The sequence below is a fragment of the Cetorhinus maximus genome, chromosome 16 (assembly GCF_964194155.1).
Source record: "Cetorhinus maximus chromosome 16, sCetMax3.hap1.1, whole genome shotgun sequence".
Lineage (NCBI taxonomy): Eukaryota > Metazoa > Chordata > Chondrichthyes > Lamniformes > Cetorhinidae > Cetorhinus > Cetorhinus maximus.
Genome location: NC_135894.1, coordinates 25493956 through 25627389, shown reverse-complemented (window position 1 = coordinate 25627389; position 133434 = coordinate 25493956). Strand labels below are relative to the sequence as shown.

Below are 133434 nucleotides of genomic sequence, written 5' to 3'. Positions count from 1 at the left end.
CAAATATTGAATAAGTTCTATTGATCAATGGTCAGTGAGGACTTATTAACGATTTTATTACACTTTTGATTATAGTCGCTTGATAGTACAGAACTTGAGTATTGCTGAAAAAAGTGATATGCTGTAGAAGCTTTTTGTCTTGCACTCATCAGGACAAACACAAGAATGCCAAATTTCAAAGGGGAATAACAATTTATACTGCATGGGAAGACGGTGCTGATTGCTTGGAAAGTGGACTCTGATTGGTAGAGGCGTTGCCATGGACAATGTTCCAGGGAACAGTTAATTGCCAAGCTTTTGTTTAAGTTCAAACCAGGCAGGCTGACTCTGATTGATCAAGGCTTTGCCATGGGGCATGAACCAGGGAATAGCCTGTCATGTCATTATAGTGATATAATACCTTGGGCTTTTATATACAGTACAAGACACAAGGCATCAATTGTTCATAAGGGATTGGGTAAATACATTGTGGGTTCATTTATTAAAAATAAGCACATGAGGACAGATATAAATGGGTATAAAGCTTGAAGGTATCAGAGCTGTGTCTGTGCGCTCTGCTCAAAGCAAAAGTGGAACTAAGACTAAAATACATGGCACACCTCCCTTCTAGTGATGTCATGATATCCCTTAAAGACTAATTACAACATGGCTGTCCCCCTAAGCTTTTGTTTAGTTGAAAAAAGGTGCAATGAGTGCTTATGTTCTTTCTGTTTTCAAAGGCAGGGCCCTATGTATGAACATTTGTAACTTCTAGCATGCATAATTGAGTCACACTGTGACCTTGACTGATAAGCTTAAATTGGTTGTTAGTGTAATTCTGAGCACAATCAGGACTGATTAATAAGTGTTGTCCAATTGTGGAGTCACATCTAATGTTGGACATTATGTTCTGAGTTTTGCAAGCACGGGCTGGTTGGTTAAGGTCAGTATTTTGCCTGTTTCGAACAGTCAAAGGGACATGCTGTTTGATATGATCCACCAGTTGTTGGGACGTATGGCCTACATACCTGACATCACACCGGCACTGAAATTCATATAGCACGTTACTCATTTGTGTGCTAGGCAGAACATCTTCTTGGCTTGATGGCAGCATCCTGTTAGTGGGGAATGCTACCTGTGTTGCTACTGCAAACAATAGGTAGCTAACTTCACCTGTTGCTCAAATGGTTGAGATACCTTACCATTCCAGGGTAATCTGAGGTAGACTGGGCACTTTTCAGGACCAAAAGAGGAGGCATTAGGCCCACTTGCCAATCAATCAGCGCTCTCTTCTCATGCAGCATAAATTGTTACTCACTTTGAGATTTGGTATTCTTGTGAATCTGTCCTGATGTGTGCAAGATGAAAAGCTTCAACAGCATGTTTCTTTTGTCAGCAATACTTTTGATGATCATAGATATTTTCCATTTTATCAATCTGAATCCAGCCAGTGCTTTGATGCATGATTAAACTTGCATCTCCAAGGTTGTTCTGTATATCTATTATGTTGAATAATACAGTATTGATTTGAACACCATTGACATCAATGGTCAACACCAGCCGTGACAATGATAATGTATGGCTTTTGAACTTTCCCTTTACTCTTTAGGGTGATCCAGAGGTAAGGATTAACCAAGGTTTCAAACCTTTCTAACTATTGGATTTATAAACATGAAAAAATAACAGCTTGACAGACAGAAGTGCTACAACCTAGCCAGCACAGGTTGAGTATCCTTTATCCGTAAACCCAAAAACTGAATACATCCAAAAACCCCACTTTTTTTGAACCTCTTCGGCCTTTAGCACGGGAAATCTAGTTGTTTGTCTGCACTGTTTACCTTCCCATTTTTGTGATGAAAATGTCAAAAAGAAACTTATTACAGGCACCCTGTGTTTATTATTCAGTGATACATCTTACTTTCCCAGCCATTTTATTAACTTTCCACTATAGTTAGCCTAGGCTTAGGCTATTATAATGTAGTTTATATGCGGTATCCGAAAACTGAAATTACCTGAAATCCGAAATGCAATCGACCCTGAGGGTTTCAGATAAAAGAGACTCAGCCTGTAGTACAATTCAATATTCAGATTGGCCAAATCCTTCTGCTTCACAATATGGTGGTGAATTCCTCATTGACGTGCTGGATGGGAGCCTTCTCTTCAATCTTTCTAGAAATGGCTGTCATTAAAATGGTTCCTGTTAGACAAATAAGACACTGGTGGTTTTCCATTCTCTCTCTTTCCCATGTTTCAAACAGGCTACAACACAACTTCTATTGGAATTACTACTGAATCAGATTCTACACATTTCCAGTTCATAACCATTGGCAGCCACACTTGTATAAAGTGACCATTCCTTTGCAGCTGAGACGGTTCAGGCGCAACCACATGGATATGATTGGAGCCGGGCCTCTAGCTCATCTGCCCAGTCAAGCAATGCAGAGGCATCAAAGTGCCACCAAATGCTCCAGAGCTTTTCATCCCTCAGGCACAGGCTGCAAACTACTGAGCGAATTAGTGGGCTGCAGAGCAGCTGGACGACTGGGCACGTTGTACAATCTCCTTGCTAAATGGAGTAGTCACTGCTGGAGACACTCACAGTCCCTTGCAATGTCATCATCCCGGTTTGGACCAGTCTCCCTAATGGCTCAAGCTAACAGTGCAGCCTTGCAGTGCGGGTTAGGAGAATGCCTGTGCCTGAGCTGAGAGCACAGCCTGCAGTCCAAAGGGCAAAGCTGCTGCCAGTCAGTCGGGTGGAGTGGGGCAGTGGTGGGTGGTATTTCGGGCAGCGATACAGCACACTAAACTCTGGCCATTCAAGTGGTGGCCTGCACTCTCCGGGATGAGTTCACACTTAACCAGGACAGGTTCTTAGTACGCCCAAGCTAACCCACACGTCTCTCTCTCTTTCATCCTGCAGGAGGAGCACATCAGGATCATGGAGCCTGGTGAACTAGCTGTATGCCTGATGGCCTACAGAGCGCAGAGCAAATGGAGGAGAGAGCGACTGAGGGTCCTGGCTGTGCAGAGGGAGGAGCAGCAACCGCAGGAAGAAGGGGTGGCTGGGGGTCCTGCACCTGCTGCTGAAGAGCCACAGTGAGTCGTCGCTGCTCGGCACCTAGCTAGGCCTACGGTCTATAGACGCCGCCTTTCATTCCTGCAGATGACCGACAACGAGTGTCACCGAAGACTGCGCATGTCTAGGGAACTGGTTGGTCACATCTGCCAACAGCTGCAGGATTTGGTGCCACGGGGACATGGACACACAACTTTGTGTATTTCGCCCGGGACCAGGACAGCCAGGATGTAAGAGCGATTGGATTCGCCCAGATCTCGGGTTTCCCAAAGGTGCAGGGTTCCATCGACTGAACTCACATGGCGCTCAGATCTCCATCACAACAAGGGGTCAGCTATGTCAATCACAAGAATTCCACTTGGTGAATGTGCAGCTGGTGTGTGACCACCACAAACACATCCTGCAGGTCTGCGCACAGTTTCCAGGGAGTGTCCACGATTCCTACATTCTCAGTCGGTCACAGATCCCTGACATCTTCCAGGGTCCACAGAGGCTGCAGAGTTGGCTCCTCAGGGACAAGGGCTACCCACAGAGGCCGTGGCTGAAGACACCCGTGTGGTGGCCTCAGACTGCAGCAGAGCGACGGTATGAGGCTCAGGCTGCAACTCACAACTTGGTGGAGGAAACCATCGGGATGCTGAAGATGAGGTTCCAGTGTCTGCTCCGGTCTGGTGGAGCCCTGCAATACAGTTCGCAGAGGGTGTCACACATCGTCGTTGTCTGCTGCATCCTTTATAACCTGACACTGCAACAGGGGGAGGAGCTGGCTGAGGAGGAGATGGAGGAGCTGGAGGTCTCCTCCGGTGAGGAGGATGACAACGGGGATGAGGGTGAAGAGGTCCTCAAAGGTGATGATGATAGGGGTGAGGCCCTCACACTGGCCAGACAAGGTATGTGCACTCAGGAGGCCCTCATAGCTACTACATTTGTGAAGGATGATGATGACATTCCTTTATCTTGTGCAGAAAAGTTTCACATCTGAGTGACACGAACACTGCTCATCAGAACAAGGAGCCATAGGCAGGGGGGCATTCTTGGGAGTTTATTGACAATATTGAACTTTATGTACAAGTGATTAACACCCATGCCCAGGCAGCACAACTAGGGTGCGTGAGGAGACAGGAGACAACAGACAATGCCTGAGTGAAATGGACACTGAGTGCATAGCGAATTAGGCTTACGTAGGAATTCAGTGCACAGAGGAAAGAGGCTTCAGAACTGTGAGGATCATGGTATCAAAATATATGTAGCCCAATGCCAGACAAGCACTTCAAGTCTTGGAGAAGCAGGCAGAACGTGCATGAGGGATTGAAGGCTTTCCCATGGTGAAGAGTGCCAATAAGTGCACGTACATCATTTTCCAGGCACCGCAAGCCAACTCTGCCATTTACCGGAACCAAAAAGGATTCCACTCTCTCAACTTCCAACTGGGTTCACTGCTGAGAAGAACAGCAGGGGTATCATGCACTGTGATCAGGCAGAACACAACTGAAACAAGCCACGGTACAGGAAGAATTATATTTGTTTTGGAGGATTCCGTCTACCCGAGGCAGTGACAGGAAAGGGGATGTGTGAGTAACAGGTCTTTGTCCTGTCTTTGAGGAGTGTGCCAGATGAAGCAAAATTCAACAAAACCACTTTGGTGGGTGGGGTGGTCATTACTAGAGCTTGATGGTGATCTTGGTGACTTTCTCCTTTAGAGGGAGCTGTGAACACTTGCATCTGACAGATTGAGCTGCAGCAGAAATATGGAGCAAAAGCCGAGTAGAGACACCTATAAGCATCTTATCCAAAGGCAAAACAGAGAATACAAAAACGACAGGTTCTCAGGCCATTCTGATGCCTGATTCCACTATTCTTTCTGTGAACAGTCAGTTTTCCTCTATGTTTGTCAATTTTCTATCACAGAAAAAAAAAATCATTATAGCCATAAAGGACCAAAAGTGCCAGCTTTAAACATTTCTTCAGGATTCTCAGTGCAAATTATTAATGTAAAGTGATAAGATACATCTTCTTAACTTTCCTAACCCTGCTGCTACGTCTTGTTGCTCCCCGGACATCCACAGCGGAGGTGGAGGCAGCCTGCTGACTGTGACACCCTGTCTGATGAGTGTCCTCTGGAGTGCCGAGACCTGGAGATCCTCAGCCTGCTTTCGGGATCCTGCTGCCTGGCTGGGGCACCCTCCTTGGCCTGTGGAGATAGAGCTGCTGAGGTCACAGGATGAGGGGATTCGGATTGGCCGGACACTCCCAGAGTCACTTGAGTGGATGGCCTGGGGGTTACATCTGCTGATCCTCCTCCCTATGTGTGCCCGATGGCTTCAATCTGACTCCTTGAGGAGAATGGGTAGTTGGAGTGAGATTGAGCTGCCCCACACCCCGCTGATGTCCACACTGTTGGAGGCCAACTATGGCATCAGCGATGGAGTTCAGCCACACAGCAGTGCAGGAGCGACGTCCTGGACCAAGATCTCCATGGCAGCCGCCATCCTACCAGTGTTGACCTTGGTGTGTTGGCATGCCGGCACCATCACCTCACCCTGAAGGCAGATGGACTCCTCAATTGTGCCTTGCAATCTGAGGAGTGCAGCAGACATTCCTTCCTGATGTTCCTGAGCTTGTTTTTGCAGCTCCAGCAACTGTGACATGACCGAGTCCAGAGACTTGTCATCTGACTCGGACTCAGCAAATTTCTGGCCTCCAGCAGTCCTCCGAGTGCCGGGGACCTGGGAAGTCCCTGCCTCTGCCTCCTGTGGATCAGACAGTGCGATGTGCTCACCAGATTGTGATCCTGAGGCTACTCTAAAGCTAGGTCCCCCCGAGGTGTGTGTCTCTGCGCTGGTGGAAGGTGTGGGTGAGCACTGTGACGGGACTTCAAGGAGGGAGCCTCCAGATTCCTCTTCAGAAGTTTCTTTGAGGCTTGATTGGAGGCCCTGGGTCATGGACTCTGTCGGCTGTTTGGCAGATGTGCCTGCGAAAGCAAGGAGAGATAATTAGTGCATGGCAGTGGCCTGTGAAACAGGACACATCACTCACAGCATAGTTGTCTGGTGGATGTTGCACTGCTGGATCCTCACTTGGTAAAGCAGCGCCGACCTCACCGTCAGCACAGGAATGGTCCAGATCCTTGCCGGCCAGCTGGATGGCTCTGTTTTCAAAGTCCATGAGGACCTTTGATTTCAGGCATTCCTCCACCGGTCTGTGACCTCTCCCTCTTGTTGTGAGCCAGCTTGTCCTGATGAATAGAGATGGAGAGAGTGCAAGCAGGATGCCTGCCAGGCCTGATGATAAGTATGCCTGGCATGAGTGGGTGGTGAGTGGTCCCATGGATGGGATGAGGGCAGTGAAGGTGTGTGTGAGTGAATGGTGATGTCCCTTGAACTGGCAGTGAGTGTGGGTCCTGTGGGTGTGTAATGGGTTTGTGAGTGTGTGAGTTGAGAGTGATGAGAAGAGTGACTTACCCTGGTGGAACAGAGCAGACCATTCATCCTCTTGTGGCACTGTGCCTCGTGAAGGGCATTGGCGTTGACCACCGCTGCCACCGCCTTCCAAGCTGGATTAGTGATGTTGCTGCTCATCCTGCAGCCAGAGTGAGGGTAGAGGACATCACAGCGAGCCTCCACTGCGTCCAAAAGGATCCTGTTTTTGAGCTGTGGGAGGCTGAAGTCTTTCTGCCTTTCAGGGCTATGTCTCCTTTGCAGCAGTCATGGGCTGGAAGCGCTGAGAAGTGTGCGCACAGCTGCACTTTAAATATGGCACCCAGGGCGCTGAAGCGGCAAGGTGGTGGTGTGGTGGGCAAATTAGAGCCCGACCATCATGGAAACAGCGTGTTTCCTGGCAAAGCATAATTAATGTGGCGGGTTTGGGATGAAACAGCGTGAGATGTCACCATTGTGGCTGTAGTGTAAAACGACGTTTTATCCGCCCGCTACCGCACTTAGTGCAAATCTGAGATGATTCCACCCATAGAATAGTGCATTGCCCTAATAGAAAATATATGAAAAAGGAACAGAAGTAGGCCATTCAGCCCCTCGAGCCTACTGCACCATTCAATAAGGTCATGGCTGATCTCTTTGACTTTCGAGTCCTACATTCCCATCTACCCCTCAGTAACCGTTGATTCCCTTGCCTAACAAGAACCTAGTTACCTCCGCCTTAAAAATATTCAATGACCTCGCCTCCATCGCCTTTGGAGGCGGAGAGTTCCAAAGTCGCACAACCCTCTGAGAGAAAAAAATTCTCTTCATCTCTGTTCTATGAGGGAGACTCCTAATTTTAAAACAGTCCCTGTAACTGTATAATCTCCATTGGGGCATGAGTGCCTCTTTGGGGGTAACCGATGATCCCAGTGCACGTTACACCCAAAGTTGCACCCATTTTGTAAAATGGTTCCGCACCCATCCCCCCCCACCCCACCGCCGAGTTCCTCATTTGCATATCACCACACGCAAAATCTGCCACCAAGCAGCGTGATCCGGCAATGTTTGAAAATGTTTTTAAAAATTATTCCTTGACCCTAGACAAAAGTGGTAACTGGGTGAGGTTTGATTAAATCAGCTGAAATTGGCTTTGCCTCAAACGTTAAGCATTTTAAATCCACCGCCTGTGAGTATCCCGATTTTAAGTTGCTGAAATTGGCTTTAAGAGAAGCATTCAAAACTATTTCCTAGAGAGATTGGGGACACTAATCAGTTCCTTCATAAAGTTAAAAATGTCCTCAATGAAAACCTTTCAAATCATGGCCATTGGTGTCCTTTCACCCAAAGATTCCAGCTCAATTTTTTGAAATATAGAAACATAGAAACTAGGAGCAGGAGTAGGCCATTCGGTCCTTCGAGCCTGCCCCGTCATTCATTATGATGATGGCTGATCATCCAACTCAATAGCCTCCTCCTGCTTTCTCCCCGTATCCTTTGATCCCTTTCGCCCCAAGAGCTATATCTAACTCTTTCTTGAAAACCTACAATGTTATGGGCTCAACTACTTTCTGTGGTAGCGAATTCCACAGGCTCACCACCCTCTGGGTGAAGAAATTTCTCCTCATCTCAGTCCTAAATGGTCTACCCCATATCCTCAGACTGTGACCCCTGGTTCTGGACTCCTCCACCATCAGGAACATCCTTCCTGCATCTACCCTGTCTACTCCTGAATTTTACAGGTTTCTATGAGATCCCCCCTCATTCTTCTGAACTCCAGCGAATATAATCCTAACCCAGTTAATCTCTCCTCATACGTCAGTCCCGCCATCCCAGGAATCAGTCTGGTAAACCTTCGCTACACTCCCTCTATAGCAAGAACATCCTTCCTCAGATAAGGAGACCAAAACTGCACACAATATTCCAGGTGTGGTCTCACCAAGGCCCAGTACAATTACAGGAAGACATCCCTGTTCCTGTACGCGAATCCTCTCGCTATGAAGGCCAACATACCATTTGCCTTCTTTACCGCCTGCTGCACCTGAATGCTTACCTTCAGCAACTGGTGTACAAGGACACCCAGATCTCGTTGCACATTCCCCTCTCTCAATTTATAGCCATTCAGATAATAATCTGCCTTTCTGTTTTTGCTGCCAAATTGGATAACCTCACATTTATCCACATTATACTGTATCTGCCATGCATTTACCCACTCACTCAGCTTGACCAAATCACACTGAAGCATCTCTGCACCCTCCTCACAGCTCACCCTCCCACCCAGCTTTGTGTCATCTGCAAATTTTGGAGATATTACATTTAGTTCCCTCATCTAAATCATTAATATATATTGTGAATAGCTGGGGTCCCAGCACCGATCCCTGCTGTACCCCACTAGTCACTACCTGCCATTCAGAAAAAGAACCATTTATTCCTACTCTTTGTTTCCTGTCTGCCAACCAGTTTTCTATCCATCTCAATACACTACCCCCAATCCCATGCGCTTTAATTTTACACGCCAATCTCTTATGTGGGACTTTGTCGAAAGCGTTCTGAAAGTCCAAATAAACCACATCCACTGGCTCCCCCTCATCAACTCTACTAGTTACATCCTCGAAAAATTCCAGTAGATTTGTCAAGCATGTTTTCCCTTTCATAAATCCATGCTGACTCTGTCCGATTCTGCCACTGTTTTCCACCTGCTGAGCTATTAAATCTTTTATAATGGACTCTAGAATTTTCCCCACTACCGACATCAGGCTGACTGGTCTATAATTCCCTGTTTTCTCTCTGCCTCCCTTTTTAAATAGTGGGGTTACATTAGCTACCCTCCAGTCTGTAGGAACTGTTTGAGAGTCCACAGAATCTCGGGAGATGACCACCAATGCATCCACTATTTCTAGGGCCACTTCCTCCAGTACTCTGGGATGTAGATTATCAGGCCCTGGGGATTTATCGGCCTTCAATCCCATCAATTTCCCCAACACCATTTCCCTACTAATACTGATTTCTTTCAGTTCCTCCCTTTCACTAAACCCTGTGTTCCCCAACATTTCTGGTATGTTATTTGTGTCCTCCTTTGCGAAGACAGAACCAAAGTAGGTATTTAGTTGGTCAGCCATTTCTTTGTTCCCCATTATAAATTCCCCTGTTTCTGATTGTAAGGGACCTACATTTGTCTTCACCAATCTTTTTCTCTTCACATACCTACAGAAACTTTTACAGTCAGTTTTTATGTTCCCTGTAAGCTTACTTTCGTACTCTATTTTCCCCTTCTTAATCAATCCCTTGGTCCTCCTTTGCTGAATTCTAAACTGCTCCCAATCCTCTGGTCTGTTGTTTTTTCTGGCCAATTTGTATGCCTCTTCCTTGCATCTAATACTATCTCTAATTTCCCTTGTAAGCCATGGTTTGGCCACCTTTCCTGTTTTAATTTTGCGCCAATTGGAATAAACAATTGTTGCAGTTCACCCATGCGCTCTTTGAATGTTTGCCATTGCCTATCCACCATCATCCCTTTAAGTAATGTTTCCCAATCCACCATAGCCAACTTGCATCTCATACCATCGCAGTTTCCTTTATTAAGATTCAGGACCCTAGTCTTAGAATCAACTACATCATTCTCCATCTTGATGAAGAATTCTATCATATTATGGTCACTCATCCCCAAGGGGCCTCACACAACTAGATTGCCAATTATTCCTTTCTCATTAAACAATACCCAGTCTAGGATGGCCTGTTTTCTTGTTGGTTCCTCAATGTATTTGTCCAGAAAACCATCCAGTATACCATCCAGGAATTCCTCCTCTACGGTATTGTTACTAATTTGATTTGCCCAATCTATATGCAAATTAAAGTCACCCATAATTACAGATGTTCCTTTATTGCATGTGTCTCTAATTTCCTATTTAATGCCATTCCCAACATCACCACTACAGTTTGGGGGTCTATATACAACCCCCACTAACCTTTTTTGCCCCTTAGTGTTTCTCAGCTCTACCCATACAGATTCCACATCGTCGGAGCTAATATCTTTCCTCACTATTGCGTTAATTTCCTCTTTAACCAGCAAAGCAACTCCACCGCCTTTTCCTTTTTGTCCGTCCTTCCTAAATGCTGAATACCCCTGGATGTTCAGTTCCCATCCCTGGTCACCCTGCAGCCATGTCTCCGTAATCCCGACTATATCATACCTGTTTACATTTATTTGCGTGGTTAATTCATCCATCTTATTGTGTTAAGGCACAAAGCCTTAAGGCTTGTCTTTTTAACATTACTTGTCCTGTTTCCACTATTTTTCACTGAGGCCCTGTTTGATTCTTGCCCTTGATTTCTCTGCCTATCACTTTTCTCATTCCCCTTTCTGTCTTTTGTTCTTGTCCTTGATTCCCCCTCCTCTGATTCCTTGCATAGGATCCCACCCCTTGCCATTTTAGTTTAAACCCTCCCCAACCACTCTACAAATATTCCCCATAGGACATCAGTCTCGGTCCTGCCCAATCGACAGCCTACAAACAAAGGAATTAGTGGAAACCCCCAGTAATGATTGACTCGCCCAGGGGGCATTGCCAGTTTTGTGGGCATGGCGAGGTCCAACACGATAATTTTAAAATTGGCACTGTTCATGGAAACGCGAGTAGTGCTGAACACATTTTGCGCTTAAACTCTGCAATCTTCTTGTGGCAGTAATGCTGATGTAAAGAGGAACCGCACCAAAAAAGCCAACCCTCTCAAATGGAAACTCAATGACCCCAAACTCCATTTCATTTTTTAAATTCAAATTCATTGTAGGTTTAACTTCACATTCTCACAACTCTAGTTACCTTACCATACTCAACTATTCTCCATCTATAAAAGTTACATGGTTGGTTCCCTGTCACACGTGACAGACTTCCCATGTAGTAATTTGATCACATACTTGACCTGTAGATCATGACCCCATGTGACAGTGTAAAACAGTGAGCCGAGCATTACCACCTTTGAAATTATTCTTCCATTGGAGGCTTCTGTGGATCCCGACTCTGGTGGCCCGAGCCCTGTCCGCCAGCATGATCTCCCTGCAGGTGGTCAATCGAGGGGAAAGGTGGATGCTGCCACTGTAGGTGGCAGACCGCAAGGGCACCTCATGATGGAGTCGTCTCTGAAGACTGCCAAAAAAAACCCAAAATAAACTGTGCCCACAGTTTCCAGGCTGTCATTGTGGAGGGGGTAACCCCCCCCCTCTACAGGATGGCCTGTAGCTTGCAGATTCCCTGACACCCGCTGCTCCAAGGGGAGGTGAGTAATTAGAGGAGGCCTCACAGGACACCTGGCCTGCTGTTGGGAGATGGCTTCCAGTAAACTGCTGGGATTCGGCCTCAGCAGGGGGCCTGTCCTCTGCTGGCAATGCGCAGATGGAGTCACCATTTTCCTCTTAAGTGGGCCCCTAATTCCTGTTGATTGGCTAACCAAATGGGTCAGTGGTATAAGGTATAAATTTTATGTAATTCTACCAAAAAAGTGGAAACTTCACAACATAACATTGTTCTCATACACTCATGTGATTACTATTATGCAACCACAAAGACTTAATCTTCCTTTCCCAGGTCATCTATATACTCAGACTCCTGTGGTTTCAGCAGAGGGGGAAGCAGCTGCTCACCTCCCTGCTCTGACTGTGAGATATGTTTGGTTGCTATGGTCTGGGTTTCAGACATCCTGAGGGCCCCACCAGAGACTGACCCATCTGCCCCTGTGCAGGGGTAGACACGGCCATTGGGAGATGAGGCAGCTTGCCCAGTACTGGCTGCAGGAGGGATTGACAGATAAGGAATGGGAGCGTCCTGAGTGGAGTCCCCACTTCCAAGTCCTGTTATGAAATATGATTTTTTGAAATAAGATTGCCGTGTTTTGTACTATCTCTTAAGGCAAAGTGGAGGAATGAAGGAGGTCATGTGACCTACCCTGAATTCTGCTTGACATCAAGCCTGGGTGGCTTGGTTGCTATGGGGACAATAGGGCCCAGTCTAGATACTCACTGAGAAGGTGCAAAATGTCAGTTTAAATCCAAGCATGACAGCTGGGGAATTTAAATTCAGGAAATTAAATAAATCGGTAATGATGACCATGAAACTATCATCGATTGTTGTAAAAACCCATCTGGTTCACTAATGTCCTTTAGGGAAGGGAATCTGCCACCCTTACCTGGTCTGGCCTACATGTGACTCCAGACCCACAGTAATGTGGTTGACTCTTAACTGCCCTCTGAAATAGCACAGCAAGCCACTCAGTTGGCATCATCACCTTCTCAACTCATTTGGGCGTTGCCCACAATTTGCCTGAATTTTAATTTGTCCGTGTGCTCTCACCTTCTTTTCAATGGAGAGTTTCGAGAAGTGGATGTGCTATTAAGTTCGACTGTTGGTTGAAGTGTCCTTCCAGCTGACTAACTAACTTATTTAAATCGTTATAAACTCATCTCCGTGGTGGGGGTTACCTGCAAGCAGCCGAAAACACCCGAGTTAACTGTGGGAGTCGGTGGGTTAGAATCGGCTTCAGGACTCCAAAGCACACCTGCTGCCACAGCCATCTCGGCACCCCACCTACACCCGCTGGAACAGTCTTCAAGTGTTGGATGGAACTGGACATTATAGAGTTAAATTTATTGCACAGGAAATGCCATTGGCATGAAAGAAGAAACAGTTACTGGCATTTTATTTAAAGTTCAGGAACGTTGCTTCCCTATACTCAATCACAGATGTAAGTTCTTCATAGTTATTTTAAATTGACATGCCATGCTGAAGTCAAAAAAAAGTTGTTCATATGTCATCCTCAACTTTCTATGGTTATCTGCTCTCCACCATAGCCACCACTTCTCTTCCTCAGACCATCAGGACTTCCTTTCTCAACACTGCCACTACTCTACAGTGGTTAAACCGCTCAGCTCCCTTTTTCCACTACACCAAGTCACTCTATTACACTCACTGCTCTTTGCAGTTTCTCTCTAACCTCTCCCCCAGCCCTCAACTCACTTATCTCATCACTGACATCCTATATACTTCTGCCCCACCATCCAGCTCCTGACCACCCAATCTTTCCCCTCTCCGTTCTGTTCGTTAACTTCAGTGCAGCTCTCCTATCTAGCACTCACCCCCATCTCCTTCTAAACCACTGTACCCTCAAGGAACACACCCCAAACCACTTACAAATCTCTTTAACTATTGCCCAGTCTCAAATCTCTCCTTCCTTTGCATTGTCCTAAAAGATGTTGCTACCTCATAACAGTTTTGTTTATTCTTTCACAGGATGTGGGCGTTTCTGGCTGGACCAGCATCTTTTGCCCATCCCTAAGTTGCCCTTGAGAAGGTGGTGATGAGCTGCCTTCTCGAACTGCTGCAGTCCATGTGGTGTAGGTACATCCACAGCGCTGTTAGGGAGGGAGTTCCAGGATTTTGACCCAGCAACAGTGAAGGAACGGCGATATATTTCCAAGTAAGGATGGTGAGTGACTTGGAGGGGAACTTCCAGATGATGGTGTTCTCATGTGTTTGCTGCCCTTGTCCTTCAGGGTGGTAGAAGTTACAGATTTGGATAGTGTGGTCGAAGGAGCCTTGGTGAGTTGTTTGCTGCTCCCACCTATACCTCCAGTCCTTTTCGGAATCTTTCCATCCTGCCAACAGAGCCAAGGTCTGATTGGTGAAAGTCACAAACTATATCCTGGTACCTGTGGCCTTGGCCTGCTCTTTATCATCAAACTCTATGTCATTCACAACAATGAGACTATTCCAGCCTCTCTACAGTCTGCCACTGAGCTCTCCATTTTACAGTCTTACCCGCCTCCACAGAAGCTGCCAAGGACAATTCCTCCTTTGTGTGCCTGGTCAATCTAACAGACCTTCGAGTGTCTTACTTGGCATTCCCTCCTCACTATACACTACATCTCAGCAAGATAGTCCAGAGGGCCAGATACTTGTTGACAACACCCAGCTCCACCTCAGTCCCACTGCAGGACTTGAATACAAGAATCAAGGCTGACACTCTAGTGCAGTACTGGGGGAGTGCTGCACTGTCAGAGGTGCTGTCTTTTGTTTGAGACATTAAACCTAGACCCTATCTGCTCTTTCGGGTGAATGTGGAAGATCCCCAACACTATTTCGAAGAAGGGTAAGGGAGTTCTCCCTGGTGTCCTGACCAATATTTAACACTCAATCAACATCACAAAAAGCAGATTATTTGGTCGTTATCATATTGCTGTTTGTGGGAGCTTGCTGTGCACAAATTGGATGCTGCGTTTCCTGCATTATGACAGTGACTACACTTCAAAAGTGTTTTGTTGACTGAAAGGCACTTTGTAATGTTCAGCGGTTACGAAAAGCACTCTGTTAAATGCAAGTCTTTCTTTCTCCATTAATCTTCCACAAACCTGAAGCTATGCAAAAAAGCTGCCTCAGCCACATTAAACACCAAATTCCCATCAGCCATGCCTCCCTTCTAGCTCCACTGGTCCTGTGTCCTGGCATGATGATTTAAAGATTTTTGTTTTTGTTGACGGGCCCCTCTCATCTTACCTTAAAGCACATGAGAAGGAGCAAAACTGAATTGATGAGGCTAATACTAGAACTGAGCTGTTCTCCCTATCAGGAAAGATTGAACGGACTGGGTCACTTTTCTCTAAGAAAAATAAGAGCCCAATAGAGATCTTTGAAATTCTGAATGAGTTTGATAGGGTAAATGTAGTGAATGCATTTCTACTTGTCGATCTGAAACTAGGATTATAAGATAGACACTAATCAACCCAGCAAGAAATTGAGAGATGTCTCAACTGAGAGGGTGGTTAGAGAGTGGAACTCACTACCTGAGGGAATGTTTTGGGCAAATATGATAAAGACATGAAAGGGCAAGGAATAGAAGGATATGTTGATAGGGTTAAATGAATTAGGGAGGAGGCCTGTGTAGGATATAAATACTGGTTCAGACATGTGGTGCTGAGGGGCTTGGCCTTGTGCTGCACATTCTACGTAATTCTGTCATCACCACCACATATGCAGCCTTTGCTGCTCTCACACTGGGGAGGTGGGGGGAGGTGGGGGGAAGGGGTGAAGGGGGGGAATCTTGTCGCAGCAGCGAGTGTCCCAGTAGTACTGGCAGTGTGTGGGTCTTCCCGGCAGGGACGGGATGGCTGGTCATGCACAATCACATGGGGATATGCACAGTGGAGAATCCCAGCCAGTTGTGCGATAGGGCCAAGAAGGAAGTCACTGACCCCATTGTTACCTCGCGGGATCACAGGTCTGGATGCCATTTTTAAACAGCGCTCGGACAGGCATCCAAACCCTGCATCATTCTACCAGTTTTGGAGGACAAATTTAAACTGGAGCTGTTGCCCACCCCCTGCCCACTTATGGATCCCTATCACCTCTGTCACTCACTTTATAAATGGACACATGTCTCAGCACAGAGAACGAGTGGCCCCACGGTTTAGCGATGCCTCCCTGCAGGTTGTCCTCCAGGCCGTCCGGGAATGATGGGAGGTCCCGTTTCCCAGCGATAGCAGCAGGAGACCCTCATGTCCGACCAAGGCAGCATGGACAAAGAGTGCAGTGGAGGTTAGAAACCGTGGGTCCGGAAGTAAAACTGGGTCTGATGTCACAAAAAGGTTAACGGCCTCCAACTGTCCACAAGCTAAGTGGCACGGTGTAGTCACTGCAAAGTGGCACTCATGATGGCATCAAACAATGTAAATATGCGAGTGGAGAGCAATGCCAGGCAGGATTTTGGATTGCACCATCAGATGGAACATGTGGACAGAAAGTCTGGGTGATAGTTCATGCTGTGAAAGTTGCACTAGTTGCAGGAGAGTGCATGTGTGGAACACGTTCGAGGGAGGTGATAGTAGCCATCATGGACCTGCAAGCTCTGAAAGGGGTTTACTGCTCATTGAGATGATTCTCAATTCTTCTGTCTGCTTGCAGGACAAAAGAGTGCATAATGTCAGGGAGGGCTGAAAGCCTGTTGGCAAGGTCCCTGACCTCCGCATATTGACCCCTGCAGAGGAGGAGGCAGTCAACCTGGCCAGGGAGCAGGGCGGACGCTCAGTTGTGGACAAGGTCAGACTGTCAACACTCCAGGGTGAGAATCTCTCCTATCTGGTGTCGAGAACTAGGCAAACTGCATCATACGTGACACTGCACTGGGAAATGGGATTGTGCATTAAGCTGATTCTTTGTTTTCTCCACCACAGATCCTCGCAGTCAGGAGACTGACACACCTTAGAGGGTGATGAGAAGAAACATTCAGATAATGCACTGTCACACCATTCCCCGCACCCTCCACCAGCGCAGAGACATTCACCTCGGGGGGAATACGTTCACGCATAGGCTCAGGGTAAATCTGGTGAACACATCACAGACACAACACAGCAGCTGATGGAGGATGTGACAATCGAGGTCCCTGACAGTCGGAGATGTACTGCTGGAGACCAGGCCCATGCTGAGCCCCACACTGACGATGTCCCTCTGGGAATGGCTGCAAGAAAGCTGCTGAAGATGCAGAGAGAGAGACAGAAGACGCCAGAGGTTTTGCACAGCCTTTAGCAAACGGTTCAGGAGTCCATCCAAGCCATGAGTTCAGTGCTGCCTCTGGCGTGTGTGTGCTTGGCTTCCTCCATGGTCCAGCAGAACAATCAGTGGCCGCCGAATATGTGCTCAGACCTGCATTCTGTCTCTCTGAGAATAGGCTCTATTCAGTGGCGGATAGGAGGGAGGGGGATAAGGCACTTGACCTCCGCCCAGGCGCCCTTACTCCTCATGGAGTCAGGGAGATGCCATCGTACACTGGCACGGAAGAGGAGCGCCAGCAATTGCCTCAGGGGCATCTTCTCAGGGCATTGCAAGAGTGAGCAGCCGCTCCTCATTCCTTCTGCCAGTGACCCCAGTGTCTTCAGTAGATGAGGCCGTGTGGAGGAGACCCTCAGCAGGCTGAAGCCCTCGAAGCCTCAGACCACCAGAGGACAACTGCTGTGATCATCTCGTGTAAAGCAGCCTAGCTGTGAGCAGGCTGCCTCCACCTCAGCTGCAGATGCTGGGGCAGAAAATGTAAATGCAAAACCTTCGAATGGCACAAAGAATGGCAACTGGTGTCCAATTGTTCTATGACATTGTAAATGTATGTATATAGTTTGGGCACTTTATTGTCTGTTGAATTGTCATGTTAGTGGGACTTGCTGTTGGGTATTGGGTCATGCTATCTGGGCACATCATTTATTGTTGAGTGCCAGAGGTAGTGGCAAATTGGAGCTTCTTGGCATATGGTGGGTTCTATGTCAACCTTTGTTAGGTTTGGGAAATGGAACCTCACTGACAAGCTAGCATTTCTTGCTCACTCCCTTATCACCCCTCAGAAGGTGTTGTCTCAAGAGCACCTGCAGCTAAGGCATTTCATAATTTGCGAGTTATTGCAGAGAGTTTTTATCCAGACCTTGCCAGGATTGGAGTATGTGTGACTGAGCCATGTGTGACCTCATAAAGTCATAGAGTCACAGAGTTATACAGCACAGAAACAGGCCCTTCGGCCCATCACGCCAGCCATCAAGCACCTATCTATTCTAACCCCATTTTAGAGCAGTTAGCCTGTATGCTATGGTGTTTCAAGTGCTCATCTAAATACTTCTTAAATGTTGCCCTTCCAAGTCAGGCGTCTGTGAGGCTTTGATGGTCTTGTTCATGGGTCTGAAGCCTTTTTCCGTCTGGGTGCCCGGGGTTGCGGGCATGTACGTTGATCTGGAGGGAGTGTGTCAGATGTGGTGACACTTCCAGAGCAACATTTCTTGAGGCGGAAATGAAGAGATCCTGCAGGTGTCTCACTCTGGCTGAAATCGGGATTCAGTGTGAGTGTCACAGGCCTGTCTGGCATGTTGCTCCATCGCCCGGGCATCTGCAGCTGGAGCCACACCATGCCTCACCTCGGGTCTGCTGATTCTCTCCCTTTATCCTCGTCTGACGATAAATTTTGTTTCTCTATCTTCCCAGCTGGCAATTCCTCACCTCTTTGCTGCATTAGGCTGTGTAGGGTGCAGTAGACCACAATGACCTGAGTGACTCTCTGTGGTGTGTATGGCAGGACTCCACCTGAGTGGCTCAGGCAACGGAACATCATCTTCAGCATTCTTCAGCTGCTTCATCAATGACCTTCCTTCCAACATAAGGTCAGAAGTGGGGATGTTCGCTGATGATTTCACAATGTTCAGCACCATTCACGTCGCCTCAGATACTGAAGCAGCCCGTGTCCAAATGCAGCAAGACCTGGACAATACTCAGACTTGGGCTGACAACTGGCAAGTAATATTACTTGGCACTTGTGTGGTGTGAATGTTACTTGCCATTTGTCACCCAATTGTCCAGGTCTTGCTGCATTCGGACATGGACTGCTTCAGTATCTGAGGATTCGCGAATGGTGCTGAACATTGTGCAATCATCAGCGAACATCCCCACTTCTGACCTTATGATGGAAGGAAGGTCATTGATGAAGCAGCTGAAGACGGTTGGGCCGAGGACACTGCCCTGAGGATCTCCTGCAGTGATATCCTGGAGCTGAGATGACTGCTGTGACATCATCAGCTGTCTTTGGCATTGCCTCTCTGACATTTGCAGGTAGTTGCTCCGTGTGTGGTATATTTGGTTGTGTGCCATTGCTCAGCATCACACTGGCTCCTGATTGACGGGCCCTCTGTTTCCACCTCTTGTTGTCCTTCTGGACATTGCTGTGCCTGGCCCTGGCCCTGGGCTGTCCTCTGCTGTTTCCTCTCCTCCTCTGTAACAGCATCATAAAGCACTGGATGTATGACCCCCATGTCTGCCTGAAGTGAACTGCGGATGGAAAGCCAGCAAGGATCTGGTCAGCACAGTCTATTTGGCCCTCCTTCTTGACTTGAAGACTGTGGAACAATGGGGAGCTCACTGCTGTGCATTGACCACACCTTGTTGTCCAGCCACCCCACTGTGGTCATTTCCCTCCTCAACCTGGTCTCCAGCCATGTCTTCAAGATGTTGCGCTATCTCCTTGGATATTCCCGCTCTGACACTGGAGCTGCATCCATCACCCTGTGCCCTCCCTCAGTCATTTTTGACCTTCCCTCTATTATTCTCAACCATCCCTCCATCACTGTATTCCTCATTTCTGTGACCCTTGGGCCACCCATCATCACCTTTGATCAACAGTCTGTCAACCTAGAGCTGCCCCCCTGTCCTCCATCGTCACCTTCGATCTGCGAACTGTCATCCTTAACCCTTCCCCTATCACCCTTGACCTGCCCTCAGTTACCCTTGGTTCTCCCATCCTCACCATTGGCCCACCCTCAATCAGCCTTGATCCCCCCTCGACCATGCTCGAACTGCCTTCAGTAGAGATTGACCTTCCCTGTGGCGTCCGCAGCTCCCTCCCTCTGTCATCCACAAACCTTCTCACAGGAATTACAAACCGACCTCCCTCCCTTGGGCAGCCATATCCCAAACGCTGTGGACAGCCACCACTCAACCTCAGCCCCCTCTCCCTGGTCCAACAAAGTCCCACATACAAGATAAGCAGCTGCATGCCAAATCCACCAGGAAGGCTGCCTCACCAGTTGTGCGTCACCTTTAACCGGTCGTGAATCTGAAGGCACATGCTTCTTGCTAGCTGCTGACTTAATCGCAAAGGTACAATTCAATCCGGCCACCACGCATTTTAATGAGTATGCAGGACATGCTAATGGTTTAAAAGTAGGTTCAGAAAGCATGCTCCGCTGTTAATCCACCACCAACTTAATTCCCCACTTTCATCCCATCATTTGGAGGCTGACATTTTACTTCCCGCACAATTAAACTCCTCCTGCTGTTTGTTTCCTGCTCCCTGGAGCTTCATTAGATCTCACCCTGGGTTTACCCTCCGCCTTTACTCCTTTATTCCCCCAGTTGGATGTTGCTCATTCAGTTGATGTGGCTGCTCTCTCCATCTCCCTCTCTGCTTTCAAAACCTTTCTTTTTGATCCTGCCCTTGATTTTGTGATCTAAGCCCTTCATTCCCTCGCCTTTCCCGATGTCATTTGTATACCTTCCTGTATGGGCTATTCTGTAGCTTCTTGTTGTGTTATTTATTCAGGACTTAAGAGTCCCCCTTTAATAAATAGCAGTGTCACTGCCGCAGAGGATGCACACAGGGAGATGACGATGTGAGTCGTGTTATATACTTACAACACAGAAACAGGCCATTCAGCCCAACAGATAGTCAGTGTTTCAACCCCACACGAGCCCCCTCCCACTCATTTCCATCTAATCCTGTCAGTACATCTTTCCATTCCTTTCCCCCTCTTGTGTTTATCTAACATCCCCTTAAATGTACCCACTGTTCACCTCAACTTCTCCCTGTGGTAGCGAGTTCCACATTCTAACCACTCTCCCCATAGGTAAAGAGGTTTCACCTGAATTGCATATTGGATTTATTAATGATGATCTTATTGTTATAGCCCTTAGCTTTGATCTCCCCTGCAAGTGGAAACAATAGGGATCAGCCTTGCTGTTCAACTCTATGCTACATCGAAGACTAGTCTGGTTCCTGTATGTCAGTGACCTGACAACCCATAGTAACTGGGGCATTGTGCAGATTTAGCTTTCAGACAACTGCTTCGATCAGCAAGATTCCAGTACAGCAGCTTCAGCGTGACCTATACAGAAGTTACAGCAGTTGACTTTTTTCTTGCTCATTATTTATCTGAGTTCAACAAAAAATGGGTAATGGCTGACACAGTGCCCTCCAATTGTCACTCAGTTGTGAACAGATGTGAAGACTGCTTGTTTTATATAAAAGATATTTCATTTGTTCATTTGTTGACTTGATTAGAGACTATTGGTGGACAATTAAAAAAAAGGAAGTGGATGTTAATAGTTATGGTGGTTATCCGAGGGTCATAAGTCCCAGCTTCATCAAAGCCTAAAGCAGCATCCATTTAGAATTATACAAGGGATACTCCCAAATGTCAAACTTGAGCAGCCTGAGATATGGATATGTGCTAAATAAACCCTTTAGTCAGCTACTGAATCTGCTCACGTCCTGGGTTTGACTCCCACTTACTGAGGTAGTGTCACTTGGAGCAGTGTTTGAGTGACAAGCAAAAATTAACCATGGTCCTTATTCTGAATGGGACTCCTGTAGGAAGCCCAAATGCCAGGTAAGGACAGCGTTGTGTTCAGCTGTGCTGCCCCCATGGCTGAATACTCCACGAACACTTGGACAACAAGGGACTCTCTGCAACTCTGGCTAAAGCCTGCCCCTTTAAGGCCCATTGCCATCACCTCTGGTGCTGAGGCAGGTCCATTTTCAGCCTGCCTTTGTAAAGGTGTGAATCTCACAGGAAGCCTGGTGTACACCCAGAGTGAGCCCTGAGCCAGCAAGATGGCATTGGGGATGGGGCTGGGATTGCTGAGGGCTGTGGGTGATGGTACCTCCCTACAAGCTGCATCACAGCGTTTCTGACTGAGCAGCCTCCAAATAATGAATGGTAACCAGTGAGAGGGTCTCAGGCAGCTGATTGACTTATGATTAACACTATCATCATCCTGGGGGTTTCCATTGATCAGAAAATGAACTGGGCTAGCTATATAAATATTGTGGCTACAAGAGCAGATCAGTGGCTGGGAATTCTGTGAAGAGTAACCCACCTCCTGACTCCCCAAAGCCTGTCCACCATCTACAAGGTACAAGTTAGGAGTATGATGGGATACTCTCCATTTACCTGGATGAGTGCAGCTCCAACAACACTGAAGAAGCTTGAAACCATCCAGGACAAAGCAGCCCACTTGTTTGGCACCTCATCCACAAACTTTCATTCCCTCCACCACTAACGCGCAGTAGCAGCAGTGTGTACCATCTACCAGATGCACTGCAGGAATTCACCAAGGCTCCATAGACAGCACCTTCCAAACCCACAACCACTACTATCCAGAAGGACAAGGGCAGCAGATAGATGGGAACACCACCACCTGGAAGTTCCCCTTCAAGTCACTCACCATCCTGACTTGGAAATATATCCCCGTTCCTTCACTGTCGCTGGGTCAAAATTCTGGAACTCCCTCCCTAACAGCACTGGGGGTGTAGCTACACCACATGGACTGCAGCGGTTCAAGAAGGCAACTCACCACCACCTTCTCAAGGGTAATTAGGGGTGGGCAATAAATGCTGGCCCAGCCAGTGATGCCCACATCCCATGAATGAATAAAAAAAATGAGGGATAAGCTGGGGAAATTTGAAGGAGAAACTGTAAATATATCTTCTGCTCTCTTTCCTGGTGCACATAATATTTTCATTTGCTTTGCTGTTGCATTAAGGGTGGAATTAATGGCATTTTTCAAAAAGGGAGAAACGCATAATCAATGAGAGAATGAAAGAGTGTCATTAATTAATGGGAGTGAAAGCTGCTGTAAGTCACAGCCTGACTGCTAAATAATTGGAACACCAGTGGTTAGTGGCTGTGAATGAGCAGTTAGATTTTATCTTGTTTGACTGATCTTTTTTCTCTGGCCATTAGCAGGACAGCTTCCTCCAAGAATAAGATAATCATTGCACAGTTTCCTTGACTTCCTCATTTTAAGTATCCCTGAATTCACATGCCTTGCTCTGGAAAGAATGGGCCACATCTTAACCCTAATGCTCCTGAGCAGACAGGAGGCACCCTGAGTCACTAGCCTATTTAATATACTCCCTATATCTCTGTGAAGAAGCACCTGAGCTCTATTTAATACCTATTCCTAGGCTTAGCGACAACAGGTATTCACTGTAATGGGACAAAGACATATGTTGGTTCCACCTTCTGGGAATAATATATGTAATAAATATAGCAATGTAGCAGAATTTGATAATTCACCTTGCAATTTGAATAACAGAAACATATCACTACAGTAATGTGTAATGAGGCAGGGTTAATAAGAGATCTTGTAGTTAAGGATTCTCTAGTGGGTAGCGATCACAACATGGTAGAATTTCAAATTCAGTTTGAGGGTGAGCAACTCGGGTCTCAAACCAGTTTCCTCAACTTAAATAAGGGCAATTACAGAGGTATGAAGAAAGAGTTGTCTAAAGCGGGCTGGGAAAATAGACTAAGGGGAAGGTCAGTGGATGAGCAGTGGCAGACATTTAAGCAGATATTCCATAACGCTCAGCAAAAAATTATCCTGGTCAAAAAGAAGGACACGGTGAGAAGGATGAACCACCCATGGTTAACAAAGGTGGTCAAGGAGAGTATCCAATCAAAAACTAAGGCATATGAAACGGCAAAAAGTAATGGTAGGCCAGAGGATTGGGAATTTTTTAGGAACCAGTAGCTGATGAAAAGTTAATAAAGAGGGAGAAAACTGGTTATGAAAGTAAATTGGCAAGAAATATAAAAACAAACAGCAAGAGCTTCTACGGGTATATAAGAAGAAAGAGTGGCTAAAGTGAGTGTAGGACCCTTGGAGGATGCGACTGGAGAATTGATAACAGGGAACGGGGAAATGGCAGATAATTTAAACTAATATTTTACATTGGCCTGATGGTGGAGGACACTATAAACATTCCAAAGATATCAGATTAGCAAGGAACTAATGGGAAGAAAGATCTTGTAACAGTCTCTATCATAAGGGACAAAGTATTTGACAAGCTAATGGGACTAAAGGTAGACGAGTCACCAGGACCTGATGGCCTGCATCCAAGTGTTTTAAAGGAAGTGGCTGCAGAGATAGCGGAGGCATTGGTCAAAATATTCCAGAACTCACTGGATTCCGGGAGGGTCCCAGCGGATTGGAAAACCACTAATGTGACGCCCCTGTTCAAGAAGGGAGGGAGACAAAAAGCAGGAAACTATAGGCCAGTCAGTCTAACATCTGTCATTGGGAAAATGCTAGAGTCCATTATTAAGGAAGAAATAGCCAGACATTTAGAAAAGCTTAACGCAATCAGAGTCAACATGGTTTTGTGAAAGGGAAATCATGTTCGACAAATTTGCTAGAGTTCTTTGAGGATATAACAAGCAGAGTTGATAAAGGGGAACCGGTAGATGCAGTGTATTTCGATTTCCAGAAGGCATTCGATAAGGCGCCACATAAAAGGTTATTGCACAAGACAGTATTGAGGGTAATGTATTAGCATGGATTGAGGATTGGTTAACACGCAGAAAACAGAGAGTCGGGGTTAATGGGTCTTTTTCAGGTTGGAAAGACATAACTAGTGGACTGCCACAAGGATCAGTCCTAGGGCCTCAATTATTTACTAACTATATTAATGACTTGGAGGAGGGGCAGAGAGTAATGTATCCAAATTTGCTGACGTTACAAAAATAGGTGGGTGAGCATGTTGTGATGAGGACATAAGGAATCTGCAAGGGGATATAGATAGGTTGAGTGAGTGGGCAAAAACTTGGCAGATGGAGTTTAATGTAGAAAGTGTAAGGTCAAGCACTTTGGTAGGAAAAATCAAATTATTTAAATGGAGAGAGACTCCAAAAAAAGTGCAGCACAGAGGGATCTGGGTATTCTTGTGCATGAAACACAAAAAGTTAGCATCCAGGTGCAGCAAGTAATTAAGAAGGCAAATGGAATTTTGGCCTGTATTGCTAAGGGGTTGCAGTTTAAAAATAAGGAAGTCTTGTTACAATTGTACAGGGTGTTGGCGAGGCCGCAACTGGAGTACTGTGTACAGTTTTGGTCCCCGTATTTAAGAAAGGATATACTGGCATTGGAGGCAGTTCAAAAGAGATTCACTGGGATGATTCCTGGGATGAAGGGGTTGATTTATCAAGAACGGCTAAACAGGTTAGACCTTTATTCATTATAATGTAGAAGAGTGAGGGGTGATCTTATTGAAACGTACAAGATTCTGAGGGGACTTGACATGGTAGATGTTGAAAAGATGTTTCCACAAGTGGGGGAATCTCAAATTAGGGAATATAGTTACAGAATAAGGGGACACTCATTTAAAACTGAGATGTGAAGGAATTTCTTCTCTCAGAGTGTAGTGAGTGTCTGGAATTCTCTACCTCAGAGAGTTGTGGAGGTTAGATCGCTGGAAGTATTTAAAGAGGAGGTAGATAGATTTTTGAAATATTGGGGAGTTGAGGGCTGTGAGGAGCTGGCACAAAAGAAGAGTTGAGGCCTGGGGCAGATCTTATTGAATGACGGGGCAGGCTTGAGGGGCCGAATAGCCTACTCCTGCTCCTATTTCTGATGTTCTTATGTAACAAGAGCGATTCAATTAACACATCAGAGAATGATACAGTTATGACATTCAAGAGTGATACAGTTATAACATTAGAAAGTGATTCAGTTACAACATTAGGGAGTGATACATTACTAACATTGGTGAGTGTTTCAGTTATATGTTCTTATGTCTGCATACAATTCTTCGTCGCTTGTTGAGGGAGTGCTTTCCTCGATCAGAATAGCCTCTCATGTGCTGGAAGACTGTGAACACTAAATGCAGAAGAACTCAATGACCAAGCTTTGTCTAATCCACTGTAGCACTGAGAGACAGCAAGCCTTTAAAGCTATAAAAACAACAGCAACCACCAGTTCCAGATAGAAATAAGGCCACTGAAGCCAATTCAAACCCGAAAGCAATGATATAGACTGACTGCATTCAGACAGCACACTTTTCATGTTGTGTCTTTGGATTCAATTGCAGTTTCTGAGCTTGCTTTCAGACCCCAATCTTCAGCTGTAACCTGTCACTCAAGGTTACCAGTGAGGTGTGATTTACCACCAGCTCACACATTATTCATTTTGGAAAACCCCCTATCGACTTCGTAATTTAGGAGGTCTGTGCCACACTTAGAAATGAAGAATACACTCAGTATTATCTGTAATTGCTAAATGACTTGAGTTAGACTCAAGAACGCACCATCAATAATAGTGACAAAATGAGAATGCTAGTTCTTATATGGCCAAAAGCCCAATCATAGCATATTCCTCATTAAAGAACAGTAAAGTTCATGTTATATTATGAAGAAGTACTTTGAGATACACAATAAAACAAGCACCTGAAGCAATGCCAAGACCAGTGGAATTCTGCCTTTCTCAAATGATGATAGACTTCAAAATAAATGTGCTCACTGAGGTAAGGGATGCTACTTACATGGACTTCTAGAAGGCATTTGAAAAAGTCTCTCATAAAAAATCTTTGGCTAAAGTTGAAGCTCATGGAATTGAAGGCAAATTATTGACCAGGTTGGGAAAGTGACTGAGTGGTAGGAGCAGAGAGTAAGGATAATGGGCAGGTACTCTTAACGGGCAGGATGGGTCTCTCAGGAACACCTGGACTGTGACTGCCAGCTCACAAGGATCTGCCTTGGTGCATCAAATATTCACCTCATATATTAGTGACTTCGACGATGAGTAAGAAAACCACATATCCAAATTTACTGATGACAAAGGATAGGTGGCATTGTAAGCTGTGTAGCATAAAATTACAAAGAGATGTTGATAGATTAAACAAGTGGGCAAAACTGGCAAATGGATCTCATTTTACGTGTACAAACGTGCAGTCATCCACTTTGGACCTAAAAAGGATAGAGAAGGGTACTTCCTAAATGGTGAAAGGCTTGAACAGTGGAGATCCAAAGAGACTCGGTGCGCCGGGTAAAAAGATAATTTGAAAAATCATGAACAAGTGCAGGAAATAATTAAAAAGGCTAATGGAATGCTGACCATTATTTATAGAGCACTAGAATATGAGGGGTTAGAATTTGGGCTTCAGCTACACAAAGTCTGGTTAGATCAGACCAAGAGCATTGTGAGCAGTTCTTGGCACACTTCATAAAGGATATGTTGGTCTTGGAGGGAGCGCAGTGTAGATTTACCAGAATGATACCAGGGCTCCAAGGGTTAAATTATGAGGAGAGATTACACTAGCTTGGGTTGTATTCCCTGGAATTTGGAAGGTTAAGAAGTGATTTGCTCAAAGCTTTCAAGATATTAAGGAAAACAGGTAGAGCAGTTAGACAGAAATTGTTTCCGCTAGTTGGAGAGCCTAAGAATAGAGAGCAATTATCTAAAAGTTAGAGCCAGTCCTTTCAGGGGTGAAATTAGGAAACACCTCTACATACAAAGGGATGTCGAAGTTTAGAACTCTCTGCCACAAACAGCAATTGACACTACATCAATTGTAAATTTAAAATCTGAGATTAATAGATTTTTGTTAACCAAATGTATGAAGGTATATGGGACAAAGGTGGGTATATGGAATTAGGTCACAGATTAGCCATGATTTCATTGAATGGCAGAAGAGGCTTGAAGGCTAAATGACCTACTCCTGTTCCTATGATCCTATGGTGAATATGTTGAGGTATGTTGGTGTTCGTGAATGGAACTTTTCTGATTTTCAGCACCTAACGTTAGTATTAAGTGTCATATTATAATGATATAATAGCTTTGGCTTGTTTACAATAGAAGACACAAGGTGCCAATCACTTATAGGGGATTGGGTAAACCTACTATGGGTTCATTCTTTGAAACTAGGCACATGTGAACAGTCATACATGGGTCTAAAGCTTGAAGGCATCAGAGTTGTGCTCTGCTCAAAGCAAAAGTGATACTAAGTCTTTGAGGGAGAGAAGAGTGGGTCTAAGACTAGTGTTTTAACCTTAAATGAGGGCATGAAAGCAGTGCTAGCTAAAGTGAACTGGCAAATGAGGCAAGGGATAGGTCAATAGAGATGCAGTGGCAGACATTTAAAGAGATATTTCAGAATGCACAGAATATATACATTCCAAGGAGAAAGAAAAATTCTAAAGGGAGGACCCACCATCTGTGGTTAACCAAAAAAGTTAAATACTGTATCCAACTTAAAGAAAAAGCATATAATTGCGTAAAGACAGGTGGCAGGTCAGAAGATTGGACAGAATATAGGGAACAGAAAAGACTGACAAAATGATTAATAAGGAGGGTAAAATTAGAGTGCAGGGAAAGCTAGCTAGAAATATAAAGATCGATAGTAAGAGTTTCTATAGATATTTAAATAAGAAAAGAGTTAACAAGTGAGCATTGATCCTGTAGAAAGTGAGTCTGGGGAATTAATAATGGAAAATAAGGAGATGGCAGATGAATTGAACAGGTATTTTGCATCGGTCTTCACTATAGAGGATACAAATAACATCCCAGAAATAGCTGTAAATCTAGAATTGGAAGGGAGGGAGGAAATCAGGAAAATTACGATCACCAGGGAAGTAAGTGGTACTGAACAAATTGTTGGAACTGACAAGTTCCTGTTGGACTTCATCCTAGGGCCTTAAAAGAAGTGACTAGTGAGATCATTGATGTGTTGGTTTTAATTTTCCAAAATTCCTTAGATTCAGGCAAGGTTCCATTAGATTGGAAAATAGCAAATGTGACTCCGTTATTCAAAAAGGGGAGACAGAAAGTAGGAAACTACAGGCCAGTTAGCTTAACATCTGTCAAAGGGAAAATGTTAGAAGCTATTATTAAATATGTTATAGCAGGGAACTTAGAAAATTCAAGGCAATCAGGCAGAGTCAACATGGTTTTGTGAGAGGGAAATTATGTATAACTAAGTTAATGGAGTTCTTTGAAGGAGCCACATATGCTGTGTTTAAAGGTGAATCAGTGGATGTATTGTAATTAGATTTCCAGAAGGCATTTGATAAAGTGCCACATCAAAGGTTATTGCATAAAATAAAAGCTCATGGTACAGGGGGTAACATATTGGCATAGATAGAAGATTGGCTAGCTAACAGGAAGCAGAGAGTAGGTATAAATGAGTCTTTTTCTGATTGGCAGGATGTAATGAATGGTGTGCCACAGGGATCAGTGCTGGGGCCTCAACTTTTTACAATTTATGTAAATGACTTGGATGAAGGGACCAAAGGTATGGCTGCGAAATTTGCTGATGACACAAAGATAGGTAGGGAATTAAGTTGTGAAGAAGACATAGGGCAGAATTTTGAGCTCAGCATGCGGGTGTACAGCCGATGAAATTGGACGCAAAATTGCGCGTGATGACATCGGGTGAGCGTCCCGACATCATCCCGCACTCACGCGATATTTCAGTCGCTGGGCACCCGCCAAAGTCAGAAGCATGCCTGCTGACAATTACGAGGCCAATTAAGGTAAGTAAAGGGGCAATTGTCTCCAATTTTTTGTGGCTCCATCCAACCTTACGGTTGGTGGACAGACGAATCAGGCGGGTGGACTTTGCATTTTTCATGAAGCCTCATCTAAGGGCGGGATGAGATTTCTGTTATTAAATAAAAGAAAAAGAAAAATCTACGGACAGCATTTTTATCATGTATTATGTTCAGGTGACTGATTGTGACACTGGCACAATTTTTTTCATGATTTTAATAACTTTATTTAATGCTTTTCAGGTCTGCAGCTCCCTGAGGCAGCTCACTGCCTTCAGGGAGCTTTCTGTCAGCGCTTGCCCGCACCCACACTGACGTCAGTGCCAGCCCTCTTCCTGCCCCCACTCTGGCAGCGCTGAGCTTTTCAGTGTGTGTTTCATGCTGGCTGACCGTTAATTGGCACCCACCCGCCTATCCAAATCATCTGCCCATAAGGAGACTATGAGGGAACATAGGTTAAGTGAGTGGGCAAAGACCTGGCAAATGCAGTACAATGTGGGCAAATGTGAAATTGTCCATTTTGGTAGGAAGAATATAAAAAAAGATTATTATCTAAATGGTGAGAGATTGCAGAGTTCTGAGAAGCAGAGGGATCTAGGAGCGGTTTATTGCGAGTGGAATTGAATATAAAAGTAGGGAGGTTATGCGTCAGTTGTTCAGGACACTGATGAGGCCACATTTGGAGCACTGTGTACAGTATTGGTCACCTTATACAAGGAAGGATGTAAATGCATTGAAGCAGTTCAGAGAAGGTTTACTAGACTAATATCAGGAATGGGCAGGTTGTCTTATGAGATAAGGTTGGACAGACTAGGCTTGTATCCACTGGAGTTTAGAAGAGCAAGAGGTGACTTGATTGAAACCTTAAAGATCCTGAGGGCTCAGGGTAGATGTCGAGAGGATGTTTTCTCTTGTGGGAGAATCTAGAACTAGGGGTCACTGTTTAAAAATAAGGGGTCGCCCATTTAAGACAGATTTGAGGCAAAATGTTTTCTCACAGAGGTTTCTCACTGAGTCTTTGGAAATTTCTTCCTCAAAAGGCAGTGGAAGCGGAGTCTTTGAATATTTTAAAGACAGAGCTAGATAGATTCTTGATTAACGGTGGGGGGGAGGGGGGGGGCGGGGTGGGGGGGGTGAAAGGTTACTGGGGGTAGGAGGGAGGTTACAGTTGGATCAGCCGTGATTTTATTGAATGGCAGATTTAAATTTAAACAGTACCCAGTAATGTTCTACCTGGTCTCCGTTGATGGAACTACCTTTACTCGCTCAGAACTAAGAAATAACGGAAACACGAGTGATAATTTGGGTAACTTTACTGGTTCACATTCATTGTCAGAATACAACATAATCAGTTGAAAACATTTCCTCATTAGGTGAGAGGTTTTATTTGGTACTATAATAATGGAACAGATGTGCATGCTCAAGTTCTGCCCAGCCACCAGAAGCAGTTGAGCGGCCATTTTCTCCATAACTTATTTTTGGATCCGGAACAAGAGAGGAATAGAAACTACTTATCATGCAAAATCCACACGTTCTTTCTGAAAATGCTTAACAAGGAAATATTACAGGAAGCCATGAGAAAAGGGAAAGGTCCAAAGCACACAAGTACCCGTTCATTGTCTGTCATCTTCACGGAGAGGCTGGATGTTAAATAACAGCTGCTTAAAAGTGGGCCGTTCCTCTGGTTGCTGTGCAAAAACAAAGAGAGGGAAAGCAGAAATCCGATGATGAAAGATAAAGTTTTACAAGATCAACAACACCAGCATCATTCACCTGATGGAGGATTTAGGGTTAACTGTAGAGCAATTATGCAGCTCACCCTAGTGAGGACAGCCTCCACACTGACTGTAGCTGCTGCCCTCACCCAGACTCACATGGCATTCAGAAACCTCAAAGACTCCTTGCCAATTTTACCTTTTCAAATGCTACTGTCAAATAGAGCTCAGCTACGTGTCTGCCTTTCTACAGACTTGAGGACAGGAATTAAGGTTGACACTTCAGTGCACTGAACAATCGAGGTGATGTCTGTTGGATGCTACAGTTAACTCTCACAGGTGGTCATGAAAGATCCCATGGCGCTATTTTGAAAAAGAGCGGGGGAGTTATCCCCTGTGTCAAATTCAATAATTAGCCCACAACACAATAACGGATTAGCTGGTGATTGTCACAGTGCTGTTTGTGGGAACTGGTGCACAGATCAACTGTCATGTTTCAAACATTCCAACAATGGCTAACTTCTGAAGTACTTCATTGGGTGTAAAGCATTTTGGGGTGTCATGAGGTGGGGAAGGGTGCCATATAAAGGCAAGTCATCCCTTCATGATCATTTTCTCTATGCAGCACTACAGACATCACACACTGGGACCCAATATCCATTCAAACAGTCTGGAACCTAGTTTCCGTTCTCAGTCTGAACCCTGTACCCATTCTCAGCCTGAACACTGTACCCATTCTTAGTCTAGACCCCGGTACCCATTCTCAATCTGAACCCTGTACCCATTCTCAGTCTGAATTCTGTATCTATTCTCAATTTGGAACACAGTATCCATTCTCAGTCTGAATCCTGTATTTATTCTCAGTCCAGAACCCTGTATCCATTCTCAGTCTGGAACCCTGTACCCATTCTTAGTCTAGACCCCGGTACCCATTGTCAGTCTGAACCCTGTATCTATTCTCAGTCTGGAATGCTGTATCCATTCTCAGTCTGGACCCCTGGCTCCATTTTCACTCAGGAGCCCTGTATCCATTCTCAATCTGGAGCCCTGTATCCATTCTCAGTCTGGAACCTGGCATCCATTCTCAGCCTGGAATCTCATATCCATTCTCAGTTTGGAACCTGGCATCCATTCTCAGTCTGGAACCCTGTATCCATTCTCAGTCTGGAACCCGTATCCATTCTCAGTCTGAGCCCTGTATCCATTCTCAGTCTGGAATCCTGTATCCATTCTCAGTCTCCAACCCTATCTTCATTCTCAGTCTGGAACCCTGTATCAATTCTCAGTCTGGAAACCCTGTATCCATTCTCAGCCTGAGCCCTGTATCCATTCTCAGTCTGGAGCCCCGTATCCATTCTCAGTCTGGAATCCTGTATCCATTCTCAGTCTCGAACCCTATCTCCATTCTCAGTCTGGAACCCTGTATCAATTGTCAGTCTGGAAACCCTGTATCCATTCTCAGTCTGAAACCCTGTATCCATTCTCAGTCTGGAGCCCCTTTTCCATTCTCAGTCTGGAACCCTATCTCCATTCTCAGTCTGGAGCCCCTTTTCTATTCTCAGTCTGGAACCCTGTATCCATTCTCAGCCTCAAGCCCTATCTCCATTCTCAGTCTGCAGCTTTAGGGCTTGGGCCCTTTCCGCTTCTTCCATTAGCCCTTTAAGCCAATGTTCTAATGTATGGACAATTGGCTGGGTTTGACCCACCCTCCTTGCTGTAGGCCATGCAGTTTTGGCTGGTTAAATCCAGCTCTCTTTCTCCTTTGGTTCCACCAGCCTACATCCAAGATCTCTAGGTCCAGACAAGTGGGGTATGTACTACAGTGAAAGAGTTTGAACTTCATATTGGGGTAAACAGAACTCTACCAACATGGATTTCTCTGTAGCTGAGTTTGGAGATTTCTAAATGTGGCGATGGCTTTCTAGGCCCCAGGTGACCAAAATAAATGAAGATGAAGCTCAAAGCAGAGCTACTGTTATGCTTTGTGTGTGACGTCAGTGTTTTAAAGTGTCTGATTTCTTGAGGCGGTTCTGATTGTCAAGCTTGTTGATAATGGAACAGCTTCAAAATATGCGGATGTTAAATTAACCGCAAGTTCAAGAGCAACAATTTTTTTTTAGCGATGTGTCTATTTTACAACATCTATCAGCGCACAGATCGTCAAAAAGTCCCAACTCAGCTTTAACTGTCATGGGGACTAGATCGTGATTTCATGGGCGCCAACCATTGTCTGCTGCTTTCCCCTAGTGGCCATTCCCCCAGTGTGTGCCAAGCCCAGTGAGTGGTCCTCACGGCCAAGTGTAATCCTGCCCACCTGTAATGTTCCCACTGCAGCAACTCATTGCAGGAACTCAGAGACATAAACCCACCAGAGAAGCCCCACTACCATCCTGGTTTTGCCCAATTAGTCCACAATAGTCTGGGGGTTGAATCTCTGTGATGACAGTTGACCTGACTTCCCTTCATGCTAACTTCTCCACTTTAGTTTTCTCTGGTATTCGAGCTTGAGTCTAAGGGAGCCATTGTTCAATGCTGCATCTTTTGCCTGCCAATATTGGCTAACTTATCCAGATGTTCCACTTGCCTCATGCCAGCAGCTTGACATAATGTGAAAGATTTCCTCAGATGCCAACTGTGGCTTGTAGAGTCTGTATCCTGACAGGATCTTCCAAATAAAGTCACTGTTGTTAAACCTTTCGTACGGCATTTTTCCCAAAGTAAAGATCTCCCACATCAGCACTCCTATATGAATGAACAGGACATGATCTTTAAGTCAAGCACGCACATTAACTAGAGGTCAGTAGGTCATTGTCTTGGTGTGCAGATTCACAGACATTTGGCCAATAAATGCAACTTTTACAATTTGTCCATGAGCCTATTTTCTGTGCAAAATGTGATTGCACAGACATATTGGGTCGAAAGGTCTCTTTCTGCAGTTAAATCTCTACCCTGGAACCTCTGTGACAATTGGTGGAAACAGTGTTTAACCAGGGATTTCATTAATCTTCGACTAGAGTTCTGAGCAGAGCTCAGAGAATCCCATGGAGATTCCGGGTGTCAATTTTTATTCAATATATAGGGGGTTAAAATGGCATCTACTCAGCCCAGCTTAACCCCCATAATGTTTGTGTGCTAAATGTTGTACAAGGACACCTACATTTTAGTATTGTAGCGCCAATTTCTCTTCCCGGCTATTCTTTCTCAATTAAAGTCACAGCAAGCATCCTGAAGTGCCAGTGCAACTTGTAAATGTAGGCAATCATTGAATTATTGCAGGTTAGGGTCTGAGTTATTGTTTCATGACACTGGAACAGGGACACCGTTTACTTTGTCGATGCCTTTGCCACAGCAAATAAGCTTCTCTGACTGCCACATTAAAGGGGATTGCAGAGGCCTTATTTTCCATATTATTTTGTATGTTTTGTGCTTACTTTGGTATCCATCCACCCATTAATATTTTAGTATTTGTGCATTGAATGTAAGAGATTTTGGCAGTGCGGTTAGCATGAGCAATTGACTGAAAACACAACTGTGGTGCAAAAGGAACTGCTCCCGCAACAGTGCAACAAGAACCGTCTAGTGACACATGAGTCTGACACCGTGCTGGAATGTTATCAATGGCCCAGGATTTGCGATAGTAATAATAGCAAAACTGTCTGCACGAACACAGCTAAGCACGGAATTCCAAAAGTTGCTTTCAGTGTATTCCATGTATTCCCAGTGTATTCCATGTATTCCCAGTGTATTCCATGTATTCCCAGTGTATTCCATGCCCCTCCAGAGATACACTGCTGAAGGCCCTCTCCCTCAGACTGCAATCAATGGGAAATCATTAAACTGAAGAGGACTTGCACTCTTGTGCTCTTAGTCTCACTGTTAAAAACCTTGAAAATGTTACAGCTTGTGAAATAAGATGGAACTGTGTATTTAACAGTGCACTAAGTTCTTAATTGCTAATAAAAAACCTCTCTAAACCTGAAAGAGTAATTTTATGGTTGTTTAAAATCAAATTTCTCCATTAAGATAAGAAATTCTACATTTTTAAAAAGTTTGTTTATGGTATTTTGGTTTCTACCTCCACCCCTTTACCTCCTCCCTCCTCACTGTCCAAAGGCCCAAACACTCCTTTCAGACGAAGCAGCGCTTCACTTGCGCACTTCCTTCAATTTGGTCTACTGCATTCGCTGCTCCCAATGCGGTCTCCTCTACATTGGAGAGACCAAATGCAGACTGGGTGACTGCGTTGTGGAACACCTTCAGTCCGTCTACAAGCATGACCCAGACCTTTCTGTCGCTGGCCATTTCAATAATCCACCCTGCTCTCATGCCCACATGTCTGTCCTTGGCCTGCTGCATTGTCCCAGTGAAGCTCAACGCAAACTTGAGGAACAGCACCTCATCTTCTGACTACGCACTTTACAGCCTTCCGGACTCAACATTGAGTTCAACAACTTCACACCATGAACTCTGTCCTCCATCTTGACCCCTTTTTTAATCCAATTTTTATATCTTTACTTATTTATTTGTATATGTTTTTTTAAAATCCTGTTTTTCATCTTTTTCCCCAACCCCCCCCTCCCCCCACAGGACCATGTGTCACTTGTTTCTATGTTGGGCTTTCACAGAGCGCTGACCCTTGTTCTGCTATTAACACATTCTGTTCTCTTACTTTTATGCCACTATCAGCACCTTTTTTACTCTTTACCACTACCATTAACATTCCCTTTGTCTTGTGCCCATGACATCTTTGTCAAATCTCTCCTTAGCACCTGCCTATCCCTCACCTTCTCTCTTGCTCTACCTGCTCCAAACTCTCTTAAACAGTATAAAATTCATCGCATTTCTACTTCTCTTTAGATCTGAAGAAGGGTCATACAGACTTGAAATATTAACTCTGTTTCTCTCTCCATAGATGCTGTCAGACCTGCTGGGTTTTTCCAGCATTTTCTGTTTTTATTTCAGATTTCCCGCATCCGCAGCATTTTACTTATATATCCCAATCATTTATTTCACTATCTATAAAAGTTAAAAATTAAAAGGGAAGGGACTCTTTTTTTTCAACTTTCTGGTTTGCTGTCTGTGAGAATACTTCATTGTGATTGGCTGCACACCCTACTTGCTGGCACCATTGCTGCTGGATGCCCAGAGATTCCCTTGACTTGATGCCAGAAACAAAGCGACAGTGGAAAGGGGAAATCCACATCACAGGGATCACTAAATCTTTGAAGGCAGCTTTCTTCGAGGTCAGTGGCAAGCCCTTTGCTTTGCCACTGATCGTAAAATTGAGACTTTTTTAAACCAACTTAGATAATTTAGGGGTAGATTTCTGTGACAATCAGGAAGTTCAGACATTAGACTTCTGGTGGTTTGCTCTTACCCTTAGCTAAGATCACTGCACCAGCTCTGTATGACCTTAATGTGCTCAGTCCCAATAGCACTGGTACTTGAGGACTGGAGCACTCTGCTTAAGGCACAAGCTGGTGAACTAGCGTCAGAGCTACTACCGCCTGGCACATGATAGCTGTTAAAGGAATATTCAGGAATGGATTGGAGAACCCATTCCCCCTGAGAAATGTTTCCCTCGGGTTTTCTTTCTTTCCTGGTATTTGGTTTACAAACTATCTTCTTCCAAAGACAATGAGGAAATCTTTGATTTTCAGTTCTCAGTTCTGTCCTCGCTTTAGGCAAATATTTCCTAAGTAGTTTTGATTTCTGCTCAATGGGTGACTGTGAAAGGAATGGCTCCGCTAATAAATGACAGAGAAAGCATTGTGCAGGACAGAATAAGGGTGGCAGAGCAGTGTGAGGTAGTAATAGACTACAGAGATTTGGATGTTGTCACAATCATGAGATTGTGTTAGTCTCGCACATGTCAATTATTCCTTTTCACGCATGCAGTGGAACCTCCGTTATTCATAATATTAGAGGACAGCTGCTCCCCAATGCCGAATGGATAATTGAAGTTGGCAGATAATTGAGACAACTCACTTTTTATTGTAACGTTTATGATACACCAATACACCAATTAAGAATGATAAATAAAATTAAACAAGCATGCAATGCCTTAGTATGTCCTTGGTACGTCTCAAAGAATCCGTTTTGAACAATTTCTCTTGCCACCCAGTCTCTGTTATTTTGTTGGCAAAATACAGCAAAACTAACAGAGATTGGCCAGGATTATCCTTCCCACGATGATGTTCCACTCAATCCTCTGGCACTCTCAGTTCCCTGGGTCAGAATTTGTTAGTTATGCCCAGCAGGACCCCAGACGATTCCTGCCACCATCCTGGAGTTCATCACTGCCCAGTCACCAAAGCCTTACAGGGTTGCAGTCAGAGCCCTTGCTGCAACATCAGAATTGGAGGCTGGACAAGTAAAGGAGCAGACGTGTCCCAAAGAAGGGAAGCGGGATAATCTTGTAGGCAGAGGCCAAGGTCTACATCAGAAGCCATGTGGGGCCCTGTTTACAGGGAAAGAAGGCTGCTAAAGGAACCCAGGATCATTACCACTGCTTCTTGGGATCTATTGCAGCCTTTGCCATCACAGGCTGGAGAAGGCGGTAGCATTGAGAGGTCCTGTAGGACCCCAGGCCTGAATCTGCCTTGCTGTTTCCGTGTGACGGTCCCACAGGGGCAGTGAGAGGGGAATCCTGGTCAGGAGAGTGAAGAAGTCTGTATTTTCATCATTCACCATGTACTGCCAGCTTGCAAACCCTGCAGCGACTCTGTGCTCTCTCCGGAAGTATTTATTTATTTATTTATTTAGCTGTGCAAAGTCACAGAGTCAGGCAATAGCCTCATCAGTGGCTAGATGGAGCTCTTTAAGCCCGCCTTCAAGTTTAGTCATCAGACACTCCTCGACAATGTGAGTCTTTGTTTGGACTGCACCACAGCTTCAAATTGGATGGTCTTGGTGACCTCACTGATGTTGGATGGCTGCACAGAGGCTTTGGCCAGTCTGGAAATGGTTTAAAAGGGCCCAACTGTTGCCTTGGGAGATCAAAGCTGGGTGAATGAGCAGTGGGGTCTGCGATGAGAGAGTGGTTTCTGGTGGGTGTTTTCCACTGCCAATCTCCTACCATAGGCCTGCAATTGTTCCTCCTCGGCATGGTGAGTTTAACCATATGGGGTGGCAAGAGGGAAGTGTACTGCTGGTGGATGGAGGGGGTCTTTGAATAAAGGCAGTCTTGGGTGGGAGTAGACCTTCTCCCTTAGCTTGCCTGTTGCAATTACTCTCCTAATGTGGGGATGGGTGGGAGATTGGTGGGGGGTGGGGCAATGTTGTTCAGGACTGGGAGCCAGGGGAGGCGAGTTGGTCAAAGGGTACCTGTGATGATGCACATTGTTGAGTTGAGGTGCACATCGATAAGTTTGGTTTGGGGGCAGATTGGTACCATATTGGAGTGCACTATTTTGCAGTTCAGTGCGTGATGGCAAGAGCAGAGGTCCTTAGAGTCTTGGCCTGTGATCGTCATGAGGTGGTGGCCAGTTTACTGAGGAGGGTGGTGTAGGTTTTAATTTTTTCTGCAGGCTTGATGAGGTGATATCTGGACATGAGGGCTCCGTCAAGGGTGATGCCTGATTAAACAGGGTGGGAATCGTACTTCAGTCTCTGGCTATCCAGGGTGATGTTTAGCTCCCACTTGGCACTGGCATTGTGAAGGCGGAATGTTCTAGAGACTGTTTTACTGGTGCTCAGTGTTAGGCACCAGGTCTTGCAGTAGTCGACCAGCTTTGCAATATGGTCGTTCAGTGTGTCTTCCAACTCCGGGAAACTCTCAGCCTGTATGCCGCAACAGATGTCACCCGGGACCGGGCTGGGGAAGGTCATTGGTGTACAAGTTGAATAAGGTTGGGGCTAAGTTTGACCAGTGGGGTAGCCCATTTGTCTGTCTCCTCCAGGGGTTATGCACCCTGAACCACCTGACCCCTGAGGAGCGAGGAGTTGAATGGTGTCAGTAACCCAGGGAGGAAGAATGCTTGATATTTTGACAAATAGACCAAACTGTATCTTACACATTGCAGTGAGGTCAAAGAAAATTGCCCCTTTTAAGATACCTTTGAATGCCATTTTCAATGAAAGTAGCTAATGCATGGTCTAGGAAGTGAAGATTAATCTCTGTGGTACTGCTGTACGCATGCCAAGAGGAACATCATTAAAAATCAGGAAAAAATAATCAGCCATGTTCTAACTGAATGGCAGAACAGGCTTTCAGGGTCAGGTGATTGCCTCCTGTTCTTATGTTCCTGCTTTTTGAATGCCTATTACCTGCTTTGGGATATTTTTCAACATTAAAGGCACTATTTAAATACAGGTTCTCGTAGGGCAAAGTTTTGTCCTGCCCAAGTTCTGACAGATAATCAGGATTGTGGATAATCAGGATTGTGGATAATCAGAGTGTGGACAATGGGTTTACCCATTTACCCATTCTTTTCCAAATTCAGTGTTTTATTACTTGAATTTTTATTTCCCATTACCACTCACATTGTAGCTGTCAATTATTTCGGCAGGAAGAATGTGTGCGGTGATCATTAGGCAACAGAACCGGATTGTTTTGAAGTACAATGTTACACAGAATTGTACTGACAATATACAATACTTTATATGATAAAGTTGTAAATTCACAAGCCTGTTAAATGTGCAACACGCTCCCCAACATCTGTATGTGTGATAGAATGCTCCATTTTGAAAGCTGTGAGGATATTTGTTTCCCCAGAATGAGTTTCCAGAACCTGATTACATTACAATTGAAATCCAGAAAGTAAATGCTCACCGAAGGCCCACACGTCCGATTTACTGCTGAATTTCGAGTAGAAGAAAATCTCTGGAGATGACCACTTCACCGGGAATTTAGTTCCTGTTGAGCTAATGTATTGATCATCAAGAACATACCTGAAGAATGACAACAATTAGAGGTTTTCCAGCATCCGCAGTAGTTTTTGTTTTTAACAGTTAGAGGCTCCTGCCCTGAAATATCCCTCAACAAACCTGACAAAAGTGTTTGTCACAAACGCACTTGAACACATGAATTTAAATTCACCAAACGTCTACACGCTGATCACAATGAAACATTGCCAAAGTGTGTGGAGTAACTGAAATATTTATATTTTCTGCAAAGGATTGGACAACACAGTTAAAGTGCGATGGCCCAATATACGGGCAGGTTGAGGACACTTACAGTTAAAGGTGGCCAGATTTCATTTGGTGGACACAGAGAGATCCATAAAAGGATAAGAACATAAGAAATAGGAGCAAGAGTAGACCGTATGGGTCCTTGTGCCTGCTCTGCCACTCAATATGATCATGGCTGATCTTCTGCCTCAATTTTCCCTCATTCCCAATATCCCTTCGTTCCCTGAGAGACCAAAAATCTGTCTATCCCAGCTTTAAATACATTCAATGATGGAGCACCCACAACCCTCTGGGCTAGAGAATTCCAAAGATTCACAACCCTTCGAGTGAAGAAGTTTCTCCTCATCTCCGTCGTAAATGATGGGTCCCTTATCCTGAGATTGTCACCCCCCCCACCCCCACTGTGTTCGAGATTCCTCGGGGAGGGGAAACAACCTCTCAACCCTGGCAAGCCTATCTGGCACTGAGCATGGGCAACTATCAGTATCTGAGTCAACAGAGAGGCAGAAGCAGAACTAAGATCATAAAATCATAAGAAATAGGGCAGCAGTAGACCATTAGGCCCATCAAGCCTGCTGCGTCATTCAATAAGATCATGGCTGATCTGATTCTGGCATTAACTCCACTTTCCTGCCAGTCCCCTCTAAAAACTTTGATTCCCTTATAGGTCAAAACTCTGTCTAACTTAACCTTGCTCTGTGGAGTAGTAAACTCCAAAGACCAACGACGCTTGCAGATGAGAAATCCCTGTGAGGAGTGTGCTATTGAGCTGGTCAGAAACACTGGGGCTGTGCTTGCAGCAACAGTGAGGTCAGCGGCACAGACCCAAGTGAGGACCCCTCACCAGCCACTCCTTCAGCTAGCGGCACTGTGAGTGCATTGTTATATCTTGGAGTCTGTTCCCATTCACTAATTACCTCTACTCTCTTTAATAGGCACCACAGCCAAACACCCCAGGAACACCGGGAGCCAAGCCCCCCATCTCCAGCCCCGAGGACACCTTGGTCGAGAGTTCAGATGATACGCTGCTGGAAGACCCGTCACTGCGCTTACCCACACCCTCCACCAGTGCAGAGACACGCACCTCGGTGAGACCTAGATCTAGAGCAGGCTCGGTGTCACAATCTGGTGAGCTCAGATTCTAGTCCACAGCAGGCGGAGGAAGGCCAATCCAAGGTCACGAACACTTGGAGGGCTGCTGGAGGCCAGGATTCTGCTGAGTCGCAGTCAGATGATGAGCCTGTGCATTCGGTCTGAACGGGGATGGTGGAGGTACAGCGACAGGCACGGGAATATCAGGCAGGGTTGTCAGCCGCATTCCACAGATTGTACGATGGAGGAATCGTTTGTGTTCAGGCTGAGGTCATAGCGCTGACATGCCAAAGCACCGAAGTCAACACTGGTAGGATGGCAGCTGCCATGGAGACCTTAGTCCAGGATATAGCGCCTGTGTTGCTGCGGGAGTTGCACTCCATTGATGTAGGCATTGGTGGCATTCAGCAATGGCTACACGACAGAGGTCAGGACACCTAGATCTCACTCCAGGTGCTCCTTCTCCTCAAGGAGTCAGGCAGGGGCCCTTGGGCATCCATGGGAAGAGGACACCCCAGGGCCATCTGCCCAGGTGACTCTGGGAGTCCAGCTGATCCCAATGCCCTCTGCCTGTGACCCCCTCAACTGGAGCTCCACAGGCCGAGGAGGGTCCACCTGCCCCACAGCAGGAGACCCAAAGCAGGCCGGGGCCCTCCAGGTCTCTGCCCTGCAGAGGATGCCCACCAAAGTCATCACAGACAGGGTGTAGCAGTCAGCAGGCTGCCTCTATCTCTGCTCTGGATGTCGGGGATGGACCTAGACATAGCTGTATGGTTAGGAAGATTAAGAAATACTAGGAGCACAGCGATTGCATCGGTGTTCACCAGCTGTACATAATTTCCAACAACATAAATGGAATTGCACCCATTCCACATCTCCTCTTGTGTGTGCCTCCTCTGTATGGGGACCTGGGTGGTGTTTAATCAGGTCTCATACCATGTTCTCTCTCCCCACTTATTGCAGATGTTGCACCATGTGGCTCAGGTCGATATTGTGTGCAGCTATCTCATAACAGCGAGTGTCAGTTCTCAGTTCATTCCCGACATCAGTGAAGCATCACTCTCAATGTAAAGTGTGCTTGTGTAAGGCATCTCTTAGACGTGCTTTGCAGGTTCAAGTGTTCATTCCTTGCTGTGTAAGATGGAGGCTCACGTAGTCCCCAACTTGTCTGCATTGTGGAAAGATGAAGGTGTGGTGTAGAAGGAGAGATGCAGATGCACACGGAGACGGGTAATCTTTCCTAGAACTCCATGAACTTTCCGTCAGCTGTGAGGGTGTTCAATCTCCCAGCCCACACTCTGAGCTCAGTTGCTCTCATGTCTGCCTTCAGCATTGTTGATTCTCTGAGTGAAAATCTGCTTAGCTCCTTCTCACCTCAATGTTCCTGAGCTCTGACCCACGCTGACACATTTTTGTCCTTGTGCTCAAAGCCACAGCGTTTCCCGTTAGCGACTCCGGAGTTGTCTTCATTGCGCCCACAAGACAATTGTGAACATGTACGGATGCAGCGCTGGGCCGTAAGGTCTACTATGCGTCCCCTCACCTAAACCCTCGGCGAGCTGTGCAATGCTAATTTCAGATGGTGATGTGTTGGGGTCATGTGAACTATTGAGCTTGATCTCGAAGTGTGTAGGTTAGCTCGATGGGATGGCAATGCGGAGGGTGGAAATGGGATAGGAGCAAGGATAGAATGCAGCCGATGTGTGCTCTTTATTATCAACGATGCTGAGCCTGGAGGGCTCCATGGTCTGTTTGCGTTTTCAGGCTAGCTAGGGCCATGGCTGGTCACCAAGGGGAAATAATGTGTAGAAGAGGAGGCAAGTTCCTGTGTGGCAGGCGGGTGTCTGAAGGTGGGGCTCATAAGGTGCTCCATGCTGATGGAAAGTCAGGCTGACTGCAGCCCCACGTCCTTCACTGAGAGTGCAGGATGTCATTGTTATGAGGATTGAAGTAACTCTGAGGACTCAGTGTGATTAACAGGCATGAGCACTGCGAGAACATCCCCGGCTGGCTTGGCTCGAATCTCACCTCGCATTTTCACCAAAGCGTTTGTCCCCTAGCTGTAGACACACAGACACGAGCACACTGAGGGCTGTATTCCAGCTCCTGCCTCTTGTAGGCTGCCTTAGTGACTAGGATGCTGGGGAGATGCTTGAAGAGGCTGCACCATCTGACATGTGACGCTGAGACGCACTCCTGTAGTTAGTACCATATTTCAGAAAGGCAGCATGCTCCCGAGGTAACATCATCCTTCAAAGGATGAGGACACGGTGACCTTAATGTGTACCAACTCATTCTCAGATTGAAATGGATGGTTGAAACGAGCAGGATAGCAACACAGGTGGTAATGTGCGCCCAGCATGGCGGCCAGTGACCCAAGAACATAATCACAGCATCTCATCATCATCCTTCTGTAATCTAGTGATTATTGGTGCCTCACGTGCATGCCTGTCTTGTGTGGTCTGTGCTACGGCCTCTTCCCGCTTCCTCGCCCTCAGCCCTCTCGATGTCCTTATCCTCGGACGAGACATGCAGCTCCCCAACTAGTCATCTGGCAAGACATCGCCCCTTTGGAGCACCAGGTTGTGTAGGGTACAGCAAGTCAGGATGATCTGTGAGACCCTCTGGGGGGTGTACTGGAGTGCTCCGCCAGGTCTGTCCAGGCATTGGAGGCACATCTTCAAGATGCCAACGTTGCTCTACCAATGTTCGGCTGGTGGGATGAGCATCATTGTACCTTCCCTCGGCTGGTGTCTGTGGCTGTTGAACAAACACCATCAGCCACCTCCTTTGTGGGTAGCCCCGGTCACTGAGCAGCCAACCCTGGATTTGGTGTGGGCTCTCGAAGATGTCCAGAATCTGTGATCTATTCAAGGCTTGGGGGTCGAGGCAGCTTCCTGGGTATCTCGCGCACACTTGCACCATGTGTTTCTAGTGGACACAGATCAGCTGCACATTGAGCGAGAGGAAGCCTTTCCTGTTGATGTATTGGAGTGCCTGTTGCCAGGGAGCTTTTATAGCCACATGAGTGCAGTCAATGGCCCCCTGCACCTGTGGGAATCCTGAAACAACAGCAAAGCCCAGTGCTCGGGCTGCCTGGCTGGCTTCATCTCTAACAAGGTGCGTGCCATTGTGGGCCTTGGCAAAGAAGGCGTCCATCACCTCCTGTGTGCACTTGTGGGTGGAAGCTTGAGAGACCTCACAGAGATCCCCAGTGGAGCCCTGGAAGGAGCCATTAGTGTAGAAGAGCAGCGGTGACCTTCAGAGCCACTGGAAATCGATGTCCTTGCAGAGCCTGTGATGTTGACCCCTGCAGAATGTGGCAGGCGTGAGCCACCAGATCCCTGGACACGCGGAGGCGTCGATGACACTGATTGTTGCTCATCTGCAGAAAAGACATGCATCTTCTGTACACCTTTGGTCCTGAGAGGCGCCTACGCGCAGCGTTTCTGTGAGTTTCTTCCTCTGGGTCTGGAGGGGGCCCTGCTGCCCCTCGCTCATCAGGGTGAAGCTCCTCCCTTTGGCAAGCCCAGCGCACCCTGGCACCCTTCTCCACCTTTCCTCCTGCCTGCATGCGATGATGGAGGCAACATTAAATACACCCTCCATCTTCCCCACGTTCTCCTCTCTGCTGGAACTTGGAAGGGAAACATGAGTGAGCGTCAGCCTCCAAAGCCCCTCTCCCTGTCGGTGGCCAGTGAGCGACTGCGGTTTCAAGGGGTTGGTTTCAGTTGAGGCACCTCATCGCCACAAGATTCCCTGGCAGCACAATGCCAGTTTTCAGGAACACAGTGTGCACTTCACCATCAACCCCCCACCTCCCGATTCCAAGAGCTCATGTTGTGAGATCGCTTTGGGCAGGTGCTTGGATGCACTGCTTTGATCCCAGATGCTAGAATCCTCATCCAGTGCCGCTCTATGACTATGTCCTTTGGAATACACATAAGGGCAAATGTTCAGTGAGGGAATGAGATTATTTTAGGCAGGCCTGGGGTTTCACATCTCTCAAGCTGCCAGCTGCAGGGTTCGGAGGTACAGTTTCCAACGGCCTTCAGCATCTTGTCCAGTGGCCCAGTTGGTTTTGGATTTATTGTTGCATTGGAGAATTTCTATGCTTGGGACAAGAGGCTATTGCAAGGAGATCGGTTAGTGGCATGATTCGGAATTAATCTTGTATGAGTGCGCTTCATGAATTAAGGCTCCTGATTACACCTATTGTTATTAAAGTGCTCCTAACATGTCTCAGCTGTGCGTTCCTCCTTATTCGGGAATACAGGTATCAGTTGGAAGCCCCTTAAGTTGGCCCTCCCACCAGTGCAGAGATCCACTCCTCCCAGAAGCTCTAAGAGCCCTCCCCACCAGCGTGTTCCCACAGTTTCATTTTCTACTGCACCATAGGTTCCAGTTACAAGATGGCAGTGCTGAGGTCCTACCACCAGATGAGCTCCGACCCACCCTGTGTGACCATGGAATTCCCTCCCATCGTCCTGGAGAAGCATAACATTCAGGTTTCCCACCCTCCAATAACTCTCAGTCCTCCCCCTGTAATCCTTGATCCCATTGTCATTGTGATGGACAACCCTGTCTTACCCCCTGAATCGTTTGAGGTGGATGTGCCTATTCCCCATGTGGACCTTACCCCTCCCCTTGTTGAAGCCTTTTGCACAGCGACATACAGAGAGACCCCTTATGAGGCCATCGAGTACCCACCCATACACAACCTGCTCCTGATCTACAGATGCCTCCCCTGACTGTGGCTGTGCCATCTGCAGACCAGTATTATGCCCCAAGCCCCCTGGACCGATGCCTGCGAGATGGTGACCAGGCCCTGCGCACCTTGCTGGGCACTACTGGACTGACAGGCCCTCCCACTGTCTGGCCTGGGACTAAGACAGACTTTGCAAGCTCAGCAACCCAACCTGATGCACTTCTTTACTCGGCTCCCCGCCCATTCTGGCGCAGACTCACTTTTGGACTCTTCCCATTCTGGCCCGGAGGACGTTCTCACCACCTCTCATGTGTCTGAGTGCACCCGTCCCCAGTATTTCCCCCCACTCCAGTCAGGCCTTTGCCCTCCAGCCGCTTCCTTTGTCTCTGTCTAGTCTACTCCCAACAGCAACCCTCACTCCCCCACCCCATCAAACCTTTGTCCTCGAGCTCATGTAAACTACTCCCCCCACCTGCCCACTGCCTTACTGCTGGTCTGACACATAAGTCCTTGGCTCTGAAACCACTCTCAAATTGTTGTGCTATTGCCTGCGCAGCCTGGCGCAGAGTTGGAGGAGCCACGAGCGATGCACGGTGTAAAGGTAGGAGAACAAACCTCAAAGTCATGAGTGAAGTGCAAGTTGCCAGGTGCACGTCCCTTATATCGGATCGTGTATGCCGCTGGTTGAATTAGATGCTGGCATGGGCCTCTGACCCAGCGATTCCTTCATAATGAGTATTCAAGATATTCAAATGTATTCAAATGCTGTTACTGACATGGCGCAGTGGGAAACGTGTGCCTGGAGCGGACGACATAAACCTGACCTTTGAGCTCCCGTGATATTTTCCTTTCGCACCTGCCATTGCGCCCACTGCTGGCCAGAGTGGAAAATCACACCCGTAGTTCCAGACTCCACCACAAGAGGAAACATCCTTTCAACATCTGCCCTGTCAAGCTCCCTCAGAACCTCAAATAAAAACAGAAAATGCTGGAAAAACTCAGCAGGTCTGGCAGCATCTGTGAAAAGAGAAACAAGTCCATATGACTGTTCTTCAGGGGCTTCTGGGCTTTTAAAAAGGTTTTGAGATTAATTTTTCTCTTTATTCTGTTACTTCCCATTTACTTTAAATTCCTCTTATTTGTTCCTCTCAGCACGAGTATCCTCTCTGAACCCATTCAATTCAAGAAGACTCTGAAGGAGAGTCACATCGGACTCGAAACATTAGCTCTGTTTCTCTCTCCACAGATGCTGCCAGACCTGCTGAGTATTTCCAGCATTTTCTGTTTTTATTCAGATTTACAGCATCCGCAGTGTTTTGCTTTAATGCTTTTCCCTCAGAGCTTTATATGTTTCAGTAAGATCACCTCTCATTCTTCTAAGCTCCAGTGAGTATAGACCCAACCTGCTCAACCTTTCCTCTTTAGACAACTCCTTCATTCCAGGAGTCAGCCTAATGAACCTTCTCTGAACTGCTTCCAGTCAGCCATTAGCTGCCAAGACCCCTGTAGCTACACTCCCGTGATTGTAATAGGCAATTAGGGCCTGAATCTTGGCTCCGTCTCTCTGCCAAGCTATGGGTGTGATGGCCAGACTGGAAGAGAGAGCAGCTCATCTTATGTCGCAACAGGCTTCCACTTCAGCAGTCACGAAATACGGGGTTGGCTGCTGGGTCCCTTCACCATTTGCCTGCATCTTGGGCCCCCTTTCCCTTCATAGGTGTCCATCAGTTCACAGTTCACCCCTTCAGCAACCTTGGCCAAGTCTGGTAACAGATTGAAGATCGAGATGCTTTCTGGGCTTTTTAAAAGGTTTTGAGATTAATTTTTCCCTTTATTCTGTTACTTCCTGTTTACTTTTAATCCCCCTTATTTATTACTCACAGCACAAGTATCCTCCCATCACCCATTCAGTTCAATTAGCTAAGCTAACCAACAGAGCTTGGCAAACAGCCAGCAGAACGATTCCCATCAGATTTCTCATTCCTTTCACCCTGAAAGCTCCACCAAAAATGGACCTAGAGATTGGAAAAGCAGAGCCTCTATTGTGACTTAAGCACCACAGATCAATGGCTGGCTTTAATTGTAGGAAGTGTTACCAATAATGAGCTGTCGCTGCACGTCAAGGAGGCAACCCAAGAGTAGCTGCAGAATGTCACAGAGTAGGAAGGTGCTCATCTCAAATATAATTACCTGGCCATTCCAAAGTCACACACTTTGACTATCAGTGTATTATCAACCAAACAGTTTCTAGCAGCCTGGAAATAGAAATAAAAGAACAACATTTAATTTAAACTAAATATAAATCTCACAAACAGTAGAATTAAACAAATATCTATGTTTTCCTTTATTCTTTCATGGGACATGGGTGTCGCTGGCAAGGATGGAATTTGTTACCAATCCCCAATTACCCTTGAACTGAGTGGCTTGCTCGGCCATTTCAGAGGGCAGTTAATAGTCAATCACTTTGCTGTGGGCCTGGAGTCACATGTAGGCCAGACCAGGTAAGGATGGCAGATTTCCTTCCCTAAAGGGCATTAGTGAACCAGATGGGTCTTTACAACAATCAATGATAGTTTCATGGTCACCATTACTGAGACTAGCTTTATATTCCAGATTTATTAATTGGATTTAAATTCCAGCATCTGTTGTGGTGGGATTTATACCAATGTCCTAAATCATGCCGGGCCTCTGGATTACTGGTCCAGTGACATTATGACTACACCACCATACTCTGTCCATCCTGTTACTGAAACAAAATTGGAGCCAGTTAATTGGGTATAAAAAGTCTAAAGGTGGTAGCTTATAAACCCTAACAATTCAATAGTGGCAGAAGATGATCTCATTATCACTGCTTGGCAGTACAGAATTTGAGTATTGCTGAGAAAAGAGACATACTGTCAAAACTTTTCACCTTGCACTCATCAGGACAGATGCAAGAATGTCAAATTTCAAAGTGAACAACAATTTATACTGCATGAGAAAAGGGGTGCTGATTAGTTGGCAAGTAGGCTCTGACTGGTCAAGACGTTGCCATGGCACATTCCCTGGCACATTTGCCATGGCAAATGTGGGCGACGCATTATAACGCAGCACAGATCAGCAAGCAATGTTATATGACCTGTTTGTTGTTGCAATCATGTGCTGCATTGATACAAGCCAAGGGTCAAATTTATCTGGCTGACCACGCGGTATACTCAATCACATTATGCAAAAAAGAAAATTCAGCTGGTTTGAAATTTGAAGAAAAGTTTTCGTCTCTCACTGCTGGATAGGTTAGGCCATGGCCACAAGCACAGCAGCAATAGTCTGCACTTCCTTCATCTGAGTAATAAGTAACCTTAGTGATCCCCTCTCACTATGGGAACTAGACAATATTTGGGAGTACAAGCTTAAAGCATGGCTCAGTAAAACAACAGCTTCCATTGTGGCAAAGAGGAAATTCAGAGTTACCTACTCTCATTTCACTTCTCTACCATGTCCCATTAAATATTGTTCCTTTCAAATGCTTATTCAGTTCTCTTTTAAATTACATTATAGCCCCTTGCAAGAATTCAGGAGATAAATCGACCCTGTTTGAATAGTTCTCAGTGCTAAGGCATTCCTTCGAATTTCCCCTAATTTCTAATGCTCAGTCTATGGCCCATTTTATTTTTACCAATTTTATAAGCAATGGAAACTATTTTTCATCATGTATCCATGCAAAACTGCACAGAATTTACAATGCTTTAAATTGTTTGGCTCTGTTCTCCATGAGCATAATTCTGGTCTTCTTGTAGAGAATTTTTGCAGTACTGTTCCCAGGGTTCACCTACCCCATCATGTGCCCAACACTGCACTCAACCAAACAAAATAAAAATTAAAAATGTTGAAGTATGGAAATCATACAAGCGGTATTTAAAGACAACACTGGCATCTACCAGACAATGTAGAAAATTGCCCAGGTATGGCCTGTCGACAGAAAGCAGGGCAAATCCAATCTGGCCAATTACCTCTCTATGAGTCTACTCTTAATCATTAGCAAAGTAATGGAAGGTGTCATTGATAGTGCTATCAAGCAGCACTTACACAGCAATAACCTGCTCACTGACACTCAGTTTGGGTTCCGCCAGGGCCACTAAGCTCTTGACCTCATTACAGCCTTGATCCAAACATGGACAAAAGAGCTGAACTCAAGCGGTGAGGTGAGTGGGACTGCCCTTGACATCAAGGCAGCGTTTGACCGAGTGTGGTATCTAGGAGCCCTAGCAAAACTGGAGTCAATGGGAATCGGGGGGGTGGGTGGATGAGGGGAACTGTCCGCTGGTTGGAGTCACACCTAGCACAAAGGAAGATGGTTGTGGTAGATGGAGATCAATTGCCTCAATCCCAGGACATCACTGCAAGAGTTCCTCAGCATAGTGTCCTAGGCCCAACCATCTTCAGCTGCTTCATCAATGACCTTCTCACTATCAAGACATCAGAAGCAGATGTTTGCTGATGATTATATAATGGTCAGCACCATTCACGACTCCTCAGAGTCTGTGTCCATATACACCAAGACCTGGACAGCATTCAGGTTTGGGCCGATAGTGGCAAGTAAAATTCACACCACACAAGTGCCAGGCAATTACCATGTCTAACAAAAGAGAATCCAACCATCTCCCCTTGATAAAAACAAAAAACTGCGGATGCTGGAAATCCAAAACAAAAACAGGAATACCTGGAAAAACTCAGCAGGTCTGGCAGCATCGGCGGAGAAGAACAAAGTTGACGTTTCAAGTCCTCATGACCCTTCAACAGAACTAAGTAAAAATAGGAGAGGGGTGAAATATAAGCTGGTTTAAGGTGGGGGGAGAGAAGTGCGGGGGGGGGGGGTGGGGGTGGTTGTAGGGACAAGCAAGCAGTGATAGGAGCAGATAATCAAAAGATGTAGCAATGAAGGTGAACAAGGCAAAAGAGAGATACGGAAATTGGTGGAATTACCATTGCTGAATCACCCATTATCAACATCCTGGGGATTACCATTGACCCAAAACTGAACTGGACTAGCCATATAAAGACTGTGGCTATAAGATCAGGTCAGAGGCAAGGAATCCTGCGATGAATAACTCGCTTCCTGACTCTCCAAAGCCTGTCCACCATCTACAAGGCTAGAAGGCTGGGAAAAGATGAAGCCCATGGAGAAGATAAAGAAAGTAGGAAGAAGCTTAAGCAAGAAGTCAGGAGGGCTAAAAGGGGTCATGAAAAGTCATTGGCAACCAGAATTAAGGAATATCCCAAGGCCTTTTATACATATGTAAAAAGCAAAAGGGTAGCCAGGGAAAGGGTAGGCCCACTCAGGGACAGAGGTGGGAATCTGTCTGTGGAGCCAGAAGAAATGGGAGAGATACTAAATGAGTACTTCTCATTAGTATTCACCAAAGAGAAGGGCTTAGCGGTTGATTTGTCTAGGGAAGAGTGTGTAGATAGCCTGGATCATGTTGAGATCAAAAAAGAGGAGGTGTTAGGCGTCCTGAGGAATATTAAGGTGGATAAGTCCCCAGGGCCAGATGGGATCTACCCCAGAGTACTGAGGCAGGCAAGGGAGGAGATTGCTGGGGCCTTGACAGAAATCTTTGTATCCTCACAGGCTACGGGTAAGGTCCCAGAGGACTGGAGAATGGCCAATGTTGTTCCATTATTTAAGAAGGGTAGCAGGGATAATCCAGGAAATTACAGGCCGATGAGCCTTACGTCAGTGGTAGGGAAATTATTGGAGAAGATTCTTCGTGGCAGGATTTACTACCATTTGGAAGCAAGTAGGCATATTAGTGAGAGGCAGCATGGTTTTGTGAAGGGGAGGTCGTGTCTCACTAACTTGATCGAGTTTTTCAAGGAAGTGACAAAGATGATCGACGATGGAAGGGCAGTGGATGTTATCTACATGGATTTCAGTAAGGCCTTTGACAAGGTCCCTCATGGCAGACTGGTACAGAAGGTAAAGTCGCACGGGATCAGAGCTGAGCTGACAAGATGGATACAGAATTGGCTTGGTCATAGAAGACAGAGGGTAGCAGTGGAAGGGTGCTTTTCTGAATGGAGAGCTGTGTCTAGTGGTGTTCCGCAGGGATCAGTGCTGGGACCTTTGCTGTTTGTAGTATATGTAAATGATTTGGAGGAAAATGTAACTGGGCTGATCAATAAGTTTGCAGGCGACATTAAGGTTGGAAGAGTTGCAGATAGTGAAGAGGATTGTCAAAGGATACAACGGGACATAGATCGGTTGGAGACTTGGGCGGAGAAATGGCAGATGGAGTTTAATCCGGACAAATGCGAGGTAATGCATTTTGGAAGATCTAATACAGGTAGGAATTATACAGTAAATGGCAGAACCCTTAAGTGCATCGACAGGCAGAGGGAAGTGGGTGTACAGGTCCACAGGTCACTGAAAGTGGCAACGCAGGTGGATAAGCTAGTCAGGAAGGCACATGGTATGCTTGCCTTCATTGGCAGGGGTATTGGGTATAAAAGCTGGGAAGTCATGCTGCAGCTGTATAGAACCTTGGTTAGGCCACACTTGGAATATTGCATGCAATTCTGGTCGCCACATTACCAGAAGGATATGGAGGTGATGGAGAGGGTGCAGAGGAGGTTTACCAGGATGCTGCCTGGTCTGGAGCTTATTAGCTATGAGGAGAGGTTGGAGAAACTCGGATTGTTCTTCCTAGAGCGACGGAGATTGAGGGGCGACTTGATTGAAGTTTACAAAATTATGAGTGGCATCGACAGAGTAGATAGTCAGAAGCTTTTTCCCAGGGTGGAAGATTCAGTTACTAGGGGACATAGATTTAAGGTGAGAGGAGAAAGCTTTAGAGGAGATGTGCAGGGCAAGTTTTTTATGCAGAAGGTCTTTTATGCAGAATGTCTGGAATTCGCTGCCAGAGAAGGTGGCGGAAGCAGGTACGATAGTGGTGTTTAAGAGGCAGCTTGACAAATACATGAATAGGATGGGAATAAAGGGATATGGATCCCGGAAGTACAAAATGTTTTAGTTTGACAGGCAATATGATCGGCGCAGGCTTGGAGGGCCGAAGGGCCTGTTCCTGTGCTGTACTTTCCTTTGTTCTTTGTTCTTTGTTAGTCAGGAATGTGATGGAAGACGCTCCACTTGCCTGGATGAGTGCAGCTACAACTACACTCAAGAAGCTTGACACCATCCAGGACAAAGCAGCCAACTTGAGTGGCACCTCTTCCACAAACATTCGTTCCCTCCATCAACGACACACAGTGGCAGCAGTGTGTACCATCTACAAGATACACTGCAAGAACTCATCAAGGCTCCTTAGACAGCACCTTCCAAATCCATAACCGCTACCACCTAGAAGGACAAGGGCAGCAGATACATGGAAACACCACCACCTGAAAGTTCCCCTCCAAGCCACTCACTATCCTGACTTGGAAATATATCACTGTCCCTTCACTGTGGCTGGGTCAAAATCCTGGAACTCCCTTCCTAACAACACTGTGGGTGTACCTACACCACATGGACTGCAGCAACATGAAGGCAGTTCACCACCACCTTCTCAAGGGCAATTAAGGATGAGCAATAAATGCTGGCCCAGCCAGAGACACCCACAGCTCATGAAAAGAAAGAAGAAAAATAATTAATTGAATATGAGAAGTGTTAAAAGTCAGATAATGTGTGAAGTAGATGAGCTTTCAGATAAGAACACAGCATGGCACAATGTCCCTGGGATAGGTATACAGTGTGATGGTTGTTGAATACAATGATGCTCCTAGCCCCACACTGTCCTTTATTATCAGTGACTGGTAATGATAACATCCTTAACATTTGAAGCATCTCCCCTTTATTACTCACTCCTAGGGGAATGGTTTAATTAATTCAGGATTCATTCAGTGGAGAATGACAACAAACATCTTTTACTCTTTACTAAGTTCACTGGGATAATTAGAGAGGAGGGGAAGTCACTCTCCCCACCTGTGTATCGGTCGCTTTCCGGTAGGACTTCGGGAATGTTAATATGAGTGAGGCCCTGGCATTATAATTGACCTTGACTTCACGTCCCCCTGGGCTTAATCCCTGGGCTCACTGCCTGCTACCAAGCTCACTCGCTCTGTACCAACAACCTCTCCCCACCTTTTTAAATGAGGGCCTTTGTCCCCACAGCACAAGTACTCTTGTTGTTGCTGTCCCAGTGCCCCATACCTCAGTTCCTTGTCATTCTTAAATTATCAATAATTACATGCTCAGGGGATGGATGGGCCAGAATGATTATCATCTTACATTGTTCATAGAGAGAGATTGTTCCCACCTGGCCCAGATTTAAAATAAATGCAAAAGAACCAGGGGGAGAATTTTCTGGAATGCGCTATCTGAAAGGGTGCTGGATAAAAGCTTCAGTCATAACTTTCAAAAGGAAATTGGATAAATATTTGAAAAGGAAATATTTGCAGGAAGATAGGGAGAGAGCAAGGAGATTGGGATGATTGGACAGCTCTCTCTCTCAAAGAGCTGGCACGGGTGACATGGGCCGAATGGACTATATCACTCCATGACAATGATACAGAAAAGTGTAAGTAGCTTCAATGTTAAAACTCACCATGATTAGAAACTGTCAGCCAGAAGCAACCAATGTTAAGAGCTAGTTAATTGAAACAGCAACATTCTAGAATGAGATATTTTGAGAGCATTGCTCCGGTTTGTAACTCACTAGGTCTCTATGTATGAACTGTAGATCCTCCAAGTATGCCATGGCTTCAGTCACATCGTAGCACATTTCCAGGAGCTGGAACTGGTTTAATTCCTTGCCATTATCCTTGAGGTAGCTCAGCAAGCAACCATTGCTCATGTACTCGGTAACGATGAGGATGGGGCATTGAATGGTGCAGACGCCATGCAGTTGGACTAACTTTGGATGCTTCAGCTTCCTAATGATAAAACCATAAGACAAGAATGTGAGCAGGTGACAGGACAAATCCATTGGCACAAATGTTGCTTTAATTTTGGCTGGCATTTGTTGTGCTCTCAGCGTACTTACTCCCGCTTGTGAAGGAAACAAGCTCTGATGAGCCAAACCTCCCTGTCGCTTGCCATTTCAACACTCCACCCTGCTCTCATGCCCACGTGTCTGTCCTTGGCCTGCTGCATTGTTCCAGTGAAGCCCAACGCAAACTGGAGGAACAGCACCTCATCTTCCGGCTAGGCACTTTACAGCCTTCCGGGCTGAATATTGAGTTCAACAACTTTAGATCTTAAACTCCCGCCCCTCCCCCCATCCCCACCCCGTTTCTTCCCCCCCCCCCCCTTTTTTTTCAATAATTTATATAGATTCTTCTTTTCCCACCTATTTCCATTATTTTTAAATCTAAAACTAAAACTTTGTTAGTCTTTCCACCCCACCCCCACTAGAGCTGTACCTTGAGTATCCTGCCTTCCATTCTTAATTAGCACTTTTCTTAGACAATATCACCACCTTCAACACCTCTTTGATCCTTTTGTCTGTGACATCTTTTGATTATCTGCTCCTATCACTGCTTGCTTATCTCCACAATCACCACACCCTCAACTTCTCTCTCCCCCCGCCCCCCCCCCCCACCCCCCCACCTTAGACCAGCTTATATTTCACCTTTCTCCTAACTATACTCAGTTCTGCCGAAGGGTCATGAAGACTCGAAACGTTAACTGATTTCTTCTCCACCGATGCTGCCAGACCTGCTGAGTTTTTCCAGGTAATTCTGTTTTTGTTTTGGATTTCCAGCATCCGCAGTAGCTTTTAGCTTTTTGTTTTTATCTCTGATGAGCCATTGTTGCCAACAGGCCTCTGGTACCTCAATCACGGTCGTTCTTTATTGGTGTCAGCTCTGGCTCAATCAGTAGCACTCTGAATCTCAGGGGTCTGGGTTCGAGTCCCACTACAGGACATGTGTACAAAAATCAAGGCTGCCACTCCACTGCCATACCGAGGCAGTGCTACACTGTTGGATGTGCTGCCTTTCAGATGTATTGTTAAATCTGGACCCCATCTGCCTGCTGTGGCACCATTTTGAAGAAGATCTGGGGAGTTTATCGCTGTGTCCCGGCCACTATTTATCCCTCAATTCAGGTCACAAATATGGAATATTTGATCATTATCACATTGCTGTTTGTGAGAGCTTGATGTGTGCAAATTGACTACCATGTTTCCTACATTACAACAGAGGCTACACTTCAAAAAGTACTTCATTGGCTGTAAAGCACTTTGAGGTGTCTTGTGGTTGCAAAAAGCACTAAATAAATGCAAGTCTTTTTTTAATGTCAGTAAGCTATTTCACAATTCGGTATCACCGCCAAGACAATTCTGTCCTCAGATTTCCTGATGGGTGTTGTAATATGTCATTAAGAGGTAGCAGCATGACATCACTAGAAGGGAAGTATGTCATGAGATCCAATCTTAGTTCCACTTTTGCCTTTGAGCAGAGCACACACACACGGTTCTGCTGCTGATGTCTTCCAGCTTTCTACCAATGTATAAATGTTCTCATGTGCCTAGTCTCAATAAATGAACCCACACAACGTGTTTACCCAATCCCTTATGAATGAGCGGTGCCTTTATATCATTATAACAACATGACAACGGGGTCCGTGGTGGGGGGCATCAAGTTTGGTCCACTTAGTGGCACCTTTGTCTCTGGCTGCCAGGGATGCTGAGGCCTGGCAGCTTCCATCTGTCACTCGCTGGCTCAGCAAACATCAAGAACTAAATCCAAGACTTTCCTGCTCTGTTCTGACCCCATATCGTTTCCGGGGTAATTGAAGAAATGTTCAATTGTCAATGTAAGTGTTGGCATAATAAGATTGATTGTGAGCGAATGTGATTAAAATACCAAGAAAGAGGCCATTCCCCTTGAAATGCAATGCCAAATTTAGGATTAATTCTGAGCTTGCTCATCGCCATGAAGAGTTAAAGGGGCATCTTACTCTAGGGATAGAATAAGGATAGCAAATGGCTTGTGTTGCACCCATTATTCAGTCATAAACCACTCACAAAGCAATTTAGCAGTTGGATGGCCTTAGCTGTTGGTCACACTGCTAAATTAATGTGCCCCATTTATTATTAGGTTGTCATCTCAAACAGGCATGGGGCTCCTTAAATATGCAAATTAGCAGCTCAATGCTTGTTGGGTCTATTTAAAAACTCTCAGCGATATGAAGGCAGGTGTTGGGCTTACCTCACTTAGGCTACTTCAATGGCCTAGCAGCCAATGGCGGGAGTATTCCCCTGACTCCACAGCAGCCACAAATAGTCCACCACCCGGTAACCCCTGGCCAACCCTCCTCTTGGGGCTTCTCTGAGGGCAGGTGAGTCGAGCTCAGCCTGTGGAGGCCTGACAGCACTGGCAGCTCACCCTGAGCAAACTCATGAAGCCTGAGCTCGGGTAATTTGCACCAGCCCTTGTTAGGGAGAAATAAAGGGATACAGTAATTATTAGGGGGAATATAGGGGTACAGTAAGAACTTATTGAAAGGGATTGGGGTTATACGGGGGGGGGATTATTATATTAAGTATCACAATATTCCGCCATATGCAGTAGACATAGAAAGAAATATAGTTAGCACCACATTAGAAGGATGTAGTATAGAGACCACCGCAGCAGTATGTGCACATCCGATATATGAGACGGAGGAAGCAAGGTGTGGATTTAAAGCAGCCGCAAACTGTACAATGGAAACTATATGGGCTGTAAAAGAACTGACCCATGTTGCATATACAGGGAATTGGAGATATTGTATCACCAAGTGGCAGGAAAGAATCCAGTATGGGGGTAACCAGATATGCCCCATCCATAATCGTTCAGTGTGCCTACACCCACAGGCGCCAGCAAGGGTAGGGAAAGTGGAACTGGTCGAAATATACAAGAGAAGAATGACTACTATTCAGGTCATGGAAAGCCTTAAGGATAACCTGACACAGTATTTGAACCAGTTCTCCTATGAAATTCCCCTATTATCAGAGCACCTAACCATGATTTGAAGACAGGCTCAGCAGATATACACTGCAGCAACAGGTTAGAACCTTAAAGATGGATATTGAACAAATAGATGCTTCCGCCTGGTGGGAGGATCTGTGGAATTGGGGCTTGAATGTACAAATACACTCCTGGATTCAGATTATCTCCCATGCCCTAGTCATAATTCAGCTGATATTGATTAAGTTTCTAACGTACTTGATATACCACACCCGGAGGTCACAAAAAAGGTGGTGTTGCGGGAGTTTTAGTAGATGGAGCAGGAATCTGGTAAACCAGAGGTTCGGATTAAAGGACCAGATGATACAGATGGTTTGACCAGGACCCGTACCCTTTATGTGCCAAAACTGGATACCTGTCCATTATCAATGGGCGGTGGTACGTAAAATGGACAACACCACTGTAGTTGGCTATCTTGGGCTAAGCCAAGGACCAAAAGGGGGGACTGTTAGGGGGAAATAAAGGGATACAGTAATTATTAGGGGGAATATAGGGGTACAGTAAGGACTTATTGAAAGGGAATAAATTACTTAAAATCTCCAAGCACATTGGCAGTTAAAGGTTACCATATGAACCTTGCACAGCCTTAAGGACCTGCAAACAACAGAAAGGCCTTGGAGCCTGACTGTAGTCAGAGGATGGCAATAACAACTAAGATTAAGTGTGCTCTTCAACAGATAGGGGAAGAACAGATGGTAAGGTCTCTGCCTGGGTGAAAACAAATAGGGATGTACTTGTTACCAGAGATGTCTTGTAATGTAAACCTATATGTTGACAAGATCGGAATCTGGAAACTGTTCTTGTACGTGAACAATAATGTGTAAATATGTTGAGTATTTGTAGTTTAGCAGAGTACTGTCTCAAGCTGCATTGAGATGGTGCCCTCCTTGCAATTGCTCGAATAAACGATCATAACCTGTACCTGAGTCTCCTGTGGTCCGTTCATCAAAGACACCACAACAGCCCTCATACCCCACATTTTGGGCCCAGGCCAGAATCTACCCTTGGACACCCAGTAATCAAACTGAACACAGCGAAGCAAGATCATGAGCTAGTGACATTTATCCTATTCCAGCTTGTCCATCTCGGGAAACCTGCCCCATGACACCTATTTGTCGAATAGCTCGGAGTGGTTTTGCCTCCATTACCATGATCAGTCCATTCGATATATTGCATGTGAAGAGCAGAAAGATGACATCATTCACTCTTCAATCTTCTCTTACTGGCAGGGCTTTCCTAGATGCAGTGTTCTAGGGTTTAATGTAATTTAATACTTTATACTCCTACATTCTGTCTTGAACAGAAACCCACTCACCCATCAACTCTATTGACTTCACTAGTCAGGTCTAAAAAAATTATCCTCATTCACAGGTCTAACCAGAGCCCAATCACACCGTAATTCCACTCTCTCTCTATACCTCCAACCTACCCATGTAATTCCACCCTCTCTCTATAACTCTGCCCTCCCTCTGTATCTTCAGCCTACCCCTATAATCCCAACCTACTCCTGTAACTCCACTCTACCTTTTTTTAATATTCGTTCATGGAATGTGGGCATTGCTGGCTAGGCCAGCAATTTTTGCCCATCCACAATTGCAGTGGATAGGGATGGGACTAAGTCCTGGGAGTCCAGGACCAGGTAAGTGTGTGCGGGTGGCGGGGGGGGTGGGGGGCGCGGTATAGGGCAGGGAAGGGAGGTGAGGCCTGGGAGGGTGGTGGTATGGGCAGAGCTGGGTGGGAGTATCGGTGAAGAGGCCATAGGGAGAGGGAGCGCCCACAGGAGGCATGGGCCCGACGGGTAAAAATCTGTTGATTGAGGTGGCCCCTCACCCTTCCCATCTGAGGCCACTTTTCGGGCCCCACTCCCCACCCCTGAAAGCCTCCCACCGGCCTGGAAAATGAGGCTGGGCGGGAAATGGCCCTTAGTCATTGATGGCCACATAAGGGCCCCAACTGAGGTAAGGACGGGTGGACCAGCCTAGGCCTCACCTGTCCCACTGTAAAATTGAGGAGGAGCTGAGGCGGGCAGGAGGCTGGTGGGAAGATCATTCGAGGAATTTTACCGGCCCGCCCTCCCCACCTCCACCTGCAAACCCTTCGGTGGGGGAATGTAAAATTCTGCTCCAAGAATCACTCATTGTGACTCTTGTCTGAAACATTTTCACAGCTTGACTGTCCCCTTTGTTTTCTCAAGACACAGAATCATAGTAACATTGAACTGTTACAGCATGGAAGCAGATCATATGGCCTGTCTGAAGGAGCAATTCACCGAGTGTCACTCTCCTACATTTTCCCTGTAGCCCTGCAAATGTTCCTTTTTCATCACACTCTCAGGCGGTGCATCCCAGAACTTAAACACTCACTGCATAATAAAAAAAAATGTCTTCATGTCTCCATTGCTGCTCTTGCTAATCACCTTAAATCTGTGCCCTCTGGTTCTCAATTCTTCCACCAATGGGAACAGTTTCTATCTACTCTGTCCAGACCCCTCATGATTTTGAATGCCTCTATCTGTGAAGGAATGCAGCTATAAATATACAGTTATAAGAGAATCCAGATATAGATAAGGAGTTATAAAATTAAGAGTGATTCTCCTATGAAGCAGGGATTAAAAATTAAAAGCAGAGTTTACCTGCTGGACAAAAGTTCAGAAGTTTATAAACATGCCTAGGCATAATTGGGTGCTCAAGGACAACAACATCCTGTAGCACAGGGTATGGTATATCCTCTAACACAAGGCAGTTCTGCGAAAACAGGAACTGGCCTCTACATCACCTCAGCAGGGCATTGATAAATTGTAAGATACTATAATGCATCAATGGATAATCTTAAGGATGACCTAAGTAACTGGTCAGCTGAATCCTGGAAACTGAGTGTAGTGACCACTAACTGCACCTCTCAGCATCCCGTTTGCTTGAAAGATATTGACAAAAATGAAGGATGTTGTCCGGGGAGGTCAACATGCTTCCTGTTGGTTCAGTTCTTTTATGGTATAAAAACTTGAGTCACAGTAGGAGTCTTAGATTCATTGGATTCACTCCAGCATCTCTCAGGGTAAAGGCATAGCTGCCATAGCGTAATGATGATAGTTCTCACCTTAATTGGGATTGAGGAATTTTGCTAGACCCGGTAGCTTTCTACTCAGGGTTTTAAGGTAAATACTACTTTAAGGAACTTAAATATCTCACATTAATAAGACTTGGATTCTCTATTCAAAGTGAGATCATACTTCCTAGTCTATTCCTAGAACTGTCAATGTTACCGTTGAATTGCCATCAAAAGTGAATTGCATGTTTGGTTCTTTAATAAACTTTTAAATAATTTAGAAAATTTATTGTCTCATATAGACTTCTGTATCCAAACTCTAAAAAACCCTCTCTGTACACGCTTCAGCGGAGAGTATATTGTTGAGGAGAGATACCCAGAGCCTTATAATATCTGGGTTGTTATAACCTGGTTAAAAAGGGTAACTGGAGGATGGTAATATTCCTTTGGGGAGAGCTAGATCAGTTCTTCATACCCATTTAAGTGTCAGTGAGGCCTGTCTTTCTCAACCTTAAGTGAGAATGATCATCTGAGGAGTATGCCTGATCGGGAATAGTCCCAAGAAGAGGCTAGGATTGTAATCCACTTCATATCAAATCTCCTCTCAACTTTCCTTTCTTCAAGGAAAACAGTCCCAACTTCTCCAAACTATCTACGTAACTGAAGTTCCTCTTCTGTGGAACCATTCTCAAGAATCTTTTCTGCACTCTCTCCAATGCCTTCACATCTTTCCTAAAGTGCGCTGCCCAGGACTGGACATAATACTCCAGTTGAGGCTGAACCAGTGTTTTATACAAGTTTATCGTAACTTCATAACTTCCTTGCTTTTGTGATTATATCAGAGAATCAGCAGTTCCTATACTCTTACTGATTTAACAATTTAGTTACACTGCTAGATGTGGGAAGATGTACACTTAGAGAATTAATCTGCTTTTAGTCATTTCAGTCCCTGTGTTAACTGATGAATTGGGAGAATGTGGAAGAGCACTTAAGTTACTATTCGTAAACTTCCGAGATACCTCTCCTCTCACTCCAGGCTGGAATATTTCTCACTGCTTTATTTGTTTTCATTGTAATATTATAAACTGTCACTTACATCATAGTTTCTGCTTCCTCCAGGAACTCATCTGTTGACATCGAGCCTTCCTTTATCATCTTAATGGCCACATCATACTTGTGTTTCCACTTTCCCAGCTGGACCACTCCAAACTGCCCACTTCCCAACTCCTTTACCAGCGTGATTTCACCTCGATTCAGTTCCCATTCCACTAAAACAAAAACACTTTCAACATTGCTTGTAAATAAAAGGACAAATTAACAAAATTAACTAAGTATTTAACCAAAAAAACATTGACTTCAGTTAATTCCACTAACATTACAGCTTATTTGGATATATCAAATAGAGTACTGACTTTGGAATAGCAGACAATTACCACATGCTACCACTGTGTATCTTTACACAGTGTATCTGTGTATCTGTTTATAACAGACCAGTTCAGTAATACCTGAACACACTACAATGCCAATGAATTACTTTGAAAGCCAATCAATCTTTCTATATGATACAAACAGCACCAAGATTTAGATAATTGCTACTGCTGACGGAACAATGATGAACTGGACACAGGTCAGTTCCCTACTTTTCTCAAATACTGCTATAGATTATTAAACTCCACATCAAACACCAGAATATGCAGGCAGAAACTTATTTTAATATTTCAGCTGAAGGACAGTGCAACTCTCCCTCAGTACTGCCCCTCTGACAGTGGAACACTTCCTCAGTACTATCCCAGTGACAATATCACACTCCCTCAGTGCTCTCCCAGCGACACTCCAACACTCCCTCAGTACTGTCCCTCTGACAGTACAGCACTTCCCCAGTACTTTCCCTCCAACAGTGAAACATTTCCTCAGTAGTCTCCCAGTGGCATTGCAACTCTCCCTCAGTACTGTCCCTCTGACCATCCAACTCTCCCTCAGTACTGTCCCTCTGACAGCCCAACTCTCCCTCAGTACTGTCCCTCTGACCATCCAACTCTCCCTCAGTACTGTCTCTCTGATAGCTCAACTCTCCCTCAGTACTGCCCCTCTGACATTGCAACACTCCCTCACTACTGTCCACTGATAGTGCAACACTCCCTCAGTACTGTCCACTGACAGTGCAACACTCCCTCACTACTGTCCACTGACAGTGCAACACTCCCTCAGTACCTCCCAGTGACAGTGTAACGCTCCCTCAGTACTGCCCTGTCACAGGTTGCAGTACGAATTCACTGCCTCTCCAACTATGCAATACTGTAGTCCCTCTGTACTGCCCCTCAAACAATGCATTGCTCTATAGGTACAGCCCCTCTGACAGTGCAGCACTCCCTCAGCACTGCACCATTGACTGTTAGCACTCTCTTTGGGATCACTGGATGAATTTTTTTTTAATATATACATTCATGGGATGTGAGCATTGCTCGCAAGTCCAGCATTTTATTGCCCATCCCAAATTGCCATTGAGAAGGACAATTTTATGATATAATTGTGGGGTTCACTGCGTGGGATCACTGTGTGTGATTGGAGTATGGGACCACTGAACAGGAAGCAGGCTGAGATTTTCCAGCCCCAGTGCTGGGGGTCCCACCACAGCAGGTACAGCGGGCCATTCAAATACCCATTCACTTTGGCAGGACCAGAAGATCTCACCAGTGGGAGGTGCCAGAAAATTCCGGCTACAGTGTGGGATAATTATGCAGATTCACTGCATGGGTCACTGTGTGGGCTAACCTGACATCAATAGTAGCAGGGTTCCCCAGATATTCTTATACCAGGATCATATAAACTCACAGTTTCAACCTCTGCCCTGGTAGTTCATGTCCTCATATTTACAAGGCTGAAAATTAAGCATCTAAAAATGACATGATGTACAGTTTCAGTTATATTTCATGTTTTCTTAAACAATGCCATTTGAAGGTATTATTCCATTACCATCAACGGAAACAGGAACCTTATTAGTTTCAGTTGAAGCAGCTTGTCGAAGTCTTGTAACCAACCCTAAACAAAAGCAAAACAATGTTGGATAAGTTTGTTGACAATCGGATAAAGATGGCAGCCAGTGATCGAGTATTGAAATAATCCTTCACATTTTGTTCTGCATTTTGGCTGGATGTTACTCTTCTATTTAAGAAGATTAAAAGGCATAAACTAGGAAATCACAGGCCCATTAGGTTAGCATCAGTTGTGGGAAGTTACTAGACTGTAACCAGGGATAGATCATTTGGAAAACATTAAAGCAGGAGGAGGCTATTCAGCCCCTGTTACGAAAGTATAATAATTTTCATAATACTTTTCTGGTTTATTGTGAAGTAGGTTTACGGGTGCGATTATAGTTGGGTATGTCTGGGTGATTTAAATATATTTGGAGTCAAGTAGGCGCAATCTTGAAATCATCAAAAGAAGCTAGTTGTAGAAATGCTTGAGATGCTAATGAGTAAACATGGATGCTGGCTTAGCATGTAAGGTATGAAGGGAATTTGCATTTTTTGATAAGGATAGGGATTGTTGGATTTCAAAGGGATGTTAGTCTGTTTACAACTAGCCATAAAAGCAAGGCTAAGGAGTGTGTTTATTTTTCCCAAAGGTCACTGACAATATTGGCAACATGAAAGTTTCATATTATGAAGAAGATAGAGTTTCAAAGGCATATGGGACAATAGAATTTACATATTAAAGAGAGAAAGAGACATATATAAAGGAGAATGAAAGGCTATGTGAGGAAGGGGCCATGTAAGATCTGACAGGAATGTGTGAAACAGCCTTCAAGAAGGCTCAAGCCATTTGTGCATAGACCTGCTATGTAAAGTAACTGAAGGTGGGGAAGCCATTTGGAATTCCGCTGTCAAGTGGGTATTTTGTTAATTTGTTTTAAATCTCAAAATTATTTTGGACTGTTAAAGGGGGTGTGTAACTGAGAGTCAGGTCAATTAGGAATTTTAGGATTTGTCATAGTAATAAGTAATGGTAGTCTTATGTATGTGCTTGAAATCTTTTATTTAGTTAATAAATATTTTAATTTAATTTTAAAATCTCTAAAGGTCTTGGTAGATTCATTACTTCTAAGTTCAGTGCACACATCTTCTCATAATAAATACAAATTGCAAAACCATTGTGTTAGCACGACCAAGTTTCCTTTGTGGATCTGGTCCGCCTGGCACACATCACCTGCCATGTCCTAACACACCTCAAGCCTGTTCTGCCATTCAATGGGATCTTAACTCCATATACCTGCCCCGATTCTATACCTTTTCATGCCTTAGCAAAGATCTATCCATCTCAGCTCTCTGAACTAGAATTATTGTTGAGCTAGAATCTACTGCTTTTTGTGGAAAGGGTTCTACCACTCTTTGCATGAACAAGTGTTTCCAAAATTCTCTCGTAAATGGCATGGCTCTGACTTGAAGCTTATGTCCCTTTTGTCCTACACTCCACCATTGGGGAGGCAATGGTGTAGTGGTATTGTTACTAGACCTGATACCCAGGGTAATTCTCTGGGGACCTGGGTTCAGATCCCACCCAGGGGAGGTGGTGAAATGTCTTAGACTCCACTGTCAATGGGAAAAGTTTCTCTCTAGCCTATCACTTCCTTTCAAATTTCTTAAAAGGTCCAATCAAATCATCACTTAGCCTCTTTTCTTTCAGGGATAAGACTAGTTTCGATCCTCATCATTGAAGCGCTGAAGGCCTGGTAACATTCAGGTGAACCTGTGCTGCACACGTATAAGGTGTGGTGCCAGGAACTGTACACAATCCTCAAAACAAAGCTTCATACCCCCTTTTTTGGTGCCCTCGGGGTCCCATATATTTCCTGGGCTCTCTTTTCCTCAGTCCCTCTTTCCTCAAACCTGCTACTATCTTTCTCTTGGCTTTCAATCCCTGAGTTTGCCATTCCATTAACAACTTTATCCAGCTCTCCACCCAAAATCCCTTAAATTTAATCTTATATAATCTGTCCCCTGCCCCCGTTCTGGATGCCTCCAGCATTGGAAGAAGTCTGTTTCCACCTTCTGTGTCTCTTGTCACCTCGCTCTTTAATCTCCGCCCTTCTAATGACAGCAGCTCCGATTTTTAAATGTCTTCATGTCTGTATTTCCTCGAAGCAGGCTGTATCCCAGTGAATGTGTGCTGTACTCTATTTAGTGCCTCAGCATTCCAAACTGGCACACTGAACGTGGGCACACGGAGGTTTTCTATAGATTCACCATGACATAATGACTCTCAAGTGCAATTTTTCACCGGTTTTTAGTGTGGCTGTGTCAATGTGGAGTTCCCCTTTGCAATTTGAACCTCCAGTTTTACTTCACCTTTCTCTGGCATGTCTTTAAATATTACCTGCTGAGTTGTGCTGGTGATATTTAATAACTTCTGGGATTGTGTCAAACAGGTGATCTTCTGCCAGATAGTACTTCCCTTCTGCTGTTTGATGAATGTGGTAATGTTGGGTTGCTCCACCTTTACTTCTGGGAATAGACAGGCAAATGTACTGATTAAAAAATGGTCCAGGCGGATTGTCATCCGGTAGTTTTTAACATTCAAACTGCCACCCCATTGAAGCAAACATTAAAAATCCAAATTGCCCCAAGTTCTGTGGGTAAATGCAGACTGCAGTGTGGGCTGGCAGCTAGTGGGGAGAGGGGGTGTGCTGGAGCACCCTCTGTCACCAGTGAAGCCCCCGGACCACAGCAGCCATGTGCTTCTGAGGGTTTCCTTGGTCGAGAGAGAGGATGGCTTGTTTGACATGCTCGCTTCCCTTTTGGGCAGTTTCAGTCTGCCACAGGGTTGGTTTCCTATCTCGCACTGGGGAGCAACCCTTTTCTGTCTGGACCACAAGCCGTGCAACATTTGGTCACTTTATCCACTTTTACCATTAGTGCTGTAGAATGGGGAACAGTCCTACTGACAAATGATGGCAAATAAAGTGTCCAAATTTACCACTTTCCCGAGATTGAGCCTCAAGCCTTCCCCAAGCGTGCAATATTTAATGGCTATACATATAAGGGATCTACGGAGTGGAGGGCGGGGTGTAAAATTAGGCTCAATAGCTTCTCTGCTGTGCAAAGACACCCCTTAAGATTCTAAAGCAGCGCCCACAGTGAGCACGCACATTTTTTGACACAGTGTGCTGGATGCCATCCTGGTAAAGGGATGTGTAATGGGCCGGGTGTTATAATGGGCAGAATGGGTAAGTGCAAAAAATAACCATGGTTCTTGTCATTATATTTTGCACTGTTATCTTTGGTGTCCCCCAAGAATCTATTCTTTGCTCTCTTCTATTTCTCCTCCACATGCTGCCCCTCAGCAACACCATCTGAAAACATAACATTAGATTCCACACTTTTGCTGATGACAGGCAACTCTCACCACTCTGTTGCTGTGGGTTTCTCTCGGCATTTGTTGACTTCTTATCCTAGAGGAGATCTTGCTGAAGGCAGTGGTCTTTTGTTCAAAAACATTTATTTACATGCTAGCTATTTTCAAAGGTTAAATGAGGCTAGGTGTTACAACCAGACGAGAAGGATTGAACTGGCTCCCCTCTATTCAGCCTCCTTGCTTGGTCACAATGAAGGTTTGAAATTTCTTTTCCCTGTGGATGCCTTTCCTGAATCCAGATGTATTTTTACTATCTACACAGTGAACAACAAGGAGCCAATCAACGAGGTTTCATTGAGTCAAAGAAAGGGCAAGTTTATTGGGCACTAAACCCGAGGAAAAAATAAAAGGCGCAACGTCACACAGACACACATACACACGCACGGACACGCACACGCACGCACACACACACGCACACGCATGCACATGCACGCACACACACACGCGCATGCACACACACATGCACACATACACAAACACACACGCATACGCACACGCACATACACACACACACAGAAACACACACACAAACACACAGAGACACACGCACACACAGGCACACACAGAGGCACACAGACACACACACACACACACACGCACGCACACACTCAAACACACACACATGCACATGCACGCACACATGCACGCACACACAGGCCCACACACACACACAGACATGCACACGCACGTACACACACACACGTGTACGCACACACACATGCACATGCACGCACACACACGCACACACACACACACAGACACACCCACAGATACACACACACACAGACACACACACTCACACACACACTCACACGCACACATGCACTCTCTCTCACACACACAGATGCACACACTCACAGACACACACACACACTCACAGACACACACACACACACACACACTCACAGGCACGTACACACACACACACACACACACACACAGCCACACACACTCACACACACACACACACAGCTACACACACTCACACACACACAGCCACACACGCACATTAGATGGGAATGTAGAAATCGAAACACAATGAGATCAGCCATGATCTTCTTGAATGGCAGAGCAGGTTCGAAGCTGAATGGTCTACTCCTGTTCCTAAATCTTATGTTGTTATGAGTGCAGAAGAGGTTCACAAGAATGGTTCCAGGGATGTGAAGCTTTAGCTATGAGGACAGATTGGAGAGGTTGGGACTGTTCTCCTTGGAGGGAAGAGGCTAAGAGGAGATTGGATAGCGATGTTCAAAATCATGAGGGGGCTGGACAGAGTAGATAGGAAGAAACTGTTTCCACTTATAAAAGGATCGGGAACAAGAGGGCACAGATTTAAAGTGATTTGCAAAGGAAGCAAATGTGACGTGAGAAAAAACTTTTTCACATGACGAGTGGTTAGGGTCTGGAATGCACTGCCTGGAAGTGTGGTGGAGGCAGGTTCAATCGAGACATTCAAGAGAGCATTGGATGATTGTTTGAATAGAAACAATGTGCAGGGGTGCGGGAAAAAGGCAGGGCAATGGCACTAGGTTATAATGCTCATTTGGAGAGCCGGTGCAGACTCGATGGGCTGAATGGCCTCCTTCTGTGCCGTTAAAATTCTGTGATTCTGTGGTTAGATGTCCTTTGCATGTCTCTGAGGTGAAGATTGGTAAACATTGTGGCCGATTGAAGTTATCTGGTTCCTTGGAGCAGGTTGCAATTCTTGCAAGGTCTCGGTTCATTGGCAGATATTGGGTACGCTGATTTCTTCAACCGGGTGCTGCGCTTATTCCAAGGGGGTGAGAGGGAGATTCCTTAATGCTCCATTAGCAGCTTCTCCAGATTCTTCTGCTTCTGTTGGCAAAAAAGCCAGTTCTTAAAGCCCTGCTCTAAGAATTCCCAAAGGAATTTGATTACCATGTCTGCTGTAGTCATTCTTATAGACAAGTAATCACATTTCGATGTTTCTTCTCAGGAATGTTTGACACATTTCAAGATAATCGAAGCCAACAGGAGATGGGGTTCTTTCACCCTCCCCAGGGGTCCTGAGTGTCTGTTGGTTGTATATCCTAGCTGGCTAGCAGTTCCCATTGTCTTGATGGACTCTCAGTTCTGCTGGAGAGGTAAGCTCATAAAGATGCAAATGACATGTACATTCCTTTCAATAGTCCTCTTTTAAGTGGGCCTTGACATCCCCAGGTGTGAAATTCCATGAGCAACATGTCAAGTCAGTAGTGAATTCCATATAGTAACTTTCCAGAAAAAGTTAACTTACAATTCCAAACATCAGGTTACTCATGGCAGCCATCTTTAGTCATTCTTGTCTTTTAAAAAAGGGTCCTTTTTAAACAGTTCAGTATGTTTTAGGTTAGCTGATGAAGTTGACGGTTGATATCACTCAGTCACAATTTCCCATCGTCACGACACAAGACATAGCTGGAGCTACTCTCTGAGATGCTTCACATTCATCTCTTCTCAATGTGTGACATAACTATGACATAGTTACTGAGATCTATCATTAGAGTTAACCCTTTACTCTACATATCCCCTGAGTGTTTATCCCATACCATTACACACACGTACTCCTGCACCACCCCAAAGCCTCTTGCACTGGTGGTTTCAATCTCTGACTGTGTCCTCAGCTCTCTTTGAGGATGTAAGGCATGCATGCTCTTCAGAATCTTCTCCTTAGAAGGCACCAACCTCCTCAGTCAGAGATTTCTGCTTCTGGTCCGCAGTATAAAGGCAACGAACAGAGGTTTCCCTTTTCTTCTCTTTTTACTTTATCTTCTTCTTGGTGCTTTTGGGAAAGGCCGGACTGCTGGCTGCTCTGGCTTCAAGCAGTGAAGCTCGTTCAGCTCCTGTGAAGATTTGTAGAGGGTATACAAACTGCTACTGCTGCAATGAACAAAGTATCATGTAATGCCTCATCCATGAACGAATCAGATGGATGAAGGGAAGGATCAAGAATATTCTGAAGAAAAACTGATGATTGCCCTGTTAATACTGTAGGAATATCTATTTCTGTAGGCAGTGGTTCAGCTTGCATACTCTCTTTGATATGAATTTGCTCCTCAGTGAGCCGGAACATTCCTGAAACTTCATCAGAATGTGTGCTGCCTTCAAAAAGTAAAGCAAGGTTCAGGATCTCCTCCTGCGACAATCATTGATATCTTGGCTAACATCCTCTTCCACTCTTTCCCAAAAGAGCAATTAAGGCCACGAATGTCATTTTGCAGCTAGTCACCTTCATCCTTGCAGCACCTGTCTCCCGCTGCATCGAGTCTCACCCCAAAGAGAAATGAAAGACCTACAATGCCCTCCTGTGGTCGTAGGGATGGAGTTTTGTTTATGAAGACTGATTCACAGCGTTCTGAGGCAACTTGAGTTTCTTGAATGGAGGTTCCCTTAACAGATTTCTCCTTCTGTCTTGTAAATACAGGTTTCCTGGAACTGCAGGCCACTTTAAAATGGCCGAACTTGCCACAGGCATGGCAACGTGCAATTCAGGCAGGGCATTCTTCCCACCTGTGGAGATTCTTCTCACCACACTGGGGGCATTGGAAAAAGGCAGTTGGCGCCTTTTCGGGGCATCTCCCTGGTTGCTGCCTTGCCTTGCTTTTGATTTTACAACCCACAAATTGAAGGACTTCATCGGACTGTTCTTGGGAAATTTCCTTCGCAACTCTGACAAAAGACTTATTTTGCCTCCGCTCTTCAGCTTGTCTGGCCAGTTGCACAGCTTTGCTTAAATTTAAATCTTCCCAAGGTTTTAAGAAGTCAGAGAGATTCTCATCTAAAATTACTGTTCTATCTCTGAGCCGTTCGTCCTTTAGTTTTATTTTATTCTTTCACGGGACGTGGGTGTTCGTTGTCCACCCCTAGTTGCCCTTGGGAAGGTGGTGGTGAGCTGCCTTCTTGAACCGCTACAGTCCATGTGGTGTAGGTACACCCACAGTGCTGTTAGGGAGGGGGTGCCAGGATTTTGACCCAGCGACAATGAAGGAACGGTGATATGTTTCCAAGTCAGAATGGTGAGTGGATTTGAGGGGAACTTCCAGGTGGTGGTGTTCCCATCTATCTGCTGCCCTTGTCCTTCGAGATGGTAGTGGTCGTGGGTTTGAAAGGTGTGGTCTAAGGAGTATTGGAGAGTTGCTGCAATGCCTCTTGTAGATGGTACACACTGATGCTACTGTGCAACAGTGGTGGAGGGACTGAATGTTTAAGAAAGTGGATGAGATGCCAATTAAGTGGGCTGCTTTGTCCTGGATGGTGCTGAGCTTCCTGAGTGTTGTTGGAGTTGCACTCATTCAGGTAGGTGAAGGGTATTCCATCACATTCTGGACTTGAGCTTTATAGATGGTGGACAGGCTTTGGGGAGTCAGGAGGTGAGTTACTCGTCACAGGATTCCTAGCCTCTGACCTGCTGTTGTAGCCACAGTATTTATATGGCTAGTTCAGTTCATTTTCTGGTCAATGGTAACCCCTAAAATGTTGATAGTGGGGGATTCAGTGATGGTAATGCCATTGAATGTCAAAGGTGTTGGTTAGATTCTCTCTTGTTGGAGGTGCTCATTGCCTGGCACTTAACTTGAATGTAACTTGCCAATTATCAGCCAAACTTTAATGTTGTTCAGCTCTTGTTGCATATGGACATGGACTGCTTCTGGTGTTCCATAATCACAACTTTCAGCTAGGCAGTAAAATTTGTTGATGAATGAGTCAATCTCTTCCTCCTGTTTTTTTTACTGTACTGATTAAATTTGTCCTCTCTATGACAATATTTTTACAAAGACTGCAATATGAGTCAAAGGCTCCAATGACATCCTCTTGGAGACTTTCTCTTTGTTTACCCCCTGTCTGGCTAGCACAACATCAGCTATGCTTCCAACAGTGTATAACAAAGTGCTTTACTCGCACTTTACTCGAAAGACCTGAGGGGTTGTAGTACTGAGTAAAATGTCTCTGCCAATTTTGCCATTGCTCAGCCTGTCTGGGGCCCTCTATAATTTGAATGGGTTCTGGTAGGGGCAATGTTGTAGCCATTTCTCACCCTGTTTCGACGTTGTCCTTTCCCACGCTGCTTGTCTTGCCAATCACTGGGCTGCCCTCGCTATTTGGTCATCTCCTATGTGGTTGCTGAGTTGGCCTTGAAGTGCTACTCTGCATTGTTGCTGGGTTTCACTTGAGGCTTTTCCCACCATTTTCTACTGTTCCTCTGTGGGTGTAGTCACTGCTGCCATCATCTGTTATTGTGGTTTAGCTCGGGATTTGTTGGGTTCTGGAGGCAATGGTCTTTTGTTCAAAAACATAGCTGGAACTGCTCTCTGAGATGCTCCACACTCATCTCCTCTCAGTGTGTGATATCACAGTGACACAGCTCCTGAATCACATGCTCAGTAACTGTTATTAGGGTTAAGCTTTTACTCTACAATTATCACCTCCTTCAATCCTTCCACTGTCTCTGATTTCCCAGCTCTTGACATCACTATTGGATGTACAGAAATTTCCTGCAGCTAATTATTGAGATGTTTGAAGCTACTGTCTTTGATCCCCACCACAAACTCTGTCCCACGTCAACCATTCTTGACCCTGGTAACCATCCTGAGCTGAACATGAGCTTTGCGACCTTGATGTTGCATTTGACCCAAGTTGAGTTTCCGGGTACACCTCCTCCACAATCAGCAGACTGCCCAATTTCACCTCCGTAACATCACGTGGATCCAACACTGCCTCAGCTCATCTACTACTGAGATCTTCATCAATGCCTCTGTTACCTCTAGACTTGACTATTCCAATTCTCTCCTGGCTGGCCTCCCACCTTCCGCTCTACATAAACTTGAGCTCATCCCAAACTCTGCTACTCTTAACTTGCTCCAAATCTCACTCGCCTATCACCCTGCGTTTATTGGCATTCACCGGCTCCCCATCAGACAAAGCATTCATTATAAAATTCTAATCCTCATGTTCAAATTCCAGGCCTTTGCCCCTCCCCATCTGTGTAACGTCCTCCAACCCTACAAGCCTTCGAAATTTCTGCACTCCCCTAATTCTGACCTCCTGCATATCCCTAATTTTAATCACTCTACCATTGGTGGCCGTGCTTTCAGCAACCTAGGCTCTAAGCTCTGGATGTTCCTCCCAAAACCTCACTTTCCTCTTTTAGAGTGTTCCTAAAAACCCTCATCCTTGATCAATCTTTTGGTCACCTGCCCCCATTTCTCCTCCTCGGGCTTGGGGCAGAATCTTCTGCCCTTGGAAAAATTCCAGGCATCGGGACCATTTCTGGGTTCTGATGCCTCAGGAAGCAGAGGTGCACCAGCAGGCAGAATCTTCCAGTAGGTGGCCAATTAACAAGCTGCCTCCGCCTTTGTTGTCCAATAAGAATGGCAGGTGGGTTCCCAAGGCAGGAAGCCCAATCAGAGGGCCCGCAGAACTGGCACCCATACTGGGAGGTGTGGGTGCTGCTGAGGCAGGTAAGAGAGTGTGAGGGTGAGACAAAATGGAGGTGCTGTCAGAAGCCTGATTAATATTTGAAAAAAGGAAGGCCCAAAGCTTATAGGGCCGTCAGTTTGGAGGGGAAGCCCTGTCACAGGAAGGGTTATGGCTGAGCATTCATGGGGCCTGTGACAGGGTGGGTCAATGACCCTCATGTTTGCTGCCAGGAAGCCACCTCCGCCCTGCTGCCAACTTCTCCCACTCATTGGGAACCAGTCCAACAGTGGGCAACATCCCAGTTGAGCCCTTGATTGTCCTGCTTGTTACTGCCACTTGCCAGGCAAGTAGCTGCTGCCACATTGATGCCTGCCTCCAGCAAGAGTGCTTGGAGGCGGGAACATATCGAGGAAATGACCCAATGTTCCATTTCAACTTTTTCCACCGATTCAAACACATCTCTGTGAGGTCAGGTAGATTTTGCCCTTGGTTACAATTCCAAACAGTTCCAGGTTTGGTAATGTTTGTTAAATCGAAGAGGAAGCTCCTTTACCCTGCCCAGCTATTTGTAAAGAGGATGTGGACTGTTAACTTTTTTTTATTTATCAGATGACATGCAATTTGCTTGTGCCAGTGTCAGGCAGTCTCTGTAGAACTTTACTGATGTGACTTCAGCCATTCACTTTGGTATAACTGAATACTTACTGAAGGGCCTTTGTGAAAACTGATACCACATAGCCACCACCCTGGCTCGAGTTTCGTAAAAGGTAACCGCCCTCCTTTCCCTAAATCGGAAACAAGTTATACACAGTCACGTCTTTGCATCATATGCTAAACAGCCTGATCATTCATTCATCAACAGCTGGGTAAAGTTGAATCTTGGGTGTGATTTTTCAGTCAAAATAATGATGAGGCAAATGGCACTCACTATTACTTATGTGCAAATGGTAGGACTGCATTAGGCGAGGGGCAGATGCACAGTCAAACATGGTAATCCAAGAGTTGCTATCTAAGATGCTCCTCTCCACCATTAGCTTTGTAAAAAACACAATCTCCCTGTCTACCCACATTGACATGCACTGAATGGTGTGAACTTGTGACAATTGCCTGATCGATACAAGCTGAACTCACCACAGAAAGTTAAGTCAAGGCATCTCAGTCCATGTCCGCTTTTAACAACTTGATATTTATTAATTACTGCCAAGTAACTTCTTTGACACTGAAAATTAACTAGTACAAATGTAGAGTCTCATTCCTTCAAAATTTAAAAAACATCATTTTTGTTTTAAAAACAAACACTTTTTCTTGCATCTCTATTTTTCTCTCTTAATCCAGTCTTTCTTTCCCTCTGTATCTGATTTGACTTTGAATCATCCTCTCTAGTTTACACTTCCTGTCCTTTAGCTGTTTATTTTAAATGCTTCAATCAGATTGGTTAAGGAGATACCCTGCTCAATCAGGTCCAGATGCACTGTTTCCCTCACTGCCCCATTATCAGCTCAAACTTTCAGCACCTTGCCGTATAACTGCAACGGAAACCGATGGCTACAGCCTGGGGAAGAAGACATGGAATAGAGTTTCCGCTCTGGGTGCATTTAAGAAATTGCGCTGAAAATGCATTGATAATTGTGCTGGTTATACTCAGACAGTCTTTTTACTTAAGTCAATGCAGTTGGCTTCAACTGGTAGAGTTTCTAGTTTGCTTCAATTTGTACAGTTTCCAGTCCAAAGAATCATTGAATTAGCTACATGTCAACTGGCTCCATTTAATTCCAACTAGTTCCAGTTTCCCTGTCAACTTGTTCTAGTAGAAGCCAATTGGTTCAGGTAAGAATCAAATGGTTACAGTTGGAGTCAACTGGGCAAGTGGAATCGCAACTGATTTTCTGTTGTGAGTGCCAGTTATTCCGGTTGAACCAGTAAACAGGTCAGCTGGTTCCAATGAGATTCAAATGGTCTCAGTTGAAGCTAACTGGACAAAGGGGCAGGGGATGGTGTACCGACTGGTTTCCAGTTATAGTCTCCAGCTATTCCGGTTGCATTCAGTTAAGCCAGATGTGACTTGTTATTTCTCGTAGAAATGACGGGTTGATATTTCCAACTGTTACATTGAAATCAGCCTCACAATTACACTGTGAGAGATTAATTTCCATATGTTTATGATGTGTCTGCCTCTCCATGGTAATACACTCGCACACCATAAAATAGTGTGTTGGGAACATGTTCTGTACTTTTACATTGTTAACTCACCCCCGATGTCCATAGCCCTTTTTTTGCCCATTTAGGGGGTTAATATTGATGCCGGAGTGTCCAAATGATGACATACAAGAAGTATGGAATGTCTGATTAAATTGTGTTAAAGCAGTTAGAGAATGGAGGTATTGAAACTACTCATAAACCACAGCTGACCCGGAAAAACCGGACTATAAATTCCAGTCTATAATATGCAATTCTAATTTAGGATAGTCAAACCATTTGCAAATGAGCAGACGTCCAAATGTGCCAGTCATATGGCTGATCCTCTTTGCATATAAGCAGATATTTTCCCTAAATAACATGCATTTTATTTACTCGGTCTTATCAGAAGATCAGCTAAGTTTGGACTTAACAATGGAAGCAGGGCTGAGACTGGTGAGGAGAATGAGAGTAGAGTGGGGAAATAAAGAGTTTGCTTTCAATGGTTTTGTTCTAAAGCCATGGTAGAGATTTATGAGGGCCTGGCTGGCGTGTAGCCACCAGCGCTTAACCCCTGTGAAATACAGAATTATAGAATCATATTACCATTCAGAGGCCATTCAGTCCATCATACCTGTGGCAGCTCTTTGAAAGGGCTATCCCATCAGTCTCATTCCCCTGCTCTCTCTCCATAGTCTTGCAATATTTCCCCTTCAAGTGTTTATCCAATTCCCTTTTGAAATTTAGTAATGAATTTGCTTCCACCACCCTTCCAAACAATATGGTCCAGATCACAGCAACTGGATCAGTAAAAATAAATGTGCCTTTGTTACTTTTGCCAATCACTTTAAATTTGTTCCCTTTTTAAAAAAAAATTCTTTCATGGGATGCGGGCATCACTAGTAAGGCCAGCATTTGTTATTCATCCTTAATTGTCCTTGAACTGAATGGCTTGCTAGGCCATTTCAGAGGGCAGTAAAACCACATTACTGTGGGCCTGGAGTCAAAAACAGACCAGACCAGATTAGGATGACAGATTTCCTTCCCTAAAGGACATTAATAAACTGGATGGGTTTTTACAACAATCTGGTGGTTTCATGGTTTGAGACTAGTTTTCAATTCCAGATGTTTTCATTAATTGAATTTAAATTCCACCAGCTGCCTCAGCAGGATTTGAACCTGTGCCCCCAGAGGATTAGTCTGGGTTTCTGATCCAATGACGTTACCATTACCCCACCATTTCCTCAAACTGCCTTATAGTTCTTGACCCTTCTGCCACTGGAGACCATTTCTTCTTAGATTCGCAATTATGAAAACCTCCATCAAATCTCCTTTTAACATTTTTTGCTCTGAAGAGAATAATCCCAGTTTTTCTAATCTCTCCACATAACTGAAGACCCTCACCTCTTGTTACCACTCCAGCAAACCTTGTCTACACTCTTTCCAAGTTTAACATCCTTCCTGAAGTGTGGAGATCCGGATTAGCCCCAGCACTCCATCTGGGGCTAACCAGGTAGATGGTAAGATAAGTAGATGGTTTTAGCAATAGAATGATAGAATAATAGACCAAAGAACAAAGAAAAGTACAACACAGGAACAGGCCCTTTGGCCCTCCAAGCCTGCGCCGATCATATTTCCCATCAACTAAAACATTTTGCATTTCTGGGGTCTGTATCCCTCCATTCCCATCCTATTCATGTATTGGTCAAGCTGCCTCTTAAACACCACTATCGTACCTGCTTCCACCACCTTCTCTGGCAGCGAATTCCAGACACTCACTACCCTTTGCGTAAAAAACTTGCCCCGCACATCTCCTCTAAAGTTTTCTTCTCTCACCTTAAATCTATGTCCCCTAGTAATTGACTCTTCCACCCTGGGAAAAAGCTTCTGACTATCTACTCTGTCCATGCCACTCATAATTTTGTAAACTTCTATCAAGTCACCCCTCAATCTCCGTCACTCTAGTGAGAACAATCCGAGTTTCTCCAACCTCTCCTCATACATAATAACCTCCAGACCAGGCAGCATCCTGGTAAACCTCCTCTGCACCCTCTCCATATCCTTCTGGTAATGTGGCGACCAGAGTTGCATGCAATATTCCAAGTGTGGCCTAACCAAGCCACACTTGGTTCTAAATGCTTAGAATGAGATCATTCAGCCCATCATCATCACTATGCCAGTTTTCTAAAAGGCATACCAATAACATAAGTGAGTAGACGAGTGAAAACCAATTGTGAATAGGTTCTTTAGATGTCTCAATGATGTGATCTTGAAATTTGTATATTTAAACATGAACAGTTTATTGTTAGCCTTTAACTATTTATAGATCCAAGGTATGGTCATGTATGGTGCTGTTGCCTCCATGCAGGCTGGTTCCAGAGTGTTCTCTCTAGACTGTTCTCTTAGTCTATTACCATGTGGCTCTATACATCATACCGTGGGTGGTGCTATTCTCCAGTCCCACATTAACACTCGCTCTGCCAAGCACCTTTACATTACAATGGCATCTAGGCACATACAGCATCATACTACATCCCCTTTTCTTTTCCAAAGAAAACTTTCCTTTCTAATGGAGTATAACTATTTGTAATACAATCCTAACTCACTATCCCTTCTCCCCCATCTCAAGTCTTTGACTTTATAAATTCAGATGGTCTTGAGACTTGGCATTTCTTCCACATCTCGGCCTGCCACGTCTGAGGAGCGCTAGCAGTACTCTGTGTTTCTGGTACTTGGCCTTCTCCATTTGATTTGCTTTTTGTGCTCCTTTGAGTTACATTTCTCTTTACTAATAACTCGTCTGCTTTTCTCGGACACTGAGTTTGTCCCATTCCTTCCGCAGGGAATGTGCACTCCGTTCATTCCTAGAGTGGACTCAGATTTTCCTTTTCTGTGGTGTCCACCATGTTCTTGCTGGACGTAGGAGTTTCGCAAATGGAACCTTCATTTCCACTTGTTTCACAATCTCAGCCAAACATTTGTTTTCTGTTTTATTTTCAAATCATTTTGCAAGCCTAGGAATCTTCCCATTCAGTCGTGTTTTCTTCATCTAGTTCCTTGCACTTCAGTGTCGAATTTACATTTTCTGATCTTATTTCTGTCTTTTGCTTCTCTGGCTGCAGTAGAACATGTCCTTGTCCTTCATTTTGGATTCACTGTTGGCCAGGTCTGTCTCCAATGAAATCTTAACTCATTTCAGTTCTGGAATTGTGCTGCTCATGGCTTCATTATCCACTCGCAGCTTGGAAAGTTCTATGGCTTTTCCTTTTGGTGCCTCCTCTTTTCCATTCAACTGCTTCTTCAGCTCTTCAGTCTGTTTCTTGTAGCTTTCAGCTTCCTCCTGAAATATTGAATATTGCTGAGTCTGCTCTGCGAATTGGTTTGTCAGTTTGTTCAGAGTGATGTTAAATTAATTTTCCTTCTCTTCGTAATTTTCCAGTGGAATAAACTTCTTCCTAGGGGATTCTTGTAGTGAAGGTCTTTCAACAGGTTTTCCTTTTCTTTGCATCATCCTGAGTTTTCCTGTATTTCAGTAGAGTCTCCTCGAGTTTCTTCTGCTGTTCTTCCATTCTGTTGTTTAAGACAGTCTTCATTTCTTCATGTTGCTGAATGGTCACACATCCCTTTTGCATTTGATCTTGAAGGACAATCAGCTGTTCTTTGAACTGTTCATTTTCTTATTGACGACTTGCCAAATCACCCTGGGATTCAGTGCATTGTTTCATTGCTACTGATAGTTCTAATGCAGCTTTTTCTGAAGTAATATTCAATGTCCTCTGTAGCTCCTCATGTTTTTCCATGGCTACATATTGATTCTTCAAAGAGTCTTTGAGGGTCGCAACTTCTTTGTGTCCCTTTTTTGCCTGTTGTTTTGCCTGGCTGTACATCTGTTGAGTTTTCCCAACTCCCACTTTGATTTGCCAACTGAGGAATTGAGGGTTGTTATCTGCTCCTGGTATCTTTGTGTCGTCTCTGAAATTTGTTTGCTCAGATCTTAAACAGCTTGATTCATTGAAGACTTCAGTTTATTGTCCACTTTCAAAGATATATACTCAGCTTGAATCTTGCACTGCAAATCCTCCAGTTCAGCTTTGATGTAAACATTTTCCTACAGAACAGCTTAATTTACTTTTTGCATGTTTTTCTTCTTTTGAGTTATCTCAGATAGCTTTCCTTCATTTATAGCCATCTTCTCACTCCACACTGCCAACTATCTCCCTCACTCTAGGGCCCTTTGGCTCCCCCTTTCTGTGGCTTTCTGTCACCCTCACACTGGAGTCTTATGTTGCCTTCTCACTGAGCTCTTTTGTTGCACTTGGCACTTCATTGGGAGTTGCCCTCTATCTGGGGCTCCTGTTGCCCTTGGCAGAGTTGCCCTCTATCTGGAGTCACTTTTTGCCCTTGGTGGAGTTGCCTTCTATCTGGGATCTCTTGTTGCCCTTGGTGGAGTTGCTCTCTCTCTCTCTGGGGTCTCTTCCAGTGCTCTGTCCATGGCTGTTTTCCTTTCTTGTGGTTACAGGTTTAACTGTCATTACACTTTAAGAACTGTCAGTGCAGTAACCATTTCTTTTCCTCAAGCTGTTACTGCAGCTGCCATTTTCTATATCTCTGTGTTTTTCTGCACTTTTTCAATTTTGGCAGGCTCCCAGCAATCCTGGGCCTTCTTTGTCTAAACTTTTTTAAACTTTCAAGATAGGAGCATTTATTATTTCTGTGATTCTTTCCTATTTTCTTTCTCTGCAGGTCCTTTGAACTTTGCACTTTGAGAGTTTTGACAGGCATACTTTTTTTAAAAAAGCTTTCTAAACTTTTAAAACATTTCTTTCTTTTTAAAGAAAGCTACTGCAGCAATTGCTGCCTTTAAACTCTGCAGATTTCTTCTCTTTTCCCTTGAGTGTCCCCACTCCAGGAGACCCAGCAGGCTCGTGGTATGATGGGGCCCTTTTTTTTAAACTTGAAGGCATCACACTTCTCTTTGCTCTGATTGCCATTTAAAAAAAAATCTTTGAAGCAGCATCTTCTTCTTAAACTCTGCAGGCTTTTTTTGCTCTTACAATGCTCTGCAGGCTTCTCTATTTAACTCTGCCAGCCTTTTTAACTTTTTTTTTATCACTGCAGCTCTCTTTCAGCTGCCCTCTGGACGCTGGGCCCTTGGGATCACCAAATATTCTAAAATGTAATTACAGCTTCTTTCTTATAATTTTTGTATCTTTGCTCACCTATATTTGACCAGGTTCCTTAAGTCTGCCTCATTTGGAATCTTGCAACTTTTGTATTTCTGTAATGGACTTCCACTCACTCTGGTTCATTCCTCACTTCCAAGTTTGTAGTGAAGCTTCTTCAACATTTTCTCCAAGTTTTCTTCTTAGGTATCTGTCTCTCTAACTCAACTTCAGTTGCTTTTAGTTTTTCATACTTGTTCTGGGTTCATGCATTTAGCTGCCACCTTTCATATCACCGCGGATCACCATGTTGGATTATGGTACTATCTCTGATATGATATCTTGGAGAAGTGACAACCGCTGCCAACCATGTTGTAATATGGGTTCTTTAGATGTCTCAATGATGAGGTCTTGAGACTTGTATATTTAAACATGAACCATTTATTGTTAGTCTTTAACTATTTACAGGTTCAAGGGATGGTCATGCATGGAGCTGTTACCTCCATGCATTCTGGTTCCAGAGTGTTCTTTCTAGACAGTTCTCTCAGTCTATTACCATGTGACTCTATACATCATACTGTGGGTGGTGCTATTCTCCAGTCCCACATTAGCCTTTGCTCTGCCAAGCGCCTTTATATAGCAGTGGAATGCAGGCACATATATCATACAACAACAGTATTCCAAAGTTTAGCTACGTGAAAGTTAAAAGTGAGACAATCTTTGTTCTACATTTTTTTGTGTGTGCAGCGCGGTTAAGTTTTACACCCAATTATAATATAGGTTGTACACATTAATTATCTGTGAACAAACATAAAAGCGGTTTGAACAATATGAACTGGATTACCATTTGTTTGAGAAGCTGCTCAGCTTTAGCTCGTGCTAATGTTCCCGCATACCAGCTGAAAGCAGAAAAAAAACACACGTCAGTAAGAAGGAACTGGATAAGGTACAAGATTATATCAGAAAACCCTTTCAATCTGTAACAATGTTAGTCTTATATTAGGTAATTAGCCATAGTCCAGAAAGGCACCTCTCTCTTTTAGAGAGAGACAATTGGTATATATAGCACCACTCCACAAGTGTAGGGCAAGGCCAGGAGACAGGCCTCCATGAAGTACCACAGCCAGTACAGGGATTGAACCCATGCTGTTGGCGTCATTCTGCATCACACTCTACCCATCTAAGCTAACCAACTCCCACCTTACATTAGCTCTGCTGATAGGAGTGTCAGCTCTGTTATATGTGGCAGGGCAAGTGGGAACATTGGGCAGAATTTTCTGCCTCCCGGGCGGGTGGGCCTGACCCAATCTCCGGCAGGCGGGGAGCCGATCCCCACCGGAGAAGCGGGCCCCGCCACCATTTTAAGTGGGCGGGCCAATTAAGGCCCGCCCAGCGTGACATCTGGCGGGAAGTGCTATGCGCTTCCTGTGCGGGCGGGTGGGGGGGAGTCCCCAAAAGCGAGAGTGCGCTCTTTTGCGCATGCGCACAAAAGAGCGCACATCTCCCTGAGGCTAAGTGCAGTCTCAGGGAGATTACTGAAAGTTGTACAAACATTAAAAATAGAGAAAAAAAAATCCTTAAAATGTCACCCTCCTGTGACAATGTCACACGAGATGGGACACGTTAATAAATTTCACTAAAACTTTATTCACCTTTTTAAATCCCTACATGAAACCTCATCCTGCCGGTTGATGAGGTTTCATGTTTTCTCTATTTGCCGCCGGGGCTCCTGGCCGACCCGCCGACCTTAAGGTTGGACGGGCCGGTCCTTTAATTGTTTTAATGATCCTGTCAATGGCCTCAATTGGCTGTTGACAGGTCGGCGGGCCCAGAGCTGATTTGGCTGTGCCCCCGCCTTCCTGAAAATTTAAATGGGCCAGGATGATGTCGGGGTTTCCCTGCTCGCTGACAGCAAAATTCTGCCCATTGTGTCACTCCTAGTCTTTGGAGTGGGAATGAAGTGACAGACTTGTCTATCTTCACATACATGCACCAAGTGCCATTTATGCTGCCTCCTCTACCATCACTCTATCACTCTTATTGCCATCAGATAGACAATATAGTGAAGGGGCCCCCATTCCATGTAAACCAGGGGACTTCTCCCCAGTGCTGTGGCCAGCCTTTATCCTTCAACCAACATCTGCCAATAATAGATCATCTTGGTCATTGGTTTGGATTTTAATACCCCACCCCCTTTGCCGTGGTCCCAGGCACCATGATATTATAGGCAATGAATATCGGGATCGATGAATCTTTGTTGTAGGGAGGAGGGAGGTTCTGAACACAATGAAATTGGTGTCCCATGTGTCAGCAAGATCACCAGGGATGTCAGGGTAACAAATAAATCAAAAGGATGAACTTACTAGATTTAATAAAGTAAAAAACTGGTGCTGGAGAGACTCATGTTATGAAAGGTAAATAAATCTCCAGGACCTGATGGCTTCATCCTCAGGGAATTAAAATAAGTGGGTGAGGAAATTGTTGTTGTGTACATCATCAACTTCCCAAACTCTCTCAATTCAGGAACTGTTCTCTTGGATTGGGAAATTGTCAATGTCATTCCATTATTTTAGAAGTGTAGGAGAGATAAACTTGGGAATTATAGACCCATTAGTTTAATGTATGTTATAGTGAAGTTATTTGAATCTGTTATTAGACACTGAGGGTTTAGACAAACAAGATGGATTTGTAAAAGGTCAGTCACGTATAACAAACCTAGCTGAATTTTTTGAGGAGTTCACTAACATGGTAGATAAGAGGATGTTCCTGTATGTTCATAATAAAAAGGGTTCAATAAGATTCTACATAGAGACTGTTAATAAAAATGAGTGTGCATGGTACCTATTGACTTGCATAGGGAATTGCGTAAGAGTAGGAGACATAGGGTAGGGATAATGGTTATGCACTCAAATTGTCAGGATGTGACTAATGGTCTTGTCTAGCCTCTCCTTCATGCATCTATGCTATTTGTTTCAATCACTCCCTGTGATAGTGAGTCCAAATTCACATCTTTCTCTGGGTGAAGAAGTTTCTTCTGAATTCCTGATTGGGTTTCTTGGTGACTATCTTATACTGATCGCATCTAGTTCTGCTCTTCCCCGCAAGAGGAAACATTCTCTCTGTATCCACTCTATCAAAATCTTTGATAACTTTAAAGACCTTTATTAGGTCACCCCTCAGTCTTCTTTTTTCAAGGAATAAAAAAAACCCAGCCTGCTCACCCTTTCCTAATTGGTATACCATGCATTTCTGGCATCATCCAGAACTGGAAGGTACCAGTTCTTTAACAGTGTGATCCTCTATGGACTCTGACCTGGGCTCAGGCAAAGCATCTTCTGTGGAAGACTCTTCATGAACAACTGGAGATAAAGTAGGGAATATGTGGGTAGATTCAATGGAACTAAGATCTGAATGCCACTAAAAGCGCAGCTGAATCCTCTAAAAAGACAATAAGTTGCCTCCATTAATGGGAAAGACGAATCATTCTCTAGGGCCTTAACCACAAGAAATCACTCTGTACTGCATGGAATTCTTCCTCATCACTCTCAAGGAAGAGTTAATTCAGGCCTAGCAGGTCTTCATGAGGATGGTTACAATCCGCTGCAGTGCTTCCTGTGTCCACCACCTCTGAGCCTTACTTAGTAAAGAACTGAGAGATTCTTAACTTCAGTCTCTGCTGGGGTCTAGTGGATGGTGTCTCTGTGAAAGAAAGGAACTTACTACAGAGTGTACAAACTTCCTCAGTTTCTGAAGGCTGAATTTTCACTGCTTCTAAATAAAACGTTGAAGATTGTCGCATGAAAGATGGTGAGCCCCTCAAATGACAAGCATCATCTGGCTTTTCTAAGATCCCTAGAAATATGCCTATATCGCCACTCAGTATGGATGTGCGTTGATTGTGAAGAACATAAAGAGAGAGTCAATGATCTGTTGCACCTTGTAGCTAAGAGCAGCAATGATCCTGCCTTTGACTGGATGGTCTTTGCTGCCTGGACCTTATAGCTTGATGTCTGATGGATGAAGGGCCATTGGCTGAAGCCAGTCGAGATCATCTGCTAATATGCTAACAGTAGATCCAGTGTCAATTTTAAAAGTAGTATTGAAGCCTTGAACTTGGACTGTAACTGATCAATAGTCTAGATTAAGACTATCAGCTTCTCCTAGGAACTCAGTAATTTCATCTTTTTCTTGACTTTCCATTTCATGGATGGAATGTATTTCATAAATACTTTCTGGCCTTTGAATTTGATTAAAATTACTAGGTCTGCAAAAATACTTGAAATGTCGTTTTGCCACACTGGAAGCATTCTGCGCACCCCGCCCCACTGCCCCCCGCGCCCCCCCCCCCCCCCCCCCCCCCCCCACCACCACCACCACCACCCCCCCGCTCCCTACTGGGCTGTCTTGGCATCTATGTTGGGGTTTTCACACCACAACGCAAGCATCTCAAAATAGCTGCCAGCATGGAGTTGCCCATCCTTTCGCTTGGTTTGATGGACTTTCCCATGGGTGAGGCCACTGCCTGTGGGCCTACTCAATCTACATATTCACGTGAAGCCTCGGAGTTGTCATGAATTATAGCCCAGTTAAATTCTCTTTGCTCGGCCTGCCTTGCACACCGGACCACTTGATCCAAAGTAAGATCATCTTTGGTCGGCAGAAAGCTGGGGAGTTTTTCATCCCGGACACCCATGTACCTGCAAGAACTAGCTCGGCGATATAGGTCTGTTAGGAATATTTCAATCGATTCCCCAGGTCTTTGCAAGCGCTGGTTAAAACGTACGCGTTCAATTACTAAATTTTGCTTTGGTCTAAAAAAGGTATCAACGGTTTTAATAATGGAGTCAAAGTCAGTGGTGGACTCCTGCATACCCTGCCTTAAGAGAAGCTTGCCTGCTACTCGACCTACTGCATAAAGAAAGGGACTGACTTGAAGCATTGGCTGCTTTTCGTGAAGACCTGATGCTGCTCGTACTGGAGAAAATGGCGTTTCCATGACTCTCACTGCTGGCCTCTCTGCTGGTCCCCAAGTTAGTCAAATGGGCGGCGCAAAGGCAGTACTAGGTTCGGTCATCGATACCTCTCTCCAGTGTGTCTCCTTCATGCGCTGAAATTTCTCGAGTTGCTTTCAAAGGTTTTCTTCACTCCATGGTTCCTTTGATAACACCGATGTATGTTTTACATCGATGTCTCCACTGCTGCCACCATTTTCTGAGACTGGGCCCTTCTATCTTGGGATTCTAGGTGTGGGACTTGGTTAGTAGACAGACTGTAGACATGCTCTAATATCTGCTTAACACTTGCTTATTATTACTACATCTAAACAGGTTACAGAGTAGGCATGCTGCTCCTAGGCATGATTCCAACCTCTCTCGAGAGAGACAGTCTAACACATGACTGACTGACATCATCATCTACATCATATATTAGCATGTCCGATCTGTTAACCCTTTATACTACGGTACCATTACCAATCTGGCACACGGTTTTGCGCAGAGTTTGGAGGCCATCCTTTCCAGCATATAAAGGTGTTGGCCAACACCATGGGCACACTTGTGATCCACCCATGATGCAGTGTCTGACAGCTGATGTCTCAGCTTCATTCGCAGCACAAAGCAAAAGCCACCCAGTGCCTGGCTGCTGCAATATGGTCGTTCAGGTTCATGCAGGCTCAGACCGCTACCATCATGGCTGCGGATACCAGTGCTCATGGGGCATGACTCTCACAATATAGACTAACAATATGTCCTGCAGCAGGTTCCCAGGATTGCTGAGGGGAGTGGCAGTGGCTCCGCTGTCTTTCTGAGTATGATAGTGTGCATGCTCCCACCACCGCCACTCTGCAACTGCTCATGCTGTTGTCTGTCAGCCTAGGCTGCTGTCGCCCATGCCGGAATGGTACAAGCTGAAGCTGGGTCCTCAAGACCCAGAGCTGCTCAACGGCATCCTCCAAGGGCCTGCTGCAGTCTCCCAATGAGAGTCAGCCAGCCTCCAGCCATGCTGCAGCCATTGGGGTAGCACTGTGTAGGAACACTGCACTGAGGAATGCACTAAGGTGCTTAGTTGAGTTTTGTATGGGGATACTTGATGGATTAGGTTGCTGTGGAACGATTGCTTTGTGGTGGCTTTTATTTCAGCATTTTGGTCTGGAGGACGTTGCGCTGGTCTATCAAAAAGGGATGGTAAGGTCACCTTCATGTCCATTGGCAGCATCGTCCTCACCCTGCTGTGGTCTGAGAGGTGGCAGAGTTCAGTAGGCACCTCCTTGGTGATGCACACACTGCTCCTCGACTTGATGGATGTAAAAAGTGTGCTCCCGGAAGACCCTATGCGGATAAGTCCCCTCTTAAGAGCCATTCTCCTCTCCTCCTACCTCTGCAAGCAGCTTGTCTTCTTATTTGTGGTCTCTGCTCCACCTCCTCATGATACAGCCAAAGGGAAATCACAACTGTAGCAAGGATGACTGGGAGCAAGTGGTTTGACTAGAATGCTTGCAGTTACAACCAAGGCCTGCTCCACATGCACCAACTGTCCCTGCAAACTTCACCAACTTTAATCGACTCTTCCAAACACCAAGCCCTTCCACAAAGTCAGACAAACCTAGTATCAGCAACAAGCTGCAAGTTGTTGGTGATCCTTTTAAATGATGCCAGGTGAAGGGTTCCTACCTGTTGCTGAATGCATGTCCAGCTGTGCAAAGTTAAGGGAGGGTGTCAGTTGGAGCGGTGAGCTCCAAAATGGCAGCACTGGTGTCGAACCAGCATCACACGAGGACTGATGTTACAATTGGTCTGCTCTGCATAATTCTGGTGCACAGTCCTAGCACCCACCTTTAGTGTCCTCACCAATATGGCATCCAGCGCACTCCGCGGCAGAAGTGTGCATGCATGCAGCAGCGCGAATGCTATTTTGATCAAAACAGCACCGGTAGCTCCAAAACTACAGAGTCATATTTCACAGCCTCTGAATCCATTCCGCAGTTTGGAGAGTCAAACATTTATGTGCCATTTTTAACTTACACATAGTCTTCTAATTTATCAGACTGTTTGGGTGGATTGGTGAATTGGGTGTTGCTCGTTTTGCTGAAAAAAAGAGACAAAAGGAAAAAAATGAGTTATGACGAATTGGTTACATTTAGAACAATATTAGTTACAAGCTCATCAGTAGAGGCAGGGACATTTCAGCCTCCGTTCGTATTAGAAATGAAAAGAGACAAGCTGCCTAAGCTTTTCATCTTGCACTCATCAGGACAAATCGCAAGATTACCAGCAATAAAGGGAGCAACAATTTATACTGCATGAGAAGAGCGTGCTGATTGGTTGGCAAATGGACTCTGATTAATTTGGCCGTTCACAACAGGCAATGTACAGGCTGTACCCGACCAGCCATGTTTGTAAAACTCAAAACATAATGCCCAACATTGGATGTGATTCTGAAATTGGACTTGCTAAACAACCCTGAGTTTGCTAAGAATTACACTGAAAACCAATTTAAGATTATGAGCCAGGCTCGCAGAGTGGCTCACTTAGGCATGCTAGAAGCCACATATATTCAAACACAGGGCCCTTCCCTTTGCGGACAGAAGGAGCATATCCATGCATTACATCTTTTTCAACAGCCTTTCCCTGGTTTATTCCTCATAGCAATGCCTTGACCAATCAGAGTCAACCTGCCTGGTTTGAATTTGAACAAAAGCTTTGTAGTTAACTGTTCCCTGCTACATTCTCCATGGAAAAGCCTGTAAAAATCAGAGTCCACTTGCCAACCAATCTGCACTCTCATCTCATGCAGTATAAATTGTTGTTCCCTTTACTGTTGGTAATCTTGCGATTTGTCCTGATGAGTGCAAGACAAAAAGTTTAGATAGCATGTCTCTTTCTTCAGCAAATTTCAAGTTCCGTATGACTAAACGACTATTAATATTAGATAACAAAGTTAGGATTAACTATCAGCTCCTGTCTATTAAGACAAATAAAATGCAACTTAAAAGCACTTTAGTTCTGTTTGCCCTGTTGTCTTTATTCCTCTTTTATTCTGCTTTTTTTATTTTCCTATTTTCATTTTCCCCTATCGTTATTTTTCTGCTTGAATTTTACTTCTTTTCCTCCACCTGGTTTTCAGAATAATTAACTTTGAACTCTTTCTTTATCTACCCTCCTTATTAAAGACAAATGTTGGCAAGTGGACTCTGATTACCATTAGTTGATATTAAGAATGATTGTTTTAACTCAATGCCTTCACACTCACACTGCAACACACAATAAGCAGAACTGACATCACAAGACTTAACCTTGCTGCACTTGGAATGGTTTTCGAGTGCAGTCCTGTATTTCATCTTGGTGAGTTCATTGTTATCAAAGGGTTCTTTCTCTAGCTGGCAATCAGAGCCCATAGCACAAGACAAAGCAAAGTCAGTTCTGAGAGAAATAGCAACCCAGTCAAAATCCTTCCAATGTTTTTCAATAATTTGTACAGGGACAGACGGATGTGGGGGTTCATGTGTATAGACTTTTGAAGGAGGCAGGACGTATTGAGGGAGTAATTAGCAAGCATACAGGATCTTGGGCTTCAAAAGTGAAGGTTTTAAAGCAGGTGAGTTTTGCTGAAAACATATAAAATTTTCGTTTAGACCACTGTTATGTCCACACCTTAGAAAGGAGCTGAGGATCCTTGTGAGAATGCAGAAGAGATTGATCTGAATGGTTGCAGGGATGGGGAATTTTTGAGACAAGGTTAGGTTGGAGAAGCTCGGGTTGTTTCCCTTGCAGCAAAGGAAATCGAGGGGAGATTTGATAGAGGTGCACAAGATTCCCCCAAGCGTGTATCAGAGGCAGAGAGAAAACGCAAGGAGAGGAAATCCCAAGTTAGCATCTTGTGCGAAATTCAGTTGTCTGCTGTATCCTGCCCTATTTGCAGTAGATCATTCTGGCCTTAGCAGTCACCCACATACCTACCAGAACCCTAATAAGTCACCTTCGCCTTAAAGGACAAACAACAAGATCTGACAGGTTTAGATATGGTACAAAGAAAAGCTGTTATCATTGGCACAAGGACAAGGTGACACAGATTTAAGATTTTGGACAAGAGATGCTCACCACCACCTTCTCGAAGGCAACATAGGATGGGCAATAAATGCTGCCTCGCCAGTGACACTCCCATCCCATGAGCAAATTAAAGAAAAAGCATATCATGCCTTTATGCAAAGGCTGTTCAATCAAGATTAGATTGGATAGGTGAATGAATGGAATAGGCTGTGTAAATGTGTTGGAGCTGTGTTTCATAAAATGAAAGTGTCAACAAGGATTGGTTGTGTCAAATAGCCTACCTCTATTGCAGAGCCTGTGTTTTCCAGTAACACTGAATTAATTATAGTATTTCAGTCAGTGAGTGAGATATTATGATATTACAGTTAGTGAGTGAGGTAATATTCATATCTTAAGGCCATGAATGAATGGCGATTGTTCACCTCCAATATTATTTGAACTGCTTAAAGAAATTCAAGTATAAAGGAATAAGTTGCAGAATATTACTTCTGCGGGATTTCATTTTTGCACATTTTTGAAGCGATATTTGAAAGGCAAAGTCCCAACTCTAAACAATTCTTATTTAATGTAAAGAATATTTAGCCAATCTTTAGATTTGAGCAATAATTCATTTTTATTTTTTTTATCTCCGTAACCCCATAGTCCCAAATTTGATTGTTTTTTTTTACAAAATTGAGGAAATGCCATTCAGTCCATCAAATAACTTCTTTTGATAGACCATGTACAATCTATGGACAAATAGTGGACTTCAAGCAGCCCATTCAATCTCAGGACGAAAGGTTCTGTAATGTTTCACCCTGTTGATCCATGAGTCATAATGTAAAACTACTGAATACCCCCTCTTGTAGCTAACCTTATTCATCGATCAGCAGATATCTCCCTCAACATAACATTCCACTGTCCTTGCCAGTCACTTCCACACACCAATCAATTATTTTCTTTTCTATTTCTTGCAATTCTCAGTTCTCTGTTGGTGACATTGTTGTTCAGTTTAACCTTGGCCTGGATTTTACAATAGGAATAATGGTGTTGCTAATAGCAATCACTGTTATTTCAGAGTAAATCAGACTGCAACTTCTGGCATCCATTATGGACAGAAAACCAGACATTGTGCTCCTCTATTGGCTTCTTTAACAGTACCTCACTGAGAGACCTGGAATTGAGGTCAATATTAGGGCATGAATTTGCAGTACTTATCCACCGCTTACCCATTAAATGTGGTAGAAGAGGTTAAGGCTGGAGTAAGTGAATTTTTTGATTTTGTGTTAACTGATAATGAAGCAAAACAACCTCTCTGGCCTGGAAAATATAATTTCAGATTATAGGAGATTTTTTAAAAATTGAAAATCAACACTATTTTAAATTTTCCTGTCTGACTCTTATGTCTCCATTATAGTCCCATCTATCTTTACCAATATTTATTTCACTTTGTGCAAATGATTTAAATCTAACTTAAATTTCCTGGATTTTCACTTCCTAGTTTAAGCTCTGTGGGTCTCAGCAACGGTTCTTCAATCTGATTAATCGAAGTGCCTCACTGTTGCTTGCCTTGCTCACATACACCAGAGATTCTCTTTCCAGGGCTCTGCACTGGATCAGACATCTCATTAGAAAATGTCTCCACTCAAAAGTTTCTGTAAAATCCACAGGAATGCGCCAGTGAGGAGAACGGCAATCGCCTGTTCCTTCACTGCTGACCACATAATCCCGGCCAGATGTCTTAGGATGGCCTCATTATAAATGATAGAGAGTGATGCAGCAATTTACAATAAATATACCTATTATAATATATTGCTAATGCAACCTACCATACCACCATACCTGCATTGTTCAGCCTCCTTGTTGGTCCCTGTCAGGTAACTGCTGGGAGCATACCCTTCTCTCCTGTAGACCAAAAGATATCATCCATTTCAAAAAAGGCCCATTTCAGATTTGTTTACATTCTTTCAGTGAACTCATTGGGTGGAATCCTGTGGAGGTGACGGGGTGGGGGTGGGGACTGAGCCTCTGGCTGGAAAGCTGCCGGGAGCTCCGTGCTACCTCCTTTAGGGAAGGCTAGCCATATCTTGTACCACTCAGGCACTTGACAGGCCAGTGGGGGGCCTTCCTCCAGGATCAAGGACCCCAGGGGTGGAGGTCCTGCCTGCTGAGAGCTGCCGGCCAATCAGAGGCTGGCAATTCTATTGAACAGCTGTGCCATCAGGCAGGTGGTGGCTGCAGTTGGTATGACACCATCTGAGGCTTAGGATCAATGTTGCATCCCAGGCCAGAGGTGAGTGATGGTGGGAGGGGTGTTGCGGGGGGGGCGGGGGGGGGGGGGGTTAGCAGCAACGGTGGGAGCTTAGCAGCAAGGGCAGGGGGATTAACAGTAAAGGCTGCCTTGACTCCCTTGTCAATTAAAAATCTCACTAACTCAGTCTTAAAAATATCCATTGACCCTGCCTCCACCGCTCTCCGGGGAAGATGTTCCAAAGATTGACAACCTTCTGAGAGAAAAGATTTCTGCACATCTCCATCTTAAATGGGAGACCCCTAATTTTTAAACTGTGTCCACTAGTTCTAGACTCCCACACAAGGGGAAACATCCTTTCAGCATCCACCCCGTCAAGCCCCCTCAGGATCTTACATGTCTCAATAAGATCACCTCTCATTCTTCTAAGCTCCAATGGGTACAGGCCCAGACTGTCCAACCTTTCCTCATAAGATAAACCCCCAATCCCAGGTATCAGTCAGGCATTGAACACAGTAACTCAGGCAGATGCAAAGACCTTGTACTCTCCAATCCAGGTGCCTTAACCTTGAACGTCAGGTGACCATCTTCAAATGCAGCACTGTGACACAAGTTGCATCTGTAGTGCATCAGTGAAAAGCTAACTTGTGAATAGCTTGTGGGTCTTGGAGGGTCAAATTATGAGACCAAGTGGCATAAACCTGTATAGCATTGCCTTGAGTTTAGAAAAATACGCACATTTATATAACGCTTTTCATGACCATCAGACATCTCAAAGCACTTTGCAGCCAATGAAGTACTTGCTGAAGTGTAGCCACTGTTGCAATGTAGGAAATGCCACAGACAATATTTGCTCAGCAAACTCCCACAAAACCTATTTGATAATAACCAGATATCCTGTTTTTTTGTGATGTCGGTCGAGGGATCTGGACACTGGGGGCAGAATTTTCTTCCCATGTGGTGGAGGGGTGGGGGAGGGTGGGGGGGAGTTCAGGAGTGGGCACGTGTGGGCACGCCTCCGATTGGCGCTCCTGATTGGGGACGTGCTGCCATTTCACGTGGGTGGACCAATTAAGGCCCGCCCAGCGTGATGTCTGCCAGGAAGTGCTATGCGCTCTCTGTGCAGGTGGGGGGGATTCCCTCAGCCGAGAGTGCGCTCTTCCGCCCATGCGCACGAAAGAGCTCACTGAGCTCCCTGAGGCTAAGTGCTGCCTCAGGGAGATCGGTGCCAAATTCAAAAATGGTAAATATAGAAAAATAAAATTTCCCTGACATGTCCCCTCATGTGACACTGTCATGTGAGTTGGGACATGTCCATCACTTTTAATTAAACTTTTATTACATTTTTAGAAACCTACATGAAACCTCATCCCGCCCGTGGATGAGGTTATACGCTTTTTCTGAAGCCCGCCTGGGCTCCCGGCCTGCCTGCCAACCCTAAGGTTGGATGGGCAGGTCCTTTAATGAGTTCAATTACTTTTTAAATGGCCTCAATTGGCCGTTGATAGGTCAGCGGGCACACAGCTGATTCGGCTGCGCCCCCGCTGACCTGAAAATTGAAATGACGCGGGGACGTCGGGAGTTCCACCCAATGTCATCCCGCATCATTTTATGTGTCAGCGAGCAGGCCCCGCCCCCAGCTCACCGACCTCAATATCCTGCCCTGGGAATAACCCCTCCTGCTCTTCTTCAAAACTGTGCCATGAGATCTTTTACATCCAACTGAGCAGGCACGCAGGGCCTCGGTTTAAATCTTGAACTCTCTTCCCCAAAAAGCTGTGGATGCTGGGGCACATTGGAGCTTTTGAGACTGAATTTGATCGAGCATGCTGGGTATGTGTATCAAGGGATATGGAACAAAGACAAGAAAATGAACTTTACGCACAGATCAGCCAGGAACCAAAAGGATATTGGGACAGGCTTGAGGTTCTGAATGGCCTCCTGTTCCTGTGATGTAGATCAGAGAGTATCTGAGAAATGGATTCATATCTTTGGAGCCACAGGTTAAGGGAGACTTTATCCCATCAACCTGAAATATTTATGACAAACTTTAGTAACATGATCTACCCTAATTATTTCTACACAATGGCCTAATTCCTGCAATGACCAAGGATATTTACACAACTAGGGTCAAATACATAGAAAAGAGCACTAACAGAACTGATCAAAGTAGAAATATCACTGCTGGGAATTTTCTTGGGAATTCTTCAGTCAGACATCATTACTTCAGCAGATGATGGGTGGTATTGTACATGTGGCTGGGCTGTGCCTTGAACTTCCACTGGTTACGTCAGTCAGACAATCCAGGAAGATATTCCAAGTGGATTAATTTAGCAACGTTCAGCAAAAGCAGGACATTAATGGCCCATCAAATTATTTCAGGTGGAAAAATTAGAAACAACGTAAACAGAAAGTCAAAGCCTTACCCTTTCATATCTTTTAGTTTCCACCAGTGCTGATCGCTATCATTAATGATGTAGTACTTTTCACCCTTCACTAAGGAGATATCAGTTTGCTCTTTGCCATCATACTGGTACAAAGCTTCCACCATTTTTGAAGATGGTGTTACTGGTTTCGGAAGACTGGTGTGTTCACTCTGTTTACAGCCATAAAAAAAACTGCATGTAAGTGAAATCCAAATCGTTCAAATTAATTAGTCATTTGTTCCATAAAATATAGATTTGTAAATGAATATTGAAGCTGTTTATTAAAAATTGTAATGTCTCTGTTTTTCATTTTCACTTGTAGAGTCTAGACCATTTATCCTACTCCCTGCATCTTGTTCAGTAACTAGTGCTGGTTAACTATTGACCACAGGCCTACTCCTGGTGTCTTATTCAGTAACTAGTGCCTGCTAACTACTGACCACAGGCCTACTCCTGGTGTCTTATTCAGTAACTAGTGCTGGTTAACTATTGACCACAGGCCTACTCCTGATGTCTTATTCAGTAACTAGTATTTGTTAACCACATGCCTACTCCTGGTGTCTTATTCAGTAACTAGTGCTTGTTAACTATTGACCACAGGCCTACTCCTGGTGTCTTATTCAGTAACTAGTGCTTGTTAACCATTGACCACAGACCTACTCCCTGTAACTTGCCCAGTGATTGGAGTTCATTAATTATCCATGACATCCCAACTCAGTCGATGCTTTACTCACCCAGCACCCACATGAGTGCACTTTTCAGCACAGGTTACTAGGCAGCAACCAGGTGCAGAAACCTTATTACTTCTCCTGAAGTCTGAGCGAACTGCCATGTCTCCACTGACTGATAACAACTAACCCAGCATGGATCAGGGATTGATCCTAGGATCTATCTTGGCTCCATGGCCCAATGTTACACTGTAGGATCCATCTATTGGTTGAACCTTGAGGGTAACCTCTCCCTGATCTTTGAAAAGCATTATACTTCCCACCCGCTTTGTGTGTCAAACACCATTTCTTGGCAGTGGAAAGTGAAAGAATAAAGAACAGTTTGTGCTTTTTGCCCACAAAGGCAAGTTGTGTTTGATACACTTGATTTGAGTTAATTGATGAAGTAACAGAGAGGGTCGATGAGGGTATTGCAGCTGATGGTGTGTATATGGATTTCAAAAGATGTTTGATAGTGTGTCACGTACTTGGTAGCAACGTTGAAGCCCAGTGGATGAAAGGGGCAATGGTAGCAAGGATATACAGTAGTTAAGTTAGAGAGAGTGGTGGTGAATAGTTATTTTTCTGACTGATGGTAGGCTTACATTATCGGTATTAGCGGCACTGCTCTTTTTGATATGCATTAATGTCCTGGGCTCAGGTAGACAGGGCACAATTTCAAATCTTACTGATGACACAAAGGTTGGACATGTAGTAAACAGAGTGGACGACTCTATCAAACTTCAGGAGGACAAAAAGGAATGGAAAAATTGATAGAAACATGGCAGATGAAATATAGTGTAGAGAAGTGTGAAGTGAAACATTTAGGTAGGAGGAATGAAGGGAGGTGTTGTGTTTTTATAATGATATAAAAGCACCAACTGCTCATGAGGGATTGTGTAAACATGTTGTGGATTCATTTGTTGAGGCACATGGGAACGTGTACACAGTGGTATAAAGCCTGAAGACACATCAGCAGAAGAGCTGTCTGCACTGTGCTCTGCTGAAAGCAAAAGCAAAACTAAAACTGGATTGCATGACACACTTCCTTTCCAGTGATGTCATGCTGCAATCCTTTAAAGGCATATTACAACAGAAGGCAATCCGAATTACATGACACAGGTTTAAATAGGATGCAGGAACAGAGAGGCTTGGGGATATTAATTTATAAATGTTTGAAGGTGGCAGAACAAGTGGATAAATCAAATGGGATCCTTGGTTTTATAAAGAGAGGCATTGAGTATAAAATCAAAGAAGCTGTACCAAAACTTTCTATGTAACTTGTTTGGCCTCAGTTAGAGAATTGTGTCCAATTTGGGGTGCCGGACAATAGGAAGGATGTCAAGGGCTTGGAGAGGGTGCAGGGGAGGTTAAATTGATGGGTACCTGGGTTGAGGGACTTCAGTTGTATGGAGAGACTAACAAAGCTGGGGTTGTTCCCCTCAGAGCCGGGAGGGGAGATTTAATACAGGAGCTCAAACTCATGAAGGGTTTTGATAGAATAGATTGGGAGAAACTGTTTCTACTGGCAGAAGGGTCAATAACCAGAGGACAGCAATATAAGATAATTGACAAAATTGTCAGGGAGAACTCTTTTTACACAGTGAGTTGCTGTGATTGGAAATGCACTGTCTGAACAGGTGCTGGAAGTAGATTGTGATACTGTTAGGCTTAAATGAAAGCATTGGGAGGGGTCTAATGTGGAGCATAAACACAGGTATGAGGCTGAGTGATCTTATTCTATACTGTTTGTGTCTATGATGCTATGAAAGTGTAGTGCCCAGAATTAGACACAATGAAGAGAATTTTAACATGTGACTGAATGGGTTTGCAATTGGATAGCGGGTTAAAACAGCTGAAACTGCCAGTGTAGTGGGAAGCTGATAGGAACCCACTGACTTCCACCACCTCCATGGGTTAGCAATTAATATGCAAAGACCTCATTATAAGCTATTTAAACCTGGACTTTTTGAATTTAACTTTGGGTGCACGGGCTTCCGAGTCTTCCTGGAACTCATCAGGGAGAAAAGGCAAGCGGACAGTGGGGGCTGATTGGGCTGAATGAGTGACAGGTATTACAGACAGGAAAGAGAGGCAAGATGAACTTTATTTTTCTCACCGTCTTGTCCTTAAACAGTGTTGTTTTAATTTTTGAAATAGGCTGCGGCGTGTTTACCCAGTCCTCTGTTTGTGAAGTCAATTTCAAAGTGAGTCGCTGCAAAACCTCTTTAGGCTAAATCAGAAGTACTGTTTATTCATACATTCAAAGCTGCTCACACACACACACACACACACACACACACACACACGTAGGAGATAGGACAGACTAGGAATAATTTATAACAAAAAAACAAAAGATAGGAAAATTAATTCACATGAATGTTAGTGTCAGAGTCCAGTGAGAGCTTCATTTAGCAGCTGACGTTCAGGTGGGTTCAGCTAGGTGAAAGCAGGAGTTGCTGAAGTCCTTCAAAGTTGGTGGTGACGCAGCGAGATGAGGTTGGTATACAGAGACTTTGCCCACTCTATGGGTGATGACAGGAATCTTCCAGAGAACCAGGCTTTGAGAGGGCTTAGACTTGAGGCAGGCTTTGTTGTCAGCCTGGGGTCCTACTTTGGTTTTGACAGGTTGGATGTTATCAGCAGATTGCCTGGGCAGTTCAGGAATGTAACATTGAAGCTTTCCAAAGGCCAAAGGAGCTCCTTTCATGTGGTGTTGCCCATGATGAGTCAGTTTCAGGTTAACAATCAGTTTCTATGTCTCTGGTCAAAATCTATCGTTCACCTTAGGAGAGAGATGGTGGCTATTAGCGCCTCCGCCAGTACAATGATCTCCAATGGCTCTCTCTCTGTTTGTTAAAAGCCCAGGCTGGGGAGACAGGCCAGCTGTTGCTCCCTTGTTTTATTGAATGTATTGGGTTCACACAATGATAGGTGTGAGATGCCATAAAGATGACAGTTGAGCTTTGTCCTGTAATTACTGTTGGAAATTTCCAGAACTGTAGCTAACTTGCAAATCATGTGACTTGTAGCAGCCATGGTTTTTAGTCCAGGAGTCCATTTTTAAGTGAGTAAAAAGTAAGATTCAATTTACACAGTTTATGATCTCTTTCATGTTTCATGGACATGGCAAAGACCAGAAATGCTCTAAATACTGAAATCTCACAGCTGCTTCTGTGCCCAAATGAAAGACTTCTGCTCATAGGATTTGCACTGAAAGTTCGCTTTCACTGCTTTTCAGGTGATTTCCAACACTGGAGTCTACATGATCTCCATTTCCCAGTGTCAATCTTCACAGCAACTTGGGAGCAGATTCTGCAGCTCCACTTAGAACATCTGATGAGGGACTAGAGCAGTAGCAGCAGAAAAAATTACCACCAGCAGCTGCTTCTTCTGTCAGCCACCTGCTACTCCACATGAACAGCGGATACACACAAATCTCCAGCTCACAGGACACCCCTACCACAGGGTTTTAAAAAAAATTCTTTCATGGGATGTAGGCATCACTGGCCAAGGCCAGCATTTATTGCCCATCCCTAATTGCCCTTGGGAAGGTGGTGGTGAGCTGCCTTCTTGAACTGCTGCAGTCCGTGTGGTGCAGGTACACCCACAGTGCTGCTAGGGAGGGAGTTCCAGGATTTTGACCCAGTGACAGTGAAGGAACGGTGATATATTTCCAAGTCAGGATGGCGAGTGGCTTGGAGGGAAACTCCCAGGTGGTGTTGTACCTGTTGCCCTTGTCTTTCGCGGTGGTAGAGGTTGTAGGTTTAGAAGGTGCTGTTGAAGGAGCCTTGGTGAGTTGCTGCAGTGCATCTTGTAGATGGTAAACACTGCTGCTACTGTGCGTCACTGGTGAAGGGAGTGAATGTTGAAGTTGGTGAATCAAGTGGCCTGTTTTGTCTTGAATGGCGTTGAGTTTCTTGAGTGTTGTGGGAGCTGTACTCATCCAGGCAAGTGGAGAGTATCCCATCACACTTCTGACTTGTGCCTTGTAGATGGTGGACAGGCTTTGGGGAGTCAGGAGGTGAGTTACTCTTCGCACGATTCCTAGCCTCTGACCTGCTCTTGTAGCCACAGTATTTATATGACTAGTCTAGTTCAGTTTCTGGATAATGGTAACCCCCAGGATGTTGACAGTGGGGGATTCAGTGATGGTGATGCCATTGAATGTCAAGGGGCAGTGGTTAGATTCTCTCTTGTTTGAGATGGTCATTGCCTGACACTCATGTGGTGCGAATGATACTTGCCACTTGTCAGCTCAAGCCTGGATATTGTTCAGGTCTTGCTGCATTTGGACATGGACTGCTTCAGTATCTGAGGGGTTGCGAATGGCGCTGAACATTGTGCAATCATCAGCGAACTTCCCCACTTCGGACCTTATGATGGAAGGAAAGTCATTGATGAAGCAGCTGAAGATAGTTGGGCCGAGGACGTGACCCTGAGGAACTCTTGCAGTGATGTCCTGGAACTGAGATGATTGACCACTGGCAGACAATTGGCTTTATGGACATGAATGAGTAACAAGTCTTCGGATGCTGGAGGCATTGTGTTAGGTGTTGCTGACGCTTGCAAGCTTCTGCCAAGTTGACAAATTGGACATGCATTGGCAATGACGGTCAATGTCACCACAGCCCTGAACTTCTTCACCTCCAGCTTCTCCCAGGGATCACCTGCAAGATTTCACAATCTGCTGCCACAGGTGAGTGATGCCATGTTTGCCAGAATATGAATTATATACACTTCTCACTCAATCAGGTCAGTCAGAATAAGCGGGTGCAGAGCTTTGCAGCTCCGGCTGGCTTCCCACAGGCCCAGGGAGTTATTGACTGCACATGTGGGAACAAAAATGTGCCTCCAAATCACCTTGGTGCTTTTGTCAGCGTAAACGTCTTCCATTCCATCAATATTCAGCTCGTGTGCCACCACTGAAAGATCATCGTGCATACCCGTACAAAATTTCCTGGGAGCTGCCACATGCATTTTTCCCACACCAGCCAGGTCTCCCTGACATCTTCACATCTCGATGCAGTGTGAATCAATGGCCCTGGAGATAAGGGCTACCTTCTGAAAATCTAGCAATCTACAACTCGGGTAATTTCCAAGGTGCCCCCTCTGCAGTGGTCAGGGTAGCTATTTTAGGACAGCCGCCCCCTGTTCCCTACCTCTCCCTGGTGTTTCCCACTCTGTCCTGCAAGGAGAGAAAGTTGAGAGTTATGAGTGTGAGAAATGGAATGTATGGATTGGATGGAAGGAGAATATGTGTGGTAAGTGACTGAGATTTCAATATGATGAGGGTGTGTCAGTGGTGGCTGTACAGATGAGGATGTGTGGAGGGGCCCAGACAGAGAGGCATGGATGGAATCAGAGCTCCAGGTCCTGCTTCAGTTTAAATAACTACACAAGTCTTTATGTCTCATTCTAGCAGTGTCCTTTTAAATATTTCAGCTGAACTTGGCAGGATGGTATGTTGCCTCCCTAGTGCCAGGGTCAAGGATGTCTCAGAGTGGCTGCAGGACGTTCTTGTAGGGAAGGGTGAACAGCCAGAAGTCGTGCTCCACATTGGTACCAATGGCTTAGGTAGAAAGGGGGATGTGTCCTGCAATCAGAATTTAGGGAGCTAGATTGAAACGTAGCAAGCAGTGCCTCAAATATAATAAATTCTGGATTACTCCCAGTGCCATGTGCCAGTGAGTACAGAGATAGGAGGATAAGACAGATGAATGCGTGGCTGGAAAGATGGTGCAGGAGGGAGGGCTTTAGATTCCTAGGACACTGGGACTGGCTCTGGGGGAGACAGCACCTATAGAAGCCAGATGGATTGCACATGAACAGAGCTGGGACTGAGTTCCTTGCAGGGCATTTTGCTAGTGCTGTTGGGAGGGCTTTAAACTAACGCAGCAGGGTTGTGGGAACCAGAGAGAATATTAGAGAGTAATACCAGGGTGCACAGAATACTGGGAGGGACAAATAGCACTAGAATAGAGAATAGTAAGTTAATTGATGAAGTCGGCGTGAGGTAGAAAGTAACAAAATCTAAGTCAGGGTTACTATGCATATATGTGAATGCACGGGGTATGGTTAATAAGATTGAGGAGTTACAGGCGCAGGTTGCCATGTAGAAACATTTGGGGGGATTTTCCCCTCATTGGTTGGGCATGTCAGATGGGCCTTGGAGCGACCAAGAAACAGACCACCGCCCGCGATCGAGCCCCGACCGTGATTTCACGCTGACTGGCCAATTAACGGGCAGCCAGCGTGAAACGTGCACTGAAAGGCTCAGCGCTGCCGGGGTGGGGACGGGAGGAGCACGAGAGCTGAAGTTTATGTGCATGCATGGAGGGTGCACACAGAGAGAGCTCCCTGAAGGCACAGAGCTGCCTTAGGGAGCTGAATGATTTAAAAATTAAAATTAAAGATTTGAAAAGTAAGGGAAACATGCCCCCATATGTGACTCTGTCACATGGACAGGGGCATGTTAAAAATGAGTTAAAAATTTTTTTACTTTTTTTTATTCACTGTTGGAAACTTCATCCCGCCGGTGGATGAGGTTTCGCAAAAAATGCAAAGGCCACCTGGCCTATTCACCCACCCGGCAACTGTAAGGTTGGACGGGCAGTGAAAAATTCAATTTAATGAATTGATTAATGGGCTTTATAGCCTTCTTAATTGCCATCAGGCGCACTGCCGACTCTTGCACGCACGCCCGCCAACTGAAATAGCGTGCGATGATGTCGGGACGCGCGCTATTTCATGCTTGCATATGTCGGATACACGTCCGCGCACCGAGCTGAAAATCCTGCCCATGATGTTGTGGTGATATCAGAGACCTGGCTCAAGGAAGGGCAGAACTGGGTGTTAGATATTCCCTGGTACAAGGTGTTCAGAAAAGATAGGAAAGGAAGGAAAGGATGGGAGCGGTGGATTTGGTTAAGGAGAGCATTGCAGTGTTGGAGAAAGAGGATATCCCAGAGGGTTCAAGGACAGAATCAATTTGGCTAGAGTGAAGGAACAAAAAGGGTACAGTTACATTGCTCCGTGTAGTCTATAGACCACCAAACAGTGAGAAGGGCATAGAGGAACAAATCCACAGGGAAATTGCAAAGAGATGCAAGCATTATAGAGTAGTTATAATAGGAGACTTTAATTATCCAAATGTAGACTGGGACAGTGGTAGTGTACAGGATGGAGAGGGGCAAAAGTTTCTAGATTGTGTTCAGGAGAAATTGCTACAGCAGTATGTGTCCAATCCAACAAGAAAAGACGCAATGTTGGACCTGGTTCTTGGAAATGAGGCGGGCCAAGTAGATCAAGTGTCAGTGGGGGAACATTTAGAAGCCAGTGATCATTGTATTGTACATTTTAGGATGATGATAGAAAATGACGATAGGCAATCCAGAGTAAGAATAATTAACTGGACAAGAGCCGACTTCGATGGGGCAAGAACGGAGCTGGGCCAGATAGATTGGAACAAAAGATTTGCAGGAAAAGCTATAGCTGAACAATGGGCTACCTTCAAAAAAGAATTGGTTCGGGCACAAAGTATATTTCATTGAAATGGAAAGGTAGGGCAAACAAATCCAGAACTCCCTGGATGAAAAAGGAGATTGAAATTAAGATAAAGAAGAAAAAGTGTGCTTATGGCAGGTGTCAGGTAGGAAATACAATTGAGAACTAGGCTGAATACAGAAGGTTCAGAGGAAAGGTGAAAGAACATATTGTCGAAGCGAAGAGGGATTATGAGAAAAAACTGGCAGCCAACATAAAGGGGAATACCAAAGTCTTCTATAGGCATATAAATAGTAAAAGGGCAGTTAAAGGAGGAATAGGGCCGATTAGGGACCTAAAAGGGAATTTACACATGGATGAAGGGGCCATGGCCGAGGTATTAAATGAATAATTTGCATCCGTCTTTAGCAAGGAGGTAGGTGCTACCCAGGCCATGGTGACAGATGAGGAAACTCTGTCACTAGAAGGGTTCAAAATTAATAAAAGGAAAGTTTTGAAAAGACTGTAGGTACTTAAAGGTGACAAGGCACCGGGACCGGGTGAGATGCATCCAAGGATATTGAAGGTAGTGAGAGTAGAAATTGCAGGGGCACTGGCCATAATTTTTCAGTCTCCCTTAGACTCAGGGGTGGCGCCAGAGGACTGGAGAATTGCAAACATTACACCCTTGTTCAAAAAAGGTTGTAGAGATAAACCCAACAATTACAGACCAGTCTGTTTAACTTCAGTGGTGGGCAAGATTCTAGAAACAATTATTTGGGATAAAATTAGTAGTCACATGGAAAAATATGGGTTGATAGGGAAGAGCCAGCATGAATTTCTAAAGGGGAAATCATGTTTAACTAACTTGCTGGAGTTTTTTGAAAAGGTAACAACAAAGGTCGATGAGGGTAATGCTATTGATGTGGTGTACATGGACTTTGAAAAGGCATTTGACAGAGCGCCACACAACAGACTTGTGAGAAAAGTTATTGCTCATGGAATAAAATGGACAGTAGCAACGTGGATACAAAATTGCTGAAAAATAGGAGACAGAGAGTAATGGTCAATGGATATTTTTCAGGCTGGAGGGAGGTTTGTCGTGGAGTTCCCCAGGGGTCGGTATTGGGACCCTTGCTGTTCCTGATATATATAAATGATCTAGATCTTGGTGTGAAGGGGGCAATTTCAAAGTTTGTGGATTATACAAAGCTTGGGAGTGTTGTGAAATGCAAGAAGGACAGTGTAGAACTTCAAAAGGATATAGACAAGTTGGAGGAGTGGGCAGATAGGTGGCAGATGAAGTTCAATGCAGGGGAGTGTGAGGTGATGTATTTTGGTAGGAAGAACTTGGAACCAGTGTTATCAGGTCACAAATCATGACTACCATGCCCAAAAAAAATTGGCAGGTGAATTTTTAGCCTTCTGTTCCTGCACCCCTTTAAAATTTTACCAATTAGTTCATGATTCCTCTCCTTATTCTTCCTACCACACCATATCACTTCACGCTTCTCTGCGTTACATTTCATTGCCATGTGGGTCTGCCCATTTCAGCACTTTGTCTATGTCCTTGTAAGCCTGGGGTAAAAATTACATGGTAAACACCAACTGAGCAGGAAGAACATCTTTCAGTATTGATTCCACTCGTACTCTGCCTTACTATAATCAGCCTACAACAAATTGGCTCTGGGTGGACAATGTGTATATTCTGTATACTCTGTCTATACTGTTCTTTTTCTTTATTCATTCACGGGCTGTGGGCTTCACTGGCTGGACCAGCATTTATTGCCCATCCCTAATTGCCCTTGAGAAGGTGGTGGTGAGCTGCCTTCTTGAACCGCTGCAGTCCATGTGGTGTAGGTACACCCACAGTGCTGTTAGGAAGGGAGTTCCAAGATTTTGACCCAGCGACAGTATTGGAATGGCGATATACTCTACATATACTCTGGTTTTGCTCTCTCTATACTCTGCATATACTCTGGTTTTGCTCACTGTATACGCTGCATATACTCTGGTTTTGCTCTCTGTATACTCTGCATGTACTCTGGCTGGGATTTCCCAGCCCTTTTGTGGCTTGACCTGCCATGGGGGATGTGGTGGCCCAGCCAAAAGGCCATTGACTTTCGGTGGGACTGGACAATCCCAGTGGCGGCCAGGGCTGAAAAATCCCATCCTCTGTTTATACTTTGCAAATACTCTGTTTACACTCTATAATCTGTGTACACTTTGTGTTTACAGTGTGTTTACCCTGCGTATACTCTGTTTACTCTGCATATACTCTGTGCACCAAACTATAAACAGACCCAAGACTTCTCTTTTCCAACTCCACAGTAAGAAATTCAACATTTTGAAACTCCAATGCAGTCTCCATGGGGATAAATCAAATGAATTACAGAGCAGAGGAACAACATCTCCCAGAAACTGGACAGCTGCCAAGTTTCCCTCATGTTCCTGCCTAAACATCTGGGACAAACAAACGTTTGCAGCATTTAATAATTCATCCATTTTATTTGAAGCTGAACAGAAAACCATTTTTCACCTATTGTCAGGGTCAGGCAATGCTTTCAGTGAAATGGATTCCCTAACATCTTCCAGACCAACTATAATCACAGCAGACCTCTGTGGAAACATCATTCACATTTATTCCAAAGTGATTTGGTACTTCAAGCTCCTGCTTCTGGCTTTTTTGTGAGGTTATATTGTAACATTAACATGATCAACTCCATCTATGGGCTTTAGGAAGGTGCTAAAGTAAATAATCACCACTGGGGTGGCAGACTGAAGCCAGGGTGTGAGAACAATTAACTTATTTTAAGAGCAAAAATATCTGAGTATTACCTCTTCACTGGGGACAGGAGGGAGCGGTAAGGAGCTGCATCTATGAGAATCTCTTCTTAATACACCTTAACACAAGCAAACAAAAAATAGCACAGTTCATTTCAACAACATTCCTATTTTGATAGGTCGTGAAATCTCGTAAATATTAATAATGTACTATTGTTTATAAACTTTGTAATGATTAAAAATGGCGATGTTAACACTGTAAATTATACATCAGGACACATTACCAGGTCTAAACATAGGTATCAAGTGATGTTGGTAAAATGGGCACAAGAATGATTGTCCTTAAGTTGGAACTAATAGGTTTTATCTTTCCACTTTCTCAGATTCTGTTGTTTCTGAAGCTATTCTATTGAGCGGCATAATGTTACATCCTGTGAGAAATCCTAGGCTTTGGGTGCTCGCTAATGGTTAGGCTGCAATTCCATAGGGACTGTTCTCAGAAAGCAAGAATAAGCTTTATTGTCAACAGTAATAAATGAGGTCAAAACGCATGTAATCTGATCAAAACTACCAACAGGAACCTAAAACTGTCAAATTATGCAGTCAGTTATGTAGCATCGGAATACATGAGCAGTTAAAACCAAATATATGCTCACTCCATGCCTCCTCCCTAACCCAATAATCACCGCATGATTTGTCCCTGCCATTTTCTAAATGCAGTGCTTCCATTCTGCCCTCCCCCAATCATGTCTGCCAGCTTCAGCAAACTGGGAGCTGAAAGGGGGGAGACTGCTCCTGGTTAAAGAAATAAATCGGAAGATGGATGGATGGTTCTTGAGGGGAAGTGACAGGCCAATTTGAACCATCCTACAGCTGAATTGGACACAACACAAATACTGATGAATTAATCCAAAACAGACCCATCCACCTTATTGGAAATTTGGTTCGATTCTGCTCCCAACTGGACAGGTGCAAACAAATAACTGAAGCGGCTAATGACATTTTCCTTTTATTTATTCTTTCATGGGGTGTGGGTGTTGCTGGGAAGGCCAGCATTTGTTGCCCATCCCTAATGGCTCTTGAACTGAGTGGCTTACTAGGCCATTGCAGAGGGCAGTCTGTATCCACATTACTGTGTGTCATATGTAGGCCAGACCAGGTAAGGATGGCAGATTTCCTTCTCTAAAGGGTATTAGTGAACCAGATGGGTTTTTACAACAATCAATGATGGTTTTCTGGTAACCATTACTGAGACTAGCTTTATATTCCAGATTTATTAATTGAATTTAAATTCCACCAGCTACCATGGTGGGATTTGAAGCCGTGTCCCCAGAGCACTAACTCTGGGTTACTAGTTGAGTGCCAGTTTAGGTCACTGCCTCCCAAAATGTTGGTCTGTATGTCAAAGGGGCTGATATATAAAGGGAGCAGGCACAGCACAGATTCACCTGAATTATATCGCAGCTAAAGGGTTAAATTCTGAGAACTGGCTACAGAGACCCTGCTTGTATTCTCTTGAGTACAGGAGTATTTGAAACTTCAACAACATGTTGTTTTTCAGCAATACTCAAGTTCTGTACTTCCAAATGACTATTTGAGTACAGATGATTAGGTTACAGGCCTTAAAGGAGGAGATTAAAATAAAAAATTGTGTTGATAAGATACATAGAAACAGTTTCCTGTTGTGAGAACCCATAACAACAAGATGCAACTTTACAATTATATCCCACAGTGAAATCAGGAATCACTTCTTCATATAAAAAGGGAGTGAAAACCTAGAAACCTCTCCCCAAAATTCTGGAGGACAATTGGAGCTTTCAAATAACAAAGAACAAAGAAAAGTACAGCACAGGAACAGGCCCTTCAGCCCTCCAAACCTGCGCCGATCATATTACCTGTCAAACTAAACATTTTGCATGGGGTCCGTATCCCTCTATTCCCATCCTACTCATGTATTTGTCAAGCTGCCTCTTAAACACCACTATCGTACCTGCTTCCACCACCTCCTCTGGCAGCGAATTCCAGACACTCACTACCTTGTGCGTAAAAATTTGTCCTGCACATCTCCTCTAAAGTTTTCTCCACTCACCTTAAATCTATGTCCCCTAGTAATTGACTCTTCCACCCTGGGAAAAAGCTTCTGACTATCTACTCTGTCCATGCCACTCATAATTTTGTAAACTTCTATCAAGTCGCCCCTCAATCTCCGTCGCTCTAGTGAGAACAATCCGAGTTTCTCCAACCTCTCCGCATAGTTAATAACCTCCAGACCAGGCAGCATCCTGGTAAACCTCCTCTGCACCCTCTCCAATGCCTCCATATCCTTCTGGTAATGTGGCGACCAGAATTGCATGCAATATTCCAAGTGTGGCCTAACCAAGGTTATATACAGCTGCAGCATGACTTCCCAGCTTTTATACTCAATACCCCTGCCAATGAAGGCAAGCATGCCATATGCCTTCCTGACTACCTTATCCACCTGCGATGCCACTTTCAGTGACTTGTGGACCTGTACACCCAGATCCCTCTGCCCGTCAATGCACTTAAGGGTTCTGCCATTTGCTGTATAATTCCTAACTGCATTAGACCTTCCAAAATGCATTACCTCGCATTTGTCCAGATTAAACTCCATCTGCCATTTCTCCACCCAAGTCTCCAACCGATCTATATCCCGTTGTATCCTTTGACAATCCTCTTCACTATCTGCAACTCCTCCAACCTTAGTGTCATCTGCAAACTTACTAATTAGCCCAGTTACATTTTCCTCCAAATCATTTACATATATTACAAACAGCAAAAGTCCCAGCACTGATCCCTGCGGAACACCACTAGTCACAGCTCTCCATTTAGAAAAGCACCCTTTCACTGCTACCCTCTGTCTTCTATGACCAAGTCAATTCTGTATCTGTATCCATCTTGCCAGCTCACCTCTGATCCCGTGCGGCTTTACCTTCTGTTGCAGTCTGCCATGAGGGACCATGTCAAAGGCCTTACTGAAATCCTTGTAGATAACATCCACTGCCCTTCCATCGTCGATCATCTTTGTCACTTCCTTGAAAAACTTGATCAATTTAGTGAGACACGACCTCCCCTTCACAAAACCATGCTGCCTCTCACTAATACGCCCATTTGCTTCCAAATGGTAGCAAATCCTGTCACAAAGAATCTTCTCCAATAATTTCCCTACCACTGACGTAAGGCTCATCGGCCTGTAATTTCCTGGATTATCCCTGCCACCCTTCTTAAATAATGGAACAACATTGGCCATTCTCCAGTCCTCTGGGACCTCATCCGTAGCCCTTGCCTCCCTCAGTACTCTGGGGTAGATCCCATCTGGCCCTGGGGACTTATCCACCTTAATATTCCTCAGGACGCCTAACACCTCCTCTTTTTTGATCTCAACATGATCCAAGCTATCTACACACTCTTCCCTAGACAAATCAACTGCTAAGTCCTTCTCTTTGGTGAATACTGATGAGAAGTACGCATTTAGTATCTCTCCCATTTCTTCTGGCTCCACACACAGATTCCCACCTCTGTCCCTGAGTGGGCCTATCCTTTCCCTGGCTACCCTCTTGCTTTTTACATATGTATAAAAGGCTAAGGTCAATGGATTTTCTTTGGGTAAATGCAGCAAGAGGTACGGTGAAGGTCTTATGGTGCAGTGGGGAGTTTCTTTACCTCTGAGCCATGAAGCTCTGGGTTTAAGTCCCACTTCAAGATTTTATGGCTAATGGACAATTAATTTGTAACATGGCCAAATAGGTTGATTGTCAGCCTGTAAATCTTTCCAATGTGATAAGAGTGGTTGGGTTTCATGGTCAGCCATACTACAGGAGGCAATGGCAAGCCATTGTAGTACTTTGCCAAGCATGGACCAATCTGATGAATGTCCAAGATTGTCTTCTTAGGGTACTTGATGGAGGAGGAAAATCCAGGGATATGGAGCTAAGCTGGGTAAATGGGGTTAAAATCCAAATCAGCCTTGATCTAATTGGACAGAGCAGGCTTGAGGGAGTGAATGGCCTCATTGTTCCAATGCAAAATATTAATGAAAACAAACATATGCTCATATTCTTTGTTAGGTATGCATTGGAACACTATCATTTTGATTTAAAGTATGTTCACTTGTTTGGAACTTAATTTTGTTTCTTTTTTGTCTATAATTTCCGAAAATACCATCAACTGCTTTAACATCTTAATTCAACGTTAGTGATGTGCATATTAAGGTATAAATGCCTTGGCTAATTGACAATTACTAGCTACAGCATGTATGTATTAGGAGCTACTTTGTTTATTGTTAGTGCAGGGCTATTGTTGATGCTAGGTTTATGGAATATGAAAATAAAGTGAATGCATTACCAGTGTTCCAGGTAAGAAAGGTTATGGTTATCACAAACCTCTGTGTGTTACATTTGTACAGGCTGGGGCTGCTTGGCTTCTCTGTAAACAGCAAAGCCATTTGTCACCTGCCCAAAATGCGCTATGGTACTTCAGAGCCAGGTGCTGATTATTTTTGATTGCTTAAAAAAAACACAAGGAAAATGGATGTTAGCTCAGCACTAAAATCACAAGCTAAACAATGACTAATGTGGCCAACAGTTAAATCAATCATTCATTTGTATTTTCTTGAAGCTCCACTTGCATTGAATCTTATACAGTTCATTAGCATTATTAATGCAGAATCATCATGTATTGAATTATGCTCCAGTTTAATGTGCATTCACTGTCAGTACAGATATCTACAAATTGCCACAGCTCTGCATTTTCCACATTGGATTCATCGCACGCAAGTCGCCAGTGGTTCCTCGTTTTGGAGGGCTGTTAGCAGGAAGTAGAAAATGCTGCAGTCACCAAAGGAGAGGACCAAGAGTAATTGACAGTCACTGAGAGCCAGTGTCGCTGCCTTTCATCATCCCAGAGCTTCTGATGTAGGCCAGAAGCTACTGACCTGGCCATATGGCACCTGCTGTGCAGTGCAGGGAAAACTGGAGCTGAGGGCAAATTGGTACCAAGCAAAACATGAAGGGAATTTAGGAATTGCAGTTACTTTGCCAAGCCTCTGCTCCATTTGGACTATCTTTCAGGCTTCAAGTCTACTTCTTCCCCACCCCAGCCTGAGTGTCCACCTCTACTTTTCTGGGTGTGGTCCATCCTCCAACCTACCCACTGGAATCACCTTGATTGTCCCATCCTTAACTCACTGGCACCCTCCCAATGCCCCCCCTCTATCCTCTGGCACCCCCTACCATGCCCCACTGTCTACTGACCATTGTATTTTGGGCCCAAGTTTTAGTCTCCCCACAAGCAGAAACATTTTCTTTCTACAGTTACTCTATCAAACTCCTTCATAATTTTAAGGGCTTCGATCAGGTTACTGCTCAGCCTTTTCTTTCCTAGAGGAAAGAGTTTAGCATATTCAACCTTTCCTGATGGCTTGCTGATCAGATCAGAAAGACATTTTTTTGAGATTCGAAGGTTGCTCAAGTGAGAAATGTGCATTTGTGGAAAGAGAGAGATGCAATTTGTATTTTTGCCAATGAAGGAGCCACAGCAGATCAACTCTCGATATGGCAAAACACTGTCATGGTTGAATCTTCAGGCCCTGGGTGGATTTTTTTTGAAGCCTCTCAACAATGTGCTAGAGAATATTAACTTGTTTTTAACTAAAACCTCTGGAGAATATTGTGTGTTTACCATGTTTTAGTTCAGCCAGCCACTTTGTCCTGCTTTGTTCCCCATCCGCATAGACGTACAGAGTCTCATCATTATATAAAATCTGGAAGCATAAAGCAATTACAGTTAAAATATGAATACGAGATACAAGCTTAGTGGGCTGGATTTTAAAGGAGAGGTATGTACGGACTGCGCCAGCCCAGTAAGGGGTGATAATCGTGGGAATTCTAGGCTCAGCAACCTTAATGCCAAAGCCTTATTTACATAAACATTCCTGGAATCCCTGCCAAGACATTACTTGGCCAATGTGCGGGACAGAGGATCTGGTGGTAGGAAGCTGCAGTCTAGGACCCTCAAAGACTCTTTCATTTGCTTGCTGCTAGAGAGACCAGGGCCTGCATTTCCATCATCAGAGATTTCCACCAGCTTTCAACAGGGCTTTTCCAAGGGCAGCATTTTCCACCCGTCAGGGAGGGTTGTGTGGGAGCGGGCGCGAGCGGGTGGGCTCCCGATCGGCACCCCCGATTGGGGGCGCACCGCCATTTTACGTGTGCGGGCCAATTAAGGCCCGCCCAGCGTGACGTCCACCCGGAAGAGCTGTGCGCTCCCTGTGCGGGCGTGGTGGGGATTCCCTGATCAGGTCTGTGAGCTCGGAAAAGTGCACAGATCCTCCTGAGGCAAGGTGCTGCCTCAGGGAGATTGGGTGAACTTTAACAAATTTATTAAAGGTAAGAAAAAACTTTACTGACATGTCCCCTCATGTGACACTGTTACATGAGCTGGGACATGTCCATTACTTAAATTTTAAAATTTTCCGAACATTTTAAGTCCCTCATGAAACCTCATCTAGTCAGTGGATGAGGGTTCATGTTTTTTCTGAAGCCCGCCTGGGCTCCTGGCCTGCCCACTAACCTTAAGGTTGGACGGGCAGGTCCATTAATTATTTTAATTACTTTTTTAATGGCCTTAACAGGCCGTTGACAGGTTGGGGGGGCGTGCAGCCGACTTGGCTGTGCGCCTGCCAAACTGAAAATCTAAATGACGTGGGGTGACGTCGGGACACACGCCCAATGTCACCCCGCGTCATTTTACACATTGGAAAGTGGGCCCCGCCCCCCTGCTCGCCGACCGGAAAATGCTGCCCGAAGTCATCCTCCTTTGCTGCCCCTGCTGGCCACACTTTGAAAGGGTTATCACAAAAGGCCAGCTAGTGTCTCCAGCAGCTTCCCCATCACACTTAACCATGTCTTCAAATCCAGTGCTCTCCTCCCGAAGAAAACACAGACAGAATGGTCCCTTTCAAAGCCTTTTGTGAAGCTCCCCCCGGTTTCACCCAGTCACCTCCCTCACAGATCTTTCACCCATTTTTCATCCGCAGAGAGTCGATTCAAATGAATGCAAGGAGGTTCCTCGAAAAAAAGCAGAGTCTGGACCCCCACTGCTGGTCCAAGTGCTAACTATGGATAATCTGGTCCTCCCTAAGGGTATGAGGTTAACCCTACACCCTTAGAAGAGTCAAATGGACTCGAAATATTACCTTGGTTTCTCTCTCCACAGATGCTGCCAGACCTGCTGAGCTTTTCCAGCATTTCCTGTTTTTATTTCTTGCTAATTTGAATTGTAAAACTTGTATAGAGGGGTCCTTTATTTTTTCATGAGACGTGGACATCACTGACAAGACCAGCATTTGTCACCCATCCCTAACTGCCCTTGAACTGACTGCTTCAGAGGGTGGTTAAGAGTCAACCACATTACTGTGAGTCTGGAGTCACACGTATGCCAGACCAGGCAAGGATAACAGATTTCCTTCCATAAAGGATATTAGTGAACCAGATGGTTTTTTTATGGCAATTGATGATAGTTTCATGGTTACCATTACCGAGACTGGCTTTTTTTAAATTCCAAATTTATTTATTGAATTTAAATTCCACCTGCTGCCACAGTGGGATTTGAACCCCTGTCCCAAGAACATTAGCCTGGGCCTCTGGGTTACTAGTCCTGTGACATTACCACACCACTGTCACTAATTATAATTAAGAGGGGTCGCTGCTGTGCTGTGCAATGAAATGATTCCTTTTGTTATCTATCTAGCTTGTGGTTAAGTTGTCCAGGTGACTGGAGTTTACACTGTGTTTCAATCTTACCTGAATTGGGTACTGTCTGTCCACAGGTGTTGATTTATTCAAACTTACAGTCTCAACGCATTTGATCGCTTCAAGCGCAATCACTCCCTTCTGTTTTCCTTGTTTCTACCAAATGAAACAAATGATTTTGTTCAGTCATATAAGCAATTTACCAAGGCTCCTTCAATAGCACCTTCCAAACCCATAACCTTTTCTACCATCTAGAAGGACAGGGGCAGCAGACATATAGGAGCACCACCACCTGCAAGTTCCCCTCCAAGTCACTCACCATCCTGACTTGGAAATATATCTCCGTTCCTTCACTGTCACTGGGTCAAAATCCTGGAACTCCCTTCCTAACAGCACTGTGGGTGTACCTACATCACATGGACTGCAGCGGTTGAAAACTCAAGGGCAATTAGGGATGGGCAATAAATGCTGGTCTAGCCAGCAACGCCCACATCCCATGAACAAATATATATAATATACTACTATAGGTAGGACATCAGAAAAATACCATGTTTGAATGCAACAAGTCTATCATCTACATGTCACACTGTGGATTGTAGAATTGATCCATACAGACCAGCAAGGTTCTGATTCGTCTCTGAGCTAGGGTGGGCTGGACTGGGTTAATGGCAGTAGCTACAAGGTTATATGATAGATACTCTCAGAGGCCCCAAGGGATGGTGGAGTAAATCAGCCACAGCTCCAGCTCTCAGTTGTTAAACACTGACCCCGAGTTAGAATCTGAATGCCTCTGGGTATACGGTGAGAATAGAAATGTGATGTAGCAGAGAGTTGTATACCATAATGTAAGTCCCATTTCAACAAGGACCCAAAAAGCTAGAGGTAAGGAAGGTAAATTATCATTTTAATTCCAAAGGTGTTTGGGTGGGGGAGGGGTGAAATTATACTAAAATACAAATGATAATAGTTTGGAGATTATGATGTTTGCTCTGTATTTGGCATCGCAGTGGTGACCTTTACAGATTAATCAAGGCCTGTTTATGTTTGTGTGATATTATAGATCTTTGTGAAGCCTAAACATTTAGGAGAAAATAGTATTTTCTATATATTGAATTACAGTGTGCGTGAAACCGTAAACACTGTGCGGTGACAAACAGGAGTTAGGGTATGAGCTGCCTGCTTCACACTGCTCCCAATTTCCCATAATGTTGAAGTCATTGGCCCTTCTGCATTCAACTAGGGAGCTAGCCCATTTCCTGTCCCCTACACCACCCTCCCAACCCCCCACAACCAGCGGAACACCCATTTGGTGCCTGCATTCCACAATAAATGCCCTCCACACCAGCATTGGGTGGGTAGCAATGGCAGGTTGTAGAAATCCCCCACAGGATGGGAGCCTGAGTCAAGCAAAAACAGAATTTGTCTCGGATGGTGGTGCAGTGGTGCAAAATGGGAGAAATTGGATCATCTGACATTTAATTCCCTGGACTCCTCATCCAATTTTCTAGCCTTGTGCATTTAAATTGTACTTCCCATAACCTCAGGATGTCCCAAAGCGCTTTACAACCAGCGAAAACCAATAGTCACTGTCATAAATATCAAAAACACAGCAGCCAATTTATACACAGCAAGTTCCCACAAACAGCAATGTGATAATGACCAGACAATGGCTGGAATTGTACCTGAGTCAACAGATTTACGGAGGTGGAACCGGAGGTAGATGACAAAGACCTTCCCTGCCGCGACCTCTGTTTACAGAGTGACCTCACAGTGGCTGGCCAATTAGCTGTCAGCAAGCGGGGTCGCCAATGGCTCTGAACCTGGGAGTGAGACTTGAGGTGGCAGCCAAGCCATCAGCTGGTGCAGAGGGAGAGGCTGGTAGCCGGTTTACAGGGCAGATGGCACCCAAGGCCTGAATGCAATTGTGGCCAGCAGGAAGTCTGTGCCCACCTCTGCTCCGCCTGAGACCGCCCATCTTCAGCCAGAGACCAGCCCCCTTCGAGGAACCTGCAGAGTGAGACTGCATCCCTTCAACCTGACCAAGGAACCCAGGGTCAGTCTCAGCCCAGCAGCCGCCACCAATCCGACCAACCAGGATTGTGGACATGGTGGAAGACAGAACCCGGGGTGGCCCCATGGTTCAGTGACAACTCCCTGCATTTCTCGTACTTGGGCAAGGCAGGAGGCCCTTTGCCCCAGGGACAGAGGAGGAGACCTCCACAGCTAACCAGGCAAGCCTGGATGGAGGTCACTGAGGAGATCAGCATCCATGGGGTCATCCGGAGAACCTGGTTGTAGAGCCACAGGCAGGTCAATGGCCTTTTCCCCTCTGCCAGGGTGAATGCCAAACCTCAGACCCCTTTGGTGGGGTTTCCAAGTCCCCACACAAGGTGGGCAAATGGATAAGTGTGATGGTGGGAATGCTGGGGAGGGAGGCATCACCATGTCGGTGCCTATGGGTGGAGGTGCAGCATGTTCTGGGAAAGGAATGGATGCAGCTCTGTCCAGGATCATGAGCCTGGGCACTGCTGAACCACGCAAGATCCCTCCAGAGTGACCGAGTGCTGCATGCATGCTGTTAGCCACAGCCACTGCAGCAAGTGTGCAAAGCCATTTGGTCTAGTGCAGCCTCTACGATCATCCTCTTATGTCTCTGCAGGAGAAAAGGGCCCTGAATACCAGGGGAGAGGGCACAGGCCAGTGACATCATCCCCCTCATCACAATCCTGACCTCAGTGGAGGAGGAGATGCCCGAGATGGCAGGATGCCAGGGCGTTCGCGCCATTGCGGAGGGTGAGGCCAGAGTTCCATCTGATGAAGCTACAAAATGGGCATGGGCAGCTTTGGAACCCTACTGTTATCACAAACACATAAATAGAAGTTTCGTAAGGAGATGTTTGTCTTACCCCATGTTTGTAATTATAGTATGTCAAGCTTGTTTTTGTTAAAACAAACAAGTATTGTTTATAATCGATCAAAGACAATCTCCTCCGTTGAGATTTTTTTAAAAAGACATCTTGCAGTAAAGACTCTTCCATTTGACTGTCGCTGAAGAAAGAACACATCTGACATTTACTTGAAGATTGATGCATTGCTCTTAAAACATGTATTTCATCCCTCCTGTACAGCCCACTGGATAGCCACACATTAATGAAACCAAAGTTAACTAAACCTTACAACCATTCATTTATCTAAAAAAAAGAAAGACTTACATTTATAGAGAACTTTTCATAACCACTAGATGTCTTAAAGCACTTTACAGCCAATGAAGTACTTTTGAAATGTAGTCACTGTTGCAATGTGGAAAGCGTAGCAATGTGCGCACAGCAAGCTCCCACAGCAACAATGTGATAACGATCAGATAATCTGAGTTTTGTGATGTTGATTGAGGGATGAATATTGGCCAGGGTGCCAGGGATAATTCCCTGCTCTTCTTTGAAATAGTGCCATGGGATCTTTCAAAACCATCTGAACAGGCAGGTGGGACTTTGATTTAATGTCCCATCTGAAAGACAGCAGCTCCATTAGTGCAGCACTCCCTCAGTGTTACACAGCAGTGTCAGCCTGGATTTCTGTGCTCAAGTCCTGGAGTGGGACTTCAATTCAGAACTTTGTGGCCCAGGTGCATTGAAACCTACAAAATTCTGAAGGGGCTCAATAGGGTAGACACTGGGGAACCTAAAACACAGGGGCACAGTTTCAGGATAAGGGGCCGATCGTTTCGGACTGAGATGAGGAGAAATTTCTTCACTCAAAGGGTGGTGAACCTTTGGAATACTCTACCTCAGAAGGTTGTGGGTGCTCCATCGTCGAATATATTTAAGGCTAGGATAAACAGACTTTTGACTGGTGGAGCAGGCTCGATGGGCTGTGTATTTTTTTGATTCATTCATTTTGGGATGTGAGTGATGTTGGCTAGGCCAGAATTTAATGCCCATCCCTAATTGCCCTTGAGAAGGTGGTGGTGAGCTGCCTTCTTGAACCGCTGCAGTCCATGTGGTGTAGGTACACCCACAGTGCTGGTAGGGATGGAGTTCCAGGATTTTGACCCAGTGACAGTGAAGGAACAGCGATATATTTCCAAGTCAGGATGGTGAGTGACTCGGAGGGGAACTTCCAGGCGGTGGTGTTCCCATGTGTCTGCTGCCTTGTCCTTCTGGATGGTAGAGGTCATGAGTTTGGAAAGTGCTGTCTAAGGAGGGAGTGAACGTTTGTGGTTGGGGTGCCAATAGAACAGCTGCTTTGTCCTGGACGGTGTCAAGTTTCTTAAGTGTTGTTGGAGCTGCACTCACCCAGGCAAGTGAAGAGTATTCCATCACACTCCTGACTTGTGCCTTGTAGATGGTGATCAGGCTTAGGGGAGTCAGGAGGTGAGTTACTCGCCACAGGATTCCTAGCCTCTGACCTGCTCTTGTAGCCACAGTATTTATATGGCTAGTCCAGTTCAGTTTCTGATCCATGGTAACCCCCAGGATGTTGATAGCGGGGGATTCAGTGATGGTGATGCCGTTGAATGTCAAGGGGCGATGGCTGGATTCTCTCTTGTTGGAGATGGTCATTGCCTGGCACTTGTGTGGTGCGAATGTTACTTGCCACTTGTCAGCTGAAGCCTGGATATTGCCCAGGTTTTGCTGCATTTGGACATGGACTGCTTCAGTATCTGAGGAGTCATGAATGGTGCTGAACATTGTGCAATCATCAGCGAACATCCACACTTCTGACCTTATGATGGAAGGAAAGTCATTGATGAAGCAGCTGAAGATGGTTGGGCCTAGGACACTATCCTGAGGAACTTCTGGAGCTGAGATGACTGACCTCCAACAGCCACAACCATCTTCCTTTGTGCTAGGTTTGATTCCAACCAGCGGAGAGTTTTCTCCAATACCTGTTGATTCCAGTTTTGCTAGGGCTCCTTGATGCCACACTCGGTCAAATGCAGCCTTGATGTCAAGGGCAGTCACTCTCACCTCACTTCTGGAGTTCAGCTCTTTTGTCCATTTTTGAACCAAGGCTGTAATGAGGTCAGGAGCTGAGTGGCCATAGCAGAACCCAAACTGGGCATCAGTGAGCAGGTTATTGTTAAGCAAGTGCCACTTGATAGCACTGTTGATGACCCCTTCCATTATTTTCCTGATGATCGAGAGTAGTCTGATGGGGTAGTAATTGGCTGGGTTGGATTTGTCTTACTTTTTGTGTACAGGACATACCTGGGCAATTTTCCACATTGCCGGGTAGATGTCAGTGTTGTAGCTGTACTGGAACAGCTTGGCTAGGGGTGCGGCAAATTCTACAGCACAAGTCTTCAGCACCATTGCCAGGATATTGTCAGGGCCCATAGCCTTTGCAGTATCCAGTGACTTCAGCACTTTCTTGATATCACGTAGAGTGAATTGCATTGGCTGGGGACCTCTGGAAGCAATCGAGATGGATCATTCACTTGGCAATTCTGGCTGAAGATTGTTGCAAATGCTTCAGCCGTATCGCGCACTGATGTCCTGGGATCCCTGATCATTGAGAATGGAGATATTTGTGGAGCCTCCTCCTCCAGTGAGTTGTTTAATTGTCCACCACCATTCACAACTGGATGTGGAAGGACTGCAGAGTGTAAATCTGATTTGTTGGTTGTGGAATCACTTAGCTCTGTCTATTGCTTGCTGCTTGTGCTGCTTGACACGCAAGTCGTCCTGTGTTATAGCTTCATCATTGAGGTTGACACCTCATTTTCTGGCATGCCTGGTGCTGCTCCTAGCATGCACTCCTGCATTCTTCACTGAACTAGGGTTGATCCCCTGGCTTGGTGGTAATGGTAGAGTGAAGGATATGCTGGGCTATGAGGTTACAGATTGTGGTTGAGTATAATTCTGCTGCTGCTGATGGCCCAGAGCACCTCATGGTTGCCCAGTCTAGAGTTGCTGGATCAGTTCAAAATCTATCTCATTTGTGGTAGTGCCACATAACATGATGGAAGGTGTCCTCAATGTGAAGGTGTGACTTCGTCTTAACAAGGACTGTGCGGTGGTCACTCCTGCCGATACTGTCATGGACAGATGCATCTGCGGCAGGCAGGTTGGTGAGGATGATTTCAAGTATATTTTTCCCTCTTGTTGGTTCCCTCACCACCTGCCGCAGGCCCAGTCTAGCAGCTATGTCCTTTAGGACTCAGCCAGCTCAGTCAGTAGCAGTGCTACCGAGTCACTCTTGGTGATGGACATTGAAGTCCCCCACCCAGAGTACATTCTGTGCCCTTGCCATCCTCAGTGCTTCCTCCAAATGGCGTTCAACATGGAGGAGCGCTGATTCATCAGCTGAGGGAGGGCAATACCTGATAATCAGCAGGAGGTTTCCTTGCCCATGTTTGACCTGATGCCATGAGACATCCCTACTTTTTAATTCTGTCACTCCAGAAACAAATCTAGTGCTTGTATTTTTTTAAAATGGCCTTGTGAGCATATGTTGTTATTCTTAGTGATTTGGCTATTTGTATTTTGAGATGCCTTTGCTCCTCTATCTTGCTGTTTCTGTAGGAGTGATGGGTTTTTACAGGGTGAGAGCACAAGCCCCACACCCAACCCTCCTCCTTTTCCAACAAGGCTTGAGACTGACTCCACCGAGTATCCAACACCATCAACACAGCCATGAAGCTGGGACTCTACATGTCCATAGTGATACTGATTGCAATGTATGCCAGTGGGACATGGAAGAGAACAGCAAAGGTGACATGTAAAATGGACATCGTTCACCAGCACTGCCTATTTAAAATCCTGGGCATCACAGGGAGAGACAGCATCACCAACGAAGGAGTGCTACAGAGAGCTTGTCAGAAGCACTTGCAGGACATTGCGTTGGAGAGGTGACAGACTAGCATGGCACATATTTTGCTTCCCAGACGTAGGCCCTGCCAGACTGGCAGCAGAGTGGACATCACCAGACAGGAGAAGAAGTCAGGGCCAGCCAGTGACGACAGTGAAGTACATTTAAGCTGGACCTTCCAGATTGGGACACCACCTGGGCTGCAGCGAAAGAAACTGCGATGGACCGGGGCCGGTGGTGCAGTCTTGCTGCCCACTGTCTCACACAGCACCGGAGGAACGAAGTCTCAGTAAGTCTAAGTGCTCCTCTATCCTCTTATGTTTTTTTATTAACCAGCGACTTTGCCCTCACCTTAGCCACTTTCTGAGGCTAAACCAGGCAGTTCACAGTCACGGTGTTCTGATTGACCTTGAGCTGAGCTTCTGGCCCCTTATTCTCTCCATCACAGAGACGGCCTACATTCACATCTGTGACAACACCTGCCTGTGCCGCTGACTCAACTCGTTTGCTGCTGAAACCCTCATCCCTGCTTTTGTTTCTGTTTACCCAGAGGGACCTGGGTGTCCTAGTGCGTGAATCGCAAAAAGTTCATATGCAGATACAGCAAGTAATTAGGAAAGCTGATAGAATGTTATCATTTATTGTGAGGGGAATTGAATACAAAAGTAGGGATGTTGTGCTTCAGTTATACATGGCATTCGTGAGACCACATATGGAGTACTATGTACATTATTGGCGTCCTTATTTAATCTAACGAAACCTTCGACAAATCTAGGCAGTTTTGAAAAATTAAAACCAACGTATCTATGATCTCACCAGCCACTTCTTTTAAGACCCTAGGATGAAGTCCATCAGGACCTGAGGACTTTTCAGCCCGCAGCTCCAACAATTTACTCAGTACCACGTCTCTGGTGATTGTAATTTTCTTGAGTTCCTCCCTCTCTTCCATTTCCTGATTTACAGCTTTTTTGGGATGTTACTTGTATACTTTATAGTGAAGACCGATGAAAAACATTTGTTCAATTCATCTGCCATCTTCTTATGTTCCATTATTAATCCCCCAGACTCACCTTCTACAGGACTAATGTTCACTTGTTAGCTTTTCATTTTTAAATACCTATAGAAACTCGTACTAACTGTCTTTATATTTCTAGCTAGCCTTCTTTCGTACTCTAATTTTTTTCCTTCTTTATTGATCATTTAGTCATTATTTGCTGTCTTTTATATTCTGTCCAATCCTCTGACCTGCCGCCCAGCTTTGTGTAATTATATACTTTTTCTTTAAGTTTGATGCTATCTTTAAATTTTTTAGTTAACCACGGATGGCGGGTCCTCCCATTGGAATTTTTCTTTCTCATTGGAATGTATCTATGCTTAGGATTCTGAAAAATTCCTTTAAATGTCTGCCACTGCATCTCTATTGACCTATTCCTTAGCTATCCAGTTCACTTTAACCAACTCTGCTTTCATGCCCTCATAATTGCCCTTATTTAAGTTTAAAATACTAGTCTTAGATTTACTCTTCTCTCCCTGAAGCTGAATGTAAATCATATTATGATCACTGCTACCTCGGGGCACCTTCACTATGAGATCATTAATTAATCCTATCTCATTGCACAATACCAGGTCTAGTATAGTCTGCTCTCTGGCTGGTGCCAGAATGTACTGTTCTCAGGAACTATCCCATAAACATTCTATGAATTCCGCATCCAGGTTACCTTTGCCCATCAGATCTTTCCAGTCTATATGTGAATTAAAATCCCCCCAGGATTATCACCATACCTTTCTGAAAAGCTCCCATTATTTCTTTCTTTATAATCCATCCTACCATGTGATTAGTGTTAGGAGCCTGTACACCACTCCTACAAGTGATTTCTTGCCTTTATTATTTCTCATCACGACTGAAATAGCTTCTACATCCTAGTTTCCTAAATTTAGGTCACCCCTCTCAATTGTACAATATATTATATAATATTATACAATGTACAGAAATGTAATATGTATCATGTTACATCTAATGTGTTAGCTTTGTCCACTCTCCCCATCACCACTTCAAAAACTCCAGAGGTTGGGAAATTAAGAGCTTCCATTTCGAAATCCATGCTGACTATTCCTTTATTATATTTCTGATTTTGAGATGTTTTTCGATTTTCTCCTGCAGCAGGGATTCCATCATTTTTCCTGCCACCAATGTTGGGGTGATTGAATTTTCATTTCTATGTTCTAGCTCACTTCTTAAATGTAAGTATAAAGGTAGTTAATTACCATAGCTCTCACCTTTTTCTAATAAATTATTATATATATAATTAAATATTTGTTATCTCTTCTCTAGGTTCTTTTAAAATATATGCATGCAATCCATTTGGACATGTGGTCGAGCGTCGCTAATACACATCGATCTGGGTTCCACCATCTCTAATACACATCGATCTGGGTTTGACAATCTCTAATACACATCGATCTGGGTTTGACCATTCCTAATATACATCGATCTGGATCTGGGTTTGACCGTCCCGAATACACATCGATCTGGGTTTGACCATCTCTAATACACATTGATCTGGGATACACCGTCTCTAATACACATCGATGTGGGTTTGACCGTCTTTAATATACATCGATCTGGGTTTGATCGTCTCTAATATACATCGATGTGGGTTCCACCATCTCTAATACACATCGATCTGTGTTTGACTGTCTCTAATACACATCGATCTGGGTTTGACCATCTCTAATATACATCGATCTGGGTTTGAACGTCTCTAATATACATCGATCTGGGTTTGACCGTCTCTAATACACATCGATCTGGGTTTGACCGTCTCTAATATAAATCGATCTGGGCTTGACCGTTTCCAATACACATCGATATGGGTTCCACTGTCTCTAATACACATCGATCTGTGTTTGACCGTCTCTAACACATGTCGATTTGGGTTCGACCGTCTATAATACACATCGATCTGGGATTGACCGGCTCTCATTGACATCGATCTGGGTTTGACCGTCTCTAATACACATCGATCTGGGTTTGACAGTCTCTAATACACATCAATCTGGGTTTGAGCGTCTCTAAAGCACATCGATCTGTGCTCCACCGTCCCTAATACATGTCGATCTGGATTCGACCATCTCTAATACACATCGATCTGGGTTTGACCGTCTTTAATACACATCGATTTGTGTTCGACCGTCTCTAATACACATTGATCTGGCTTTGAGCGTCTCTAAAACACATCGATCTGGGTTCCAACATCTCTAATACACATCGATCTGGGTTTGAGCGTATCTAATACACAACGATCTGGGTTTGGCCATCTATAATGCCCATCGATCTGGGTTTGAAAGTCTCTGATACACATTGATCTGAGTTTGACTATCTCTGATTGACTTCGATCAGGGAATGACCATCTCTAAGACACATCGATCTGGATTCCACCATCTCTAATACATATCGATCTGGGGTCCAACATCTCTGATACACTTTGACCTGGGTGTGACTGTCTCTAATACACATCGATCTGTGATCGACCGTCTCCAATTGACATCGATCTGTGTTTGACCGTCTCTAATACACATCGATCTGGGTTTGACCGCCTCTAATACACATCGATCTGCGTTCCACCGTCTTTAATACACATCAATCTGGGCTCTACCATTTCTAATACAATGGATCTGGGTTTGACCATCTCTAATACACATCGATCTGGATTTGACCGTCTCTCATACACATCGATCTGGGTTTGTCCGTCTCTAATACCAAACAAACTGGGATCCACCATCTTTAAAACACATCGATCTGGATTTGATTGTATCAAAGACACATCAATCTGTGTTTGATCGTGTCTAGTACACATCGATCTGCGATTCACAGTCTCCAATACACATCGATCTGCGTTCCACCGTCTCTAATACACAACCATCCTGTTTGGACCAAATCTAATTCACATCGATCTCGGATGGTTCATCTCAAATACACATCGATCTGGGATGGATTGTCTCTAATACACATTGATCTGGGTTCCACTTTCTCTCATACACATCGATCTGTGCTTCAACCACTCTAATACATTTCGATCTGGGTTTGTCCGTCTCTAATACACATCGATCTGGGTTCCAGCATCTCTAATACACACCGATCTCGGTTTAACAGTCTCTAATACACATCGATCTGAGTTTGACCGTCTCTAATATACATCGGTCTGTGTTCCACCGTCCCTAATACACATCGATCTGAGTAGCAACATGTCTAATACACGTTGATCTGGGTTTGACCGTCTCTAATATACATCGATCTGGTTTTCACCATCTCTAATACTCATCGATCTGGGTTCCACCGTCTCTAATAGACACCGATCTGGGTTTGACCGACTGTAATACACATCGATCTGGATTCCACCATCTCTAATACACATCGATCCTGTTTGGACCGAACCTAACCCACATCGATCTGAGATGGATCGTCTCAAATACACATCGATCTGGGATGGATCGTCTCTGATACACATTGATCTGGGTTCCACTGCCTCTAATACACATCGATCTGTGCTTGACCTACTCTAATACACATCGACCTGGGTTTCACCATCTCAAATACACATTGACCTGGGTTCCACCGTCTCTAATGCATATCAAACTGGCTTTGACCGTCTCTAATACACATCGACCTGGGTTCCACTGTCTCAAATAAACATTGATCTGTGTTCCACCATCTCTAATACACATCGATCTCGGGTCCACCGTCTCTAATACACATCGACTTGTTTGTGACAGTCTCTAATTGACATCAATCTGGGTTTGACCATCTCTAATTGACATCGATCTGGTTTTGACCGTCTCTAATACACATCGATCTGGGTTTGACCATCTCTAATACACATCGATCTGGGTTTGACCGTCTCTCATACACATTGATCTGGGTTTGGCTGTCTCTAATACCCATCGATCTGGGTTCCAACATTTCTAAAACTCATCGATCTGGGTTCGATTGTCTCAAAGACACATCAATCTGTGTTTGACCGTGTCTAGTACACATCAATCTGGGTTTGACAGTCTCTAATACATATCGATCCTGTTTGGACCGAATGTAACCCACATCGATCTGAGATGGATCGTCTCAAATACACATCGATCTGGGCTTGACCTACTCTAATACACATTGATCTGGGTTCCACCATCTCTTAACCTCGGATGGCCAGCTTCTACCTCCTACTCAAAATCCACAAACAGAACTGTCCCGGCAGACCGATCGTGTCAGCCTGTTCCTGCCCCACGGAACTCATTTCTCGTTATCTTGACTCCCTTCTCTCTCCCCTTGTCCAGTCCCTTCCCACCTACATCCGCGATTCCTCTGACACCTTACGTCACATCAACAATTTCCAGTTCCCTGGCCCCAACCGCTTCCTCTTCACCATGGACGTCCAATCCCTCTACACCTCCATCCCCCACCAGGATGGTCTGAGGGCCCTTGGCTTCTTCCTTGAAAAGAGGCCCGAACAATCCCCACCCACCACTACTCTCCGTCTGGCCGAACTTGTTCTCACACTGAACAATTTCTCCTTTAACTCCTCTCACTTCCTCCAAATAAAAGGTGTGGCGATGGGTACCCGCATGGGCCCCAGCTATGCCTGTCTCTTTATGGGGTATGTGGAACATTCCTTGTTTCAGTCCTACTCCGGCTCCCCCCCCCCAACTCTTTCTCCAGTACATCGATGATTACTTCGGTGCTGCTTCATGCTCTCGTCAGGACCTGGAAAAATTTATTAATTTTGCTTCCAATCTCCACCCCTCCATCATTTTCACATGGTACTTCTCTGACACTTCCCTTCCCTTCCTTGACCTCTCTGTCTCAATTTCTGGTGATAGACTGTCCACCAATATCCATTACAAGCCTACCGACTCCCACAGCTACCTCGACTACAGCTCCTCACACCCCGCTTCCTGTAAGGACTCCATCCCATTCTCTCAGTTCCTTCGCCTCCGTCACATCTGTTCTGATGATGTTACCTTCAAAAACAGTTCCTCTGACATGTCCTCCTTCTTCCTTAACCGAGGTTTTCCACCCACGGTCGTTGACAGGGCCCTCAACCGTGTTCGGCCCATCTCCCACGCATCCGCCCTCACGCCTTCTCCTCCCTCCCAGAAACATGATAGGGTCCCCCTTGTCCTCACTTATCACTCCACCAGCCTCCGCATTCAAAGGATCATCCTCCGCCATTTCCGCCAACTCCAGCATAATACCACCACCAAACACATCTTCCCTTCACCCCCCTGGTGGCATTCCGTAGGGATTGTTCCCTCCGGGACACCCTGGTCCACTCCTCCATCACCCCCTACTCCTCAACCCCCACCTATGGCACCTCCCCATGCCCACGCAGAAGATGCAACACCTGCCCCTTCACTTCCTCTCTCCTCACCGTCCAAGGGCCCAAACACTCCTTTCAAGTGAAGCAGCATTTCACTTGCATTTCCCCTAACTTAGTCTACTGCATTCGTTGCTCCCAATGCGGTCTCCTCTACATTGGAGAGACCAAACGTAAACTGGGCGACCGCTTTGCAGAACACCTGCGGTCTGTCCGCAAGAAAGACCCAAACCTTCCTGTCGCTTGCCATTTTAACACTCCACCCTGCTCTCTTGCCACATGTCTGTCCTTGGCTTGCTGCATTGTTCCAGTGAAGCCCATCGCAAACTGGAGGAACAGCACCTCATCTTCCGACTAGGCACTTTACAGCCTTCCGGACTAAATATTGAATTCAACAACTTTAGATCTTGAACTCCCTCCCCCATCCCCACCCCCTTTCCGTTTCTTCCCCCTTCCTTTTGTTTTTTCCAATAATTTATATAGATTTTTCTTTTCCCACCTATTTCCATTATTTTTAAATCTATAACTGTAACGCCCTGTCAGTCTTTCCACCCCACCCCCACTAGAGCTGTACCTTGAGTGTCCTGCCATCCATTCTTAATTAGCACATTCTCTTAGATAATATCACCACCCTTTACACTTTGTCTTTGTTCCTTTGTCTGTGACATCTTTTGATTATCTGCTCCTATCACTGCTTGCTTGTCCCTACAACCACCCCCACCCCAACTTCTTTGCACCCCCCCCCCCACCCCCCCCACCTTAAACCAGCTTATATTTCACCCCTCTCCTAACTTTACTCAGTTCGGCTGAAGGGTCATGAGGACTCGAAATGTCAACTCTTTTCTTCTCCGCCGATGCTGCCAGACCTGCTGAGTTTTTCCAGGTAATTCTGTTTTTGTTTTGGATTTCCAGCATCCGCAGTAGCTTTTTGTTTTTAAACATTGATCTGTGTTCCACCATCCCTAATACACATCGATCTCAGGTCCACCATCTCTAATACACATCAACTTGTTTGTGAGCGTCTCTAATTGACATCAATCTGGGTTTGACAATCTCTAATTGACATCGATCAGGGTTTGACCGTATCTAATTGACATCGATCTGGGTTTAACCGCCTATAATACACATCGATCTGGGTTTGACCGCCACAGATACACATCCATCTGGGTTCCACTATCTCTAATACACATCGATCTGGGTTTGACCATCTGTAATAAACATCGATCTCGGTTTGACAGTCTCTAATACACATCGATCTGTAATTGACCTTCGCTAATAGATATCGATTTGGGTTTGACCGTCTCTAATACACATCGATATGGGTTCCACCGTCACTAGTACACACCGATCTGTGTTTGACCGTCTCTAATACACATCGATCTGAGTTCCACCACCTCTAATACACTTCGATCTGCCTTCTGCCGCCTCTAATACAAAGCGATCTGGGTTTGACGGTCACTAATACACAACGATCTGAGTTTGACCGTCTCAAATACACATCGATCCGATTTTGACCATCTCTAATATTCATCGATCTGGGTTACACTATCTCTAATAGACACTGATCTGGGTTTGACCGACTGTAATATTTGACCATCTCTAATACACATCGATCTTTGTTTGACCGTCTCCAATGCACATCGATCTGGGTTTGACCGTCTCTAATAAACATCGATTTGGGTTTGACCGTCTGTAATACACATCGATATGGGTTCCACTGTCTCTAATATACATCGATCTCGGTTTGACCGTCTCTAATACACATCGATCTGGGTTTGACCGCCTCTAATACACTTCGATCTGCCTTCTGCCGCCTCTAATACAAAGCGATCTCGGTTTGACGGTCACTAATTTGAGTTTCACTGTCTCAAATACACATTGATCTGGTTTTGACCATCTCTAATATTCATCGATCTGGGTTACACTCTCTCTAAAAGACATTGATCTGGGTTTGACCGACTGTAATACACATCGTTCTGGGTTCCACTGTCTCTAATACACATCGACCTGGGTTTGACTGTCTCTAATACACATCGACTTTGGTTCCACCATCTCTAATACACTTCGATCCGGGAATGACCATCTCCAATACATGGCGATCTGGGGTTGACAGTCTGTAATACACATCGATCTGGGCTCGACAGTCTCTAATACACATCGATCTCGGTTCCACAGTATCTAATACAGATCGATCTGGGCTCGACCGTCGCTAATACGTATCGATCTGTGTTCCAACGTCTCTAATACATATCGATCTGTGTTTGACCATCTCTAATACACATCGATCTATGTTTGACCGTCTCCAATACACATCGATCTGGGTTTGACCGTCTCTAAAAAACATCGATCTGGGTTTGACCGTCTGTAATGCACATCGATATGGGTTCCACCGTCACTAGTACATACCGATCTGTGTTTGATCGTCTCTAATACACATCGATCTGGGTTCCACTGCCTCTAATATACATCGATCTTGGTTTGACCGTCTCTAATACACATCGGCCTGGGTTTGACCGCTTCTAATACACTTCGATCTGCCTTCTGCCGCCTTTAATACAAAGCGATCTGGGTTTGACAGTCACCAATACACAACGATCTGAGTTTGACCGTCGCAAATACACATCGATCTGGTTTTGACCATCTCTAATATTCATCGATCTGGATTACACTGTCTCTAATAGACATTGACCTGGGTTTGACCGACTGTAATACACATCGATCTGGTTTCAATCGTCGCTAATACACATCGATCTGGGTTTGACCATATCTAATTGACGTCGATCAGCATTTAACCGTCTATAATACACATCAATCTGGATTTGACCGCATCAGATACACTTCGATCTGGGTTCCACCATCTCTAATATCGATCTGGGTTTGACCGACTCTAATACACATCGATCTGGGTTTTACCGTATCTAATTGACGTCGATCAGCATTTAACTGTCTATAATACACATCAATCTGGATTTGACCGCATCAGATACACTTCGATGTGGGTTCCACCATCTCTAATATCGATCTGGGTTTGACCGACTCTAATACATATCTATCTGGGTCTGGCCCTCTCCAATAGACATATATAATACATATATATATAATACATATCGAACTCATTTCCACCATCTGTAATTCATATGGATCTCGGGTCCACCAACTCCAGTACACATCAAACTGGATGTGACCGTCTCTAATACACATCAATGTGGGTTTGACCATCTCTAATACACATCAATCAGGGCTCCACTGTCTCTAATACACATCAATCTGTGTTTGACCATCTCCAATACACATCGATCTGGGTCTGACCGTCTCTAATAAACATCGATCTCGGTTTGACCATCCCTAATAAACATCGATCTAGGTTTGACCATCTCTAATACACGTCGATCTGGGATTGACAGTCTCTAATGCACATCGATCTGGGTTCCACAGTATCTAATACAGATCGATCTGGGTATGACCATCGCTAATACATATCAATTTGGGTTCCACCATCTCTAATACACATCGACTTTGATCGTCTCTAATACACATTGATTTGGGTTTGACTGTCTCTAATACACATTGATGTGTCTTTGACCATTTCTAATACACATTGATCTGGGTTCCACCGTCTGTAAAATACAGCGATCTTGGTTTGACGGTCACTTATACACAACGATCTGAGTTTGACCATCTCAAATACACATCGATCTGCTCTTGTGCGTCTCTAATACTCATCGATCTGGGTTCCACCGTCTCTAATACACATCGATCTGCGTTCCACCGTCTCTAATACACATCGACCTGGGTTCCACAGTATCTAGTACAGATCGATCTGTGTTCCAACGTATCTAATACACATCGATCTCAGTTTGACCGTCTCAAATACACATCAATCTGTGTTCCACCGCCTCTAATACACATTGATATGTCTTTGACCATCTCTAATACACATCGATCTGGAATTGACCGTTTCTAATAAACATCAATCTGGGTTCCACCGTCTCTAATACACATCAATATTTGTTTAATCGCCTGTAATACACATCGTTCTGTGTTTGACCGTCTCTAGTGCACATTGAGCTGCGTTTCACCATCTGTAATGCACATTGATCTGGGTTTGACCATCTGTATTACACATCGATCTGGGTATGACGGCCTCAAATACATATCGTTCTGCATTTGAATATCTCTAATACACATCGATCCCGTTTCCACCATCTCTAATAAACATGGATCTCGGGTCCACCAACTCCAATACACATCAAACTGGATTTGACCATCTCTAATACACATCGATCTTGTTTCCACCATCTCAAATACACATGGATCTCGTGTCAACCAACTCCAATACGCATCAAACTTGGTTTGACTGTCTCTAATACACATCGATGTGGGTTTGACCGACTCTAATACACATCGATCTGGGCTCCACCGTCTCTAATACACATCGACCTGGGTTTGACTGTCTCTAATACACATCGACCTTGGTTCCACCGTCTCTAATAAACATCGTTCTGGGTTTGACCATCTCTAATACACATCGATCTGGGAATGACCATCTCTAATACACGTCGATCTGGGATTGACAGTCTCAAATAGACATCGATCTGGGCTCAACCATCTCTAATACACATGGATCTGTGTTCCAACGTCTCTAATACACATCGATCTGTGTTTGACCACCTCCAGTACACATAATTAGAGATGGTCATTCCCAGATCGATGTGTATGACAGATGGTCAAACCCAGAACGATGTTTATTAGAGACGGTGGAACCAAGGTCGATGTGTATTAGAGACAGTTAAACCCAGGTCGAAATGTGTTCGAATATTTAAGATGATGGAACACAGATTGATGTGTATTAGAGATGGACAAACTCACATCGATGTGTATTGGAGACGGAGGAACCCAAATCGATTTGTGTTAGAGAGGGTGGAACCAAGGTCGATGTGTATTAGAAATGGTCGAGCCAAGATCGATGTGTATTCGAGACGGTCTATCCCAGATAGATGTGTATTAGAGACAATCAAACCCTGTCTGATGTGTATGCGAGTTGGTGGACCCAAGATCCATGTTTATCAGAGATGGAGGAAACGGGATCGATGTGTATTAGAGACGGTCAAATGCAGAGCGATATGTATTTGAGGCGGTCAAACCCAGATCGATGTGTAATACAGAGGGTCAACCCAGATTGATGTGCATTACAGATGGTGAAACGCAGATCGATGTGTACTAGGGATGGTCAAACACAGAACGATGTGTATTACAGACGGTTAAACAAAGATTGATGTGTATTAGAGACGGTGGAACCCAGATCGATGTTTATTAGAGACGGTCAATTCCAGATGGATGTGCATTAGAGATGGTCAAACACATATCGATGTGTATTAGAGGCGGTGGAACACAGATTGATGTGTATTGGAGACGGCCAAAGACAGATCGTTGTGTATTAGAGATGATAACACCTAGATCGATGGGTATTAGAGATGGCGTAACCCAGATCGATGTGTATTAGAGACAGTGGAACCCAGATCCATGTGTATTAGAGACGGTCAGTTACAGATCGATGTATATTAGAGACGGTCAAACCCAGATCGATGTGAATTAGAGACAGTGGAACCCAGATCGATGTGTATTAGAGACGGTCAAACACAGATCAATGTGTAGTAGAGACGATCAAACGCAGGTCGATGTGTATTAGAGACGGTGGAACCCAGATCGATGTGTTTTAGAGACGATCAAACGCAGGACGATGTGTATAACAGACAGTGGAACCCAGATCGATGTGTAGTTAAGAAGGTGGATCCCAGATTGATGTGTATAAGAGGTGGTGAAAATCAGATCGATGTGTATTAGAGACGCTGGTACCAAAATCGATTTGTGTTAGAGAGGGTGGAACCAAGGTCGATGTGTAGTAGAGATGGTCATGCGAAGATCGATGTGAATGACAGATGGTGGAACCCAGATCGATGTGAATTAGAGACGGTCAAACCCAGATTGATGTGTTTTGCAGAAGGTCAATTCCAGATTGATGATTATTAGAGATGGTCAAACCCAGATCGATGTGTCTTAGAGACATTGGAACAGAGATCGATATGTATTAGAGACGGTCGTGCCCAGATCGATCTGTATTCGATACTGTGGAACCCAGATCTATCTGTATTAGAGTCGCGAAACCCAGATCGATGTGTATTACAGACGGTGGAACCCATGTCGATGTGTATTAGAAATGGACAAAGACACATCTAAGTGTATTAGGGACGGTCGAACCCAGATCGATGTGTATTAGAGACGGTGGAACCCAGATCGATGTGTATTAGAAATGGACAAAGACACATCTAAGTGTGTTAGGGACGGTCGAACCCAGATCGATGTGTATTAGAGACGGTGGAACCCAAATCAA

The 133434-nt window shown here is 44.9% G+C and overlaps 1 protein-coding gene across 1 annotated transcript; it reads right to left on the bottom strand.

The window, feature by feature from the left end:
* Positions 1-30880: 30880 nt before the first annotated feature.
* On the bottom strand, positions 30881-125096 carry LOC144692049 (cytoplasmic tyrosine-protein kinase BMX-like). The gene is made up of 18 exons (XM_078560605.1): positions 124971-125096; positions 123453-123722; positions 113923-114027; positions 111800-111881; positions 100996-101021; positions 95127-95296; positions 92292-92354; positions 88446-88508; positions 82271-82325; positions 74795-74874; positions 66635-66762; positions 64225-64300; positions 62358-62525; positions 54922-55138; positions 48422-48486; positions 40073-40191; positions 33884-34041; positions 30881-31272 (listed from the first exon to the last, which is right to left on the bottom strand). The coding sequence occupies exons 1-18, from the start codon at positions 125094-125096 to the stop codon at positions 31198-31200; spliced, it is 2046 nt and encodes a 681-aa protein (XP_078416731.1). The 3' UTR covers positions 30881-31197.
* Between the last annotated feature and the right edge of the window lie 8338 nt (positions 125097-133434).

Excerpts from the sequence above, each read along its gene's own strand:
- LOC144692049 (XM_078560605.1), bottom strand. The coding sequence starts at position 125,096 with ATGTGTATTAGAGATGGTGGAATCCAGATCGATGTGTATTACAGTCGG. Across the intron at positions 114,028-123,452 it reads ACGGTCAAACCCAGATCGAT|AAACAAGGAAAACAGAAGGG; the intron begins GTATATTAGAGA and ends TTCATTTGGTAG. Across the intron at positions 82,326-88,445 it reads GATAAATTAGAAGACTATGT|CTGGTATGCGGGAACATTAG; the intron begins GTAAGTTAAAAA and ends TTCTGCTTTCAG.